This window comes from Seriola dumerili, unplaced genomic scaffold (genome assembly GCF_002260705.1).
Source record: "Seriola dumerili isolate Sdu_G_001 unplaced genomic scaffold, Sdu_1.0 BDQW01000025.1, whole genome shotgun sequence".
Taxonomy (NCBI): Eukaryota; Metazoa; Chordata; class Actinopteri; order Carangiformes; family Carangidae; genus Seriola; species Seriola dumerili.
Window position 1 is genome coordinate 23,263,636 of NW_019174280.1, and position 120,945 is coordinate 23,384,580.

General features: G+C 42.8%; 5 protein-coding genes across 5 annotated transcripts; 3 read left to right on the top strand and 2 right to left on the bottom strand.

Annotated features, from left to right (window-relative positions):
* Positions 1-20,763: 20,763 nt before the first annotated feature.
* LOC111237318 (CD109 antigen-like) lies at positions 20,764-42,956 on the bottom strand. The gene is made up of 32 exons (XM_022766368.1): positions 42,814-42,956; positions 41,564-41,730; positions 41,444-41,472; positions 40,416-40,652; positions 39,369-39,494; positions 39,158-39,197; positions 38,955-39,036; positions 38,734-38,827; positions 38,280-38,421; positions 37,457-37,566; positions 36,956-37,234; positions 36,139-36,240; positions 35,563-35,736; positions 34,879-35,031; positions 33,968-34,057; positions 33,460-33,529; positions 33,226-33,343; positions 32,314-32,431; positions 31,977-32,090; positions 30,238-30,456; positions 28,655-28,796; positions 26,983-27,159; positions 25,796-25,877; positions 25,478-25,706; positions 24,758-24,929; positions 24,345-24,535; positions 23,047-23,202; positions 22,284-22,349; positions 21,717-21,853; positions 21,419-21,575; positions 21,227-21,329; positions 20,764-20,966 (listed from the first exon to the last, which is right to left on the bottom strand). The coding sequence occupies exons 1-32, from the start codon at positions 42,954-42,956 to the stop codon at positions 20,764-20,766; spliced, it is 4,422 nt and encodes a 1,473-aa protein (XP_022622089.1).
* A 1,089-nt stretch (positions 42,957-44,045) lies between these two features.
* On the top strand, positions 44,046-47,221 carry naa20 (N(alpha)-acetyltransferase 20, NatB catalytic subunit). The gene is made up of 6 exons (XM_022770478.1): positions 44,046-44,126; positions 44,780-44,804; positions 45,081-45,171; positions 45,767-45,902; positions 46,115-46,260; positions 46,832-47,221. The coding sequence occupies exons 1-6, from the start codon at positions 44,074-44,076 to the stop codon at positions 46,915-46,917; spliced, it is 537 nt and encodes a 178-aa protein (XP_022626199.1). The 5' UTR covers positions 44,046-44,073; the 3' UTR covers positions 46,918-47,221.
* An 80-nt stretch (positions 47,222-47,301) lies between these two features.
* Positions 47,302-53,600, bottom strand: crnkl1 (crooked neck pre-mRNA splicing factor 1). Its single transcript, XM_022770476.1, has 14 exons — positions 53,451-53,600; positions 52,195-52,347; positions 51,995-52,086; positions 51,489-51,647; positions 50,885-51,051; positions 50,450-50,628; positions 50,161-50,331; positions 49,611-49,802; positions 49,154-49,213; positions 48,926-49,006; positions 48,589-48,828; positions 48,277-48,378; positions 47,879-48,127; positions 47,302-47,744 (listed from the first exon to the last, which is right to left on the bottom strand). Exons 1-14 carry the CDS (start codon positions 53,496-53,498, stop codon positions 47,313-47,315), a joined length of 2,325 nt encoding a protein of 774 aa, XP_022626197.1. The 5' UTR covers positions 53,499-53,600; the 3' UTR covers positions 47,302-47,312.
* A 154-nt stretch (positions 53,601-53,754) lies between these two features.
* Positions 53,755-90,379, top strand: cfap61 (cilia and flagella associated protein 61). The gene is made up of 25 exons (XM_022766382.1): positions 53,755-53,834; positions 53,970-54,118; positions 54,964-55,124; positions 55,349-55,424; positions 57,249-57,316; positions 57,487-57,607; positions 58,384-58,516; positions 59,575-59,766; positions 60,156-60,250; positions 61,590-61,629; positions 61,883-62,019; positions 62,827-62,953; positions 64,127-64,204; positions 64,965-65,171; positions 66,435-66,563; positions 72,376-72,503; positions 76,729-76,821; positions 77,322-77,490; positions 78,616-78,793; positions 81,701-81,993; positions 83,424-83,751; positions 85,476-85,558; positions 87,230-87,441; positions 89,981-90,074; positions 90,218-90,379. The coding sequence occupies exons 2-25, from the start codon at positions 53,976-53,978 to the stop codon at positions 90,365-90,367; spliced, it is 3,435 nt and encodes a 1,144-aa protein (XP_022622103.1). The 5' UTR covers positions 53,755-53,834; positions 53,970-53,975; the 3' UTR covers positions 90,368-90,379.
* A 3,726-nt stretch (positions 90,380-94,105) lies between these two features.
* insm1 (INSM transcriptional repressor 1) lies at positions 94,106-95,774 on the top strand. The gene has a single exon (XM_022737829.1). It carries the CDS (start codon positions 94,240-94,242, stop codon positions 95,584-95,586), a length of 1,347 nt encoding a protein of 448 aa, XP_022593550.1. The 5' UTR covers positions 94,106-94,239; the 3' UTR covers positions 95,587-95,774.
* The last annotated feature ends 25,171 nt before the right edge of the window (positions 95,775-120,945 follow it).

Sequence of the window (120,945 nt, forward strand, 5' to 3'; positions counted from 1 at the left end):
AATTTCTGTATTTTACGGACTTTGACACAATTTTAAAAAACAGAAAATTATAATATAACTTAGAGTTTATTCCATAAAATTAGGAATTTTTTTAAACAGTTTGTTACACAAGCATCACTTCACTATTTTCCTTTTCGTCGCAACATCTGTGAATTAACAGCCAAACTTCTATTTTAATCATTATGCCAATAATAATCAATTACATTTATTTCCCCTTTTTGTAAAGAAAAATTACTGTATTATTTACACTGTAATTTTTCTGCTTTCTTAAATTACATACAAATCTATGTAAAATGACAGTAATTATCTGTAATTAAAATGTAGCTTGTTATTATAAAGGTTAATGTCCATATGGACAATTTAAAGATCTTCTCTGTAATTTCAGGGTAAATCTTATTAGTTTTATATTTATGTGACTTTTACATTCAAACTTTGTGATTCTGGAAGAAATGTAGAAAACTTTTTCAATTCAAAGAGCTGGATGTTGGTCTGAGCCTCAACCTGGGGCCGGCCAGCACTGCCTCTCTGATGCCACATGATCCTTGAGAATGAATGACCACCGAGTCCTCATGGCCACCGGGTGAAGATGCAGAGCTGGTTGCAAACGGCCTCCACCAGGCGGCTAACACTGGCCCAGTTTGCAGGGCCCGAGTTCAGTCCAAGAAGACAGCTGAAAGATGATCAGAGAGCAGTGTGTGTGAATATAGATCTGATATTCATTAGAGGAAACAGTGATATCTGAAGTGACTCTCACCTCTGGAGACTCTCCTTCCCAGGACAGGAGGTGTTCTTCCCCGTCGCTGCCTTGAACTGTCACCTGGGCTGCCTCTCCTGGTCTCTGGGAGGGAAGACAACTCGCTCTTCCTCCGGCTCTGTCAGGCAGGTGTTGCCAGGAGCTTGGAAGTACTTTGCACTGGCTTGAGGAAAAAGGTTTTGGAGCAAAAATGAATTTTATGTTTGCAGGAAACCAGAAGGCTGACCCCGCCGTCAGTCTACCAGTCTCTGTACAGCTGCACCTGCTGGTGTCGGACAGATCTCCCTACGCAGCCCTCTCAGCGACTCTCTGTATCAAGCAACAAACAGAACTGTCAGCCAGGTGCAGGTGATATTAGACAACCATTCAGCCCCCTGTGACACACACACACCCATGGCTCCGCCCACACACACCTCCACACTCACACACATTACCCCTGGTGAGAAAGTGAGAAAACACATCACTGCTCCTACACTTAACAGGCCAGATAGACCAATGGAGAAATGCCAGTTTTAGTTCTTCAGATCATCCCGGGGCTCTGAAGAACTATTTGTGAATAATTGGTTGATATTGTAAATTTACATCTGAATATATTAAATAAAAGTGTTATAAAGTCAATAGTGGTGCGTATGTTATTTGTAATTAAGTTTCCAACCCCACTTTAGTTGAAAGACTACATACAGAGAGTTAACAGTTTAATTTGCATTTCTTCAGTTTATTATATTTTATGAGAAATGTAAGAGAATTGATCTAAATCTGAATCATTAAATATTGTATTTAGATTTTGCTTCTACAGGTTTTAACATTACTTTACAAACTTAAAGATTCAATGTTGACACAAATACTGCAAGTTGAAGTTTGAGATGATGTTAATCTGTTTTACACAGTATTTTTTACTTTGTCTTCCAAAACAAAAGGTTAACTTTACAATATTAAGCATGCGTTAATATTTAATTGATTGACACTTAATTTTATTATTAGGAAAAAGTTTCTCTGCAGAGACTTTCGTGGCGTGACTTTATTGAAGGTGTTTGGTCATAATAAATTAGGAGAAGTCTGTAAAATAACAGTTTTTCTCTGTAGAAATATTAATGAAACTTTCTGTAAATCTTTTTTTACAGTGTAGTTTCTCTCCAGCGGCAGCAGCTCTGTCCCTGGATTAACAGATCAGAAGAGAACACATGATTCTTCAGAGCGTCTTTTTAAAAAGAGGAGACATGTTAACCAGATGGTTTCGACTCAACATGAACAGAGACGAAGCGCATATTAATATCGTGGCATTAGCTTGTCATCTTGGCTTTATTTTTATCTTGTTTGTGATTCCTGCCAGTGTAACTTTCCTCCATTTAATCCACAACAGAATTTAAATCAACTTTAGATGCTTCGTTTATTGGGAGATTTTTCCGTTAGCTGTTAGCCATGCTAGCAGTGGAGCTTTAGGGTCTGACAGTCAGTTGGTCCAACTCTTGGTCGAGATTGAACTGTCCAGGCCATAAGTATTTGGACAGGTGCAATAGTTTTTCTTCAGCCTTCAGCCTGACCCTGTTTTCTGCTTTTAGAAACTCCAGTCCAACAGTGTGAGACTCTGGCCAATCACGAGTCCTTTCAGAAAGAGAGAGAGCGTTCCTATTGGCTGTTCTACAAATTCAGAGTTGTTGAACTTCTGCTGGACAGGTAACACGCTGCTAACTAATATCTAAATGTGTTGTAGTGGTTGGTTGTGTAGGTAGATTTACCGTGAAAGCAGGTGATAAGCGGCTGTGTTGAATGTTGCTAATCGTTTAGCGTCCTGCTAACCGTAGCCTGGATTTCTGTCTCCTCCAGCTTTAAAGTGTCAGGTTTCTGTCAATATTGAAAGAACTGTTTTTAATGGTTACTTTCATTCACATTTTTAGATTCAACATAAATGAATAATGGCTGCTCTCAGGTAAAAATCAAGTGTTATTAAACGCTCGAGTTTAAAACCATGAGACCTGAGGAACTGGGAGATTTAGGCTTGAGATTTTGGCTCCAGCCCTAATTCACTCACAATAATCACACAAAGATGCACAAACCACCACATGAAAGCTGCCGAACATGAATAATGCCACACGTGTCCTGATCAATCATTTTACAGGTGTTACTGACGGCAGATAAAGTGACGAGCACTGACCTGCCCACACACATACAAAATAACTCATGACAAGATATTGGTTTTTAATTAAACTTCATGAGTAACTGTTATTGTAGTATTGCACATATGAAACTGTAAATTTAAGAGCTTCCTTCCTTCTTCAGTGGATCTGGAAGAATAAATAAACTTTTATTTTGGCACAAAACCTTATTGCTGGTCTTTTAATTGCAAAGTTTTGTTGTCCTGCTCTGCTGAACCTCCTTTAAGAAAAAATAAAAACAACAACAACAAAACACGTGTCTGCTTATTGATGCCATTCGCGGAGGGCGTTGTTTCAATTACGGCTTTTAAAAGGTCACACATACCCAGTGAAAGCTAATTGGTCTTACAGCATGTTTTTGTTCAAACATCCCCACCGTGCCGTGTATTTATTTTACAGTCAGCGCCCGAGGTTCATCGCTCAGTGTCAGGACTTACATCACATCGAACCAGGGGAACGTACAGTGAGCGCAGCCGTTGAATAAGACTGGATTTCTGTCATCAAGCTGTAGTTACATGACAGAATAAAATGGCTTCATGGAAAATGATATCGTAAAAATTGACATGACAAATCTAATTTGATGTTCATGCAGCCACAGCTCTGATTATGTGACGTGAAAAGAACTAGTTTGGGTCATTTTGTAAAGAAATGGATATTTTACGACGGAAAGCCTGAGAGAAAGATGCCATAAATCGCACTAAACTGATGTAATTAAACAACCTCTGACGACTATGACTCATTTAAACAAATACTTGACACCTTGACCTTTGACCTCCTGAACAGCAACGTGAAAGCTGAAGCCTCAGTGTCTTTATTTGAATGTTTATTCAGTCTGACAGAGGCTGGTGAGCAGGCATGTTGTTTTTGAGGCTGCATTTACATATTGAGACCAGGAGCTGCCCGGTTCAATAGTCTTCATCTGGAGAAGTGAGGAAAAACAAGCCCAGAACAGCGTCCCAGTGGTACTTGATGAGGAGCAGGAAGCTGATTTCACTTTGCAATATTCATTTTCCACTTGTTTTCTCTCTTCATTCTTGTTTTTGTTTTTGTCTCCAGCTCCTTTTGTGCAGTGTCTAGTTTTTCAAACGCTCCAGCTAAATATGCAGAGATGTGCCTGTGAGCGAGGAGGAGGATTTTCAGTCTTAGTTTTTAATCTTTCAGAGTTGCAGAGACGTGAAAACATTGAACAAAAACACCAGCTGCCAATTATAAAATTATCCACCCACCAGGTTCTTGGAAATGATGGTTGAGGGATGACTGAGGGTCAAGACGTGGGTCGAACTGTAGAAGTTCTCCTCTCTTCATTCATCATTTCGGTGCGTATTCTCCACATCACATCCAGATCTTCAGCATCTCTTCTCCGCATCACCACCATCCCCTCTTCAAATATGATGACATCACGATGGGGTCTAATCGCCAAAGACTCTCACATCAACAGTTCATTAATCGAGTCTTCCGCTTCCTAATGAGAGAGGAGAGCTCGGTTTGGTCTCGTTCATGTCTCTGTATCTTTATCTCGGTTTAAAACCGGAAAGCGTGACTTTCACATATAAACGAACCGCGATGTTCACCCTCAAGCTTTTGGCTACCCGACCCTTCAGGATACCATCCACCAACACAGCGGGCTCTGATTGTACCGGCAACACAACAATCTTCGACTCCACCAGCTTACCCCCAGTTAGACCTTTAGGCTCCTTGGTGTTTGACGTAAGTGATAGTGAAGTAGTTCAATATCCGAGCCAAATCAAACCGTGACATGTCCAGCTGCGCCTCCAATTAACTCACCTGCACCAACAATTTTCCCTCCTCAAAAATAATCAAGACCTTCACGCCATGAATAACTTTGGCTCCGGGAATCTCTTCACAGATTTATCCCGGACGAGCCCCCATTTATGTTACGACCTCGAGCTCGTTTGGGGGAAAGAGACGCAACATAAAAACCAGATGTTGTTGGTGAAACAAAGTCATTTATTCTCAAAGGTGGTTAGAAAAAGTGTATACACAAGCAAAAATGGGAAACCAAAAGGGAAGCGGGGCGAGCGGTTGCTGTGGGTGCGAAGGACGACCCTGAAAACCAAGAGTTACAACTAATTAAAAGAAAACCAAAGATGGAAACAAAAGCTAACTATCTATAATCGAAACGGCAGCCATTAATGAGTCTAGACGGAGAGAAAAGGCCTATAAAATGCACGATTTAGTCGGTTGTAGATCTGGACCAGTCCCCAGATAGTTCGTCAAGTTCAGAGTCAAGTCAACAATCGGCAGAAATTCAAACAGTCTACAGGCGAGCTGAAGATCACAGCTGCTTTTATAGCCTCAGTCCCAGGTAGCATCCACTTGAGTGGAGGGCCGGACCGGGAACTGCTCCAATCAGGACCCACGGCTCCAGCAGCAGCAGCACTTCCTGCTTCGACTCATGGGTGCGGCGTCGGCAGCGACCGCGACATTCAAGCCTTTGCCGAAGGAGTTCACGCAGGTCTGATTAAGCCCATCAGGCAAAACATGGAAGGTGTTGGCAAGAGGAAACTTTACCCAGCACCACTTGTACTTGTTCGTCTCGTTATGTCCGGATGGTGACGTCCAAATGTACTAATTAACAGAGAACAAAAAACCTCATATATAAATATATATATATTTATAAATACTTATATTAATTAAACTCTACATACAGTCTGAAATATGAGCCTCACTCTTCACTGTCTCTGGACCTACATTTTCCCTCTGATACCCTCTGCAGCTCTTCCTGATCAAAGACGACTGATTGACGAACTGAAAACACCTTCCTCCCCTTTCTGCTGCCACCTGTCCTCTGATTGGTCTTTACTGTTTCCATGACTTCCTGTTTAAGTCTCTGGACGCTCTGTGAGCTGCGCTGACAGAAACATTCACCTTTTTTATTTCACATTCTTTCCGCCTTGTGTCACTTTCTCTAACGTGACCTGAGTCGTTCCCTGACATTTTTTCGACATGATGGGACGACAATCAAATTTGATCTATTGCTTTCAGATTGTGAAGGTTATCGCTACCCGGAGAACCAAACCGAGCATTTCAGTTTCACTTAGCTTTTAAATGACTCCCTGGGCAAAGAGCTGTTTAAGGCACCCGAGATAAATGGAGGCGTTTATCTTTTACTGCAGCTTCTGGGGAACCAGCAGCTCGTATTGTGTCACCTTGGCAAAACCCTGTGTATTTATTGGTCCGGTTATTAATGCGTCCTCTGACACAGGCCTGTCTGCAGCCGTTCAGCTCAAACTGGGCCAGTCAACGACTTTTCACTCGAGGATTTTCTCTCTGACTCTCTCCACGTTTTCCCCGGAGGCCTCCGATGACACTGAACTCTACGAGATGAGCTTAATTCAGCAGAATTCGTGCCGTTCACTTTTTCCACGTTTGTCCACATTTGTTTTCACACTCACATGTAGCCTGGTGACACGTGACTCTGAAAATAAACATCGCTGCCTGCTTCTCATTACTCTAATTGGTGATTTAGTAAGTCTATGGCAGCTGACTACATATAAACCCATGCTGGGCTCCGGCTGAATATAAACGCCAGCTCTTCCGTTAATAGGAATTTGGCTTTGACTGAAGCTCTCCAGCAGTTTCCGTTGTCTGGCAGCGGCTGAGGTTTTGACGAATAGAAGAGATAATCTGTCCTGAAGTAATGTCATAAACACAGTTCTGCCTTTCACCGATGCACAGGATCTGATGTAACTGTCTTTTGTCTTGTTTTAAAGGGAATGAAGGGAGGTTTGGTGGAAGTGGGTATAGCAGATATTTTAACTATTCACCCTGGAGTGTGGGTTGTACTTTTCAAAAATGATCAACAAATGCTCAGACACACGAGTTACACAGAAGTTCAGCTGCACAATATTCACTTTCTTTCTTTCATTGAAGCAGGTAAACGTCTCGTTTAGATCAAACAATCGTTAAGGAGCACTCGTATGTCCATAGGAGGAGCAAATCATACAGATGTTTGAGTCAGCTGTTGGGTTTTTAAACAAGTCGTTGGCCTTGTTTTCATTGCAATTAACAAATTAGTACTTCTACTTAGTGCTTGATGTCTCACTGTAACTTATCATGATGAAGTTGACTGAGTTCCCTCAGGATTTCCATTGAGATTTAAGTATTATGACAATAAATACAATATGGACAGCTGAAGATGCCTCAGTCACGTCTGTTGTGTCTTGATTCGAATCCTTTTAATGTTAAATTTCATACTTATATTTATTTAAATGATACAGGAAATGTGTATGACAAAGACGCTGAGTCTACATAATGAAAATGAGAGAGATGTGGTGTTTATTAAATAAAAAGTGAATCCAGGAAATCTGACACACTTTATCTTTCACAACCTTTCTGTCCCAAACACTGAAGGTTCTGTTTCCAGACTAAAGGTTTAAAAAAGCTTCAATTATTGATACGAAAGCTGATCAGGGGAAAGTGACTCCAGGATCGACCGTAGACATAACACACATTCTGTCCTGGTCTGAAGTTTTGTGGCTCAGATCTGGATCTGATTCCCTGAATCCCGCAGGTACCAGCCTGATCCCATACGTCTGTTTACTTCAGATGCTGTTTTCAAATCCCTTTCAAACTTGATTTGAATTCACCCGGATCTCTTAAGTCCCTCAATTGCTGCCTTCGTTCAACATTTTAGTTTCAATAAAAGTAAAATCTTTGTTGGATGAAGCCTTCTGTGCCGTCGCTCGTGAAACAGTGACGGTTTAAACTCTGATAAACACTTGATCCCTAAAATAAATAATAATAAAAAAAAAAAGCAGTTTCTCCCAGCAGCTTCAGCAGATCTGGATCATGACTCACGGCAGACACGCTCTCATCGGTCACCATTCACACGCCAGCTGCTGTCCTTCTTCTGCACAGATATCCAGATAGAGGTGCTGCTGCCTGCAGGAGGTGGAGGGACTCTCCTCACGTATTCGCAGCATTTTGGGTTGAAGAAAGTTCTTTTTTCTGTCTCTTGCACCGGACTGTAAAAATGGTAAATTTGCAAACTGTGAGCATGTGTTAATCATTAAATCTCTCAATAGTTGACGTGTGTGTGAATTCTTTCCAGCAGAAAGTCTGTGTTGATTAAGATGTAGCTATAATTTACTGTAATGTTGACTAATGTTTTCTCTTTGATTTATTTTTGGGTCTCAGCCAGGCTCACACACTCTGCAGCCTAACCAAATACGACTGACATAATGACAATTAATATTCAAAGAATAAAAGTTGCAAAATCTACATTAATGTGCCCAAACTCACTTTGCTGCTCCCACACAAACACACTTTGTCTCTTTTAATTCATCTGTCCTCTCTTGACCTGCGGCATTAAATATTTATTCTATTCATTATGAGAAACACAGCGACTTTTAAAACGGCAACAAAAGTGGCAGGAGGCGTTAGGAAAATGTTGCATGGGGAAAATAGGAAAATATATAAATGATTAAACGTCTGCCAAGACACACACACACCCACACACACACACACACACACACACACACACAAAGGAAAATGAGGGAGCTGAAAAATTAAAATAAGAAAATGGAAAATAAAAAGAAGAGAAAAGAAGTAAAATGCAAAAAATGTTTTTAAAAAATTAATTAATTAAATCAACTGATTGTTGGTAAATGAGGGAAAAAAAGCTTAAAAAGTAAAGCAAAAAGCTTTCAAATTTATTATTTTTAAGTTCTATAATTCTGAGTTTTAATTTTAAAGTTTATATTTTCATTTTAAATAACTTACAATAATATTTATTGATATATTCAGTTATATTTTGGACTTTTTACAGCATTTTGTCACTTTTGAGGCTCCATACTCTCTGGTTCCTTTCAGAATATAATAAAAAAAATTCAGCAAATGTCTGTAATCTTATAATAAATAAAAGTTTAGATATATATTAAAAAAAAGTTTGGTGTGTGTGTGTTTTCATAATTGCAGAATATGCTGGTAATCATTTAATTCAACCTTATGTGATGATTAAACCACTGTAGAGCTTTAAAACGGACACTGGAGATTTCACATAAAGGTCATTTTACTGTTGCATCATGGGCATTGTAGTCCCCCTCATGCACTGATGTTTGATTGTTCTGTATTTAAACTGAAAACAGTTTGATACGAGGTGGATTTTCAGTTCTCTGGGTTTAAAACTATAAAAACATGAATTGAATATGTTGTTGTGGATGTGATTTTAAACACAGGAACAGTGTTTAAATGAAAGTACATGAGAACACAGTGCACGTGGTGATGTCTCTCCTCTGACCTCTCAACTTTCATGACGCTGCATTTCTCCCGCTGCTGGTGAAAAACAGACCTGGAGTCAGATCCTGAGACGTCCTCACACTGACACTGTGAAACCTGCAGGAGGAGGAGGGTGACGGCCGCGTCTCTGCCAATCATCCAGCCTGACCTTTGACCTCGTCTCCCTCTGTCCTCCCTCTCGTCTACAGACTCTGGACGACAGACCTCTCTGACTTTTACGGCTCCATTCATGAATCACCGCTCGACTCTCTCCTTACATCACCATCAACTGCAATCAATGAAAATTCTCTGGAAGGTGACGTTTCCACGTCTTAAACACGTCGATCCTTCCCTGAGCTCACCGCTGGCGGACGGATACCAGCCTCTTCCCGCTGGTCGCCGCCAACTCGTCCATCAGCCGAGGCTTTAAACTCTAACAGATAGAGTGGGGGGGGGGGTTCCAGGAACAGATTACAGGCTATAAAGTGAGATTCAACATGATATACACTCATAAAAAATAGTTGTTTCTGGGTAAAATGACATCTTCCTGCTGATGTCATGTGATCAATGTGTGCACAAAAACCCTGTTGTTAAAAGCATAAGCGGATATTATTATATGAAGTTCATTATAAGATTCTTTATATTTATAACTTTAACTTGGTCAGTGGAGCTCTATTAGTACTGTACTGGGGAAATAGACATTTATATTATTATTATTATTTTCAGCGAGCCACGAGGGAAAAGGAGGAAGAGAGCGCAGGGGGACAGGACAGGACAGGACAGGACAGGACAGGACAGGACGACCTGTGGACCAGGAGAGGAAGCAGGAACAGAAAGGAGTGAAAGGCTGAAGTTAAGAGAAGAAGAGAGGAGGTAAATGTGTGATGGAGAACCAGGAGGAGAGAGGTGGAGAACAGGTGAGAAGAAGAGAGAAGAGGAAGTCTGGATGTGAAGAATGAAGAAGAGAGTAGAAAGGGAGGAAAAGAAAGAGGAGAGGAGATGAGGGATGGGTATGGAGGTAGGTTTTGTCTCAGTGTTATTCATGTGAACTGATTGATCTGTAAATATGAAACACCTTCTACAAACGAAGCCTTGTGTCTTAAAGTCTTTGTTTTCACTCAGCCTTTCACAAAACCTTGTATCTCCTCTGGGTTTCTACTGGAGACTGGAAACACAAAGTCTCTTCACTGAACAAGTGAAACAGGAAACATTTCTGATCTAATTTCAATAATGAATCCATGAATCCATGAATCCATCCCCTATCAGGAAGACGAGCCTCTTAACTCCAGTATGGGACTTTTCTGCTGTGATAGTAGAAACCTAACCGTGGTAGTATTTGAGTATTTCCCCCACAGGGCCGCGGCTGCAGCGCGGTGTAGTGGAAACTGAATGTAGTAACGTCTTTGAATCATTAACCCCAGACTGTGTTATTGTGAGCGAGCCGGTTTAAAAGCAGAGGCTTTTCCATGACTCTTCACCATGAGACGAGCACTTCCTGCCGGGTCAGAGCGGCGCTCGCATCAGCCAACTTTCACTCATGATCGGCTGTTTGTACTCATGACACTGCAAACAAAGATTTTTTCCGTGTGAGGTTTACTGCAGGTTTGGTGGATGTTATCACCCGAATGTCAGAGACAAGTTAACCTTTAAAGACTCCCTCCTCCAATGAGAACCCAGTGTTTGATCTTGTTAACGTCTGTATGATGTTTTTATATAATACAAACATTATTCATCATCACCACGACTGAGTGTTTCCACCTTGACCTGCAGTGAACCAATCACAGTCTCATAAACACAGATTCAGAGTTTCATACGTCACAAACCTCAGGAACCAATCCTGTCAGCTGGTGGGGACGGGGGGGCGGGGCTAAAAATACACCTGAAACCTTGTCAGTACAGAGAGAGAGAGTTAGCATTAGCACAACCGCTAACACTGTGTCAGCCACTGCCAGTTACAAGCTAACAAACAACGTAAACAAATAAAAGATGCTAATTATGCTAACAGTTCTGATCCGGCTGCTAGTCTCTGGTTCTGGTCTCAGACTCCTCCTCTGAGTCTGGGTCTGACTGAGTCTCTCTGATGTTTCCTCCTCTCACCACCGTGATGCTCTCTGCTCTGTCACCTGTCCACCTGGAGCCAGCAGGTGGTGGTGGGCGGGGCTCAAGGCCGATCCAGGTTTCTCCATGAGGAAGTAAGAGTAGATATACAATATACAGCGGGATGAAAGTCCTCCAACCGCGAACAAACATGTGGGTCGTCTGTTCCTAACAATAACTAAACAAGTACAAAGGCTGTCATGGCGAGAAGTAAAAGGCGAGTTAAGAGCAAGGATTAAAGAGTAAAGTGCAATGTAAGGATGTATCCTTGTTCAAAAGCAAAGAGGACATCGTTAAACGCAGTAAAACGTTTTAGTGGATAAAAAATATACATAAAAAACAGGAGAGTGAATTTCTGCTGAGTCAGGAGACGGAGAGACGAGCAGCTGCTGCGAGTGTTCACGCCGCAGACAAACAAAGTGAAGGAGAGTCAGCGGTAAACAGCCGGTCTGAAGTCAGCGAGATAAAGTGACATTGTTTCCTGTGAATGGCGCTCACACGGAAGCGTGCGCAGGATATACAGAGATAATAAGAACCTGCGGCGAGGACGTCACGTGTTCACCTGTAGTGAACCGATCGGACGGAGGAGTCACGGGTCGGGGAAGAACCCGTTACAAGGATTCAGTGCTGGAGATGTTTAATGTGGGAAATGTTGAGTAATCTGATCAAACACAAACTCACACATCAATATGCAACATGTAGGAACATTATCAACTAACGGTTTTAGAGTCTGACGCAGGCCTGACACACGTCGGATTAACCAACCAGCAGCCACTTCACTAAAATCTTTCCCCTGCAGTTACGTAACATAATGCAATTTAGTCGTTTCCAATACAGTAACTTCACGACACAAATCATCCCAGTCGCTCTCGGCTCGGCCTGTCTGCATGTCTGAGCTCCAGCACACTGAACCACTTCTCTCCTGTTTATGTGTTCTCCGATCCTAAATCTCTTTTCTTTGGAGGAAGTCTTTGACGAACGTGTTACAGCGACATCACACTGTTGCTCTGTGGTCACATGTTCCCCCGAGAAGAACCCCCACTCTGTTTCTTTTTACATTACAAACATGCAAGAGTCGCTCCGAAATCATAAACTGTTTCATGTAATCTTGATGAGAAGGGAAACTGCGACACGCTTTACATCCCTGTGACACAATAGTAAGTAATAAGAGCCTTTGCTGTGGTTACAGGCTGCAGTGATGCAATGAGGATCGGCCTCGGCCAAGTATTTGCTCTGACTCAAACATCAGTTTTCAGTGGATGCAGACTGTCTGAAATGCAGGAAACATTGATAACTGTTTAGTTCCTGGAAACCCGCCAGAGTAACCAACACGGACCGGCCTGTTGTGCCTTAATGCAAGTTATCACCATGACTGCAGCACATCATCAGCCAATCAGACGGCTTTAGATCAGTCTCTCTAGACGGAAGCTCAGTCTGAACTCGTACCAGGCCGCAGACTGTTCGCAAATATCTTTGTGGTTTGTTGTCGTCAGCTCAGGTGCCAGACAGGTGACGTTCATCACACAGTTTCACTCAGAGGGCGACAGGTCGGTGTGAGGAGCAGAGAGGTTCACGTTCAGACACTTTTCTCTAGACGGACGAAAAGCTTGAGTGCGGCAGGAGATCCTGGTGTAAGGAGCTACATCTGTGTAATGATGCGGGAGAGGAGCTGAAGCAGGGCAGTGAAAGTTCACAGTAAGTGCTGGAGGTGTGAGGAGACGCTCCTGCTCTGATAGACCTTCAGCAGCTTGTTCCAGCATCAGGAAGCACAGAGCGGAGCAGTCTGCAGGGGTGCTGACGAGCGTGAGGTCGACGCTGATCATTGCATTGCAGAGAGATAACCACGGTCTGGGCCAAGAGCAGGGTGGCGTACTGATGATCTTCTGCTGGTGTGTAGAGCGAAGCAGCACGAGCTAAACTCTTAAAGCTGGTGGATGTATATTCACACACACAAGCATGAAGGTCAGGACTTTCACTCTCAGGTTTCACAATATAACCTACATACATGTTTTTAAGAAAAACAAATCCAGTTTTCCATATTTACTTTAGTTGAATAACCAAGCAAATAAAAATCAATCTGTGCTTTTCCATAATAAAACACTATTTATTTTCCAAGATAATTATATTTTAAAAAGAGGTTGTGAGGAATGTTTTCAGCCCTGAGTCGTGTCTGCAGGTTTTCTCTTCCTCCTGCAGCATCGAGCTACACTGCAGGTTCTTCAGGGCCGCTCACGCCGCTTCCACAGCAGATCAAAGTCATGCAGCGATTTCTCCACGTGTTCCACCAGAGATTATAAATGGCAGCAGCCAGCTCCGTCATCCAGGAGCCGGCTCCATCAAACCGCCAAAAACTCCAACCAGGCAGGATGACGTGCGACCAAAACTCTGTGCAATAAATAAAATATGACTTTGATTTACAAGCTGCTCCACTTCTAATTGGTCAGTCTGAAGCTGAAAGAACAAAAACAAAAAAAACAACAAATCTAACTGTTCCGTTGTGATTCAGACCAAAGAAAACACAGTGAAGCGGTGATCACCTGGAGAATCATCAGCCGGTCGGATCCAGGTTAAAGTGGCGGCCACAGGACGGTGGAGCGGGGCCGAGCCGTCCCTCTGACACTCACACACGTACGACGATGAGTAAAGAGCCACTCGGGCGTCTGAGGCTGCAGATTTACTCCTCGACACCGAGCCAAGACTAACAAACATGAAGCTGTCAGCTGGACGGATCATCAATGAAAACTTGGCCCGACAGGTTTATTCTGTCTGATGCTCCAGCGATAAACACGGTCGCTTCAGCCGACACATGCCAGAGCTGGATCAACTAAACCAGTGAAGGAAAAACCAAAATGTAAAAACCTCTCCTCCACAATCAGGACTTTTCATTTAGATGATTAATTAATGAATTCTGGGTAAATTACGACTTTTTTTTTCTTTTTCCAAAATGAAAAAATGTCCAACCCGAGGAACCGCTCGGCTCTGTTTACCTCGGCAGGAAATGTTTGTCTTTTGGAAGAATTCAACAGTTACAAGGACGTTTCACTTCGGAAATTCAGCGAAAACTGAAACAATAAAAAGCAAATAAATCTGATTTGTTAAAAAAAAAAAAAAAAAATGGCTGCCGTCTCTAAAAACTCTTTCCCCTCTCTCTGTCCATCAGCATGTGAGCAAACCATGATCATGTTTCCCTGTTGTCAGGTGCTACAGGTCAGCGCAGGTGTCACTGATTACCATGTTACCATGGTAACATTGGTCTTAGACCGGAGGTGGCCTGGTGGAGAGGTGTCTCATGTTTTTGGCTTAAATTTGAGTAAAATGTTTTTGTGAAACAGTCCGAGCGACATCAGGCTGATCTGTGACTGGACCAACGCTGCAGACCAGTCTGACACGTCTGTGTGGAGCTGACCCCAGATCAGATCACTGGAGTCAGCAGGTTTCATCCAGAGAGGAACACGAACGTCTCATGGCCGTGAAAGAGCCGAGATGGTTCAGTCTGGACTTCTGTCACAGCACGGCCAGAAACACGGATCAGAGCGGCGTCAAGGATCCGTCACTGACAACCGCCCTTTAATTAACACACTAATTAAACACAGGTGTGTGTGTGCGTGTGTGCGTGTGTGTGTGTGTGTCTCCAGCCTGAAGAGTCTGAGCCTGAACACTTGACCCACATTGTCTGTGTTGTCTTCTGCGCTCGTCACCATCTCAGTCCCAGCCGAGTCTTTCAGGCTTGTGTAACGAGTTTCTGAGCTTTGACCTCATCCTCTCCGGGGGCCGCTTCATGGAGCTCTGCCTTTTGAATGTGGTTCAGTTAAATCCACATTCAAACTGCAAAGTAGGCTGTAAAATAGCAGCTCGGTTTACAGACAACATCAGCTTGTTTCCATATTATTGAGGACCATGTGAAGGCGATTTTTCTTGGAAATACACAAATAAAAAATGAAAAAAGAATCTGTTATGAAGTAGTGGCTGACACTGTGCCTGTAGTGCTCAGAAGTTGGATTATCACCTTTTAATCTCCTGCAGACTCTAAATATTTTTAACTTTTACTCTCCAGTATAAATCCTAAAGCTTCTTTTTCATAGTCTCTAAACGTCAAGCTGCATTACCCTGAGCACAATAACTGGATCAGCCCCCTCCTCGGTGTTTGACAGCGACACAGCAAAATATACAATTAGCATCCAGTCTGCCTGCTTGTGTGAAACCTCCACTGATTCCATATTTCCCTCATTAGTCTGCAGCGAGCGGGCCAGGTCCATCTGCCTCCCATTAACAGTGGCAGCCAGAGAGGCTCGACTCTCACACAGCCTGGGCTCATGCAGCCCATGTGAAAGCCTCTATAAAAAGTTTCCCGTTGTTACCTTTGTGTCATGGAAAGTTGTCGTTTCAGTTCAGAGCGCTTCTGTTTTTCCTAAAGCAAGGCTGCCACCTAGTGGCGCAGCGCGGGACGGCGGCAGGGTTCACGTGGAGACAGAAAACTGATTCTTTATAAAACAGTGGCAGTGAGATGTTTGGAGATGCTACTAACAATTAGACTGTGAAGTTAAGGTGACTCTAGTTCTCTGTGTGTGTGAAACCACATTAAACCACAAGCTAATCACTTTTAATATGAGGATGTATTTATAAACTACTTTTCATACACAAAGTGCATCAAAGCCAAATAAATACAGCAGGAGACACACACAAGTAAAACTTCTTCACTTCATCACCTCAAAAACAGGTCGTTTCCATCTCGTGTGCATTACTTTCAGTTAAACATTCTGCCATGGATATTGGTGAGATTGCAAAAGGAATAATTTATAAGTGTCTGAAATTCACTGTGGACTGTTGATGTGTGAAGGAAAGTGGTTTCAGACACAGGTGGACGGTTTGAGGATGAAACCGCCGTCCTGTCTTTGAAGACGGGTCCAGGTCTGACTAATGAAGACAGCTGATGTATTATTGTGTGGAGTGGTTGAGATTAGCTTTAACTTTGCTGGCTGCAACATTAAAGTGATGCTCACACGTAGTCATAATCTAGACTAACTGAGCACTTTATTAGGAACACCTGTGCGCCTGCTTAATCGCACACAATCCTGCAGATACAGGTAGCGTTCACGTCAGACGTCAGAACCGGCGTCGAGTCACCGGTCCAGGCTGGAGCAGCAGGTGTGACGGTGTGAACGTCACCGTCTACCTGAGTGTTGTTGCAGGATGATTTGCCTTTTCACTTCAACTGACACGAGTCTGAGCCTGAGGCCTTCAGCTGCTTTCAGTTCCTCTAATTACACCTCTGCTCAGGTTGAAGGTGGGCGGAGCTCCAGTTGTGATGAAGTCACCGTGGCCTAACAGGTGCAACAACACTAACGGGAGAGGGAGGGAGAGGTGTCAATCAATCTCCTATAGAGTGTGTGTGTGTGTGTGTGTGTGTGTGTGCGGACCATGGCATTATGGGAGATTCAAAGCTTCATCTTTCCTTCTTCTTCTGTGTTTTATTTGAAGTGTTGATCCATCAGAAGATATAAAAACCATCTCAGTGTAGTTTTACATCTCCTCTCTCAGGCTTCTCTCTGCAGCTCTAGTAACAACAGGTCGGTGAGCCAATCAGAAGAGAGGAGGCTCTGAGCCTCTCTTCTGATTGGCTGACTGTTTTCTGAGTGATCCAATAAAAATATAGCAGATTTCAGGTAAAAACCCTCAGAGAAACCAAATCCTGCAAGGTTTGGATGGTGGGTCCAGGTGGGCGGGGCTTGTGACTGCTTTGTTGTGACATCACAACGTTCCAGAAGTCCTGACCTAATAAATCCCTCTGCTGAGAAGGTTCTAGCTCTCGACAAATACTACAATAGCACAAGGTTGTTTAAGTTGGACTGATAATATGCCATTAATCAGTTTCCTCCACCATAACTCCCTTTAGTCATTTTCAGTCATTTCTATCAGGCAATCAGGAGAAAATAAAATCACTTTTCTCTTCTGACTGAGGACGAAAAGTGTCTTTTCAGTGCACTGTCAGATTTGTCTCCAACAGAAACAACTTCTCTGCTGCGGCCTCGGTGGCTGATTGAATCCAGATGTTCGCTCCACTGACTCATCTCCCTCGTCCAAGGCGCTCTCTTGAAATATGGTAGCGCCAGCGTTGTGTAATTGTGACATTCTTGCATTGTTTGATGTCCATGAGAATGAGCGCAGCGGTCTGCCGTGCATGTGTTGACTGAGCGTACGGTACATGTGGTGCAGCTCTGCTCGCTGACAGATGATGCATGGACGGGCCGGTGCTTGGAGTGAGCAGCTCTTTGGAGAAAATATTTTGCCTCTGCGGTGGTGTTTATATTCTGACAGGATCTGATACACACTCCCAAGGCTGAGCGATGAGCACGCCGCTCCAGCGTGGTGGTTCTCATCTGTGGGATCTGCTCCGTCCAAAATGATCTAAACTTGCTTCTCTCTTACAGTGAAAGTGTGAGTTCACTTTTTTTTTAGCTTGGCGTGACGCTCAGTGCAGACGGTGTGTGGTTCAAATGTCCATGTCCCCTCAGGATGAGCTGTAATAACTGTGGTGATTACCGAACGTTTCATCCAGCGCCATCATCAGGTCGCAAACCTGTCCAATACTAACACCTGCAAAACGGATCACCTTCATCAGCCTCAGCTCCACTTTGTGTTTGGTTTATAATTAACACGCTAACTCTCAAAGCTGAGACGCTGATTATCGTCCCTGCTAAACGCCAGCGTTAGCATTTAGCTCAAAGCGCTGCAGTGCGTCCTCACAGAGCTGCTGCAGACTCTGTCAGTCAGATGAAAAATGTCCATCAAACCTCCACAAGAACGCAAAATTCAAACATATGCAAATCACAATAATATAACATGGAAAAGTTCGAAGCTGCACGCAGTAAATATTTGCTTTAGAAATGGTTCAATCATCAGTCACTTATGAAAATGAATCATTTTCTGTCAATCAACACATCGATAAATCATCTTCTCCTTTCAGCACTGGTCCTAATGAATGTGCACGTTAATGAGCTCCAGTTGTTCAGGCTGGTAGAAGCTCATTCATCAGAACAGACGGTCGGATTCAGAACCAGCTTTCCAAAATTTGTCATTCCCACCCACGTCACGCTGTGATTGGTCAGCCGCGTGGGCGTGAGAACGCAGGCAGCGTTTGAACTCCTCTAAACCCCTTCTTTCGTTTATTTATCATAAATATATCTGTCACTTTTTATGTGAACAACTGAGCACAACGCCACCAATTATTTCCAGGTGAGACTGTTTGAAAGCGTGTGAAGTTGCACGACCCGAAATATGTCGTGCACGGAAGAGAAGAATCTGATGTTTTCTCCTTCATTATTCCTGCAATATAATATAATGACATTTGTATCTCATCATCAGGTGATATATAATGTGTGTCTGTAGCAATCACAGTTCACCTAACTCAAAAAACATGAAGCTCAGCACAGCAGGGAGTGAGCATGATAACTTCCCCTTATTAGACAAGGTATGCTCAGAGCCTGGAGGCGGCTGTTGCTCGGTATGTGTGTGTGTGGAAGGCGCCAATTTAGGGGATTACCAGGAGAAGGAGAAACAGACTGCTCCTGCGTCGCCACCGGAGAGTGTGAATCTTTGATTGGGGCTGATTTTCTAAGTAATTTTTTTTGCCTTTGTTTGACAGGGCTCGGGGCGTCTGCACACTAACCACCGTCAGGTCGCTCAATTCACAGGGTTTGTGGAAGTGGATGGGCGGCAGATGTTGAGGTGATAAGGTAAACTGGGCACTGCTGTGTTTTCATATGTTTATGGACACAGGGTTGGACAGAACCGGGGAGGAAAACAGAAAAGTATTGGAAGGAAAATAAATGAGACAACTGGGACAATTCGTGTCCTGGGAAAGAATATTAATTTTCCGGCACAGACGCTCAAGAGAGAGAAGAAAGCCGAGGCGGGTAGTGACGACAGCGTGTACAGGATGAGTTTAATTACCTCCTGCAGCTTCAGATCAAACTGGTGGCAGCTCATTATCAATCAATGAGAATGAGAGTCAATCACAGACACTTAAACACACCATATCCAGCTAACTTTAAGCTATGCTAAGCTAACTTCTCCTGAGGGGAAAAGGTGACCTGCAGGCCGCTGTGCAGCTGTAACGAGGCAGAACGTCTGAGGCCATAAAACGCCAGAGGGCGGGTGAACGCTGCAGTGTTGATCTCACCTTCCCCTTCACGTCCACATGTGGGTCAGATATCCTCGGCCTCCGCTCGCCGCCTCTCTAAACTGGAACGTCGAAGCTCTCCATCACGGCGGGATTGTTTGAAGTTATGGCGCTGTGTCGTTAATGTTTACGCTTCCATCGCTTTGATTGTCGCGGGGATTTATCGCGCCGCGGCACCGTGAGGGAACATACCTGCTTTAGTGTGGAGATTTATGGGAGGCCTTTGAGTCGAGTGCCGCTCCTGCCTGTGTTTTGGATGCTTTTCCTGTCACAGTCCGTTTAAAGCAACTTCGCCGACCGAGGTCAACGTCCACGAGTAAATCTTTCAAATTGATTGTTGGGAGTCTGTCACAGCTGGTTCTCCACCTGGGGCTCAGGACCCCCTCTGTGGACCACAGAAACACTTCCAATGGGTCACGAGGAAATTACATAACATTAAGACTTTAGAGACTTTTTTTCATTGTGCATTTTTTTTTGTCTTGTTTTACCTCTGACCAGATCTCAGCTCAGCAGAGCGGAGGTGGAGCTGGGAACATGAAAGTAATATTCTGATACCTGTCGATCATTTAAACACCTGAGGCGCGTCGGTCGGTCTCAACACCACCAGTCTGAAAAGCAAAAAGAAATCTGAGGGTGTGAACAGGAAGGAAGTGAATTTACCAGACCCCCACACCTGTAGCCAAATCTCTGACCCAACTGTCGGTGGTTGAGTTGCATTGTGGGTAACGCAGGCACCGGGACAATGGGTGCTTTCAATTTGGCTAACGCGCTTCTCCTGACGGAAAAAATAAATAAAGCTGCAAAGGATATTTTATTAATGATTTAATGGTGCACAAAGCAGATTCCCACGACTGGGCGACACGTGACGACATCATCGTTAAACTGTAAACTCACGTTGTTTTGACTGGCGTGTTAGCGAACAGCTGGTTGTCTCCACCTCCAGCAGTTACTGAGCAACATCATCGTTTGTTGCTGCAGCGTGGGTGTTGATTCTCAGTGGGTTTAGTACGAGCAAAGTTTTGACACTTGATTGTTTGAGTGATTTGATTGAATCAAAAATATGAAATTATTGGATCCTGAAGTTCTGTGGAGCTCTGAAGAAGACGGGCCGACCTTCATGCTGAATGTAAATATGTTTACACAGGGAAAACTCCATATTAATTGTGTACATCTCATATTGTCTGCAAACTAGTTGTGATGATGTGACGTGAATAATCAGTGGAAAAAGCAGTCATGTGACACGTGCGTATAAACGCAGCCACTTCCACTGCTGTAGAAATGTGACTGACGCTGACAAATTCACACATCTACAGCCTGAACTGGGGTTCCTTTACTTTTATTTACACCCCGAAGACGCTGGTGACGAAGAGGAGGAGCAGAGCGGGAGCTGAACTGGTCAGCAGGAAGTGGCGGCAGCTGTGCGACGCAGCGTTGAGCTCAAAGCGTCCGTCCACTCTGCACTCGCTGCAGTCTTCACCGCAGAACGAGCAGGCGGACATGTCACTCCTCCACTCCGATTTGTACGTCCGCGCCGTCCTCCGTCCTGGAAGAAGGAGCGAGAGGTCAGAGGTCAGAGGTCAGAGGTAACTTTCATGCCTCCTAGTTCTCCAAATTTACTTTTGACTGAACTTCGAGACGATCGGAAAGAGAAAATGTAATGTCGGTTCATCAAGTCTCCGGTCAGCGCCAGTAAACCATCAACAGCAGGAGAGGAAGGTGCAACAGAAGAAATATAATCACAAGAGTCGAAGCTCAGACTGTGACAATAATGTAGAAAAGATGATCTGTGGACTGTGCTCTTACTGGGTTCATAATAGTCATAGATGAGAACCGTCGCCTCCTGGACTTTGGCGACTTTATGCTCCATGACCAGAGGAATCACGAGACACAGATCGTCTGTCGTCACCTGGAAACACGTGTACGTTTTTAAATTCAGGTCAGTCTCTTCACACAGAGAGGCGACAGTCAGACACGGGACGTTTCAGTGACACCTACTGAGTCCAGGTACAGGATGACGCTCCCGGGCCGGGTCTCCACTTTCCTCACGACCCTGTCGGTCTGGACGCCGTCAGGAGGCAGACTGAAGCCGCTCAGCACGCCGACCTCCAGGATCGCCATGCCGGTCGCATTCAGACCCAGATCCCCCCTCAGGCTGCGGGGGGGGGGCGACGCAACAATGTGGAGACAATAGGAAGTTTGATTTGTCTGGGTCAATAAAGCAACAGGATTTATCTTTGTGTCACTGCAGGAACAGACTTTATATTCCAGTGTCAGATTATCTTCAGCTGCTCACCTGCTGCAGATGTACAGATGTGCTGAGTCTATTTCTGTGTCGAACAGCTCGACGTAGAGATGAAATGCCTCGTGTCCGCCGGCCTCTCGTCTCCTCCTCGTCAGCTCCTCATTCCTGATGTTGTAAAACACGTTGAGCTGCGGGGGGAGGAGGGGGGGGGTCAGACTGAGACTGATGGACAAGTGAAGGATCAAACACTGAGCAGCTCAGTCCTTCTGTTCTGACATTTTCTAACGTTTACCGTCGTCAGTCATGAATGATTCTGATTTCCTGCAAATGGTTGTTTCAATTAAAGCTTCACACTTTCCCAACAGGAGAGACAGAATCATCCGAATAAAGGAAAACACTCGACGAAACGAACATTTTTTGGACGGATTTAAAAAAACAGATTTTAGAAAAACATTGGCAGGATGAATTGCGTCAGAGACCCTTTAAATCTTCTTTTTTATTTCACCTTTGTTGTGTTTTCTTAAACTCTAAGGATCTAAATTCAGTGGTAAGAAACTCCTTCTGTACCACTGAGAAACAGCAGCTTCCATTAAAGTGAGCAGATTTCTGTCCCGGTACCTGAACCAGAGCGAGTCCGCGACCCTCTGCAGTCACCTCCAGGTGCAGCTCCTCCTCCGGTTGGATCTGGAACAACATGAGACAAAGTGCAGCCTCCGGATTATTGTGTCCTTCCTCCACATCAGTTCAGTCCGAACGTTTAACTCCAGATTTAAGAAAAAATACTCAATAGTCGTCTGTTAAATGTGGAATCTGGTCTGAACCTTAAAGGAACCTTTAACCTGTAAAGTTTCATTTTATTAGCAGCTGGTAATAAAGCTGACTGATGGTTGGTCTGACATACTTTTATTTACTGTGTTGGATCTACATTCAGTTTATTCTTCAGGATTACACAAAAAGTCCAGAGTCGATTTGCTCCAAACTCGGTAGATGGATGGGGGAGGGGCCAGGGAAGAACCCATTAAACTTTGGTGCCGATCTAGTTAAAGAGGCGGAACCAGGAAGTCTTCTTATCACCTTCCTGTACCTTGCGAGATTGGGCATTTTTCGCAGACCAGGGAACAGCCGCGACACGATTAAAGGCATAAAAATGAGAATGAATATTTCTGACTTTAACTTTGGGTAAAACAACCTGAGAAGGAAAAATCTAGTTTTGGTCGAGCTCCTCACACACTAGAGAGCACATGACCTGTGATGGACTTCACCTCTTTTTAAGGTGGTCACAAACCAGACGCTGTAATCTTTAGGCTGCACTGTCTCGCTCCCAGATGCTGCTGCATGTTGCTTCAGCTCAGGTCTGAATGATAAGCGTGTCTCTGTGTACCTGCTGACTCTGCTGGAGCAGGTGGTTGCCCCCGTGGATGTGGAAGGAGGCGGGGGCGGTTGAGGCGTCAGTGTTCACTCTGACGGTGAGGTCGAAGTCGTGAGACCCGCCGAGAGCGGCGAACGTGGACAGAGCCTGCAGAGCCACGACGGTGTCCTGAGAGACGAGAAGAAGACGGAGCCTCACACATCTGCTCCAACATGTTCTGCTTTGATATCCTGCTGCTGATTTCCTGTTTACAGATGTGTACATCTGTCTGTGTGTCTGTCTGTGTGTCTGTCTGTGTGTCTGTCTGTCTGTCTGTCTGTGTGTGTGTGTGTGTGTGTGTGTGTGTGTGTGTGTGTGTGTGTGTGTGTGTGTGTGTGTGTGAGAGTGGAGCTGCGTTTCTGCCGTTTCACATGTGTCTGTGCATCTGTGGACAAATGGAGGAATTTGTCTTCCTGAGAAAAAGCTGTTTTATTCCTTGCACTGTATCTGGAGCCTCTGACACATTATTTAGATGTTTTTGTTTCTCTGTAGCATCTGTCATGCATGTTTGTGTCCATGCGTGCTGAGGGATTAATTATCCTTTAGTCACCACATGCTCAGACGGCCACAAACTCCCTCTGATGTGACACGAACCACAGTTTGAAGCTGAAATGACAAATACGGGAATTTCTCCATTTGCACAAACTTACATCCTTAAATAAAGTTCACTTTCTGTTCTGATGTTTGTATCCGACGTTCTAAGCCACAAGGATGCACATGCACATGTAAGACGGAGGTGATGGGGGGGTGAACCTCTCTGCAGTTGGTCATCAAAAATGATCAAAATTTAACAAGATAATAAGATTGTAAGATTGTATTTTTTTTAAGCCTGTTTTATTATTTTCTGTTCAGGTTTTATTTTCGATGCCAAGATTCACCGTTCCTTCCCCATGGTCACTGCAGTTTGTGCCATAGAGCACTTATTAGGGACTATTTTCAGCATCGGATTAATTCACATTTGGTGTTCTAGCAAGTATCTGGGGCAGCATGAGGGTGTGTGTGTGTGTGTGGGACAAAATAAACTACAGTGTGTGTTCATGTTGTCGATAATGAATAAAGTAAATTATATTGACACATTTAAAACATCGTATTAATGATATGAAATTGTCTTAACTCCATTGTTTTTGTTTTACTTACTGGAATCAGCTGAGATAAAAACCAAACAACTGAAACTAAAACTAGTGTAAATGTGCAAATGATTTGTTTTGACATCATCATGTTTTATGAGACCGTGTTGATGTAATTCTGTTATTGAATTTCAAGATCTGAACCTGAGTGCTTCCGAATCCTCCCCTGTGGTTCCTCTGCTGACTGAGCCACTTCATGAGGCCGAGACCGTCCGCCACGTGACCCAGTTTGTACTGAGCGAGCAGCAGGTAGGACGCCATCTCCACGTCTGCGGAGCGAGGCTGCCACGACGACGACAGGCCGACATCTGGGGAGGACCACGTCGGCACGCCGTCTAAATCACAGAGGACAGACAGAAGAAATGCAGCCATCTTTAAAATATGAAGTCGCTAGCTGTTTCCCTTTGCTTCCAGTCTTTATGCTAAGCTACGCTAATTGCATCCTGGCTCCATCTCCAAGCTTAATGCACAGACCTGATGTTGATATTGACAGTAAATAAGGGCAGTTCCCAAATTGTAGAACTATTCCTTTAAACACACATCAGCTGTTACCGTACCTCTCATCTCAGCTCGTCCAATCAGCTCACTGAGAGCCGTGTCGGCGCTGGAGCTGCCGGACAGAGCCAGGGCGTAGACGAGCAGGCTGAGGCTGTAGTTACTGGAGACGCCCAGAGCCAGACGAGTCTCCAGGAACAGCAGGGCCGCTGACACCTGGCTGCCGTACTGAGCCTGACAGACAGAGAACAGGGCAGCAGCGCGTCATCACTTCAAAGGCACTTATGAGATCAGAGCATAAAGACGCGGCGTGATGAGGCGACATCTTTGGACCTGAGAACGTCGGTCTTGTTAGGAGGTTGTGTTTAAACACATCTGTGGACACATTAGTTTGTCCACTCCATGTTGTTACAGACTGCTCATTAAGATCAAACTTTATTGATCCCTGTGGGGTTAACAGACAGTTGGCCGTTTTGTTACATGTGGTCAGAGAGTGTAAGACTAACTGTTTGTCTTCGGTAGAGAAAAGATAAATACCAAATACTCACCTCAGAATCAAATGTGGATCAATCCGCCGCTAAAAATAGTCCCTAACTTCCTCCTGTCTGAGTGAAGCTGTATGTGACTCTTGAGGCTGGGAGCCACAGGGTGAGGCGAAAAATATAGAAATAACTTCTATCTAAATGTATCTAGGATTGTTTATTATCTTCTCATCAGCTTGTCGGTGTATGAAGCACTGAGCGGCGCTGAACAAACAGACTGACGGACGCATCGACTCTCACCCTCATGTCAGTGTCCTCCAGCAGGGCGATGAGGACGTAGGCTGTCAGGGAGACGGGGCCGTCCTGGCCTCCTTGGAGCTCAGTGTGGATGACCCGGCCGGGCTCCTCGAACCTCCCATCAGCCCCCTGCTGGAATCCTAACCACGCCGCGGCTTTGTGCAGCACGTTGGCGTCGATGCTGATGAACGGCCGCGCCTGCAGGAAACACCTCAGCACGAACGCCGTCAGCCTGCGGAGACAGAGTTTCTCTCATCAGTGTTTGTGAAAAGCTGCAAGCTGTCCACATTTCAAGCTACATGCGTGAACTTTATAACACACCAGGTGCTTCCGGATGAGTCCTGGTCTCCGAACGCGCTGAAGGAGCCGTCCACTCTCTGATAGGACAACTGTCGCTCGTAACCTGAGGAAGAACAGGATATACTGTATGTCAGGAAGTCACATCAAATTATGATTATTTTACTCAGAAACAAAAACTGTCTCAGTAAATCAAGTTGTGAATTATGTCGAATCAAACAGCTTGTTTTTATATTAGTTGAGTGACTCGTTTATCTGTGTTGTTAAAAGTAGAAATACACAATCCTAAAGAAACTCGTTTAAATCACAGTCTGTAAATAAAGATGGACGACACCTCTGTGACGTCAACCACAGGTTTCTGAAGCTCAGAGTGAGCTGCTTCACCATCACCATCTTGGCAGCATGTGACTTCGCCCCCTAACTCCCAGCTAATCCAAAAAATGGACAAAGAGGAGGGGCGAGTGTGGAGCTGAGATTTACATACGCTCACCCACCTGTCACTCAAAGAGGCCACGCCCTTAATCCTCCATAACTTTAGTCTTAATAAAATGTAATCAGGTGAGTTATATATACAGGTGAAATTAGCCCGAGAGACCAAAACAGTTTTTGTAACAGGCTGTAAACATGTTGTCTGCCGTAAAATTGGACATTTTAACATGGGAGTCTATGGGGACTGACTCACTGTTGGAGCCAGACTCTAGTGGTCGTTAGAGGAACTGCAGGTTTTAGCACTTAACGTTTTTGTAAATGCAGTTAAAACAAAAACAACCTACTGGTGTGTTCACAGCTCCTTGAACCTGGACATCAATGTTAGAAATTAAGTTTTTACATTTGTAAATTTCTTACTTTGGCGCCACCCTGTGGAACTACCAAGAATTGCAACTTGGCAAACAGCGAGCGCCTTTTTACAACGTAACATCTCATCTGAACACACACACATGTGGTACACACATTTTTAGATTCAGTTTGAAAAGCACAACCTAATACTAATACAAATATTTACTATTTTTCCGACACCTATAAGTGGCAATAATAATTACGTTTTTTGATATTAAGGGAAGCTGTGAATCTCAGTATTTATTTCATGGATTTTTCTGTATCCAGTACCTTTCTGAGGTTTGGTGGATGTGAACACGACCTCTTCTGCTCTTCTCAGAGCTGGTTATGACTCACGAGTATGTTACCTTGACATAATCCACGTCCTAATCTACCTTTCATCATGAAGTCCTCGGCTCTGTCCGTGGCGTCCTGGCTCGTCTGTCCCGTAGCGCTCAGGTACTGCAGGACGTAGACGTTTGGCGCGAAGTTGATCATGTTCTGTTCGCCGCAGCCATGAGGCATCTGGATCAGAGAGTCCAGGCCGCTGATGGACGGGCCGAGGATGTCGCCTTCGTCGCCATGGAAACCAGAGAAATTAGGACACGGTGAGAAGCACCGGGGGAGAAGAGTCAGTCAACCCATCAGCACCAGTTAAATGTTTATTTAAATGTTTGTTTTAATGTAAATGTTTATTCAATTATCTATGCACGCTCAACCCTGGATATTCAGGTCTTAAAGCTGCAGTGCACAATAACTAATGTAGGTATCAGAGCTTATTTCACATCAGTGTGTATTGAACAGAGCTGCTGTTTCTCCTCCGTCTTCTCGTGTCGATCAGCTGGCTGCTCTCATCTGATTGGATGTGTCAGCTGTAAACTCTGTCTCACAAGGCCAACTGTATCTAAGAAACCTCACAGAGTGTGAAGTCATCTTTCCACCGATCACATCAACGACCAGCTGCCTCATCACAGGGTTCCTCCTCGTCGCTCCTGACACGACACTTAACCTTTAACATCACGAAATCGTCAATAAATATCTTCCATGTTCAACACGGGAAAAGTGTGAGCTCAGCCTGCTGCTGCATGTGGAGTTGCACATGTGTTTTCATGTTGCACGTCTGCACCTTGTTACATGGAAAAGTACCGCCGCGCAGCTTGCTGTTTGAACACGTGTGTTTCGTGTTTTCATCGCCCTAAAACATGAAGAAACTACCTCTGGTTATTATAACCCGTGTTGTTTAGCACACGTGTGTGTCTGCTGTTTCAAACATGCTGGAGTCCATATGTGTGACAAACTGCAGGTTTGTGTTGTCTCTCAGTTTTGAGTTTATTCCAACTTCAACAACAAAGAGTGGATTATGTCTGTATCTATTAATTACATATGGTTTCACTTTATTTTTCACATGGTGGTTTCCTTTATTTCTGCAAACTAGTGAGTTGTCAAAATAATCTTTCATCTACATCTACTCTTAATTAAGGCTAAGCCACAATAAAATTAACTAACAGGAGGAGGAGGGGACATTCATTTTACAGTATTCTGTGACTTAAGTAAAGAAATGGGACAGAAACTTGCATTTAAAACCTTATTTCTAAACATTTAAAGGAGCTATTTGTTGGCTATGTGTAAGTTTTGCTATTGCTACATAGCTAACGTTAGCATTAACAGCGGTTTACTAACAAGTCTTGCCAAGAGTCTCAGTTTACAAGACATAAGGTTATAATACGTCCTCTGAGCAGCCTGGACTTCACAGTGACTCGGTATCGGAAAGTGAGGTGAAAGGCCGGGCTAGCTGGTGATATACATATATGTTTAGCAGTCACAGTATCAGAGTCATGTGTACACACTTTTGGGCCAGTAGTTTAATGGCTGAGTGGAAAAACAAGCTGAACTTTGGATCATACGTTGTGTTTTTGAGATATATTTTAATCCTGTTGCTAGTTGGAAATCAATTGCTTTCTTTCGCTCTGTTGTTTAAAGGAATCAGCCTGAGACCTCAGGGCGTCTGAGCCTGAATCTGTTTTCCCAGGTTGTGACTCAAGGTTCTTCCTCGGTGTGTTTACATACCGACGGCCGTCACTGAGGCTCTCTCGCTGCCCTCCACCACATCTGCTGGGAAGGTGAACGTGACGCGTCTGGAGAGGCTCGACTGCGATGCAGAAAGCTCAAACAGCAGCGAGGTGGAGAACGACTGCTCGAGTCCTTCGGCCTGCAGAATCCACAGGCGTGAGAAATGGACGCACAACACACAAACAAACCACGGTGAGTAATATTTCTGGGAAAGGCAGAGCTGTAAAACGAGATCAAGATTTCTCGGGTTACAGTGGAGCAGCAGATGAGGTTCGATTTCAGTGGAAGATTTTCTCTCTGTTTGTTTTGGAGCTGCGACAGTTTGACGGACACGCCAATAAACACAATCTGACACGTTCAGCTCTCACTGGCGATGACGTTTGGTTGAGAGAGACACTGAACCTCTGACCTCTCGCCTCACAGGCTGCCTCACTTTCAGTTAAAAGCATCAGATTTTAATGGAAGTGGAAGCAGCTTCTGCTCGTATCAGTGTGAAACACACAACCAGTGGTTCTTAATCTGCTGCTCACCCTTAAATCTGACGGGTCACAAGATCATTAACAACATCTTTCCTGACTTTTCTTCAATTTTGGTGTTTGGACGCTTCAGTTGTCAAAATTTAACAGTATGAGAAGGAACGTCACTATGAATATGATCATATCTTCAGTTCCTGTAAAACTTCATCAGCGCTGTTCCACACTTGGGTCATGTGACGACACGATCATGAGAAGCAGTTTAGTTTGATGACAACAGATTTATGGACCTGAGAAGCACAGGAAACCATGAAGGAGCATTTAATCCTTCAAAATAAAACAAAAATCAAGTCTTATTATTTTCCATTATGAATTAGTGTTTATGTAACAAAAAAAAGCTAGTTGTTTACCTCTGTTTCCAGTCTTTATGCTAAGCTAAGCTAACGCGCTTCTGGCCTTAGCTTCATATTTAGCATAAAGACATATGAGTGGTATCAATCTTCTCTATTTAACTCTCAGCAACAAAACAAAGAAGTGTGTTTCCTCTTCTAATTCAACAAACTTTTCGCATTTAAATGTTTTTTTTTAACTTCATCATATATCCTTCCACAATAAATACACATTTATTAAACATTATATATTGACTGATATTCAAGGAATCCACATCAGCAGCTTTGAAAATAAATATTTCTCCTGTTGTGTCGAGCCAAAAATAAAAAATCTGAATTATTTTGCCTTAGTTTGTTTTGGTTTCTTATGTATTTATTTTATCCTTTAATATCTTATTTAATTTGTCATATTGTGTTTGTGTTCATTATTCGGTTTGTTTAGTGTGACTTACTGTGTTAAGTTTGATCTGTGTTTATTGTTTTGTCTTCTGATTATTTATATAATATTTTTCTTCAAGAAAAAAAAAGAGACAAAAAAAGAAAAAGAGAAAAGAAGAAGTGTGTTTCCCAGATTGTTGAACTATTCCTTCCACACTTACATACTGCTGATAAATGCCAAATATGGGGATTAAAGTAAAGTGTTTCTAAAATAAGAGATAAATAAGGGATTTATTTGTGATATATATTAGGTTATAACTACAGAAGTACTAATTAGCACCTTGACGAGCACCGTCGTTCGGACCGAGTCAGACGCCGCAGACGACACGGCCTTCACAGAGACGGGGATTTCTCCGAGGACCAGCGGCCTGATGGGAACGAGGACGGACGTCCCGCTCTCTCTCCCTACAGACACCCGACGAACACTGGGCATGGAGAGCTCCTCGTTGTCCGGGAAGACGAACTCAAAGGCGCCACTCTCTGCGACAATCACCATGACCTGCCAACAAAGAGCGAGAGAAGACACCCAGATCACGTTGAACCAAGTACAAAGAGCGAGGGAGGAAACAAAAGAAGCATGTTGTTGTAACCAAATATCAAATTAAAGAAGTAATTATGAGAACAACAGCTCTCTGAGGGGCTGATGTGAGCTTTTATGAAGCTTTTATGTGTTGGAGGATTTGAAGATTAAAGAGTTCCTGGGTCATGTCTGTCTCATGTCCTCAGAGGAAACAGCAGACGGCGTTAAAACCACTGATGCTACGTTAGATTGCAGCAACCTGACGCCTAAACAACCTCACTGACCCTGTGAACCAGATTTAGTCACCTGTAATCAAACACCTGCTGTCGGTACACAGTGACATATATCACACGGTTAGAGTAAACAGATCAAACATCACTTTCATTCTGCCTTTTATGGTCACAGGGACATACATCTTTTAAAACAGCTGGATGAACATCAGGTGTGTGTAGCCTCTTTGGCAAGTAAACGTCCAGTCAGGAGGACTGTCCGTCTTTATTCTTTCTTTAAGTACAGAGAGTGAATAAATGGAGAGATCCATTCACATCGATCCACATGTTCAACCATTGTTCCTCCCTCAGCACCACCAGACTGACCCGACTCCTCTGGGGGATATTCCTCTATGACTCATGGCGTGACTACCCCCGACAGAAATGATGACGTCACGAATCCCCGAAGACTGCTCACTTTTATCTTCAACTATTTCCTATTTCCCTTTTATAGCCTGTTTTTACTTCATCTTCTAGCATCTCTATCTCAAGTGGTCCCCTGAGAAACGGCAATGAGGAATCGTGGGTAGCCAAACACTGTAAAAATATTCATGGGAATAACCCTGATGGAGCTGGAGCGTGGGTGATGATCCCTCAGTCCATTAAATGAGGAGACTTGAGAAATGACGTCTGAGGGGAAAAGTTTTGGATTTCCACATTTAAAATAAAATTATAACCAGGACTTTATAAATATAATATAATAATATATTCTACTTTTTTATTATGGAGTTTTATTTATGTTGTCTTTGTCACTTGGACGTGTTTAATAATGGTATCCTCGTGTACTGTTGAGATAAACTGTATGTATTGGGAAGCCTTCTCATTAATCTTCAATCACTCAGTCACATTTATGAATCATCATTTTTCATCATCATTCACACACAACAGCAAATTTTCCATCTATAAAATACAAGCACGTGCATTAACAGAACTAATTGTCATGGAGAGTTGTTTTCTTATTGTGATTTTTAAGTGCTTCATGTAGATCATAAATTACACACTCACAATCTGTAAAATCAAATTAAATGGTGGAGGGTAAATTTAGTGCACTATGTAGTAAATAAGGAGTGATTTTGGACACAGCCCTTGCTAAGTCTTCTTCCAGGTTTCCATCCACACACTTGAAATTTACTTGTATCGTGTCATTGGACGTGTAAGTGAGTGTGTTTGTGTCCTGATTGCTTTTTGCTCTGTCATCCAGCCCAGCTGTGTGAGGAGCAGCAGACTGACCTCCAGGTCCTGCGGGAGGTAGTTGAACAGAATGATCTCCAGCAGCAGCTCCTCTCCTCGGATGATGTAGGCCGGCAGATTCAAGGACAGGAAGAAATCCTGGAACACTGTGAGCTGCAGGGACGTCACATGGAAACGACCTCAGCAGGTGTTAACACTAACAGGGCAATATACAACCTGAATACTAACAACTGAATGAAGTATTTATAAATCTTTTATGTGCTCTTGTATAATACAAGTCTGAATAGAAATAAGAAAATAACTCAAATTTTCAAAGTAATAAAATAAGGAGCATTATTATGTATTTTAGGGGAAGTCACTGAAGTGATATAAATACCTGTGCTGGCCTCTCTACGATGCCCAGACCCAGGTTCTCAGACATGACGAAGGCGGTGGCAGTCCAGGTTGTGATGGTGTCTGGTACAGTCAGGGTTATCTCTGCTGTGTCTGAATTACTGCGATAAAGACAAGAAACATGATTTGTAATATAAAACAATAGTTTAAAACCAAAGGGTGCAGCATCTATGTCATATACCTCATGTTTTGGTATTAAGTTTGGTGTCAGTGAGTCATGAGATTCATTGCAGACTGCAGGTTGAGCTGATCGTTAAGTTTTTTTGTAGTTTTCTTTGCAGTAAACCTCATTGTTGGCTTGTTAATCTTATTAGAATAAACAGGGGTATCATCTGCATAGAGACGCATTTTGCAGTTTTTCTGGTCGCACCCATGGGACACTTTGGCCGTAGTAGCTCTCCTTGTGTGTTGTGGTCTGTAAAGGACTTAACCTTCACACAACCTTGACAAATTATACTTTGTTTGAAAGCCTCAAGTCTCCTGATTGTATTCGTTCATCACTGAAACAGCTGCTGACACAGAGTTTCTTCAAGAGAATTTCTCCAAAGTTGTTTTCCTCACAAAAAGTACTATAACATGCTTTATATTGGCTTTTTATGCCATTTCTATCATGTTTGAGTCTCTGTAACTTTGGTTTAGTATCTCTTATACTCCTTTTGACTTTTTGATTGCAAAGTTTAAAGAGGTACCTTTCAGAGGAGACTAGGGTTATGACTTTAATGACTGCAATCAAAAGCGTTGAAGACCGTTGAAGTTACATTTTTGGGCTTGTGAACACACATAGCTGCATCTGGTAACAGTTTAAAGTACCATATAAGTGACTTGACATTATGTCCATCTTCTACAATCTATGTAGACGTTTAAAATTCCTCCCTAACAATGAGAAGAGATTCACCCTGTGTTGGTATCCAGCCATATCCAGGTCTCTGGAAACTTCCACCGCTCTCGTGGCTCCTGTTGTTGCTGTACATGAGGACCGTCTGTCTGCTCCATGTCATATATTCCCTCCCCTGCTGTTTGGAAGATGAGCGTCAGTTATATTAGATTTGCATAGTCGCATTTGTCGTAATATTTAATTGAGTGTGAGAGGCAGGCAAGCTTTTGAATAATGTTGATTATTAAAACTTACGAAATACAGGCTTCAGCGGATTTTGCATCATATGTAAACAGGCATCAGTCAGTACCACAAGATCACATGTCTGCACAAAGACAAGGAAGACGTGAAACACACTTCACTCCAGATACTTCAAATACCTTCAACAGCTGCTGCAGCCACAGGTTCTATTTACATGAACAAAGTTTTACATTCTGAGCTGAGGTGCGCCATGATTACTTTGCTAAAAATTTAAATAAATAAATTAAGAACACAATGAACACTAGTTATTAGTAGTTAGTAGTAGATTTATTATCATTATTCCAATGATGTATTAGAAGGAACATATGTATAACTCAGAAACTGGGAAAGCTGGTGGTCACACCTGTTTATTATTTTATTGGAGGACTGGTTTAAGGGGAGGCAGACACTGAGCTATTTCATTAATTGACATACAGTTCTGATGGAAACAGGGTATCTATCGTTATCTTTTAAAGTAACACTCTAGATCAAGACTTTGTTCTGAAAACAAACAAAAGCTAACCTTGAAGACAGAGTATGGATCTCCCATTGTCAACATGTCAGAGTAGGCGTCGGCCGCGGAACCAACGTACTCGTTAATCTCCTCCAGCACCTGTGAAAGCAACACCGGCAACATCCTATTGTCACAGACTACAAAGACCAACAACACTAAGCGGGACACAAAAAGAGCACTTATTGTTTAAAACCAGTTTGACCGAGCTGGGATGAAGCAGTTCATGGTGCTTTCATTCACGCTGAACTGATACCGGGGTGGGGGGCAGCAGATTGGGTTTCATAGGTGCACCTGCAGGGGAGGTTATACCAGAAAAATAAGGGTGTGAGGGTGATGGACATATAGTTGGAGATGTGTTACTGCTAGAAAATATTAAACCGGAGAAGACCCCGGGGAGTTATAGAAGCTGCTGGTGTTCACTGTTATATGACCAACAAACAGACCACGGTCCTTACAAGACAAGAAACACGTGAGTCAAGGCTCCTAGATTCATCTCTATGACTGAGGCTCAGACTGAAGACTCAGTCAGCTGCTTCACCGTCAGTGTTTGTGAGAAAATGATCAATAACAGGTCAATAAATACATCATAACTTCAGTCAAGAGGTTTATGAATCCCATGATGACAAATAGCAACTGTAGGATCATTATTGATTAACACACAATAATGGTCATTGTGCATGCTCACATGAGGATGTTTAGCTATAACATTTACCATGTTCATGATCTTCAGGTTAGCACGCTAATGCTATCTAATTAGCTCAAAACAAAGTACAGCAGAGGTTGATGGGGATGTGGTCAGTTTGGAAGGTGTTTGGTCGTAAACCAAAGTACTGAACACTAACATCTTTACCTTTATCAGAGTCAGAATCAACTAAATCAATAAAGCTGTGCCTCAGCAGTGAGTCAGCAGTCGTTCTCACCCTCTCCTTGGTGATGTCGTTGCGTGATCCCGTCCACTGCGTCGCCTTGTCGACCACCAGGATCCCGACCAGAGAGCCGGGCTCCTCCACCGCGACCCTCAGTGTGACCTCTTCAGCTGGTCTGCTCATAGTATTGCTCCAGCTCAGAGACACCTGCCAATCACAGATGCATCAGGTATAGTAGCCATCTGATTTTCCTCCAGAAAACTGGTTTGCAGAGGTGAAACATGTTAATGAGTGTTGAATTCTTTTGTTTTTGGATTATAACATGATCAAACTTCAAGACAATTAAGTCTATAAGACCGTACTGTAAAACCCCTTGTCACCACACAAAATCATGAATTTATTTAAAGAGTAAGTAGGGGTTAGTTTCACACATCTTAATACGTATGTTTTTATTTGTGTAGGTGCGTTATTTAATTGAGGCAGTCCGTCCCCTGTTCTGTAGCTGCCTGTTGACTGAGAGTCAAACTGATCCATTAACTTCCTCTTTTTCCAAACATGTCACAAGCTTCTCCTTGACTCAGTCTGAGCAAATTAACAATGCTGCTCTTGTAATGCTAGTTAGCATTAGCCAACTAGAACTCTGCTTTTTGTGTTCACTGTTTTTTTCCACCTTGATGACATCATACTCACAGTCATCAGACTCACACTGCCAGGCCCATTTAAAATACTACTTTGTACCTTGTTTCGTAAAGTTTGGGTGATGGGCAGCTGGAGCACGTCGTTGACGATCTCTCCATCAGGATGGACACAGTAGACGATGACGCAGGCCAGAGGAGCCCAGGAGATTTCTGGGACCAACGTTAGAGCACCTGAGCTCTTCCCAGCAGAAACCACCTGACCTCTGGACTTCACCTTCACACACAGAAAACACATGAAAACTGTTATTCAAAGTGCATAAATCTGATATATTAGAATATTTGAGGTGTAAAATGGTCTGACATACTGTGCATTTCTAAAGTTGTATGATAAACTTTATCAATATGACATTAGTTGACTATTAGTTGATTATGTTGACAAAGTGTCACAAGTTGTTGAACATATGCAGTGTGAAAACACAAACATTAGAAACAAATAATTGAAGCATGCTCGCTGAGTATCATCATAAGTTTCTTACTATGTAGTGAATCTCGGTTATTGGAAAATTCCCTTCAATGTGCAGCAGGAGCGGTGAACCAACCTGAAGGAAGAGAGGATGGTGATATATCATCCCACCAACGACAAAATATGTTTAATGACTTTTGTCCATGTGTTTACCTCTGGAGGTCTGGCGGGTTTCTGAACCTGCAGGTAGGAGTGACTGGGGGATGTGTAGCTTCTGTAGAGCTGAAGAGTGCTTTGGCTGTCCTCAAAAGAAGCCTGAAAACATGTGACGAATATGTGAAAAAGACTTTACTTTTCTGTGCTAGTACTAAATAGTTTTACAGAAAATCTTCTTTAGCATCTCCTGCTGACTTGAAAATCGCAGTTTGATTTTGACCCAATCATAAACTGATTTGTCATTTGTTTCCATTCAATGCAGGATGATACACTGCTTCACATTTCAGTGAATCCCCTCAAGGCATTGTGTTCAAAATCCACGTTAAATATTTGTCAGATTGAGGATGGCCGGACCCAAATGCAGACACTGCAGGACGTTGCAAAACCTCCAAGGGAACTAAAACAGACGAACTCACAAAGACAGAGAGGAAGACAGAGACTTAAATACACAAGGGTGAGTGAACACAGGTGAAACACATCAGAACGGGACAGACAATCACATTGGAGGGAAACAGGACAAAGACAGGAAGTAAAACTAACATGAGACACACAAGGGAAGTGATGACAAAATAAACCAGGAAAGGAACAAATGTCCAAACATAAAGAGTTGAAATCCAAAGAGTTCAAACTGAGAGTCAACATTAACAGTCCTGTGAGGGCAAACCGTGACAATATTAATTGTATAAAATTATCACTGTTTTAATCTTAATAGTCCACTACGGCACAAGACTTTAATCTATTTTTCCCGTAGGAAATTATACGCCAAACATCAGTTAAACTGTGACACTGTCATGTCTTTAATGTTGTTACTTACATCAATGGTGAGTGTTTCAGTTTCATTCATGACTTGAATGAAGAGGGGTATGACTCCATCTGCAGGGACAGGAAACGCCATGTCTTTAGGCGGCATCTCCTCTGGGTGGGGAGGCGTTCTCGAAGGGCCTGACACGTGTGATGAACGAGGCATCATTTCTTCTATCTCGTTCATTTTCCAACTCCACGGACTTTGCTTTCGTTGCATCACTGACATTTGAACCATCTTTAGCTGATCCTCCATTGACAGCGGTTCATTGTTGTATGTACATATTTTCAGCTACAAAATTAAGAGGTTATTAACTTTTAACTATTGGCAATATGCTTTATTTACAAATATAGAGCAGTGTGTAAAATCTATTGATTTACTGCATTTTGAAGATGTAAATTTGCAAAGAAAGTGGAGGAAGTGCATCACAATTAATCCTCCTGATGATCTTAAATAGATAAACACTGAAAAAATACACTGAGATACACTGATAAAAAATGTTGTTTTCCTTACCCTGGCAGTGAAGTTTAACGAGGGTCTCAGTATTTGTGGATAACCATCAAAGGAAAGTTTATATTTGTGTTTTGCCAGAGACACCTTTGTCGTACTGAGATATGTGCGACCTGAAAGATGAGAAGCATTAGCAACGATCAATAATATACAGCATCAGTAAAATCTGATTAACATCAAAACCACTGTAGATTAATAAACAGAAACTGTGAGCAAAACATAACAGAACTATAAACTGGCAATGAGGATGGTTGGTGAATAGCCTACTCTATATGGCAAGCTAACTGCTAACATGCTAGCCAGCCAAGACATGCAAACGCTAGCTAATCTGTTAGTTTCTATTTTCTTCTTACTTGGCCACAATTCCTCCTTGCATTTTTTCTCAGGATTACAAATAATTTAAGAGTTTTAATGAGGATGAGATAAAAGCTCTTTAAGCTAACAAGCTTGCTAACTATCAGTTAGCTCAGTAGCTAACAGGACATTAAGTTCACACAGTTTATCACAAGACTTATTTGCGCCATTGTACAATAACTGTTTGTAAAACACGTCTCCGTTTTGGAGCAGTTTAACAAGAGGGTTAAATAAAAGGTGATGGTGCTAATAAGTTACGATAGCTTAAATATTCCACTTGGACATTTAAAAGCATTGTGCCCATTTACTTTGCCCCAAGGAGCAAATTCATGTTGAATGCCATTTTAAATTTGGGTGTGACCAGACCTTAAATGTTGTTCCCAAGCTTTATCCACACTGCCAGGAATAATGTTCTGGTGTTAAAAAACAACAATGTACAGGAAGTCACATAAATAAGTGTGAGGCTGATTACCTGTGAGGTGTTCAGTCACATTAACCTGAATCGTCAGGAACTCGTCATTCATGTATTCATCATAGAAGACCATTTCTAGAGCTCTCTGATTCCTGGGGTTGTAGGTGGGAACATCAAACGTGAATTCTTCGGTGCCATCGATCTAAATTAAATAATACTTTTTCATTTCAATTTTTATATCTTTCATTTTCATTATCTATTGATCTATTAATTATATTTTTTAATTAGTCAAAAAAACGTTAAAAAAAACATTATGATAAATTTCCACGTCAAGTTTCCACATGTAAAGGTGACATCATCAAAACTCTTACTTCCTGTGACCATCAGTCCAAAAGTATTTTGATATGCTTGTTGTTTTAGCACTGGATACCACACATATTACATCTTGTAGTCAAATAATAATCAATATATTCATCAGACAAATCAAATTAAACCTTTAAATAGAATTACTAACCTCTCTATTTTCATTATAAACCTCTACAATACCATGAAAGTGATGAAGGAACGTTATATTCATGCGTCCCTGAACAGGTTTCCCGTACAGGTACCTGAGGATGAAAACACAATGATTTTAAATAATCATAAAGCCTCACTCACAAACAAGATCATCAATATTACTAAACAAACATGTAAATAAAAGTATCAACACTTCACTGAATGAAACAATGGTCTTACTTTGCTGTGACGGAGCCGTGCAGACTGTCCTTATGATAAATGACATCCGGGGCGTCAATCACAACCTCAAACTTTGGCAACACTGCAACCACACACACAAGATGAAGACACAACAAATAAAAACATATGAGTGTTTAATAATTCAACTTTAATTGTACAACAGAAAGAAGACGCCCACATAGGGGCAGAAACAATGTACAAACCATAATGAGCCACGTTGAAATGCTTCCCACTTGAAACACCCTGTAAAACAAACAGAAGATAAACCCTTTAGATTTAAGGAACAACATGACCTTTGCTCTGGCGCCACCCTCAGGACAAACTGATTACAACATACACTGCATATCTCTTCCTCCTTGTTAGAGTTCATACATGTTTCATCCTACAGTCCTTATAAAAACCCAACGCCCTTACATTGACTCCAGTGACAATGGTCCATTCACCCAGAGGAGGGTTTTCAGACAGCTGGAACTCTTTGGACACGACCCCGAGGACGCTGTCCACGGACAGCCACTGTCTGAGCACGTTTCCCCTCGGGTCCTGCATCACGGAGGACACGCACACAGAAAAAAGTAATTATTATCCACGAGCAGTAGATCGGCAGATGAATCTATAATGAAAATCATCATCATCATCATCATCATCATCAGCCATAACATCATATGTAGAGCTGCTGCTGCTGCTGCTGCTGATGATGATGATGATGATGATGATGATGATGATGATGATGATGATGATGACTCTCATTCATACCTGTAGCTCATGAATGATGGATTGTTGTGGTGGATATTTTTCGACAGATTTTGTTTGTTAAGAAGTTGAATATTGTAAAGATTAATGTCCCATTCACTCTTGTTACTGTCTCTCATATTCTTTAGGTGAACTTTTCCTTTCTAAGCAGCTGTGACCTGCGCAGTGCACACTAACTAACTGCTTTATCTACACGTTACCTCAGGTGTGTGCTGAAGCATCCAGGCTTCTTCCCTTCAGCCTCCTCTGACGACCACACATCGTTTAATTCACGTTATTTCTGGAAATATTTTCATCTTTGTAAAGTTTGTTTCAATCTAAGACAGATAACGACCTTTAATGTGACGCTGATTAACGGTCAATACAACACCTGGGAAGCGGAGTGATACATGTGGTTAAAAGTCCCAGTGCTGTTATACTCTATATCAGCGCTCATGGAGTGACTCTTGTCCAATCACATTACTTGGTCGGAACTAACTGTTGTATAAAAAAGCATTACACAACAGCCTGCGGCCTCGTACCTATGACCACATCACAGCCGAATCACAGCCGTGCTCATATGCAGTATCACTCCCTCTCGTGTGATACTACTTAAATATATTACTTATGTGTATGAGCGGGAATATTTGGAGTTATTGATAGTGTAATACAAAGAAAACAACATATCTAAATTCTGTGCTGGACACCTCTTAGTCCTGGCGTCAGACTCACTGTGATGATGAGATCCACCGGGCTGGTGTAGGGCCTCCCGTCGGGCTGAATGGACACCGCTCTGATCTTCACCACCTGCCCTGGCAGGTAGTTCAGCTTGTCTGTTTGAATGAAGGTGGAGAAGCCTTTGGGGTGAAAGTGCAGTTCTGTTGAGTTGGAGAAAACTTGGATGCCACCCACGTGACCTTTGACCTCCAGGCTGTAGGGGTGCCAGTAGCTGGACTCGCTGTCGGGGATCTGCGGGGACGCAACATGGAGGAATTGAATCAAGAAATTAATCTGACGCTCGACACCTTTTGAAGAGACAAAAAATTCTGCAAAAGCCAGTGAAGAAAAATGGACCGAAGATGATTTCTTCTCTTAGAAATGCAAATCTGAGAAAGTGAAAAACCTGAAGGAGCTGGTTCCAATCTGAATTTAAAACTTCCCAGGCATCAGACTGAGGTGTGAGCTGTGGAGCAGATAACAGGCTGCTCAACATCTGCCCGACTTTAACTGGATTATCTCTGTTTCTGTTCAAAAGCATCAGTTCACACTTCAAAGAAAAGCGTCTCCTCCCAGCTGTGAAAACACACAGTCTCTGATTGTTCTGGGCTCATTTAGCAAGAAACCTGTCACCACTGAGAGAAGAAAATAAAACCAGAGACAGGTGGTGAAAAGTGAAGGAAACAGCTGTTTAGTACTTTACATTTTTTTAATTTGTATTCTCACTTTAATTTTATTTACTTGAGTAGTTTTTATTCTTGTACTTTTTTCTGTCCTGTGCTGCTGCAAATCCTGAATTACCCCTCTGGGATTTAAATAAACACTGATTTCATGTCAGTTCCCACAGAGGCCACCAGGGGGCCCCAGATCACAAGTTGTTTTGTCAGGTTTGAAACCATAAATACAGCCATAAATAACACAGTGGGGAAAAAAGATAATTATAGAATTATGTATTATATTTTTTAAAAAGATATTTAAAAGTATAAAAAATAATATATAATAAAATAAAAAAATATGTTTATATATGTGTATGTCATACTTACAGGTGGCAGAGTCAGCAGCTTAGTTGAACCTGTAAACAGAGAAAATAATTGACAGTGTGTTAAATTATTTTATACTGTGAGCATTTAAATCAGAGAATACAAGTACAATAAATAATTTACCTCCTTCGACTGTCACCGACTCCGAGGCCACGGTCTGGTTTCCATGAACAACGTGAGCAGAGACAACGACCGGTGAGGTGGTGAGGATGGAGACCGACACTGATGGAGGGACTTCAGGACGGAGGAATCTGGGGGTCAGCAGCAGGTAGGAGGGCCGAGGGCCAGGGCTGGAAAAACACATGAAGTCATGTGGTTGAACTCATACACTCTGCGGAGAGGCAGGTCTGAGGGAGACGGACGTTTCCTCCTCACAAATTCTTAAGAACCAATAGACTTCACTGTTTTCAGTGGATCTACTTTGTATTGAAAAGATACAGTGTCTCTGAAAACTGTTGAGTGTGATTATAACATAAAAAATCACCTCAAAATTATTTTTTTCATTTTATAAATCAATTCACCACGTGCAGTAATTTAACACTCAGCACTTTTCTGCTGCCGTTTTTTGTTTTTTGTTCTGATTGTACATATTATATTATTAAATTATTTCTCTTTTTTAAGTACATGATATTGTCATTCTGCAGTTTTTCTTTCTGTCACTTTGCTGCTGTAATACTAATACAAATTTCACCACTGTGGGACTGAAGGAAAATCTCATCTCATCTCATCTCATCTCGTCTTAATGAACCAATAAATTATGAAATAACTTAGCAAACTAATAAAATTCACTTTTATAAGAAAAATTCATCATCCTTATTTTTATATTATTGATATTCATATTCATTTAATTATAGGGAATTTCCTTTCAAAAATCATTTTTTAAAATCAGTTTTTATTTCATAATAGCATTTTACCAAGTGACACTTTTATTTCATGCTACTTTTTATTTGATAATGTAAATTTTTCATCGACTGTAATTGTGACAAATCTCTGTGATTACCAGTGATTTATTTTACAAATCAAATGATGTAATAATTTGACATAATAAAAAATATATGTGGATAATTACAAGAGCTTAATATGCATTAATCAAGCATAAAAAATGACTTCACCTCAGGCAAAAGTGTTATTTACTTTATCTTTTCATATATATATTTAACATTACAATTCTTCTTTTGTCAATATTAACCTGTGATCAGTTGCTTAAATTCAGCAACATGTGGGTGAAATCTGTATTAAATGTTATTTTAATGAAGCATGAACCATATAGACATGGGTTGACATTTGAACATTGTAAATAGGATATCTCAGTTTTGATATTGAAGGCCCTTTAAAAGGCCTGGTCCCTGGTTCTACCTGGACCTGCCTTTTACCTGAGTGTGGTGCTCTGGGCGGCGGAGAGGACGATGAGGCTGAAGAACCCCCACACCTGGAGACACGCCATGTCACGGATGAACCTCGCTCCACGAAGTCTGGCTCTGTTCTGGAAGCAGGTGATGTCAGCGACAACCTTCATACCTGCAAACGGTGGCCACACCCCCCACCACCTGATGAACTGAACCCGTGTCAGTTTACTTGAATTCCCTCAGGGAGGCTTTGTTTAAGAGCTGAGACTGGGTGTTTCCACACATGGGATATTTACACTGATCCCACAGAGGAAAATGTGCCGGTGATTTCATGTGTGATAAAGATTTATGAAGTCTGTACCTCAGTCCTGGTTCAGTCTCGCTGCTGCGGAGTCAAACAGTCACAGGGATCTTTCACCTGCTGCTCAACAGCTTCTGCATGGAGCTGGAAAAAGATGAGAAAACCCCATGAAACAGAGACGGCCTCCCAAGGGACCCCGACACCTGAGGGCCCAGAGTCTCCCTGTTCAATGAGTGTCAGCTAGGCTAAGTTTTCACTGGAACACAGAGTCCCTACAAAAACTATTCACAGCAGGGATTGAGGTTAAAAGAAGCCAAGGAAAAAACCAGACCAGAAAACCAACATCTCAAAAACCATTTGACAAATTAAAATTCTTGGTCCGAGGATCGTTAAAGTGATTACAATTCATCCTGATGGGGGTTTGAATGTGTGGAACAAATATCACGACAATCCATCAAACAGCTGTTGAGATATTTCAGTAAAGACCACAAATGTCCAGCTCAGGGTTCCCAACCTGGGGGTCGGGACACCAATAAAGGACAAGGCAAATCTGGAAGTTTACAAGATCATTAATGGGAAAGGAGAAAATATGTACAACTACCTGTGCTACACCACATTATGTTTATTTTTTCAGACTTTCCTCTTACCTGTTCTCATTTTCTTGTGAATAACTGGATAATTCAATTACATCTGAAAATTCTGACCAAACTTCATTGATCCCAGCGAGAGAGATGATTCTTTAATTGCAACCTCTGTTTTTAGTTCATTTTATGACAATGAAAGAAAACTTTTATTTTTAAAAAAAAAAAATAACTGGAAAAGAAAGGAAAAAAATACAGGCCACAAAAATATAAATACACACCTCACATGCGCAGTGTAGTACATCCCATCCAGCAGGGGGCGCCACTCCTCATCTCTTTGCCTTTTAGAGTGAGCCGATGTCTCTTTGCCCCCGTGAGGTGAAAGGACACACAGCAGCAGCCGAGATGACAACATTACGACCGTTTACCTGCGATGATTTGTTTAAATTCAACAATATGTGAGTGAAGTCTGGTCCGTTTTACGACTGAAAATGCGATTGACGTTACTCCTCAGAAGATCTGGTGTTTGTGAAGCGGAGAAACGTCCTGACATCCCGTGTTACTGTGTCCGGCAGCGTTAGCAAGGCTGAGCAGTGTGGTCACATCACATCGCCTCACAGCCCGAAACATCGCTGTGAATGTCCATAGAAATTAACTAAAATTAAGCGATTTTGCTATTATTATTAAAAACTAGACACTTTTAAACATATAATTTAAAACTGTTGTGGTTCGTAGCATCTTCTGTAAAATATCGGCTTACATATAATCAATCAAAAAACCTGTTGTTTCAGTAAAAGTTAGTAACTGCTTCCTCGCTAGTTAGCTAGCTACAACGAGCTCACAGTGGGCTGTAACCGTGTGAATCAGTTATTAATGTGTAATTTCATAGGAAAGTAATGAGTTTTGGTCGGGAACAGGTTTGCCGAATTTACCAATAATCATTACGAATATACATTTTATGAAGTCAGCTGTTTCAGATTAATCATCATAAATAACATTTACATTGAATAAAAAAACCTGAAATTATTGGATTGAGTTTGGTGTGTTTGTCTCCTCGTGAAATATTTGACCATTTTCATATTAACTAATGTTTGTCTCGTCTGTCCTACAGTAACCTGGATCCTTTGACAGAAACTGTATCCTTCATTTTCAACTGAATGTCATCTGGACATGTTGCTCAGCTTATTATTCAGTGCAAATATTGGTTGTTTTCATGTTAAAAATTAAATTACACACGGTTTATTTCTCTGGATCATGATTATATCAGTTTCTGATATTAAATCTGTCCTCTTGTTGTCAGCTGAGTCGGTCCATCTTACTGAAACTGATCCAGTCTGCACTAAACTCCACCCTTATGCAGGTTGTAATGTTCAGTTTGTGTTGAAGCTGTTTCTTTGACCTTTGACCCTCAGTATGGGATCCCATTTTACCTCCAGTACCTGGCTCACTGGCCGGAGTACTTCATCGTTGCAGAGGCTCCAGGCGGTGAACTGATGGGCTACAGTAAGTTCCTCTGTTCTCTGAGGGTTTGAGATTTTACTGGATAAGATGGTTCAGTGCTCATTACGATCATTTCTTTAAAAAAAACAATTCCACATTTTAAGCTCAGTTACTCTCAGAACATGTGTAAATTACACATGGGTAATTTCCCCAAGCATATAATTAAATTCCCCAAACATATTAATCTGAAAAGTCCTCTCTGTAAACTCTCTGTATCCAGACTGACTTTTCTTTTTTAAATTCTCTTTTTTCATTTACTTGATAAATCATGTCAAAATGAAGACAAAACAGCCCAATAAAAGCCTATATACATACATGTATACGGTATATATACTTTTAAACAATATACAGTTCTTTGCTTTTTGACTCTTAAACATTTAATGTACATAAATATAATTCCAGAATAAATTTAAGCATGTACTAATAAAATAAATAACGGCTGAATTCCATTTAAACCACTATTTCAAATTAAAAGTATGCTGTGTGTCGTTAATTAACCTTACTTCACTTTATCATATTGTTGTGGCATAACAAAATAGACCCTCTGTAAATCTTACTTGATGTTGAGCTCATGGCGGATTCATTCGTTCTCTCGCAGTCATGGGGAAGGCGGAGGGATCTGTGGCTCGGGAGGAGTGGCACGGCCACGTCACCGCTCTGTCCGTCGCTCCGGAGTTCAGAAGACTCGGCCTCGCAGCCAAACTCATGGAGATGCTGGAGGAGATCTCAGAGAGGTTTGTGGATGAATATTGGTTTTGCTGTCAGGTCATGTTGACGTATGGGTAACAAAAAATGTATTGTAAAATTTTATGTAATTTTATTCTTAATTTCAAAGGTCTGACTTTTATTGCTTCTGCTCTGTGAATGTTTCTTTATCACTGCCCAGGAAACATGTTGCATGTCAACACTTATTTACTGTGACTTCTCATGTCGTGTTGTCCTGTAGGAAAGGTGGGTTCTTTGTGGATCTCTTCGTGCGAGTCTCCAACCAAGTGGCGGTGAACATGTATAAACGTCTGGGCTACAGCGTCTACAGGACGGTGATAGAGTATTACTCAGCCAGCAACGGAGAACCTGACGAAGACGCTTACGGTGAGACGAGTTATAACATCTGACATGAATACTTTTATTTTGTTTGGTCAATTCATGACTGTTGAGCATTGAATTTCCCGCCTCTCAGGCCGCCACCACTTCATTAAACCTTGCCTTGGTCTGGTACAAACATCATGCTCAGGTGTATTTTCAGCCTAAAGAGCATTATTTTCTTTATAATACAATAAAAGCTAAAAGCAGGGCTTGTTTTGAAGTCAGCTGCTGTATGTTCTCAGGACAACACCGTCACTCTGAATAAATGAGCAGAAAAAAGTTCATCACGCAGCTTTTGATTGTAGTGTGTGAGATTTGTGTCCATCCTCAGTACACTGGAGGTGGAGGCAGAAATCTAGGAGACGTTATTCATCCAGAGGTAGAGGATGTTTTGGTTGAACTTGCCCTTTAATGACACTTCATTGTGTCTCTGTGCTGCCTTTCTCCCACTGATCCAACAGGTTGGATTTTGAGTGGAATCTGTTGTTCGGCAGCCAGAAGAGGGCGCTGTTCTGGTAGAGCTGAAGAAGCTGAGACTGGGTTTGAAAAATTGATTGATTTTATATTTTCTTTGCAGATATGAGGAAAGCTCTGTCCAGAGACACGGAGAAGAAGTCCATCATCCCGCTGCCACATCCTGTCAGACCGGAGGACATTGAATAACAGTAGACTGTGGCTCTCTGACGCTCTGCTCACTGCACCTCTGATGATCAATACGTTGATAACCACAGGACCTGCTCAGTTACACTGTACATAATGAACTGCCACAGATGCTGCTTCCTCAGTTCTCACAGTCAGAGAGCCACTGCTTGTACAAATCTTGATTTTCTAATATCATTAATTCCCAGTTCAGCTTCATTTCCTGTAAATTCTAAATTTGCTGAAGAAACAAACACAAAGAGCCGGTTTGAATAGATGTGAGTGTAATGGCACAAAAACATGGTCGTACAATAAAGACTGATCGTGAGCTGGTTTTGTTGTTTTTAAAAAATAAAAAAAACAAAACGGTAGAAAAATCTCTCCAGGACGTTCACTCCCCTCGTGTCTGAGTGGACAGTCTAATCTTTTTCTTCTTCACTGCTCCTGCTCTCTTTCTCCTTTTTCTCTCCACCACCATCCTTCTCCTCCTTCTCCTCCTCCTTCTTCTCCTCCTTCTCCTCCTCACTGTCACTCTCGCTGCTGCTGCTGCTGCTGCTGCTGCTGCTGCTGTTGTCGTCATCGTCTCGGTCGTCGTACGTTTTCTCCTGCTCTGTTTCAGTCTCAGTGTTTTTGTCAGAGTCGTTCTCTGGCTGGTTTTCAGCTGCAGGTTCGGACGAGGACGACAGCGCCGCCTCTTCAGCCGTTGGACTTTTGTCTGGAACCTGCTCCACTGTGTCATCCGCCTGCTTCCTCTTCCACATCTTGGCCATGGCGAGCAGCTTGAGGTTGGGTTGGTTGGCGGCGTCCTCGGGGAAGATGTAGTCGTAGTACTCCTCCCAGCCTGCGTCCGACTGAGGGAATCGGAGAGAGATAATGATCAATACCTGTGACTGGCTGCAGCTAATCACTATTTTAATTATCGACTCATAAATGGCTTTCTTTAATTTATTAATTATTTAATTTGTCAATTTAATTCAGTTCTTACCCCGTCCTCGGCCGTTAGCTTCCTCCTCTTCTTCACCTTCTCTGGCAGCAGCTTCCTCACTCTCTCCATGGTGCTGTCGGAGCCAAACTCCTTCTCGAATTCCCTCCAGGACTCCAGCAGCATCAGCCGCTCCTCCTTCTCCTCGCAGCTCCTCATGCCCTTGTTGGCCTCCTCGTAGATCTGCCGGCACTTCTGCAGCCTGTCGGGGCTGTCGATGGACAGCTCGAACTTGGCGTAGCTGATCCAAACCTGCAGAGAGGAGGAAGAAGAGGACCATCAGAAGTCAGATGGTGTCAGGCAGATAATCACAGACTGAGAAATGATAAATCTGCCTGTTGTGCTTCCTGACGCTGGTTTAACCCTGGTTTTCTCGTGTCCAGCTGGACTGCACTTCTCACCTTGACGTGCTGGGTGCGCTGCAGCAACCGTTTGTAAAGGTTCCTTGTGTTTCCAAACTCCTCCTGCTCGATCTCAAAGTCGATGTAGGACTTCCACAGAACCTGAAACAGAGATAATGTTTGTAATGTTTACTTTTCCCTTTGTGAAAGACTTATCACCAACATTTCAGTCATGAGGTGAAGATACAGACGGTTTGAGAGTCAAATGTTTTGCCAGAGTAATTTCACTTTACTACCACGTTTTGGCAACAAACAATTAGAAATGTAGAAGTGGGAAAAAATTTCTTAAATGAAGAAAAGTGTAATCAATACCTCTGGCATGTCCAGTCGTGGTTGTCCGATGGCGACTTCGAAGATGGCGCGGGCTCTGTCGACGTCTCCCAGAATCGTCTCCAGCTCCGCAAACTTGATCCAGGTGGTGCAGTTCTCCGGACTGAACTCCAGGTATTTCTCGTACAGCTTCCTGCAGCGGTCAAACTCTCGCAGCTGCAGCTCCAGCTCGATGTAGCCCTTCAGCAGCTTGTTCTTCGGGCATTTACCGATGGCCGTGCCCTGAGGAGAGAAACGAGTCCATCTGGATGTTACTTCCTACTTTATTTTTTGTGTTGATCTGCATGACGATCATTCAGTGTCTTCTGTTCAATCTCACCATGACTTTCCTGGCTCCCTGCAGATTCTTCTGTCGGATCTCAAACTGAGCGTAGAGCAGCCAGATCTTAGCGAACGTGAACTGAAACACACACGATATGAGAGTATAACCTTTTTCTGTTATACAAACTATATCTACCCTCTGTTTTAGTATTATAATTTATCATTACTTATAATAACAGACTGGAGAATCCTGCTAAAAAAATGTCAGAATAAAAATCTAAATTACCTTTTTATGAGGGATGAGATCCAGACAGGCCTGGTACACCTGCCTGGTTCTCTCAGGATCCTGATAAAGAAAGAAGGAAAGTGTTTTAAACATAATTGGCACAGTTTGTTATTTTATACAATGAGAGAGAAAGTTTTGAATTTGAATGTGGCATCATCCCAGGTCTCTTCTGATAGACTTTGACGAGTAAAATAAATCCCAGGTCGGTCATAGACACGTTGGTTATCACTGGAAGTTTAACACGCGAGCACGAAGTCACTCTGACACGAGACACTAGCTAAAGCTTTTATTTTTTGTTTATTAATACGACTCAAATTAAACAGCTTTTGTTTCCGGTTTTGTTTTGTTGTATGTCTGTTGGTAATAAAACCAACGTAGACCAGAATCTCTTCGGTGTCTCGAGTTGAAATGAAGGTCGATGATGATGATGATGATGGTGAAGAGTGTGTGAACCCACCTTGACCTCCAGCTCTTCGTACAGGCCGTAGTTGATCCACAGGTAGATGTATCGTCTCCAGTGTCTCTTCTCCTGGATGGGGGGAATGTTGGCGATGGCTCTCTCGTACACCTCCCTCACTGTGTCGGGGTCGGCGTCACTCTCCACCAGACGCAGGTAATCGAACCAAGCGTCGTAGTTGTGTGGGTTGGCCTGAGTGCAAACAGGAAAATGTTAGTCATGAGGACAGGAAGTAGTGGTCAGGCTGCCTAATCTGCCACCAGTAGAAAAGGGACCTAAATTATTACTGGTAGACTAATTTAACAGCTATTAAATCTGTGCCACTCAATAGATTATCATCATTCCAAACACATGATATAACTGCATAAAATACAGTTTATATTCATGTGTATCAAAGATGCGAGGCAGGTTTTTTATGGGTCAGTTCCTGATTTTTTCATAAAAACCTGAATGTGATCACATTAGTTTTACTCACATTACCAGATCTGCATAAAGACAACTCCTTCAGGCTACTGACGGTGGTTCAAGCTTTAGTTTTCATGGTTAATACCTTGACTTCCTCCTCGTACTGGAACCTTCGTTTGCTGACGATGACGTCCTCGATTCCCCTTCGGTCTCCAAACTTCTTCTCGAACATCGTGTAGTTCTTGAAAAGCTCCTGTGCCTGGTGTTTGGGGATTCTGTCCAAGGCATACTTATAAATCACCCGAACACGTTCAAACTGTAAAGGGAGGGACAATCAGTCAACAAGATTTAATAGCTCTCTTGTACCTGATTTAAATTCATATTAGAAATCCTGTTACAGGATGGATTTTTTTTCTGTGATGTGTTGAACAAACCTCTTTCTGTGTCTCCTCAAACCTGGCGAAGGCCACAAAGAGGTTTTCGTCCACATGTTCCTCTCCGAAGAACTCCACCGCCCTCTCATACACCTTCCTGCTGTGAGCTATGTAACCGTGCTTCTCCTCAAAACGAGCGTACTTGATCCAGTTCTTCACTTCGGGATGAACGATGACGAGTGCGGCAGAGTTAAGGAGTTTTCAGATGACAACAAAGAATTTCCTGTTTTTGGTACCGTGTAATAATAAAAAACTTCATTTTTTGACTGACTAATGTATCTGTAATCTGTGAACAGCCACATGCCTGTAAAACTGAATCTAAAACTAAGTCCTTGCTGTGAATGTGGTCTAACATCAAACCAGACCTCCTTCAGACTCACGAAAATGTTGCTCTTTTCAGTGGATGAGCACATGAAAACAAAAACAAAAGGATATAACGCTCATAAATGGTGCGAGCTTTGTCCACCTCCTTGTAGCGCAGCTCAAAGTTGATGTAGGAGTGCCAAGCCTGCTCGTCTGGCTCCCACTCCATCCAACGCTCAAACACCTGCCTGCAGCCGGCGACATTTCCCAGCATCTCCTCCATGTAGGTGTACTTGTACCTGTTGGAGGGACAAACAGTCAGACATTAAAAAGCAACAATATTCTCTGTGGAACAAGCAAAGATCTTTGGATGTCAGTAGGCCACAAACACACACCAAAGATTCTCCACCTACCCTCTTACAGCCACATTCATGTATTTAGTAAGTTTCAAACAATCATTCTAAATACACCCAAATATTCCATCCTTCTGTATTTTCAAGTATAAGCAGCTGATCACCTGTTTCCTAGCAACACAATCCAATTAAAAAAATATCAACAGTTTGACAACACTTCAATAAATCATCCAACAAAATATGTTGTGTGTTGTCACAGAGAATAACACTGCAAGCAAGTAAATAAGCATATTTTTTCAACTATTCCTTTATCACATCTGAGAAACAGTTAAACTGGTGACAAAACTTTCATCTGTCCGCAGGTGAATAAATGTAATTCATACCAGAACTGGTTGACTCGTGGCAGGATGGTGATGGCTCTGTCCCAGATGTTGCGAGCGTGGTTCACCTGGCGGCTCTTCATCTCCATCTCGGCGTACTTCAGCCACAGGGTGATGTTGCGGTGGTCGACGTCCAGCGCTCGCTCGTAAATGGAGCGAGCCCTGAAACCAGAGAAGTCAGCGATGAGGGGAAACTGTATAGCTGAGATACAGTGGGACTCACTCTGTTCAAGCAGAAACTATGTGTAAATTATGCTACATTTACCCAAAATATCAAAATGGACAAACCAGGTCAAATTTGTTGACTTCTTTGACTTTTTCTTTTTTATAATTCTGACATCGTCAACATGAGAAAGGTTGATTACAACATGGAGCACTGGTAGAGAAAAAAAGGTCATTCGACTAAAAATGAGAATGAAATACGCCTGATTTACAGATGGTTTTTGGAAAATATAATGATGTCCTAACAATTTATAAGATAGTAAATAGCACAACAACAAGCACAATACCTCTGGATCTCCTTCAGGCTTTCCTCCCATTGTGCGTATTTAATCCAGTTACTGATGACAGTGCGATTTTTTCTTATGTTGTCTTCAAACCCCTGAAAGAAAAGACATACAAGAGTTTCAAAAAGAGTTAGTTTTCCTTTGTTCCTCTGCAGTAAATGTTATAACGATGCACCAGACTTTCACTCGTTGTAAGCACGTACCTTCCTCTTCCTCAGTTTGTAATCGTTCAGCTCCTCCTCATCTGTGATCTTCTGTTTTGGTGGCGGCGGCAGAAGTTCAAGCTCCCTCTCTTTGGCTTCTCTCAGCAGCTGCTCAGCGGTGATCTGAACCTCTGCAGGAGCTTTGTTCTTCACCTGAAACACAAGAAGAAGTCGTTTAACATGATTCTGCTCCAATTGTGAGCATAACATCATCATGTTCTTCATGTCCTAATACTGAACACGATTAACCTCGGACATTGTCTACCAAGTTTAAGACAATTAATTTTACAAAGTGATTTTGCTTATTCACTGGTAATTTTGAGTCAAAACAGATAATTGGGAACATTGACTGGTTTTGTATGTATATACGTATATGAACGTTTTATACTGCAGGAGTGAGTGGCACTATAGTGACCTCACTTCAAAGATTTCTACACAACTACATTTACGTACAACACATCAAAATAGGGAGGGCTTTTGTTGTTATGCGATATAGGTAAGGCTGAAGATGAACCCACTGTATATTTTTGTGCTTATTATTGTATGATTTCAGAGCTATACTTTGTAGTCAAATATATATAGTTTTTGCTAACTTCTTCTGTTTGGAAGGCGATACAAGACTTGAGCTGTGAGGAGCTCAAGCTTTTTTAGTGACAGACTTAATTTTCAAACTGTGATGGGGAGACAGTGCACTTGACCTGATAATATAATGTTTCATTTGATATTTTTGTTTACTGCTGTTTTTTCAACACTGCCAAGGTGTATATGGGTGTCTTGTAAATCGATGTAGGCTTAACACTTACATTACTCCTACTATTACTAGTACTATAGTATGCATGCAACCCATCTAACTTTGAAGAGATGCTCTACAACAGTGTTTGAGTAGGGCTAAGTCAAGAGCAGTGACTTCAAATGACCCCCAAAGAAGGAAACACAGTATAAAAAACATGAATAATAAAGTGTAGAAAACCTAAACAAAACGCAGCATGTTCAGTTAGCAAACAGGAAAAGTAGCTTAACCGTTATTGTGGCTAATGAGGTTTCGTCAGGCTAACGTTATCCCCCATCTTACAATACTTTAATGACTGTTTTCAGTCAGCTTTACAGATGTGTCAGATTTGAACATAAAAGCAAGCGTGAGCGCTATCTGGAGTAGTTTGCTTCCTTAAACTTTACCGCTGTCTGTTAGCATTAGCTTAGCCGAAGTCAACTCATGGCTCAATCTCTCATCGTGTATTGTTTGTTGTTGTTTTTACCTTCGCCACCTTCGGTATCCGCTGTTTGCCTGCCGCAGTGGACGCCATTTTGCTGGCGGGTTTAACAAAAAAAAAAACAACAAAACCTGTTTAAATGTTTCAACAACGGCAAAAACTGTAACAAGCGACGAAACGTTTCAGTCTCATTTAGCGCCGGCCGCCATGACAGTACCCAGAAGGCCTTGCGAGTTTCCGTTGACCTCCGGTGCAGCGTTCTGTTACTATGGTAACGGGGTTTATGCCAGCTAGCAACTATCGCAACTAAAAGTTACAGCTTTTATGGAGCTAACGTTACGGACAATTGGTTCTAATTTCACCCACAAGTAATAGAAAGTTAGCTTATAAATCTAGTATTGTAGTTTCTCAGAAAGGAACCCGCTAAATGTAAGTAACAGCCGTTTTGTTTAACGTTAAAATGTGTATCTGTTTTGTATTTTTTATTGCTCATATACATTACAGTCACCTCGTTTTTAATACGTCTGACGTGATATTGTTTCCCTCCGCTAAAAACCGGTCCAGCTGAAGATGAGGACCATAACTTCAGACAGCGGTGAAGAGGAAAATGTGGCCGTGAGAAGAAGTGAATCAGCGGATGCTCAGGGGATTGACGGCCTCATCAGCTTCTCATCTCTGTCGGTGTTTGGAAGAGTGAATGTTATTCAGCTTCTGTAAGAAAAACAGTTTCTTTGTTAGCTTTAAATGCCAGAAATTCATAAGTTTATCAGAGATAAGTTTTATCAGAGAATTTATTTAACTTACTAGTTATTTAACTCTGAACCATATTTAACAGCCTAACTGTAGATAGTACCTTACATGCTAGGTTATTATTCATACTTGAATAGTTGTATTCATTATGCTGGTCTATTGTCATCCTATACAAAGTTATACTCATCCATACACTATAATTCCTTGTTCATTCTGTTAACATTTTCCTGTAGCCTATAATTAATTTATATTTATATGCAATTTGGTACCGTTTGCACTTTCTGGTTAGTACTTAATCTTTGTAATGGCAGTAAAGTTTAATTCAATTTAGTGTAAAATCTTGTGCTATATTAATTTAGTAATGATAGAGAAAATAAATAAACATAAGGTTGGTATCTTGAATCTTCACAAAACAAACAAACATAAAATATATTAAACTGTCTGGTGAATACCGATGGTGACAAGTTTTCAGGATGGAAAAAAACATTAAAATTTACTATTACTTCTAAAACCGCTGTTCATCTGTACGCTCAGTTAATTTCAGCTACTTATGAAGGCAGTACATTTAACCATGTTTGACAAAATGATGACTGGAACATACTGAGCACATGGATGGAAAACAGAGAAGTGGGTTATTTATGCTGCTAGAGTAGTTTGAGATGTTTGGTGGACATTTTGTTTTTACATAGTAATGATCACATAATTCTTCCGGCATCTGTATGTAAAAAGTCACTAAGTGAGAGTTTTACTGTAATGTAAACATAATTTTATGGTTCTTGTGTCTTCTCTGATCTCTGGGACCTTGCAGAGAGAAAGCCAACCTGGCTGTGACCCTGGCCAATGAAAAGGACGAGATCCTGGCCCACGCTTCCTTCTTTGATCACCCTGTTGGAGATTTGGTGGATCAGGCTCACTGGGAACCTTTCCTGCAGGAACACTTCAGCGCTGAAAACTGCACGGTGTGTTATCATTCTTGAGTTCAGACAATACTGCAAAGAGCTGCTGATGTAGAGTTGTTCTTAAGATTAATACTGGTTATTAATCTTTTAATGGATACTAATAGTCTTGCCATATGCGCATACTACGCTTGTACACCTATCAAAGTTTGAATTCAAGCTACTTTGTAGATGATATGAAAGTGAACTGATTCTTGCACTGGAGGAAAACTGGCACATTTTTTCCCTCTCTCCAGGCACTGAACACACTCTTCCTCCACCTATTTGTGGCACAGTTGAATTTTGCCACAGCAAGTGTAAAGGAGATAATGAGGTATGAAAAGATGAAGTCACATGCTTTCACATGGTATTTCTTGTGGTATTCAAATCTGAAATCTTCACTTTCCAAATTTTTCTTGTTTCAGTTGTGTCACTCATCTGAAGAATAAAAAATAGCCTTAGATGTTGTTAGGGACAGAGCAGTCAAATGACAAAAAAGCACAGGTTTACTTTTCATAAAGGGTTTTATTTCATCCAAAAAACATTTCAAAGGTAAATAAGTAAATTTGGTAAATAAGAGGGAGGTCAACCAAACAGAAATCTACTCAAAAAAATACTGCTAACTAACTAGGACCTGCCCTCAACTCACTGACTTTACAGAGTGGCCATGAATGGAGACATATATACTGGCTGATCAGCCCATTAGAAACTAAAAGGGGAAAACAACACAGAGAGTAACTGAAATTAAATACAAAGAAACAACATTACCCCCCATGATGATACAGCCCTTGGTCTGGTCCATTTCTCGGGCCTCTGTATTTAAGCAGGCTCCACCCTTGTCCACCTCTTTTGGCCAAACCTGGAAGGAGGACTGAGACAGAAGACATGGTAACTCAGAGACAAAGATAAATGAATTAGTTAATTGTGAGCAATGTAAACTAGATGTGGGGCTGCCTTTGTCACCGGTTCTGTTCATAACTTTTATGGACAGAATTTCTAGGCGCAGCCGGGTGGTGGAGGGGTTTGGGTTTGGGTTCGGTGGCGGGAGGATCTCGTCTTTTTGTGGATGATGTGGTCCTCTTAGCTTCATCGAGCGCCGACCTTCAGCTCTTGCTTGGGCGGTGCGCGGCCGAGTGTGAAACGGCTGGGATGAAGGTCAGCACCTCCAAGTCTGAGGCCATGGTTCTCAGCCGGAAACGGGTGGATTGCCCGCTCCGGGTCGGGGGGGAGGGCTCTGCCTCAGGTGGAGGAGTTTAAGTATCTCGGGATCTTGTTCACGAGTGAGGGTGGGATGGAGCGGGACATCGACAGGCGGATCGGGGCGGCGTCAGCAGTGATGCGGGCGCTGAATCGGTCCGTTGTGGGGAAGAGGGAGCTAAGCCGGAAGGCGAAGCTCTCAATTTTCCGGTCGATCTACGTTCCGATCCTCACCTGTGGTCATGAGCTTTGGGTAATGACCGAAAGAACGAGATCGCGAATACAAGCGGCCGATATGAGTTTCCTCCGCAGGGTGGCCGGGCTCAGCCTTAGAGATAGGGTGAGGAGCTCGGAGTAGAGCCGCTGCTCCTCCATGTCGAGAGGAGCCAGTTGAGGTGGTTCGGGCATCTGGTGAGGATGCCTCCTGGACGCCTCCCTGGGGAGGTGTTTCGGGCATGTCCCACCGGGAGGAGGCCTCGGGGCCGACCGAGGACACGCTGGAGGGATTATATCTCTCGGCTGGCCTTGGAACGCCTCGGGATTCTCCCGGAGGAGCTGGTGGAAGTGGCTGGGCGACCGGGACCCAGATAAGCGGGAGACGACGACGACAGTTTGGTGTCAAAAGTGACTGCAAAGAAAACTAACAAAGACTGTGGTAATGATGTGGGAGAGTGTGTGAAACCAGAAACCCTGTCTCTGGATTTGTATGTTGAGTGTGGTGAGGCCAGATGAGTATCACCATGTTTCTATTTCAATTGTGTGGCTGTGGGTACGGCCATCACATATGTCCATACATATGATGTGCTGTGTGGTACAATCATTACAGAACGCTGAACTGTAAAATGACGATGACACAGTATTGTGCTTTGGTTAGAAGCAACCACAAAGTACAGATACAAAAAGGTGTAAACAGTGTCTGCTGAATTATAATCCCTTGTTGTTGCACATCTTTTTTTTCCAGGGCTGTCTTTAATGCCGTCGCAGAGGTGGAATACGTCTGTCTGCTCAGCCCAAACATCGACAACTTAGGTGAAGAGCTGCTTCCAGTTCATTGTTAACTTCACCTTTCATTTCATGAGACTCATCCTTGTCAGTGTGTGTGTGTGTGTGTGTGTGTGTGTGTGTGTGTGTGTGTGTGTGTGTGTGTGTGTGTGTGTGTGTGTGTGTGTGTGTGTGTGTGTGTGTGTGTGTGTGTCTAGAGCCAGCGCTGGATGGCATGTTTGAGCCGTTGCAGCGCCTGACTGACCCGGGGCCACAGTGCGTAGCGTTAATCTGCCACAGACAGGAGCACTGTCCAAGGCTGCACATCCGGCCTGCCAGGTGATTCCACACCGTTCCTCCCCACTAACAGCACCTGGCTAGAAAACACACAAACCTGCATATGTAGCTCAGTGAAAGGTGAAAGTGTGGACATACATGTGAACATCTAACTTCTACTTTAGCATGTAAGTACATAAACTGGCTAGAATGCCCATGTTCAAAAATAAAACATACACTTCAACAGTTTAAAGCTCCTCCAGTGTAAAGGTCTGTGTCCATGTGTAGTGTGATTATAGATCAGCTCTAGCTTCTATATTAATACTGTGAAAGTATCAAAGCCTCAGTCCACAGAGAAATGCACACAGCCTGTATTCAGAAACTGAGCCTTAAAACCAGTCGTCAGGACTTCTGGAACTTTGTGATGTCACAACAAAGCAGTCACCACCCATCTGTTACTAGAGCTGCAGAGAGAAGATGTAAAACTATATTGAGATGGTTTTGGTTCTTAAAACCACATACATATCTTTTGGATATCAAATCTTCAAGTAAAACACAGAATTTTTTTTTAAAAATATGGGTCCTTTAATATTTAGTCCCAAAATCTCAGCAGAATTTAATGGACGTGGCTCTACAGTATGTATGATGTGGATCTATTTAGCTGCATTAACTGATATTTTTGGGCACTTGGGGGCAGAAGAACTCATATTATCACCTTATATAGTTCTAATGGTTAGTAAACAGTTGCCTATTCACACATCCATACAACACAGAGAGACATAATCAGTCCAAGTCATGTTGTAACTGTATCTGTTTGCTGCTCTTTTTGTATATTGCAGGGTTGACGATCACGATGACATTATGCGCATATTTGAGAAGCAGACAAAACTATCCTCAGTCGTAGATCAGCCGTACTTCCTGGCAGAAGTCATTGAGGCTCAGAATGAAGAAAGTCACTCTGCTGTCTATGAGGTTTGTTCAAGCCTTTTTTTTCACACACACAGAATTCCATCTATTTTAAAAAAAATGTTGGTTATTTTTTGATTTTAGCTTAATGGCATTGAGAAGTAATCCACAACAGCTGTTACACTGAGAAACCATCACATCGTCTCGTCTGCTCTGTGTGGTCTTATGTGAGTTATGTGATTTGTTCCCAGTCATTTCTGATGCACTCTTCCAGTCTAGAAATGATGTAATAGCAGCTCTCTGCTTTGACTGATTGTCAGAAACCCTGCTGGGGTCCGTTCCCTCGGGACCTGGGAGACGACAGATCTAACCCCCCTCCCCCTCCCCTCCCTCCGCCAGTCGGCCTGACATGTGTTCATGGCAGCATATGGCAGATACGAGCTGATACTTGGCCAAGACATGCTCTCACTGAACATATTGTGTCCAGACATCTGAAGCATTTTGGGCTTTTTGTCTGAATATGTTCAGCGCTCAGAGAACAAACAGTCCAACATTGCCCGAGAGGGTTGGTCTGTTCACTCCACTCAATGCCATAAACTTCAGTTTTATGTCATTTAAAATGAAGAGTTTTTGGGGGGTATTTTCTCTATTTTCTGGAAGAAAATGTCTTCTTTTGCTTCATGTGTCAAGAATATGATTTCAGTCCAAACCCAGATTAACAGCTTTTTGTTCCACATAATGAAACTTTCTCAACATTTATTAATAATTAACTTTCTAAAACAACATTTGAAGATGATGAAATCTCACTGTATGGTCAGTTTGGCAGCTTCTCTGAAGCTTTAAATCTGATCTCTCCCAGCAGGAGTTGTCATGGAATCACAGATCACAGAATTTTTTTTTTTCGATGACTTTTTGTCCATGTTGCCTGAAGATCCATTTGCTGATTTCTCTTTCAGTAGCTACTGCTGCTCATGCTAACTGCTGAGCTCTTCTTCTGCTGGTTATAGTTAACAAAGCAGAAATGTAAAAGCTGATTACTGAGGAAACAGAAAATGAAAATGGACAAACCTTCATGTTCTGGCAGAGACAGTATAATGTGAGTGTGGTTGTGTGTTTCGCCACAGATTGATGGAGTTGCTGTTGGCTTCATCAGTGTTACGTCTGATGTTGATTTGAAACAGCTGCGCAACAACTTTGAGCTCAGTGGATTCAATGGTTTGTACAAACCGCAGCAAACCAAACCTGCTGCTGCTCGTTCTGACCTGAGAGACGATGAAGAGGAGGAGAGGCGGACCCAAAACTCCACCCCTCAACAGGTAACTGAACCTGTGTCATGTCACGTGTGTTGGATACAGTCAGACATGGTGACACTCAGAGTGAGGAGGTGTTTCAGTGGTATCAGTCATAATCAGGATTTATGACATAAACCTTTTTTTAATGAAACAGTCTTTAATTGTGATGGAGGAAGTGTTACCTGCTGATATATGAAACAACCACCACCATCCAGCTGTCTAACCATTACTGCATCATATCCATTACTGTTTAGGAGGTTTTAGAACAGATGGTAATGCAAAGTGATAAATCTGGGAAGCAGAGTGGAAACGTTACACTCTCCGATAGTGCTTTAGTCATAAACCATGTCGTCTTTACTTCACCTTCTCCTTTATGATACTGTATGTTGTTACTGTCGCTCTCACCTCCGCAGGAGGAGACGCAGGCAACCGGAGCTGGAGGGTTTTCAAAGAAACCCAACGCGTTCTCTATCGAGTTCTTCATCATTGACAAGCATTATGAAATGAGGTAATGCTCCTAAATTTGCATCATACATCTGACAATAATCTGTATTTTTCTTATTGTCAACAAATCAAATGAAAAGACCAAAACCAAGAATGACTGTTTCCCTATCAACAGAGTGTGAATCAGAGCCTGATGTGTCTGATTCCTCTAAACCACAGAGCTTCACTGTCTCCAGAAACTATTAAAAACACATCAGTGAGTCTCACTGTTGCACTGGGTGACATGCTCCTTCTTCACATCAACACACTCTAGTTTATTTTGACTGAGACACACACACACACACACACACACACACACACACACACACACACACACACACACACACACACACGGTACTCACTACAGCACCAAATGTGGATTAATCTGCTGCTGAAAATAGTCCCCAACAAATGCACTATTTACTAGTTGTTTGTTGTTTGAGCAGCTGTTTTTTTTTAGCAAATTACTGAGACATTTTTTAAAACTATATATTTGTGATTTACATCTTCAGTAGGAGCTAATGAGCTGAGAAATAACTTCTCTACTTTAGTCTAATCCTAAAGTTTACATCCACTTTGTTTCCTCCTTATATTAAAATATGGAAGTAAACATGGTATCTGCTGGAGTCTGTTGTTGCAATTTGCTTCTATTCTGTTGGTTTTTCTTTATTTTTCTTTATTTATTTTTAAAGTGGATACACATTTCGGAAATCAAATCCTCCAATTTAAACCAAATTTTCAATATACCATTTTCAAATATACTCATACGCTCAGTAAACATTCTTTGACTTGTAACATGATGTGGAAAATACACAATAAAACAAAATACTGCATTTATAGAAATGAGGTATATCTGCAGAATAAATAAGGCAGTTAAAGGTTACCAGGCAACTTCAGTAAATAGATACTTTTACAAAATTAATATTCTGTAATTCAGATACGCAAACACATTTTTTTTTAATGGAAGTTTATTTCAAAAGTTTTCAGTTTTTCTCAGTTTGGTAAATTTTTGAGGCGGTGCTCCTGCAGCACTGGTGGCAGCCGTCCAGCCTTACATCAGTCATATGCCGTGTTAAAGCAGGGAGAGTGACTGTTAGTTGGCTCCTGCTGAGCTCCTCTCACCACCACCACACCTCCCAGCTGTTACTGAATATGGAGTCGATTCGCTTCCTGCCGAGAGTGAGCATGTTATTAATGAGAGCCGCGCTTAAAGCGACAGCGAGCCGAAGGCGAGAAGTTGAGCTGGAAGCCGCGGGCAGATTGGTCGGCCAGTTGTTCCACCACAGTGATCACCGACTTGGCTTTGATTCTGAAACTGGCACAGACGCACATTCTCACTTCCCCTTGTTCTTCTTCTCTTCCAGATCAGTGGACGTTATTCCATATGTATTCAAACTTTTCCCTGTGAGTATCATCTCTGCATGTGAGGTTTCGTCAACCAGATAATAAGTTTTTGTTTGTGTAAATAAGTCAGAGATCACTGTACCTCAGCAAGAGATCAAAGACACACTGCGTCCCTGGGGGGATGAGAAGTCTGTCACACATCAGGACGGACTTAAAGTTTAAGATTCCTGAGAATTCTTTAGAAAATTATCTTTTTATGACGTGCTGAATATCTGCTGTATATGTTGGTATTTGTTGCCCTTGTGTCTGTCAGGACCTGGATTTCTGCGTCATCACGGTACCGACTCTTTCCCACGAGTTTCCGTTGCTGCAGAGTTTCCTCAGGGTGCCGGCCCGCGCCACCAGCTTGCTGCTTCGCGAACTCTACATTTTCCACCGCGATGGGCTGAGGTGGGTCGTCTCTTAAAAAAAAACTGCCTCTTATATGTTTGATTCATTGGTGCTGCCTGTAAGAAACACTGTCAGATCACTACTGTCTTTTTTTGCGAAGAGGAGCTCCCAGATCTGCAACAGTATATGAACAGTATCGTGTCTATTTGCTGTTCTTACAAAGCCACTGTCACAGTTCCTGCCCCGGTCCTTCTGCTTCTTGCCCCTCTGTTCCTGTCAGCCACGGTCTCATTCCCTCAGGTCACTGCATTTATATGGAAATCTTCTCACCTGTCATCCCTCAGCCGTCCACCAGATGCCCTCCTGTCTCAGTCATGTGACCTTCCTCTCACACACCTGTTCCCAATTTCCCAATTATCCAGCCAGTACGTAAACCTGCCTGTTCCACCTGCTCTCTGTCAGATTATCTCATGTCTCAATAACTTGTTCTTTGTGCCGTGGACTTCTGGTGTTGCCACCTTACCTACCTGTACGCCTTAGTCATTTTTATAGTTGCTGAACTCACTTCACTGCACCTGCCTGTGTCTGTGTTGCTCCACAAACAAAAAAAAATGCAACACAAAATAGTTGAGCAAAATAAGACGTGAGGTGCAGAGGCTGCGCAGAAACTGTGTCCCTCCTCACGAATCGGCACCTGGAGCTGATCGACCCTGACGTCCTTAAGTACAACTTTCTATTATCCATCACAAGGAAGAGCCACTGTGGTTGGAAGTGTAAACTAAAATAACACAAACATACACATAGAAAAGGGGCTCTGACAAACTGCTCCTAGAAAAACACATTCAGGTGCATCTTTTGTTCTCGCAGGCCTGTGGACGTGAGGCCGGCTGTGGCTGCAGACCGGCCCGCGGTCTCTGATCTAGTAAAGGGTCTGAGACGGCACGAGTCCCTGCTGCAGGACCTGGACTGCTTCTACAGGACCCGCAGTGACCCGGTCAGTCACCACACTCGTACCAACACATCTGGTTTCACCCTCAGCCACTCGACAAGCTGTTTGTGCTTTCCTCAGACTGTGGTTATGAATGATGCTGATACAACTCTGCTTTCCCATAGAGATCAGTAATTGTTTCCAAATCCTTTTGTTCAGTGCACTTTGACTGTTTCATTTATTATTTGTTTTATTGATCTATACTCTTCTTCTGCATCTTCCTCTGCTATTAATCTCACTGTATGCCCTCCTCCTCTGACCACCATGGGGCTTAAAGTCTACTTCCATAATATTGCCTCTTCCTATCTTCAAATCCCACCTCAAAACTCGCCTCTTCAAACTTGCCTATTCAGTTGACCTCCAACACTAGTGTTCAGTGCCACCATGTTTATTTTATGCAGTTATATTTAATCTATTTATTTAGTATTTTATGCCTCGTATCTATTTTATTTCTTTTACTGTGTGTTGTAAGGTGCCTATAAAGTATTATATTAGTTTCAGTTAGGTGTTCCTAACAAAGAGTCAACTGGGTGTACAACAGAAGCTTCAGGTGTCTAATAATGAACTGATTTTTAGATAGAGTAGGTTTAAGGTTGGGTGAACGGTGTCCTCCATTTCCAAATACAACTTATTTTTATTCTAGTTTTAACTCATTTGCTCGTCTGTTATCTTTCTTTATGCAGGCGGCCACTACAGCTAAATCTCACCACTGCTGAAATATTTAAAAATAAAACATACTCTATTTTAACTAGATTTTAACCAATTTCCCCACTAAACACAAGCTGGCCCATTAAATGCTTTGTGTCTAAAAAGAATTTAAACTGTCAATAGAGAAAATATCAGGGTTGTAATTGTAATTATGGCCCTTTAACTTAAAAATGAAATGATGATTGTTTTGGACCACGGAGTGTGACTCGAGCTGGTATAATGATGATTGTCTTGGAATAAAGAGGAATATCACACTTTTGCCAGCGAACAGATTGGTGAGAATTCAGTTGAATGGATTTTCCTCTCTGACTGACGCCCCAGCTGTCACTGCTGCAGCTCCAAAACTGATAATTACTTCTCAAATGAGAATGCAGCCACTTCATGTGTATTCATGACGCTGGACTCGGCTTGTGCTTGAACTCAGAAGGTGCATCCACATGCTCGTGTGTTTGCCTTGTTCTGTGTCTTCAGGACGGGGTGCCGCTGCAGGCCTTCGTGGCTCAGGTGGACAGTCGGGTTGTGGGGATTCTGATCATCAGAGACGAGCAGGTAGTTTTCTAATCCATGTCCTCAGATGAACCTGAGCGTGCTGGGTGAACATTTCTTTTCTTTTTTTTTACCCCTGTATCGAGTTGGAAAATTTTTAATGCTCACATTCACAATATTTCTCTTTAAGGACGATAATATAATTTTCCCATATTGTTTGACAACAACACATTTATTCAGAATCTTTAGTGTTGAAATCGTCAATTGTTCGATTAGCCAATCAACAGGAAAATAATCAACTACTGTTTTGTTTGTAGCTTAATTTTAGTAATAAAATTTTGAATTTTGGAAAATGAGCATTTTGAAGATTTCACCTTGGCTTCTCAAATTTAATGCACAAAGTAATTCATTCAATCTGATCCTGAGGCTCTATCACACTTAAATTAAGGAAATGACATTTTTGTAATTGTGTGTAATTTCATCAAATAGAAAAGTGATTAGAGTTGAATCAAACACGTCTTGTGTGTTAGTCTACACACATTTTTATGTGCTTCAGCCTGACAGTATTTTGTAGAACTTTGAAGGGAGGTTTGTTTTTAAATAAAGGAACATCTCTTGGTGAAGTCACAAATATCTTGACACAATTCACTGTATTCATAGAAATAATTGACTTCATTCTGGACAGGCTGCTGTGATAAATGTTGCAATTATTTTATGCAGTTCCACTGGGATTAAAAACATTTAAAAAAGGAAAATATAAAATATGAATATTTGTCCTGGAAATGTGAATCCACATAGAAGATGACCTGAATGTCTCTGTCAGGACGTGGAGTACATCCGTGCCCACTACAACATCGAGAACTTCATCTACTTCAGTCACCACAGCTACGAGGAGCACGCTGAGATTCGCCACTTGGTCCTGAAACCCTCCTTCCAGCACTTCACCAAACACTTGTTTAAGGAGGTCCTCCGGCTGGCTCACAGATCCTGCCTGCACCACAGACTCTACCCCCCCTATCGCAGCCAGGAGGTGGGTGCACAGGGACCTTCAGGCCCTTACTGGCCCTTCATCACCGGGCCCCTTCCAGCCCGTGTGCATGTCTGCTCAGATGCACATTGTCATTAGTGTAATGATCCTCGGTTCATACGCTGCAAGAAATACCCCTGACGACGAGTCAAACACAAATCCAGTCATCAGACCAAAGAATTTTCTTCACAGATCCCTTGAATATAAAATAGACTTAGATTTTTTTTAATGCATCATTTAATTCATGATATTTTGGTGTCCAGAGATAATGATGAAGATGATGATAACACACTAATGTTCATGACTAATTTTTGTTCTCAGCTAGTTGAAAAAACCTTCCTGTATTCTAAAAAGCAACTGGTTTTGGTTTTTGAAGCTGTTTTTATTATACATGATTATAAAGGATGGCAATTAATTAATAGGCTGCCCTGAAAAACACTGAATCTCAGTCTCAGTCAGTTCTTTTTTTTTTTGTGCCTGTAGTTTTGGCAGTAATCAGATGCTCCTTGTTGGTCATCACATTTTACCCATCACCACACACTAGGTGTTGCCACAGCTTCACAACAGTTTGTCTAAACTAGACTTCTTTAAAATTGTTCTGCTGGTTTTAAATCTAAAATGAAATCAGATTGAAATCAAGTGAAAATCTTTATAAAGGGGGAAAAATTTTCCTTCCTATTTTGTGATTTCATGTGATACACCAGAATTTTATTTGTGCAGAGAGAACAGCTGTAAGATCCTGCAGATGAATCTGAGTCCTGCAGCAGTTAAAATAAATGTGACAGATGAGTTTCTCCATGTATAAACGTTGTAGCTTTAAGCAGGGCACTTTTTGCAGAGCGTGGCCCTCGGCAGGCTTCTGTCCCCGGGGTTAGGGCAGCAGGTGCCGACAGTGCTGCCAGCTCCACCTCTCCACACCATAATAAGACATTTCCTCAACATGTAGAGGCCTCCACTTCCTCTGCTAATTACCTTCCACAAACAAGCACCAGACTGGGAGAGGATGATTTGCAAATAGAATAATGGCAGAGGATAACCACAGAATCCGCTCTGCTCAGGCAGCGGATGAAGCTCTGGTTGACGTTTCCCAGTCTTAATCAGCTCATATCAGCGGTGTAAACCTTGCATCATCTAACCTTTTCACCGGAGCTCATTATCACTTTGCCTCCCCCCACCCCCCCACCCCCCCACTAATGCTGTTTAACCTCCGAGGGGAGTTTCTCTCTCTGAGCTCACTGACACTGTGCCCTCTTCTTCTGCACTCAGGATTCCTGCGTCCACCATCTGGATTTCGTCCTCAACTGTGCAGTTCCCGTGCGCCCGCGACGCCAAATCATCTACCCACTGGAGGAGCTTGGCATCAACGCCCCGTCCAGGCGGATCACCGAGGACCAGGTGGGCTCAGCAGCAGCTGGCTGACAGGGAGCAGCCTGCCAGGGAATGTAGATTAGCCGACAGAGGGAACGCAGCAGGGTGTTGATGGGACCACTAGGCGGAGCTGTTTCAAAAGGAAAAAGCTTGTAGTGACAGAACATGGTTCACTTACAGACAGGGAGGGAAACTCCAGCACAGAGGGATATGAAACACAGTATGATGGAATGAACATGACATTTTATCATGTAGCTGTAGATGAATTCATATACCAGAAACATTTTTTTACACCGTTCAGTTTCATGTATTTATCTGTGAAAACATTTGAAACTAGAAAGTAAAATAGTTATGTTGTTTTGAACAATGTTTGTCTACACAACAGGTAACTGTTTAAGAGTGCTCACTTCCACTGAAACCTGCAGAGGATGCGTTTTACAATGTTGGACTTTGTGAGCTTTAGAAGCTACATTTTTATTTATGTGATGACGTAAAAGCACTTCACTTAAAGTAATTAAAGTTGTAGCTGAAGCATTTAAAGAAGTTGAAATGTCAAGTATATTCATTAGAGTATATTTACTGAAAGAAAAGTGATGAAAGGAGTTTGTGTTTGGTTCAAGTGTTGAAGTGTGAACTTTTAATGATTCAGGTTTGATTTGTGCTTTATTTAATTGAGTATCCTTGACTCCTTCATCCTCCTGCTTAACTACAAGATAATGTAGCTGATTGTTGGCACATGATTATATTCAGTTCCTCACTGTAGAGAAGCTACAGGTGACCTACACAGACCATAAATCGGAAAGTAAAAGACCTTTTAAAAATGCACAAAATTACTTGACAATCTGCTTTAAAACCCTGACATCTCACGCTGATATATATATTGATTCTGTTCTAGCAATGTTATAGAATTGAAGAATAGAATGTGTTGATTAGATTCTGTGTCTGTAGTGTGGTCAAACAGAATCTGAAACCCCCTCCACCTACACCACACAAAAGAGTGCAACACCATGAATGACTGTGAGAAGAGAGTGTTCTCCCTGTTCGTCCCTCTCTGTCACGGCGAGCTGTTTGGAACCATTAACACTTCTGCCTTCATTCGTGGTCGTGCAGCACATCGCGCAAACAAGTTAATGCAGCCTTTATGTACATGTGTATAAACATGGCTTTTAGTACCTCAGTGTACATTCATTCACACAGATGGTGTCACTTTAAGAGCAACTTTTCCTTCTTTTTTATAAAAACTGAGGTAGCTGGAAGAGTTAAAGCTCCATCCAGTGTAAAGGTCTGTGTCCATGTGTAGTGTGATTATAGATCAGCTCTAGCTTCTATATTAATACTGTGAAAGTATCAAAGCCTCAGTCCACAGAGAAATGCACACAGCCTGTATTCAGAAACTGAGCCTTAAAACCAGCCGTCAGGACTTCTGGAACTTTGTGATGTCACAAAAAAGCAGTCACCAAGCCCCGCCCACCTGGACCCACCATCCAAACCTTGCAGGATTTGGTTTCTCTGAGTGTTTTACCTGAAATCTGCTTTATTTTTATTGGATCACTCAGAAAACAGTCAGCCAATCAGAAGAGAGGCTCAGAGCCTCCTCTCTTCTGATTGGCTCACCAACCTCCAGAGAGCAGCCTGAGAGAGGAGATGTAAAACTACAGTGAGATGCTTTTTGGTTCTTAAAACCATAAATATACCTTCTTATGGATCAACACTTCAAAATAAAACACAGAAGAAGAAGTAACAGGTGAATAATAACAACCACAGCAGTAAATTGTACGGTGACTCATGTGTTCCGATCTGATCTTAATGTGGCTGTGATTTATTTTAATGTCCTGCATTTCAAATATTTACCACATGTACGGCAGTGCTCTGTAGACCTGAGGTGACACCGTGTACACTCGTATGATCATTTCACTCCATAACCCCCCCACACACACACACACACACACACCCCCCCTTAACCTCGGTTACACGGCAGTCATGATTTCCAGGATACGGTGCAGATAAGAGCGTTGCCTGCGAGCTTTGTCTCTGCCTCCTGATGTCAGCCTTGGGAAGATTAATCTAATTTAAAGCACCTGTTCCCTCTCTGTCAATACAGGATCATATTAAACAGAGCTGCGGTCATTGTGTGTGTAGGAAAGGTGAAGCATCTCCAGCGTGATAAGAGCCGCTGCACCTGCTCCTCCACACATGCAGATGAGACGGGAGCTTTGTTCTCCTGGTGACCTCATCCCGTTAATTCCTGCAGTATTCAGATGGATGCATGTAGGCATGTCATACGCTTACATGCAATAACAAGTACATGGTTGTTACATACATAAGGTCATAATCATGTGTCATAAATGTCAGTATACAGTACCTGCATGAATCAATGATTGAAAATCAATCCTTGTCTAATCTGTTTATAGATCCTGATTTGATCTAGGAAATGACCAGTAACATTTCCATATAAATATCTCTATATCTCTGCTGCTGTCGCTAGCAGAGATCCAGTCCAGCTGTTTTACTGACTCCTGTACAGTAAACGAAGCAAATTCAGAGCGTGTCGTTATTGCATGTGGTAACTAAAAACGTTGTTATGCATCCAAACATTTTCCAAATGAGTCTTAAAGGAAACTGTTGAATATTTTCCACAGTGTTTAATCTTTAGTTTCAGCTTGTCGTAACGTAAAGTGGTATACGGATCCGAGCAACCAACAACACCAGCAGGTTCTGTTACTTACTGAACTAGCCAACTGAATGTTATGTTGAAGGTTTTGACCTGGAGCTCTCTACATCGAGTGAATGCCCGTCCAAGGTTCACTCTTGTTTTATCTCTTCTTCTATCGCTCTCCTTTTTTTGCCTCCTCCAACAACACTGGAGGGAGGAGTGCCGGGTGGAGTTACAATGCTTGTTCCCCCCTGAAATTTTTTCAGAGACAGAACTGCAAAGTGAAAGCGAGACTCAGAGGAAACCAATCTGAACACAGATGGTGTCATTATTCTACAGCCATTACATTGTGCAATCAACATTTACTTCATAATGATAAAGAAAAAAAACATGTTGTCACTTTAAGTTTTTGTGTTCACAGACGCAAACCCTTCAACTTTTCTGACGTTGATGTTTTTGTACTGATGAATCAACCAGGAGTGTTTTCATGTCCAGAAAATAAACAGGATGTTTCTCTCCCAGAAGTATCTCCCAAAACTCTCTGACTGACTTGTCTTTGTAGAATATTTTTGACCTGATAACAACAACAAAAAGTTTGACAAAGGAAAAAAAAGAAAATTTTTAAAGTTTTAAATGAAAAGCTGGAGAAAATGTTCTAAAGAACAATGGCTCTAAAGTATTATCTGCTTTGTTTGCTCTGTTTCATTGCTACAGACTAACAAACTAAACAAAACAAAAGATGACTTATTGTTCTTGTGCAGTCATACATACATGTATTATACAACCTACGCTCCTTTATTTCACCCTGAGCCAGAACTTCTCTGTACGTGACAGATGTTTGGCATACGGGCCCTCATGGAAATTATTAGAATATTACACAAAGGTTAATTCCACCCTCGGGTTTCCCCCTTTTTTTTCTTTTTTTTTTCTTTTTTTTTTTGCTTGATGCTGTTTTGATCTAGCAAGGTGCATTGTGGGGCCAATCTGCCTAATTATAGATGATGAAGGAGCCATTAGCTGCCTCAGATCACTGGGCGAGGACCAGGCAGGCTTGGCGGTAGAGGAATTGGGAAATGAGAACGCTGTGTTCTAGTAATTCCTGCGAGACTCTTTTGTAATTGTTGTGGAAAAGTGTTCCTTAACTGTCAGGTCACATGTCCGACCTCCGGGTTTACATCTCATTACAATGTGGAGCTGCAGTTACTGCAATTCTCATGATTTTCTAGCTGTGTTTGATGAATGTAGAGCAAACACTTGGTTCATGCACAAACAGGAGTTTCAGCAGGATGGCAGAACACCAAGCACAGAAAATAAATTTAAAAAAAAATGACGGATAAAAGAGCAACTCAATGATCAACACAACTACCTCAGTGTGATTGGTTTAATGACAGTGATAAAAGCAACTCGTCTATTTCAGTGGACAAAGTTTAGACCCTAGTGTTACCGTAATTCAGAAGTGGTTGCCATGTTTTCTTGAATTGAATTGAATTGAATTGGGAAACCACAAAGCGAAGCAAACTCCTTCATTCACAGTGTGATGAAGAGGTTGTGGGCTTTTGGACTTCAGTGAAATTGACCCATGTGCTGTGTGACCCTGTCTCTTAGAAATGATTTGCTTTGCCAAATAGATTTTGTGGAAAATGTATTTTCTGCCTAGAGTGTGAATAAAGTGAATCCAGTGAATGAAAAGTCCAGCACACAAAATAGAGTCCAGGACTTAAACACCAGAGACCACATTTTTGCAAAAACTTTCGGTATGAGCATCTTACAATCTTACAACTTGGTATAACGACCTGCTGAGTTAAAAAAAAATCCAGGTGGTGCAAGGTGTCCTAAAAATGTATTTGTCGTTGCAGATTAGTACTGTATAATTTCTAGATGACAGATTTAAAGTGCTACATTCCTACATCAGCTGCCATTATAGGGCAGTTATCGCTTGTCATTAAGAGACTCTGAACCTCTCTTCTGATTGGCTGACTGTTTTCTGAGTGATCCAATAAAAATATAGCAGATTTCAGGTAAAAACACTCAGAGAAACCAAATCCTGCAAAGGTTTGGATGGTGGGTCCAGGTGGGCGGGGCTTGGTGACTGCTTTGTTGTGACATCACAAAGTTCCAGAAGTCCTGACGGCTGGTTTTAAGGCTCAGTTTCTGAATACAGGCTGTGTGCATTTCTCTGTGGACTGAGGCTTTGATACTTTCACAGTATTAATATAGAAGCTAGAGCTGATCTATAATCACACTACACATGGACACAGACCTTTACACTGGAGGAGCTTTAAGTTACACAATTGTAGATTTGTGATGTGAATCACACAGAAATAAATGAGGAAACACAGTGAAAACAGATTTCAAGCTTTTAATGGATTTACCAAACAACGGTAATAGGAAGCAGTGCTGTGCACAAATGAAAATAATCAACTGAATTTAGGTTCATTTATGCTGGGGAAAGAAATCCTGTGCATTAGGGGTTGAAAACAATTTAGAGGGCTCCCTGGTGGCCTCGGGGTGAAGACGCACATGTCCACATGTCATTTCCCATTTCTCTCTCATTTCCTGTCAACTCTGTACCATCTGTCTAATAAAGGAATTCAAATGGCCAATAATTTTTGGTGGTATGTAAATGCTCAGTTCAATAAATCAAAGATCTTGAAAAATGAAAGGATTAGAGGCGTTTAAAGATGCAGAACCTTCCCTCCAGTCACTCGAGTGGCTCATCTTAACATATAGATAGTTGATTCTCAGCCTCAAAGCGTATCTGCTCTCACTTCTCTAAAGAGGAACGGTCTTTTTGGAAAATAAGAATTTTCCAACCACCAGTAAAAGGATGGATGTTGGATTCCAGTAATTTTCACTTGGCACAGATTTTCAAAATGTGAGATTTGGCACAAACCTTGTTTAAATGTTAGAGACTATAGAGGTTTTGGTTGAGAGGTTGGTCTCTTCAGCAGGCGGACTAAGTGCCTTGATGAAAGCTGGTTCCTGCTTTATCCCATAAAATTCAAATGGGGAAAAATTAGACACATCATTATGTAATGCTTTTAGTGGGTTAATAATTACGGGTACATGCATTTGGTGATTATTTCATTTTCAGAAAATGGCACCAGACATTCTGGGAATGAGGAGCGTCCTCCAGAAGTAAAAACCAGTAACTCTGACTGACTGTCTCCTCTCTGTCTCTCTCAGGCACCGTTTGCTCTCAGCCTCATCAGCAGAAAGTTAACCATGGAGCCAAAGGTCACTGTTAATGCCAGGATTGTCGTGGTGGGGGCGTCAGACACAGGTTTATCGTTCCTTGAGGTGCTCTGTTTCTGGTGAGTTTGAGCTCCTCTGTCATTTTTCCTCCCAGATGTGCAGTAGGTTGCATAACGCAGCAGTGACTGATAATGTCACAGCGTTTCCTCTGCTGGATTTAACACAGCCAGATTAACCTGTTAGGGAGCCCTGGGGCAAAAATTTGCTGTCAGGCCCCATTAACCCCCCTTCCCCTCCCCCACACACACACATACACACCTCTCACCATCTGTGCGTTGTGTATGGAGCCTGTCGTCGCCAAGTTCCCATCTAGGACAGTGCACACAGCAGACTTCACATGGCGGCTTCATTATTTGCTCAGAAACCAACCAGCACTTAAATTCCCTGATCCCAAGTTTTCACTGAGTTTGTTGTAATTTGATTAAAGTATAAGGCTGATAATACTCTGTCTTTCCTGTTAAGTAATCCCACGAGAAGACCAAAACAAACAGTGAATTAATCCAACTAACAAGTATTGTGTGTATCAAAAGCCTGATCCTGCTTAGCTGTTGTCCCTAAATTCCATTGTTGGCGAGACTACAACAGCGTGGCCAGCACTATAATCTCGAATGTCGCTGACTGAGTGAGTGAGCGATCATAGTTCCATCATTGGTGTGTGTATGTATATAAACCAAATAAATACAGCTTAATTAGCCAGAATCACAGCTCAGTCTTTGGCTTAAACTGATGTGTTTTATTTTAGCAGCAGCTTGGAAATGTCTTGGAAGTTAACATGTAGTGTTAATGGGCCACGTTTGAGTCTCTGTTTCATACTTGTTCTGTTGTCTGACAGAAACAGGAAAATATGTAAATGAGAACAGATTTGTTGGAAATTCGGCTGTATTAAAATACTGTCCATGTGAGGAGGAGGAGGAGGAGGAGGAGGAGGAAGAGAGAAGCAAACAGATAAAGGCAGAATGCAAATAGCCTACGACACAGTCCAGCCATATACCAGGTTTTGACCTAGTCTTGTAGTTTATTTTGACTCAATCCCCCATACACCCCCCTCCTGCCCCAAATATTCCCCAGTGCTCCAAATGTGGATAAATCCGCTGCTGAAAGTAGTCCCCAACAAATACAGTACTCTGTCCTCCTGTTTTTAAAGATGTATGTCTTCAGTAGGAACCAGTGGGCTTGGGGCTGAGTGACAAAGCAGGAGGCGGACTAACATATTGTTGGTTTTGGTCTGTCCATGACAGAGCCACACACCGAACCAACATCAAACCAGAATGACTCCAGGCAGAGGAAACACTGTGACTCTGAATCTGCCAGTAGCTCTCTGTGTGTTTAACACAGGCAGGTAACAGAAGAACAGTCACTTTTATCTCCAACAGCCAGTAAACACAGACGCGTCGGTTCACACCACATGTGGTTAAAACACAAAAGAGTCTTCCATAAATAGCACTGCGATGATTCAGGAGGTATAATAGACAGCTGGCAGCTGTTATAATGAAAAGTATTCACATGATCATATTTATCACTGATTCTATATAGAGAAATACTCCACAGTGTCCCCTCAGCCCAAGGAGAGCAGTCCCTCACTAAAGCTTCTCTTTCATTTCTTTATCGGCTTTTATTCCAGGAATCCAATCTCTGGAAATGTCACTTGACTCCGGGTCGGACATCTTACATGTTTGCCTTCGTCCTCGCTTTGTGAGATTAACTGCTCCAGCAAATAATAAGAAGCACAGGGCTGCTGATTCAGACCCCGGCGATAGCTGCCAGGCAACCAGGGTTGTTGTTTTGTGCGAGTGAGATCTCACAGCTCGCGGAGCTGCTGAAGCTGGCATGGCACCGGTGCCGGGGTGGGTGCACGCAGCTGTCTGAGGCCTGGCATTCAGGAGGGCCAGCGCTGGCCCCCCTTTAATTAGCCACTCCACTGTTTCCCCCTGTCAGGGATCTGCTGCAGCGATCTGTGTTTGCTGTCACTAATGAGTTGACTAATGAGACAGTTAGTGTCCGCTGAACTAATGGTGAGGCGGCGACACATTGAGAGGGTGAATGATGGGTCAGTTTCGGCCTGCTGGGGCCCCCCTTATCAGCCCTGCCCAAACGTCCAACCCCCTGCCCCGCACACCGCCTCCACCCCAACACAGCTTTCCATGTGCTCATTGAATCCAGCCCAGCAGCCCCAGCCCCCCCCCCCCCCAACTCCATTACTGACTGGGACAGGGTCAGACAGATAAAGAGCTCTGCGGCGGCTCGGCCCTCTGCTCGCCGCGGTCAGGCTGCAGGGTCACCGCGGCCGTCTGTCACCGGCTGATAACAGAGCAAATCCAGAGCCGCTGATTCAGTCACATCCAGACGCCAATAATTGGCCTTAATGCCTCAGTGCTGCACCATAAATCCACCTCCTGGCACAGATTAACAAGCAAAGTTTCACTGCAGTCATTGTCTGCTGTTTGTTGGGATGATGATTATTGTTATTATTATTTTCATTAAAATAATAATTATTATTATTATTATTATTATTATGTTAAAAATCAAGGATCAAACCCTGACAACACAAAAGATTCTTATTTCATCTGTAAACACTAGAAAAACCAATCTACAGATTTTTATTCATTTTCATATGTTCATGTTGCTGCTCTCTACAAGTGAGTCATCTAGTCAGTTAATCCATTAGTCCATCAATAGAAAATGAAATAATTTTGATAATTAATCCATCAGTCGTTTCAGTTATTTATTCAGCAAAATGGCCAAAAGGTTTCTGGTTCCTGCTTCCAAATGGGAGAAGTACATTTTCTCTGCTTAACTGTGAAACCTTTTATGGGTAAAATAAGCAGATGGAAGTGTTTATTATTGATTAATCCACTGAATAAAATACCAGACAAATCAAGTTTACAGAATTGGCTCTAATGCTGCCAGAGATCTTAAGCTGACTAAATCTCTGCTAGTTGACAAATTTGTCGTGAGTATTGTCCAGGCGTATAACTATGTGTGTGTCCTTCTGCGTATCCGGTCAGTTCACCAGCGTTGTGGCGTCTGGTGCTGTAGATCTGTGCCGGTGGGCGTTAATTTAGCAGGAAGCTGAGATAAGAACGGTGCAGGAGGTGATCAGAGGCGTCGGTGTGATAAAGGCTGGACACTGCAAGGTACACACTCTGCTATTCACCAAACGCAGGAGCTGGAGCTGCTCTTATCAGCTGTGTAATGTCCTGAAGGCCAACACAAAGGATGTCATTTGCATCACAACAGATGTTTTTTTTTTTGTTTTTTTTCACTGTGGGCAGTAAAAACACACCAGAGTGAGTCCACAGTGCTTTAGTGGGCTGGAGAATTTCCTCATGAGAAAATTTCAAACAGACAATCAACATCGGAGATTTTATATTTACTTTATATTTTAAATTATAAATATTATTTTGATCCATTTTCACAAGTGCATGGTATTAGAGGAGAAAGTGGAGGCTACATGTGTACTACATAGTCACAACCGAAATCCCATGTAGACCATCGACAGTCGAGATTTCGTGATCCCGGAGCTGCATTACTGACATAGCAGACATTGTGTCAAAGGTTTAGTTTGCCCCACTCCAACAGATGCAAACAAAGCTAACAGGGTCGTGAGGGAGATATCAGGCAAACAGTGTGTGCACCTCCACAAAGACCTGAGAAGAGGTCTAATTATTCAGAAGAAGTGAAATCTACAGTGTGGGTGTAACACAGGCGCCTTTCTCACCAGAAACCTTGTTCCGTTATCTACTCTGCACATGATCTGTAATACTTTGCTCTTTCCACCTGGACTACCACTAACCATCCTTGACAGCTAACACTGGTGGAATGAAAGGAAATCTAACTGTCAGGGACACGTGTTAATCTCAGGTTTTAATTCAGATAAATTACATTGTTTTGCCCGTATGAATTGACACCGTCTTGTATAAGAGCTAATCCTTGATCCTACTGAACTCCTCTGCGCTAATGACATTAGCAGCTGCAGCAACAGCTGATATTAGGGCCAATCATCTTTGCAGATGTATCAGAGTTGATGATACAAACTGTCCTGACACACAAAGCAAAGTTAAGAGATTTATTTACTTTACTTACTTTGTTTTCGTCTTGACATTGGCTGACATTAGTCAGGCTTTCTAAAAGTTGTTCCACGTCTCCAGATGAAGACTGTAGGTTGCTGCAGAAATTAAAGTCGTCCTTTCGTGGAAAACATTCCTCTCACACTGTGTCCTGTAAGTGTTCACTGTGTTCTGTGAAAAGCACTCATGTTTTTCTGTGTTGTTTGTTCCCTCGTAGCCCTCACCTGAGGTTCAACAACCTGACCCTGGTCTCAACACACGGTTTCCCCGGCGACTATAACCACGAGGACGTCGGATTCCTGTCCACAAGGTGAGCGAGTATAAGAATGTAATAACAGACATGAAAATGGAAAATCATTGTCTGGCATTAAACACTAGGTATGTTTATATTAAATCTAATACTGTGATTATAACAGAATCAAAATGTTCCACATAAACAACTCAATCCGGATAAACAGGCCCAAACAGGTGGTTTTTCACAGGACATATTCTCCTCCGTCTTGATGTGAATCCATGGGGACGTACGTTTCTCCACGTCCCAAACACAGCAGCTTCTGTGCTGAGCTGGTCCTCTGCACCCAGAGAATTTGTTTTTAATACAAACTCTTAAAGGACTGAACATTGTTGGACACCAAGACGAGAAAAAGATAAGATAGCTGTTGAGGAAGACGAATGCATGACGTATTCATCATGTGCATGATGTAACAGGCATGTGAACACCATCTGTGTGTATATGTTGTTTTTAGCTTGAAGAAAAACTGTTCAAGCAGAATCTAAGTTTCTCCGTCTTACCGTGGTTGTTTCCTGCAGTCATGCATACAGCAGCAGAGACTTGGCCCAGCTCCCTCTTCACTCCTGCATCAACGTGGTGACCGGGAAGATGGTGAGCATCAACAGGAAGTCCAAACACATCCGGGTGTCTGGTGGTAGGAAGGTTCCCTACGACCACCTCATCCTCTGTACAGGCCTGCAGCACCGGGTGAGACGAGCTCGCATACATGTCACACAGAGCATGTGATTATTATACATTTATCAAAACACAACATTTCATGTGACAGTCATGTGAGTGCTACTGTCCTGATTGTGAAGTACCCCCAATATTTATAATATGGAACCTCGTCAGAGCCATACAAAAACTAGAAGAGCTCAATATTCACTGTTGAATCCAAACGCACTGGATGTGTAGCACATAGTGAACTCCTCCCTCTTTGCATTACATTACATTACATACATAACATACATATCAACCAACAGCAGTGAGAACAGCTGAGCCCGCAGGAGCTCGTCAAAGTTTTGTTCCTGTTTTTAAATCTGTCATTGTTTGTCTTTTAAGTGTGTCAACGTGAACAACCAGACTGTCAGTGTGTGACAGTCAAACACAAAGACAGACTCACAGGTTTTAGACTTGAGTCGTCTCTGGTGCACAGTCCTTATTCCTCTGTGTTTAACTGCACATCCAGCACGTAGCTGCTGCTGCAGCTGCCTTCTGTGCACAGGAGCTGGCTAAAGAGTTCAGAGTGAAAACACAGAGAAATGTTGTGGATCATTTTGTGCATTAGTGTGCAAATTAGAGCCCAACTATCAGCTGAGACATTTGGTGTCAGTTATGTTATTCATTTGATTAATTTCCCCTCACAAAGAGGTTTGATCCACCTGTCACATCCACTGCTCCTTCCTCAGCTTCTGAAGATTTTACTTTTGTATTCTAAGCTAAAGGAAATGATAGTTTTGGATGGTGTCAGTTTGAGCTACGCTGTATGAAATAAATTGACTTTTACTTTATCAAAGATTTTAAACTGAAGGCTGAGTCTAATAGTAGTTTGTATGACGTGTAGTTCCTAATCATGATGTAGATGCTCGTGTCTTGATCCATAGGATTTTGGACCTAAGCAGATATTCAAAGCAACCATTACAAGCAAAATACTGTAACCAGTGAGAATATGACCTCATTCATCCGTCCATTCACAGCGCTACTCATCCTCTATGATTCATTATTTATGTCCAGATCCTGAGCAGTTTTCACTGAAGGTACTTTATTGTTAGAGGCGTACGTCATGAATCAAATGTGATGTAACTGGTGTATTTATGTCATGTGGTGCTATAGGTGCCCTGCCCCTCCGGTGTGGACCTGAGCCAGCCGGTCACTAATAGCCAGCTGCAGCCTCAGTCTGCTCACCGCAGGTACACCGGGCCCGTCCCCTCCAACCTCTTCACCCTCAACGACCTCTATGACTGCATGGCTGCTCGCCGCTGGCTGTGCGCCAACTTTGTAGAGCTGGAGGGTAAGTGAACACCCCCTCCACACACACACGCACACACACACACACACACACACACACACACACACACACACATAGAGAGAGAACCTAAAATTAATCTGCAGTAGTATGTCATTACTCAGCCAGTCAGCGCTGAAGTGGCCCGGTATAATTAGCAGCTAATTAGCTGCAGAGAAATCTTTCATCTCTGTGAATCAGGTTGGCCTCTTCCATCCACTTTCCATTATCATATCACTTTCTGAGAGCCAGGCTTTTCAGAGCAGGAAAAAAACACACAGTGTCATTAAGCAAAATTAATCTGCTCTCTGAAGGAATTGTGCAGTGATCTAGAGTGAGGCTTTTATACATACTAATTAGTTGATCCCAGTCATAAAGGAACACCATTAATAAATGCAAATTGCGATGGCAGACTCCAGCAGATACCATGTTTATTTCCATATTTTAATAAGAACAACAAGAGGAAACAGTAAGTGCATGTAAATTTAAGCATTAGATTAAAGCATAGCAGTATTTTCTCTTCTGTCTCGGCACCAGTTTCTTTAAGGATATTTTTCTTATTGACAACAAATCCCATGAAAACACAGAAACCAATGGACTTTCTGATGTCCCCACTCTCTCTGTGCCTCTCATCTCCAAGCTGTTTCTACTGAAGGTGTAACTCTTTAAAAATGGTTCACAGTTATTCAGTTATTATACACAGTAATTTCCAACAGCTGGACTCTGTAGTTTTTTTTTTATCAGACAAACAGGAGTCAACAGAATTTGTAAAAAACAAAAAACAAAAAACAAACAGGAAGTGACAGCAAATGGACGTAAAAATTATTTGATAAAAAAAAAAAAAACTGTCTTCCTCCGGAGGTTTATAAAGCTTTAACATTTTAACCTTTAAGCACTGCGCCTCGACTTCCCCTCTCTGTAGACTTCACAAAAGCATGTTTCAGCGGGTAGCGGCAGTCGTAGTAAAAGGAATAAAGGGAAGAAGTGAGCAGTGGGATATAGATTTATTGATCACAGAGGAGAAGCTCTGCGTTCTGGTGGCCTTGACGGTTCAGCAGCAGCACTCCTCCTGTTCAGCACCACGGACAGAGACGTTGAACAGCAGCTGTTTAAAAGCTGTGTTCATCTCTGACATCACCTCTACTCTGCTACTGACAAACATTAGACTGGCTTCAACTCTACAGCCTGATTTGAGTTCTCACAGACTGTGTAGAGGTGTATCAGCATTTCTTTGAGCTCTTTCTTGGCTGCCATCACGTTTTTAATAGGTTTATTTTAATGTTTATTAATTATTTTTTCTTTTTTTGTTTAAAAACATACCAGAGTTATTGTAAATGTCATATCGTTTGGTTGTGTGGAGAAACCTTAATATAATATACGGTGATTAAAAAAATATATGAAAAAAGGAAGTGGAGAAATGTTGCTGCACTCATTTTTAAAGCTAAATATTTTCTTCTTCTTTGTTTTATTTGAAGTGTTGATCCATAAGAAGATATATTTGTGGTTTTAAGAACCAAAAACCATCTCAGTGTAGTTTCACATCTCCTCTCTCAGGCTTCTCTCTGGAGCTCTAGTAACAACAGGTCAGTGAGCCAATCAGAAGAGAGGAGGCTCTGAGCCTCTCTTCTGATTGGCTGACTGTTTTCTGAGTGATCCAATAAAAATATAGCAGATTTCAGGTAAAAACACTCAGAGAAACCAAATCCTGCAAGGTTTGGATGGTGGGTCCAGGTGGGCGGGGCTTGGTGACTGCTTTGTTGTGACATCACAAAGTTCCAGAAGTCCTGACGGCTGGTTTTAAGGCTCAGTTTCTGAATACAGGCTGTGTGCATTTCTCTGTGGACTGAGGCTTTGATACTTTCACAGTATTAATATAGAAGCTAGAGCTGATCTATAATCACACTACACATGGACAGAGACCTTTACACTGGAGGAGCTTTAAGGTGCATGTCTTTGTGATAAAATGATCTGTTTTGTATCCAACATTATATGAAATCCAATACCAACAAAAAAGCACAGTACACCATGACTTCATGCACATATTAAATCTGAGTTGATGTTGTCTTTGTCTCACAGACCTCTGGAATGACAGCCCTGATGCTTCAGGCTTTGTGCTTTTAAATTGAATATAACCAGTGAAAGAAGGAAAGGACACGCTGTCTTTATATAGGAGCTTGTATGTTCTGTAAATTGATTTGTTTCTCTCCATGTGTTAAACACACGGCTCATGGTTTAGGAAAAAACATATGAAGCTTTTCCTCTCTTCCAAGGCTTCACACTATTGTTGACTGGAAAATCATTCGTACGATGCCTCAATAGTGAAAAGACAGAGCTCCTTTGCAAAATAGTCTTTAGTTTTAGTTTTAGAAATAGTTTTTTTTTAGAAATCAATGCTTCATGGTCACTCCTAAGTTTCTCTAATTGTAGAGTTTGTATTTGGAATATAGCGTCTGTCGTCCCTACAATCACAAGTAACCACGAGAAAAACAGAAAAACATTAACCCAAACTGAGCACAAGTTTTCTTTATTTTTTACTCTTTAAGAAGAGAGTCAAAAACCATCATGGCGTCTCACATCTGTCAATCAGGAGCAGAAAAAGCAGCTGCTGCTGTTTGTTTGTTTCCTGAGCCGTTAAAAAAGTACGAGCACATATCACTTCAGTTTCAGTTGTAGATTTGTGACGTGGTTTTCATAATGTCGCTGTCGGTCTGTTGGTCCAGACTGAAATATCTCAATATATATTGGATGGATGATCATGAAATTCAGTTAGATATTCTTACTGCTGAAAGTCTTTTTAAAGAGGGGATCAGCTCTCTGAGTCTCTGCTGCTGTTCAGATTCTCTGTCATGTTGAAGAAACTTGGAAACAGCATGACAACACCATGCTAACCGTTTCTCTCTCGCTGGTCACCAGATAAAGCCATCGTGTACGGAAACAACATCGATGTCTACACCACAGTGGAGACTTTGCTCGGCCTTGGCGTCCACGGGTCTCGTATCCATCTCGTCCTCCCGCCTCCTGAACCCGGCGTCTCCTGCTTCGGTGACCCCGCCGTGGAGGAAGCCGTGGCGACTGCAATGGAGAAGGCCGAGGTCCAGGTCCACCGCAACTGCCTGCTGGCCCAGATGAACAACGGCGAGCACCCCGACCTTCTCACCTCAGCGTCGTTCACCACCGACTCAGAGCCTCTCCATCTGCAGTGTGGCGTAGGTCTAATTCTCACACTGTTTACACAACCAGTTATTAGTTCCTACAAAATAAAACATTCTCCAAACAATGGTGGGTGAGCAGCCAAGGCGTCTGGTGGAGCTGGAAAAGCTCGACAAGCTGAATTCACCAGCATGTGGCTGCTGGTTGGATGTTAATTTCCCTCCTGGAAGCCGGCTGTGTTTGTCAGGCACAAAATTATTCTGGTGTGTTTCCCATTTTTATTGTTTCAGACAGCGGAGGATTCTGCTGTCTGGTTATGTTTGTTTGTGTATTTGTTTGTCCCCCGATATTCTCCATGTAAGAGTTGTGTTTACTGCGAGACGGTGCGGGCTTCAAAATGTTCAAAAATGTGACTTTGCAAATGCTGCTTGAGGAAGGAAATGAATTCAACACGTTTGTTCAGCTTCGGTGACGCACTCGGTGATCTGTGGTGAGAAACAAACTTTATTCCAACTTCATTCATCTGATCAGAGTTTCATTTTGCTCTCATCAAGGTGTGCTGTTGATTCTCATCTTCCTTCTGGCTCTTCAAAACAAACATCAGTAATCCAGTTGAAACAGTCTCCACTCAATGTCCACTTACTTGTTTTGGAGTTTTCGACTGTATCAAGCGGTGCTCATGATCGTGAGCTCCTCTTGTACTTTTCCACTTGAAGTTCAACTCTGGAGATTTTAAGCGTTTTAGTTTCGTGACACGTGAGCAAAATACATCTGCTGATGAAGTCTGTGAGGTATGAGTGAAAGCTCCAGAACAGGCTTTCAACAGAACAATCGTGATCATGAAAAGTCAGCTGACCACAAAGACACAGAACAAGTATAAAGAGATATAAAACTGCCACAGAGACACAAACTGAAAACAAGTAAAAATAGATACAGAACAACTTGTATTGAGTCTGTTTTCACGTCCTGTTTGTAAAATATGCTAAATATGGTGGTAAATGTTTGTAGCAGCAGCAGGATCTTTACAACAAACAGGTTCTTAAGAAAAGCTGAATCCGTGGTGATCGTTGCCACCCGCCACATCAACAGAGCCGGTCTCTGCCGTCTGCTTCCCTCTTCAGACTCCCTGTAGCCAAAACACATTTAAACACTTTAATGTCACACGCTGTTTCTGTTTGGTTTTTATTGACCTATTGTCCTTTATCTCTTGGTCTTGCTGTTGTATTTATGTGCCCCGTGTTTTTATGCACCGCTGTATATCCACTCGCCGCACTGGGGACAAATAAAGCGACTGATAGATGAAAAACACAAAGCAAGTATAACTGACTGCAAACAGATGTATAAACGACAACAGAAAGATTTCTCAATATTTTCTCATGTAACTTGTAAATTATTCTTTTAACGAAAAGACGAGGATGAAACTGGCAGTTGAGGGAACAACAACTTTCACTCTCAATCTGATCATGATTTGATTTTCCTCTTCCAGGTGTTCATCAACCTCTCCAATAAAGGAGTCGACTACGACGCCTTCACGAGCATCAACAACTCCTTCCTGGTCTTCGACAGCCGACTCGTCATAAACGCCGCTTTCCACACCAGCGACTCGGCCGTTTGCGGCGCCGGACCGCTCACCAAGTTCTCCCGTTGCTACCACACGGACGAGTGGTCGCACGCCCACTTCAACTCCAAGGAGGTGGGCCGGGACCTGGCAGCCGCGATGCTGCCCCTCTTTGACCCGACGCTGGATCCCGCCGACGATCCCCCGCCTGAAACGGATCGTCTCGTCCCGCTGTACAAACAGGCCAAGATTCGAGGTTTGATTTCTGAATAACAAACTCAAAATGTTTGAGATTTTGGTCTGAACAGACTCCTCATCTGAGTCTGGGTCTGACTGAGGCTGAAACCTGTGGCTGAGTCTCTCTGATGTTTCACCTGTCCACCTGGAGCAAGCAGGTGGCGGTGGGCGGGGCATGAGGCCTGATCCAGAATTTCTCAATGAGGAATAAAGCGTAGATGAGCTTCCAGCCAGTTTTCCCATTTCTTTTCACTTTTTATGTGGGAAAACGATGTTAAACAAAATATTAATCAGAGCAGAGTATTTTTTACAGATTTTAAAACATGTCTGGAGGAACTAATGATATCCTCAATGTCCTTCAGCTTCCCTGTATAAATAAAGGTTTTCGAACATAGAAACACCAACAGGATCCTCCTCTATAATGTAATGATAGTGTAGGTTTGTTACAGATCCAGTTTGATTATTTCAGGGGATTTTTTTTGTTTGTTTTTTTTGTCGTCAGTTTCCCATGGCTCCAGATATTATAATACCCATGAGCCTCGTCTGCTGTTGCTACAGAGAAGAAGTTAGCGGGATATTCTTCTGCACAGCTGTTCATCTTTTATACTGATGATTCATCCAGATTGATCCGGTTTCATGTCCCTCCAGGACTTGAAGTGCTCCAACTGTGAGTCACACAACATTGTCTGAACGGAGCTCGTCCCACTTCGCTGCTTTTCTGCTCTTTCATTCGATTCAGTAATGAGTAGGTTTATCATAAATACAAAATTCCTTCACATTCAGCAGCAGAGTTCATATTTCCATATATTTTCAGGGTTTGTGAGTTTACCTCCATCCCCTGCTCCGCGTCCTTCTTCCTGTCCGTCTGTGTTTTTGTCGGCTTTTATCTGAGAGAATTCGTGCTGCCAATATTTTTTCATTATGCTTTTGTGAAACATTTTCCAATCTTTCACCCACCCACCCACCGTCGATGTTATTGTGGCGGACACTCAAACCGCAGCCCGGCGTAACAATGCCGTATTGTGCTGCCGTGTATTCAGAGTAACCAAGGCCACTCCACACATTATATAAACACAACAGCCACTCTGCTTCGCCCCTCTCTCAGAGATGAAACACACATGAACTTTTCAGAGGGATTTCAATGTTGAGGGAGAGCAGAGATGCCGTATCGCGGCATGAGTTTATTGCCTCGGCTCTGTTTTCCTCTGTGGGTGGATGCTCGCTGTGAAATGTATGTTATAATTTATCTGCTCTTGTCCCAGTTTTGGTTCTAGTGCGTATTTCAGCACTGAAACTAATCTTATATGGATATGTTCCTCTGATAAAAACACCATGATAGTTGATATGAATCATGATATGATTTACTACATTTTTCGGCTGTGACTAACAATTATTTATCTGGTTATTCATTTAGTCTTAGTTCAGAAAATAGGGGGAAAAAGCCTGTTGCAACTTCCCAGGGTGAAAGATGACGACTTCACATTCTTGTTTTGTTCAAGTCCAAAGACATTTCACTTATTTACAATGATAAAAAAAACTGAACCTGAGAACTGAAGCTGGAACAAGAGTCCTGGACATTTTTGTTTCATCAACAATTAATTGATGATTATCGACTAATCAGTTAATGAAACGACCAAAAACTGCTGTTTTTGCTTCTTCTGAGTTTTCGTCTTATTCACGCGCTGATGGATCTTCATGTGTTCTGTCACAGCATGAATTATATGTGTTTCCTTCTCTCCTCAGGTGGGAAGCTGCCTGGCGGATACAACTACCTGCACGTTACTAAACCGTCTGCGAGCAACCTGACTGGTCCTACTGTTAAACATGTAAGTTTTTACTCTCCGACAGTAGTCAGTGTTTGTTTTTCTCTGGTTTGCTCATCAGCACTTTCCCACGATCATTCTTTCTCTCTCGGTAAGGTGTGTTCACAGTGTGGTCAGTGACACGAGTCTAAACAGGTCACTGATCCACGTGTAGAGAAACAGCAGCAGGACGGTAAAACCTGACGAGCTCACAGAGACTTAAACACAGGAGCAGTCCGGCTGCAGCTGATTAGCGTACAAACTCTTTTGACTTAGATATTTTTTTGTGCATTTTTATACCTTTTTAGACAAGAAACGCAGGGCAGAGTCGAAGCGGGGACTCGCTGCTCGGGGTGTTTGCAAAACCGTGTTCTGTGAGGTCAAAGTGACCTTGACCTTTTGAAAATCTAATCAGTTTCTTCGTGAGTCCAAGGCTGTGTCAGAAATCACTCACTACTCCGTGTATATATTTTGTGGTGCTGTCCGAACATATAGTGATAATTATTATACCCTATATAGTGGACTGATAGTATCCCACAATGCATCATGGAAAGTAGTGTACAATCAATGATCAATGAGCGGAGCGGAGAAAATGACAGAGTGATATCGGAAAGTGTTTCTTCATTTTGCGGATGAGCTCATGGTACAGTCGTCTACACAGCGCTCCCTACGTGGTGATCAGGGAGGAGAGAGTGAGCGAGTGATGTCACACACAACCCAAGTGAACGTTCGCTCCAGCACTTGAAGAAATTCCCCGGAGGCGTTACTGAGATATCGTGTTCTCGGGAACAGGACGGACGTCGGGACGGACAACACGAAGACTCGACGCCTCTGGCCTCGACTGTCGCCGGCGCAGAGGCATAAACAGAGAGCCACGATTTTAATTGGATTTTTATATCGCTGCTCTCCGTCTGCACAGCCTCAAGAAATCATAACAGATATCAGGTCGGACGTGAAAGTTACTTGAATTCCAGTGTCATTGTTAGACACAGACTCAGGACCACACACATGAAAACGGCCCAAATCTGAATTGAAAATGCTGACACTTATTAGAAAAGATGTGTCGTATCATGGGAGGGGAATATTAGACTTGAGCCACTTGCACCTGCAGTGGGAACACAGCCCGACACTCCCACAGGACTGGGTGTAACACAGGAACCTGCACTGTACTCAGACTCGGACTCCTGTTACTGCCACTGCTGGTAATGTGCAGGTTCTGATCTGTCACTGAACTCCAGCGTCGGACATGAGCAGAATAACTTTTCATTCTTACTTTCACTAAACAGGAAGTGACACATTAATACACTGCTTTGAAAATCAGTCCCAACATCCTTGTTTAGTTTCCAGACCCGCAGCTCTGATTTTATCATCAATTCAAAGAGGTCTGCTTTTGTTCTGACTGACAGTCGAGATCGACGCAGCGGTTCAGGCCGTTCTCAGTCGACCCACTGAAATAACAGCTCCTACAATGGACACGTTTCTTGAATCAACATGACAAACATTAAGTTAGCTGCTCCTGCTATCTGCTTATGTGTCCACTGACAAGGATTTTGACAGGATGGCTGCGTCGCTCGTCCCAACAGAAATCAGCTCACACGAACACGGAGCTGAACGATGGCTGGTTTTTTAGTCTCTCAGCAGCTCCTCCTGATCTACCAGCTTCTCTCACTAACTCCCATGTTCTTTCATGAAAAGCTACAGGACAGAGGGATTGTGACCGGACGAGTGGAGACGGGGAACTACTTCTGTTTGCATCTGGACTGCTTCGAGCTGGTGGAGACGCTCACCTGCCTCTCTCTGAAGCCCCTCCCCGTCTCCAATTACCTGACTCTGTATGGGAAACACCAGCAGCTGCTGGGCCAGCTGCTGAGCCGCTACAACCAGGCCCTGATCCACGATCTGTACAGGTGGGACAAACACTGACAACCGATGACAGATCTGTTTACAAATCACACACGCACAATTTGAGGGAAGAAAATCTACATCTTCATGAAAGTTTCCGGCCAGTTTCCATTTTGTAAACGAATGAATCTGTGGTTTAACAATGTTGTGAAGTGACAAGGAAAGAGGTTTTAGAGAACACAGGAAGTCGTGTGATGTAAACAGCAGTGAGGACTTTAGCTGTGTCCCAGGTCAGAGGCCGCAACCCGAAACGAAATGAGGCGGTTCTGGTCTATGGAGGATTTTTGCTGCGCAGCAATGAATCTTGGGTAAGGTTTGGCCACGAGGGATCCACCAGTTGGAGCCCTTGTTGCCCAGGTAAAGAAGGATGCATTCGAAGGAGTCTTTGAAATGGGACAGTCTAGTTATTTACATCACGTTTGACGAGACAGAAAAAAACAAAACACAATCAGACAGGTTTGAAACAGAAGCAGCAGCGTGTCCATGCTGTGTAAACCACTTTAATTGGTTGTCAAACTCAAAGTGCCCACACCCAAAATGTTGGTTATAGCCCCACATTGCAGAGTGAAACTGTAAAACAGTGGTAAGTAAGGTAGGTCAAAGCTGAAGCTGGACGTGAGTCTGTAAACTGTGATGTGACCTTTTTGTTTTGTTTGTCTAACCTGGAGCTTTGTTTACAACCTGGATCAATGATGAAAATACACCTCTATTATCTTCTGTCTCTGTATCAGCTGTTTATTCTAGCAAACAGAATAAATCTCAAACTGAAGTAAAACCAGGTCATAAATATGAATCTTATTTTCTCATTGGAGAGGTAAAACTTTTTTTAGCTTCAGAGACTCGGGACGTAAACAAACATCAAACACTTCCTGTACAATAGACCAGCTGAAATGAGCAGTTTGGTGAAGAACACGACGTCTGTTTTTAGTTTGTAGTCAACAAAGATTCTTCACCAAATTGCTGTTTTCTGCACTGTAATTGTGTCATGTGGTGTTTCTGTTATTTTGTCCCTGCAGCGGTATAATTAGATTTATGCAGTTTGTGTCAGTGATTGTACAAGAATACACGTTGCCGTTTTTCAGTCCTGTCAGATTTTGGTTGTAAAATGCGGCAGATGACAGGTGCTGCGGTTTTTAAAAATAGCTGTTTTCATAACCAAGTTCTGAGTAAAACCACGAGCCACTTTCACTGTTTGAAGTTGTGTTTCATCAGAGAGAGGAAGTGTTTTCAGAAAGGAACCACTGACTGACGACCCCGCGCGTCCAGATGACACAGAAGAAGAGTGAGCAGGAGAGGGTCAGGCCTGCTGCCTTTTGTCCTCACGTCGTCTCTGTGTTTTCTGGTGTGACTTAGCAGTGTGTCGGAGTGTGTGTGTGTGTGTGTGTGTGTGTGTGTGTTTGTTTGTCAAACAGCGGGTGACCTGCTTCTGAGGTTTCAACACAAATGACCCACAGACATGGACGTCTATTGTCCCCCCCCCCGCCTTCTAATCTGTTTATGCAGCTCCCCAATCTGTCTTTGTGGCCGGTGGAGGACGAGACAAAGCCGGAGCCTCCCCGCTGCAGAGGCCGATTCCTCGCTACGCCACTCACTCAGCTGACTCGTAAAGTCATTGTGGAGGCTGACGGAGCATCATGAGCCGTTAAAATAATTGATTGACCGTGTGGCGGCCGGGGGTTATTCAGCCAGCACAGTTAGTGTGGCTTCTGGGCGTGTGTGTGTGTGTGTTTGGTTGCTTCAAGGGTTCACTGATTCTGAACTGTTATTTAAAGGGTCAGTTCATCCACATTATTAGGATTTCCTCTTGTGGTGTCGGACCGTGCAGAGCGTACAGTGATGGGAGAAGTTAAAGGACCCAGACCTCCATCTAAAACCTCTTTAATAACAGGAAAGGTTCTGCATTCAAGATCTTACTGATGTAAAAGTATAAAAATTAAAAGAGAAACGGGACATGACAGATGATGACACTGGAGGTGGAGCTACTACTTTATATACAGTTAATATACAGTTGGGCCTCCTAATCTCTGAGGGGTCATGAGATGATTAATGTCTGAGGAAACAAGAAAATACAAAGTCCTGCTGAACAGATTTCTATTCATGTTTTGGACTTTTCTCTAATATTTGCTCTTATTGTGAAATTCTGGAGAATTTTTGCCTCAAAAAGTTGTTGAAATGAAACTAAGAAGTTCTGAAGGAGAAATGTTACATGTTGTCGCTCTGAAATATGACAGGGTCCCCAACTGCTTTAAACCAGAAATATTTAAAATGTTTTTATTTATTTTCATGTGGAATCATAATCTGTAAAGCAGTGACTTGTGGGTAAAATCTGACACCTCCAATGAAAATATCTGGTCGCAACAGAAGATAAAGTTTAGTATAGTTTGTATCAAAACTTTTAATATTTTTTTTTTACTCCTTTAAATCCCAATGAATATCACCTGGTAACATCTGATCGTAATCAATGATTTAATAATAATTAATAATAAGTTGACCTGCGTGTGTTCAGATCGTCACTGTGTGTGTTCATGTGTCGTTCTCCTGCAGCTTCTTCAGACAGAGCTGCTGTTTGGCCGTTTATCACGACAGATTCTCCGACTTTGAGCAGGAGCTTCAGCAGATCACCTCGACCACACTCAAGGTTTGTGTTTTCATCTTAAAAATCAAACGGGTTTTTCTTTGTTCCTGTTCTCTCAGAATTACAATTCAAGAATAGTTACTCTGAACCTGTCGAAACATGCGTATATACCAAACGGTGTTGTGTTTGATTGTGCGTCTGTGCAGGACGATGAGTGGAGGCAGAAGGTGATGATGGGCGGACAGGACAGGTTTGAAGACGCTGAGACTCGAGCTGCGGTGAGGAGCAGCGCTGTGAAGTATCTGACCTACAACAGGAACCTGCTGCCCATGTTCGCCTGCCCGGGACAGCTGTGACAACGGACGACAACAACTTAACAAAGCGTTTTTAACCAGGTTAGATGTGTTTAAACTGCACAGTAAACTGTTCAACTGAAACACAAACACTTGTGTTTACATTCACTGTTTCTCATCAAAACAAACTGAATCTTTGAGGTTTGACAAACATGTTGAAAACCTGATTTCTGATCATTTGGTCGAAGCTGATGTCCATGTTTTCTTGAGTCCTTTTCTTCTCTACTGCTTCTTCTCCTGCTTCTTCTGCTTCTTCTTTTTCTTCTGCTGTTTCTTTTTCGTCATCTTCTTCTTCTTCTGCTTCTTCGCCTTTGTTGACACGTTGACACAGCAGGATTGCGCATCTCTTCACCTGCGTTTTGTGTTCACAACACAAACAAACATGGTGACCCACTCTTGAAAACATTACTCCAAAGCACGACTAGTGGTCAAAACCTTCGTGTGGTACTTGTTGGGAAGTTCAGCTGCACATGTGAAAACACTAGAATAAAAACTTTACTGTCAGCGGGTGGAGCTGATAAACGACCTCAAGTGATGTCACTTGAGTCAGCATCGGGTGGGTCTCTCTGCAACCTGCTCCTCACCTCTGCTTCAGGCTACATTAACCACTGCTAGTGTGACACACCTGAACCTCCAACCAAACTGTCTGTGGTGGAGTTGCATCGTGGGTAATGTAGTCACCAGCTTTTGACAAGCGGGAGGAATGAGTCGATCTCCGCGACGATTTTGATTCCTGTTTTCAACCAGTTAAATGTGAATGCGACAGCGTCAGAAGTTTAATGCTGAGTCAGCGGAACTCTTTTCATGCAGAAACGATCAATGTCAAACTTTTCAAGATTAACAAAAAGCTAATTTTCCAGTAATGATGAATTTCTTAATTTTAAGAAAAGTCCCTTTAATTAAAGTCGCCTCATTTGATTGTATTAGCATCAAATTTAAGTGACTTGTCAATAACTGAAGATGTTATTTAGAGTTTAGACAGAAAACCTTAAATTAGCATTGTGTGATATTATGTTTCCTGTTATATGGAAATATTTCATGTCACAGTAATATGAAATTAAGGAGCTTCCAATAAATAAAGTTCTTCCTCGTGATAAATTCTTTAGATTTGTTTCTTTAATTTGATGAAATTAAAAAAGAGTCTGAGCTTGTACAGACGTTTATAGAACATTTTACTCGTTTAAACATCAAATTAATTGAATGTTTAATCATTGAAAATCCCTTAATTTGATGTTAATCTGAGTTTGGGAAGTTACTTAAATAGTTTCATACGAGTAAAAAATAAAGAGGATTTCTGACACAGTTTGACTTTTTTGTTTTTATTTAACGTCTCCTCCACAATGTGCCAACTGTAACTGAGTATGACCTCTCCCCTCTGTGACTCTGCAGCAGCGTGACCAATCACACGGCCCGTAGAGCTGCTGGAGATGAAAGTGGATGTGTGGCTTTTTAGAGGAGGAGGGGGAGGGGGAGGAGGTGCAGGAGGTGGAGGGTGTCACCCTACAGCTGTATGCTAATGAGGCTGAACTGAAGTCTGTCGGGAAAATAACCGCACACACACACAACCAACATATGTCCTGCAAACAACCCGCAGGCTGGGAAAACACACACACACACACACACACGCGCACACACTCTCTCTGCTGGTGTGGAGATAGAAAGTCAGATTTCACGATGAGTCGTGTTTATAGATCTGTCCCCAGAAATCTTCATGTCCAGGGACTTTTTAATCACATATTTCCATGATACTTTCCACGCGTCCACAGTTTTCTGTAGTGATGTAATGATATTTTAATTTCCAATAACCTCACTGCTATGGTCTTATATTCTCTCGTTGCTGCTTTGGAGAGTGTCCTTAGTGTTTAATACAGTTTTATGATGGTTTAATAATACTGTGTTCATGTTAAATTTTACACAAGGACTTTATTCTCCCAAGGACGTGGTGGTGTTTACATTTGAACCTGTTGGAGCTGCATCATGTTTTATATTCTCCAGCTTCTGTTTCCACATGTCAGTTCATGGTGTTTTCATGATATTTAATGAAAGCTCCCTGTGATATAACAGTATTTATACTGGACACAAGGACAAATGTGAAACAAAGCTCACACACTGTAGAGAAAACTCCATCTTATATAAAGTGTTTTTGTCAGTTACTGAGAACTTGTTTCAGGGATTTTCTATAAACCAGCATCTAAAACTAAACTGAATGAGGAGGTTCGTTTCAACATAATCATAAAAAATGGAGAATTTTTTTTAAAACAAGTTGGAAAAGATTGAGATTATCTCTGAACTGTTTCACTTGTTTTAAGAAAAAGACTCATGATGGACAAAAGGAAACGGATTTTAAAACATTGAGATATTATAGATGAAGTAGTTATAATGAGATAATGACTCATGTCAGCACTTGAATGGTTATTGATCATAGATCAGCTCAGTATAAACTGATGCTGAGCTCAACGGTGACGCATCAACTGAAACCTGCTGCTTCCCAAACATCTTTCACCCCCACGCGCTTTATTTCTGCAGCGTTTCAGAGGTCTCCTTGTGACATCCCGTCATCCCTCACGGTGGACCGAGCGGGTCAGATCGGACTGCAGGAATTGGGTTTGATGTTTTTCTTTTCTTTTTTCTTTTTTTTTATTATCCCGGAGCTAATCTCGGTTTGCCCCATTTGGGGAGACAGAAAGAGCGCACTGATTACGCACAGCACGCGCCGATGGTATCTAGGGGCCAGATTGCTTCTGGGCCCCCCCCCACCCCCACCACCACCACCACCACCACTACTACTACTACTCCCTTTTTTTTCAACTGTGCAATTTCCTTTTCAATCACGGCGGGTCTACAGCTTGCACAAGCGCTGCCATTGTGATGCAAAGCAGGAAACCCTCCTCTCGCTATTAATTATGTATGCGTAAAATGACGGATTCATATGTCCGGAGTTAACTGTCACGCCAGCGCACATGCTGCAGGGCCACGGTGGATTGAAATGATCGTTTGCTTGTTTGCTGTTTGGTTATTTGTCTCATCTTAGTGGCCGAATTTAACCTCATCGACCAGCGCGTAAAACCTCCGCGCGCGTCTGTTTTCGGGCTGTTTAGTTTTCCTGGAAAGTCTTTGAATGTCTTCAATTCTGCAAGGCCCCAAAACTGTTTGAAGCTCTTACATTTTCTTCCTCTGGTATTTTAAAATCCTCGAAGTTCAACGTTTCTAATTCAAATTAAACTCAACTGCTTCGTTTCCAGTTTGCAGTTTTGCATCTTCCACTTTTCCTTGCTGTTATTTTCCAGTCCCTTCTTCTTGACGCCGTTACGTTGGACGGATGTCTCCTTTTTGGACAAATCGGAGCCCCCACCACATAAAGCCGAGGCACGTGTAGATTTCTATACAAACTCATCAGACCGTAAAAGCAGGAGGCTCCTGGCGTGTGCCCGGGTCGAGACGAGGAGGAGGAGGAGAGAGTGTGTGGACTGAGTGTGTGTGTGTGTGTGTAGAGGGGGGGTGAATACAATAAAACCCTCAGGTACATCTGCTTTGCAATCTGCAAATCCTCCCTCCATCACCCCCCCTCCTCTCCTCCACCAGCCTCTCCATCCTCCCACACCCACTCCCCAAATCCACAGGGGACCTCGGCTCCTTCTGATTGGTCGGGGATGAGGCAACAAGGGGGCACGGGAACAATGTCATCATGTCGCCTTAAAAAGAGTGCAGCTATGTTGTGGTGAAAGCACCTCGGGAGGAGAACAGAGGATCAATAGCAGGAGGAAACAACAAAAAGGACGCATCAGATGTTTGTGTCCGCGAGCAGCTGAAAGTGGATTTCTTCTCCCCGCAGCAGCAGCGTCCAAAGTGCCTTCAGCTCTCCGTCCAGCGCGAACATGCCGAGAGGATTTTTGGTGAAAAGGAACAAGAAAACCAACCCGGTATCCTACCGGGTTCGGTCTGAGGAGGAGGAAGCGGAGCAAACAGCGGCTGACGCCCCGCCGCTGCCGCCGTGCTCCTCCGCGCCTCTGGCCTCCGACCCGGTCCGCGCACAGACGCCGACGCCCAGCTGCGGGGCGGCGGCAACAGCCCCGGAGCAGGACGCTAAGCCGGTTCAGTTCGGGAACCCGGAGGCGGTGTACCAGGCGCTGTACAGCCCCACCCGCCCTGTGAGCCAGGACCACGACCGCTCCTACTTCGAGAGACGCTTCAACCTCGGATCACCGGTTTCCGCGGAGTCTTTCCCCACACCAGCAGCGCTCACCGCCTTGGACCACCTCTTCGCCCCGGTGGACCTGAAAATCGGCTCCAGCAACAGCAGCCGCACCGACACCAGCGCTTCATCCACCGGGACGCACCCCACCGCCGCGACCAAGCGGCCGTCCGGCGACACCGAGCGCAAAGGCAAACCGCCCTCCAAGAAAACCAAAGCTATCCGGAAACTGCACTTTGAGGATGATGTCACCACATCTCCGGTTCTCGGGCTCAAGATTAAAGAGGCGCCGGTGGACCAGAAGCCTCCCAGACCCCAGCCCGCCCGAGGAGACAACAACCCGCTGGGCGAGTTCGTCTGCCAGCTGTGCCGGGAGGCGTACGCGGACCCGTTCGCTCTGGCTCAGCACAAGTGCTCCAGGATAGTCCGGGTTGAGTACAGGTGTCCGGAGTGTGACAAGGTGTTCAGCTGTCCGGCCAACCTCGCCTCGCACCGGCGGTGGCACAAACCGAAGCAGCAGAGCGGAGCCGCCGGTGCGCAGAATTTGGAGAGCGACAAGGTGGCCGCGTCCGGTAAAACTGCGCCGGATGAAGCGAAGGATTCTAGTGACAGGGACACACCCAGCCCTGGGCCGTCCGAGTCCGGCTCAGAGGAAGGGCTGTATGATTGTAATCACTGTGGGAAAAAGTTTAAGCGCCAAGCGTACCTGCGAAAACACCTGGCGTCACAGCACGGCTCCCCAAAGCCGGCGGAGGAGGAGGACGCGTCGGCCTGCGAGCAGAGCGCGGCGCCGCTCAACCTGAGTTCCTCCACCTGTCACCTGTGCCCGGTCTGCGGGGAGAACTTTACCAGCAGAGGCAGCCAGGAGCGGCACATCCGCCTACTGCACTCCTCACAGGTCTACTCCTGCAAGTACTGCCCCGCCATCTTCTACAGCTCCCCGGGACTCACCAGACACATCAACAAATGCCACCCGTCCGAGAACCGGCAGGTGATCCTGCTGCAGATGCCGCTGCGCCCCGCCTGCTGATCCGGGACTTTGGGCAAGCTTCACACTCAGATAACAAGGTGAAGTCCAGCCTTGTTTCTGAGAGGATCTTAGAGTTACACTGCAAAAAAATACCTCCCTTTGGGCTCCTTAAATCTGACTTTTTAAATCAAGTGAAAGATGTATGGCACTCTGGTGAGAAAACCTTACTCTGGTTGACTTCAGTGTTGATGGAGGTGATTTATTTTGGTTTTTTGTTGCAATTATTTGGTTTAAAAAAAAACACCAAATTTTCAACTATTTTTCTATTTTAAGAATATGAACACATTGAAGTTTAATTGCAGAGTGTTTCCCTGTTTTTCTCTTATTTTGGGACGTTAAACAAAACGCAGAAATCAAAGAAGAATCAAGAGGAATGACGTAATGTTCGCACACAAACTGCCGCCTGACTGAGGTCAATGAGAAATAAAAGGGTTTTTTTTTGCAGTGTAAGAAAATGTCACTAAATGTAATGATGAGGACTCACATGCACTCATTCCTAAAGGTCAGAGGTCAGCCGCTCACCTGCAGCAGGCAGGAATTCAGTGCCTTGCTCAAGAACACTTCAGCAGGTTCTGGGTGTGTGTTTGAACCCCCGGCCTATAATCTCACCCCCCACCCCCCCCCTCCTTTTTAAAGGATCTTTGACATCATGTTTCAAACACTTAAAAAGCGTTAGACTGTTCATTTATTTTTCTAGCATCTCTGCACAAGTGCTATTAGCTTCTAGACCTAAGAGAGGGGACGACCTGTAGCCGATAAAACCAGAATTCACAGGCCTGAACAGACCTTATCTCATCACTCTGATTAGCTTTAACATAGCTTGTGGATCCGTGGATCAGTAGCTGTTGCCTGAAAACAAAAAAAGAGTAAAACTAGTGTAGCCGGTAATGCCTTTGGATTAGAAACTCCTGCTGTAAAACTGCCTTAAACTCAACTGATCTGATTGTTTTTTGATCACTTATTTATCACTGGCTGGGTATGATATGGTTATTTTCTACAAAGCCTTCTGTATTACCACTATACAGTATATCTGACTCATTTGTTTTTTCTATTTATTTATGTATTTATTAAATTATTTGTGTAAATTATTGCTCTGTGTTGTCGAAGCTGTGATCCGTTGCTGTGTTTTTTCACGACGTAGCCAAATCGTTTTTATTTTCTTTAACTTATATTAAAACAGTGTGAGGACGGTGTGTTCAAGTGACATTATAGCAATCAATGAGTTTTTATCAGCCGCTCTTGAATAATAACTGAATGCAATCATGATTTTATTTATATTTTATTTTTCCTTTTGGTTTCTTTGTTACCATTAGCTCTTATACTGCTTTGGATGTTTCTGCAGTATTTTGCTAAATGTCCAAAAAAAAATAAAAACCAAACTGAGAAACAAGTTTGTTTTCCATCCTTCTTTTTTTTTGTCTGATTGAAAGTTTTAACGAGCAGAAACCTGCTAAAAATACATTTACAGTGGTGGTTAAACAGCTGGATTTACACCTTAAACTAAAGGAGAAATGTGTCTAAAAAGCTGCCAGGGCCGGAGCTGGAGACTTAGAAACACGGTGGCCAACCCTACACCCCCCCCCCCCAGTGGTGGAATTTAACATTAGTAAAATTACTCAAGTACAAATACTTCCACAGTACTCCATTACAGTTCAGAGGAAATATTGCTCTCGGCTAATCTTACTTATTTACTGCGACTTCTACTGTGTGTCGAATCCTCAGGGTCATTAAATCCCGCAGACTCCCAGATATCACCGAGAACACGAGCTCCGAGTTCGCAGCTGTGGCAGCTTCAGCCCTGAAAGCAGCAGCGTGTGACGGTATGTGCACTGACGACGTCACATCCAGATGTTTGTGATATAAAACTGCAGCTGTTTCGTTATCCCAAAACAATAAAACATTTTTCTTCCTTATCAACTACATCTTCAGATTTGTGCAGGTCCCCGACAGTTGTAGTTTTCGTGAAGATGAAGACACGATAAAAAACATCTCATGACTAACGTAGAAGCTAATAATGTTATTTTCAACTAACAGTCAACTCACTAATTCTCCTCCATAAATAAATTGAATATTTGAATTGCCTAGCATTGAATTTTGAAATTACATTTTATTAATATTGATTATTATCAATAATGAGGAACATGTACACACACACCTACTCTGATGAAGGAGTTGTATAAAGACGTCTGAGTAGGACAACTGAAGTCTGTTTAACTCATTTTTCATCTATATTTCATGTCATTATTTCAGTATATCATTACATCAACTCATCATCTCACGTTTGACTGCTACACAATGTAAGAGTGAGTGGTGTACTGTGTATAACAGAGGTCAGAGGTCAGCTGCAGGTCAACACTCACAAAACATTTCTGCATCTGAAAGACATTCCTGCAGTTCCACTCCTCCTCCTCCTCCTCCTCTCTCTGATATGTGGCTGTCAGCTCTAACAGACAGCCTCGTGCTCGTCTGTGCAGCAGCAGCTTTAAGAAGTCCACGTCACTGTGAGTCACCAAACTATTAAAGTCGGTGTTCATGACGTGTTTGTCCGACCACATCGGACAAGAGAGGTGTCTGAGGTGAGGGAGGAGCTGTTCGGTCACTTCCACATTCATTCAGTTTAAAATCCTGCAGTTTTCTTGAGGACTATCCAACTTGACCATAACCAACACAACCCTGTACTTTTATTTATTATTATTTCCCTTCAACTCGTTTCAATTAATGTTTCCAGTTGTATCCTCGTCCCACTAGTTTGTCCCCAGAGGAAATTTGCTTGAGCAGCGCGAGGACCAACAGGGAAACGGGAAACAAAAGGCGCTATATGTAAGTTTTGCTATTTCTACATAGCTAACATTAGCATTAACAGCTGTTTACTTACCAGTCTTGGCAATGCATCCTCTGAGCAGCTGCTTCTTCAGGGCAGACTGGACGCCACAGTGACTCGGTATCGGAAAGTGACGAGATGGGCAGACCAGGCCGGGGCTAGCTGGTTAGCGTGCTAACTTCAGTAGAAGAAAAGAAGTGATAGGAACACAAGCAAAACAAGATGATTGTTTTCCACCTCTGGAGACAGCTGCTGGTGAGTTAAGGAATGAAGTTTGATGCTGAACTCAAAATATTTCTTCTAGACTGAAAGGTAAACAGCTGCTAATGCTAATGTTAGCTATGTAGCAAAGGCAAAATTTACATATAGCTCCTTTTAGAGCGAGGGGGGAGGTTTCACTGCAGCATACATGCATACTCTGCATATGGATGGAAACACGTTCATTTGTATTTTCTTTTGACAAACGTGACGAAATTCTGTTAAAAATGTGTCACAGAATTATAAATGTTCAGTTTTTCGCTTTTAAAGTTTTAACACTGAACATATTTAATTCCATCACACCGAGCAAATAACAATGAACCCTCAAACTCAATAAATCAGTTGTTGATTTATACTGAAAACTATTTATGAGGTAATTAAATTTGCATTTACATGATTATTGAATGCGCCAGTTAATAATTCCATTTTATAATTCCATGTTGAATAAATTAACTGTTTTTAATGGATTCACAATAAGGATGGATGCCTTTTTTAAAAAAGCTTTTGAATTATTAAATGGCTTTTTACTTTTATTTATTCCATTTACCAGCTTGTCCTTGTATCATATCTCAGATCTCACTATTTATTAGTCTCCAGCTGCAACGTTTGGTTTTCTCTAATTTGTCATTTACAGAACTGAAAATAAAGACTTGCCTCTTTTTGTCAATAGTTTTTTTAAGTTGAATAATTTAAATGCAATTTTTTATTAAATTATTCATAAATTGGTTAAAAATTAATCACGATTCTCATCAGCAGATGGAGTTTTTCCAGATGTCATAAAACTGCAGATGTTAAAATGTATATTTGCTGTCAGTGCCAGTCAGTTTCACAGGCTTTCACAGAACATATTCCTCTCACTGTTAATCAGCATATCAATAACTGGTTCTTATTTAAAAAAAGAAAAATTAACATTTGTTTTGCATGTTGTTATAAGGTTTTACAACATTTGAGCATCACTCCCTGATGAGAGTCACCTTCACACAGAGTTCGTTAATTGTCTGTTGTTCATTAGTTTTGATGCTTATTGTTGGTTTTGAGCCTCGATCCCTGTGAAGACAGAAACAGACGTGGTTTGATTTAAACACAATAAGATAAGTACATACAATAAGACTGCACTCTTGGCCTGGCACTTTAAGGGTCAATGACCTCGCGTTCCATTCAGAAGCTGTTCTGGAGCTTTCTATCATATCACACAGTCTTCCTCAGCATCTGCTCCCAACATCAAGACTGAACTCGATCTGGGTTCATAAACAGTTTGATTCATATATCAGATAATTAACAGGTTATATCCCTGGAAGTGGCCTCCACTGTGTGTATTCCAGAGGTGTTCTCCAACATCTCTTAATAGTTATAATAATAATAATAATAATAATAAACAGTCTATGAAGAAGCCTCTGAAATTCATTAATTCACCAAAACTCACAAAAACTGTTTTTTTTTGTTTAGATTGAAAATTGTTGAGAATTTTCACAACTAGACTGAAACCTTTTGTCTCACCTCACCTTAACCCCTCCATCTCTCACACACACACACACACACACACACACACACACACACACACACACACACACACACACACACACTTAGCACACACAAAGGCAGGCCATCAGTCTGTCTCCCTCCTCTGTGTGGCTCTGACAGGTGTAGGCCAGCTGGGGAGCAGACTGCAGATAAGAGCTACAGATAACACACACACACACACACACACACACACACACACACTAAGAAAGAACTAAAGAGGACAGAGTGAGAGGAGAAAGCAGCAGCTGTCAGATCTGCAGAAATGGAACATGAACATGTTTCGCAGCTGAACAGTGAATCTGGAGTTTTTTACACATGAATACAGATTCAGTCTTTTTCACGTGTGTGTGATACAGAGTCAACAGTGTGACCATGTCGAACCAGACTGAAACTCCTCAACAGCCACTGGATGGATTGTCATTCATGGTCCCCAGAGGATGAATCCTGCATCATTTGTACTGGGGATTCATTCACTTTAATTGTGGACAGCCTGATAACCAGTTGAATCATAACTTATTATTTGTTGTATGATATAAATTTCTATAAAGGAAGAAAATAATATTTATATCACTTGTTTTTTTAAGAGCCTCTTGTTTCATTGTGTCCACATTTGTGGTTTTTAGTGACGTATCTCAACAGCTATCAGATGGATTCCCTTTGAATCTGGTTCATGTCTCCCTGGAGAGGAAGTATTGGCTCTACAGGTGAAATCAACGCTGCCATGGGGAGAAGAAAAACAGACATTAATTCATGCTAAACTGTTCCAGATTATTCCTTTAACCACGTCTGGTCATAGCTCAGACACTCTGCTGCCAGTCAGTGTTAATGTGTTTGCTTCCTTCTGCTGCTGTTGTGTTTCTTCTTCACGTCAGACGACTTGTTATCAGACATGAAAGCGACACGATGTGATTCAATTTGTCTGGATTAATCAGACATCCACTGCTCTAATGCTGTTAGGCCAGCACAGGGAGTAGTGTTACACTGTGTGTGTGTGTGTGTGTGTGTGTGTGTGTGTGTGTGTGTGTGTGGATGAATGACTGTATTTGTGTGCATGTGAACATAAAGGATAAACAACATGATGAAAATGTGTCGTTAACAGTCGAACAAAAAATCACCGTCTCACACAAGTTGTTCGTTTGTCAGCATTATGACTACAAATCCCATCAGCCCCGTTACTTCCAGGCCATTCATCAATACATCCATCCGTCCACTATTCCATCCTTCTAACCATCCAATCATCTATTAATCCATCCATCAATTAATCTGACATCAATCAGTCCATTAATGCGACTATCCATTCAATGATTCATACAATTTGTTCATCCATCCATCAAATCATCAATGCATCCATCCATTAGTCAATACATCCATCCATCCATCACCAATTCATCCATGATCAATCTATCAATGCATCCATCCATCCATCACCAATTCATCCATGATCAGTCAATCTATCAATGCATCCATCCATCCATGACACATCTATCAACCAACTAACCAATTAACCAATTCCATCCTTCCACCCATGACCTGTGCATCATCAAACCATCAATTCATTTTTCACCCATTCATCCATCCCACCAACCATAAAACCAAAAAAACATCCATCCATCTATTAACCAACCAATCAGCCAATAACCATCCAGCAAACCAACCTATTAACCAACCAACCAATCCCCTCCATCCACCCATGACCTGTCCATCATCAAACCATCCATCATTCATCCATTAAAGAATAATTACTGTGCTCATTCACTAGTCCAACATACATCCATTCATTCTAATATCCATCCATCTGTCCAATAATCATGCATTAATTCATCACTCATTCATCTTTGCTAAAATTCATCCACCCATACTAATATTGATCTATTCAACCATCATCCATTCACGTTTATCTGCACATTCATCCACTCATCTTGTCACACTTCTTCACCTCGTCCAAAAGTTAAAAAAGTTGTTTCAAAACCAACTATCGATGAAATGTTTTATTTTACTTGTCGTATTATCGAGACGGTAAATAATAAGAACATCTGAATTCTTCTTCTCTGAAGTCGGTGTTTGTGTGGAGATGAGTAGGTGGCGAGTTACATCACACCAGCTCCCTCAGATTTGAATCCACCTCCTCCTCTGCCCTGCCCTCCATTACAGCCGCCCTCTCTCCCCCCTCAGCTGCCGCCTCCCCTCAAGCATCTCCTCTTATCTCCAACACACTCAAACAAAGAGGAAACAAAAAAACAAAAAAGAAATAAAAAGCAGGAGCAGACAGAGTAAACACGGCCTCGCTGCCTCTCTGCGTAGGCCGACGTAAGTCAAACAAACCTCGGGGGCATTTTCCAGGCCGGCAGGTGTTGGTGTCAGAGGCAGGCGAGCGTGGCATCGAGAGTCAACAAGTGGAGGGAAACAAGCGGCGAGAGCCTGACACACTTAAAACTCAGGAACAGAGTGTTTTAAGTGAAGATTAAACTTGAGCTGGAGCTTGTAGAGTGTTTGCCGTTTGTCTTTCGTTCACTCGACATGAGGCTTCCGAAATTAAAACGGTAAATCCTCATCAGATTCACGCTCCATCTTCACCGTTGTCGTGTTTCTGCAAGTCGTGTCAATCACAGCAAAGTGGGTGGCTTCTTCAAGTCCGAGCGCTTGTGTCCTGCAACATGTGACCAGGGAATTGACCAAGATTGCTAACAGAACATGCTAACAGCCACATGCTAACAAGTAGCTGCTCAGCAGATATAATGTTTATCACATACACAATTAGCATTTTAGCATGCTAACAGTTGTTAATTCTCATAAAACACAAAGTTCAGCTGAGGTCAGGGTCAGCCGGAGGCAAAAGTGAAATGTCCCTAAGATCATTAGAAACCTCAACCTGCTGGAAGCAGGAGCTGAAGAGGATTTATCCTCTGGGGACCATGACTGTCTCAAAAAGACTTGATTGCCAACAGTTGTTCAGGTGTTTCAGTCCGGACCAAAGTGGTGAAGCTACTGACTTAGAGTTGCTTTAAATCCAGAGTAAGTGAACTACAGGTCGTACATCATGTAGGAAATTCAACATGTATCTGACGTCATAGAAACTCCCACATGATGTGAACGTAACACCTGGATCATGTTGCTCATGTGAGCAGTTTGATTCGCTCTGGTCGCACCTTAGAGAACACGCTGTGTCGGTACATGCAGCCTGTTTGGACCCCTGACGTCAGTTACAAGGTCAGGGTCTGCAGATGACAACTGATGGGTTTAACAGAGCAGGATACAGCTGGCTGTGATACCCATCTCCCCTCTGATTAGCAGGGCTCAAATAAAACCTTAATCGCCTTGTTGACTTGAAAGGCTCTCAAAGTGGGAAAGCTAATTAACTCTACCCAGCAGCACACAGGCCGAGAGGAATTCTAACCTCTGGGGCTTTTTCATTATCCCGGTCATTTGGTTTGTAGAGTAAAAAATAAAATAATGAATAAATATGTAAGAATTACAACAAAAAATATCCAACTGTGACACAGAGTGTAAAATATTATTGGAAATGAAAAAAATTCAGGAGAATGAACCGAAGAGTCTGAAAAATACACAAACATATTTGACCAGCAGCTGCATTTACGTGAAGAACGTACGAAGGATGTGAACAGGCAGGAGACGATAACATCATCAGTGTCAGAGTCAGACAGATCAATATTGATTAGAGATTAAATATTGTTGCTGTTGTCTCAGTGAAACTCTGTGGTACTCTCTCAGTTTTGATTTATTTGTTCAGTCTTCGGCTCTGCTTCTCTGATTGTACACAGACTTGTAAACATACATATACTGTACATTAACCACCCACTGCATGTACTGTAACTTAATACTCCATCCATACTATAATACACTTTGTATGTACAATATTTATTCTAGCACTGTGCACTTGCAGACTGTCCTTTTGCTCTACAGTATGTTGTTGTCCATTTGGTTATAATCACATGTACAGTGGCATTAGAAGATACAGACGTCATTCAGTGTTCAGAGTCTTTGCTGTGGCTGTAAACTGTGGTCAGGTGCTTCCTGTTTGCTTTAACTATCTTGAGCTGTGTGAAGAACTCGACTGGAGTTCAGCTGCGGCAAATTAAACTGATTGGACACAGTTTAGAAAGGTTGGAAGAAAGTTTCAGCACGACATTGAGCGTGTTTCCATTTACCTGCTTAAATTACAGTTTGAAATTGCAAACTTAAAAATGAGTAATGGAAAAGTAAAAACTCAAATGTTGCAAGAACTATAAACAGTTTTTCCTGGGAAGAGAGAAAAAAAAATTACAGTATTTTTTGATTTGCCTCTCTGGGCTTGTTTTCACAGATGAAAGAAAAAAGACTGGCAACAAAAAAAATAAAAAAAATCACTTGCCTTTCAGGGCCTCCGTATTTTTCGGACCATTCGACGTCACATTTTCGCTTTTCTACGTTTTCGCATTTTTGCGTTCGGAGGCTCCTGCTGCGTCAGGCCCCGGAGAGCCAGGTCCAAACAAGAGGCAGACTGCTGGAAATCGGTCATCACGTTTAATTTGGATATTGCACGAGGAAAAAAAACGACCTTTACTCAAATAACGTCACTCCATGGAAACACAGAGCATCCACACTTGTGTTGTATCGACTTTTCTACAGAAAATCGCTTCTATGTCGCACAACACTGCGATGGAAACCCGACCAGAGACCACACACATTAGGGTGAGACAACTTTTCGTACTTCACAGTTTTGATACTCGGCTCCTTGGACACAGTTGTGACAGTATTCAAACCTTAATACAGGAACAGCAAAGTGAGAACACAGTTCTGACCACAGGCTGAAACAAACCTCCCTCAGCTGCTCTGTGAATCATCGGAAGCATTTTTTGGCGTCTTGTCATTTTCTTGTCTGTGCAAACCTGAAACTATTTACTCAATATATCAGTTATGGCTGACTGTAGAAAGTCATTACTGCTCAGCGTGTATTGGCAGGTTTGAGACACCGGGGACGTGTGTGCACGCTGTCACACAAATACACGAGCCTGTGGTGGAAACCAGATTTTTGCATCTGCTGTGGTTGAAAGAACACGTCTGTTCTGTAATTCCTAAAAATCTGCAAAACATCAGTGTGTTCTGTAAGCTTTTGTTCAGAGGGTTGAGGTAATGGGTGGGGCAGGGGGATGGTGTGTGTGTGTGTGTGTGTGTGTGTGTGTGTGTGTGTGTGTGTGTGTGTGGAGGTGAAGGGGGGGGCAGCTGATTTGAGGGCCCTGGCAAACACAAAGGGGCCAGGACCTCCTCCACACATGCCCAACACAATGCCCCGGCCCTAATGCTTGTAAATCTATTCACACATCCAGAGGCCAAAGATAATAACAAGCTGTTCAGAATGAATTTCTAATGAGCACACCGAAGCCTCTCGCCATTGGAAACCTGCTTCTGGTTCAGCAGAAATCCTGCCGCACAGTGAGCCGTGAAACAAACGCGCCTGTTTAGCATTGATGCAGAGATGTGCACGTTCTCCGACGAACCAGCGGCGCCGGATAAACAACCGGCGAGCAGGAGGTGGTCACACTGAGGGAGATGAAGACCTTCAAACTGAGCAATGATCTCACAGATATGATGTTTTAAAAAGGTGTTTTGATCCACAGCTGCAGAAGATTTGGAATTTGCTGTTGATGCCATGCACCCTGTTGATAAGTCGATACTACTGCATATGCAAGTGTCAAAGCTGCATCACGCAGGATTTAATATTAATTTTAAATCTTGTGTGTATCAAATGATAAAGTTAAAACAGTGTCACAACAAGAAAGATGTCCAGACACAACTTTACTGCTGTGGTTCACTCTCAGAGGGTTTTTCAGTCCACAACCTGCTCAGCAGCAAACAGCAGAGACGTGATTTCTAGGAGACGAAAAGTGAGTGCAATACTATAAATGTCGTCCAGGAGAGACTGTCTGAAAATGAGCTCCATTAAATCACAGTTTCACATCCCATCCCTCTCTACAGCCCCTTTTCCACTGGTCAAAAAACCCGCTAAGACATCGAGCTTCTGTTGGCGACCCGGGTAGACGTTGGTATTTATCGGCTCTGCCTCTGATCGGCAGGGAAGTAAACACAACACCGAGGTCAAGACGCTAATTTCCGCCTTTCCTCATGCTGTGACATCTTCCAGAGCTCAGACACTGTAACACACCTGTCACCTGTCCGGCACGGTGCTGTTACACCAGAAACTGTGTGGCTACACTGCTCTCAGGGATGAAAGAGTGAAGCTGCAGCCCTGAAATAAGTTTCAAAAACACACAGTCACCGAAATAGTCATCTCTCAGGGAGGCTCCCACACTGACAGGAGCAGAAACCCAGGGAGGAGACGTGTCGGAGCTGTTTGACCGGTCTGCACAGCGGCTAGCAGCTCACTCTTTCAGAAGGAGTCACTCGGCTTCACCCACGATTAAAAAAAACTCCCTAATTTTGGTGTAAAAAGGGGTACGACTGGTTTTTCACTCCGTCTTCAAATGTGGTCACATGTCGTACAAGTAACCTCTTCCTTTTTTTTTTAGTATAACCCGACCCGTAGCAAGTAGCTGGTGAACATAGTGGAGCGCTGAGGAGCTGGAGAGGCTGAGGAGTTGGTGGAGAATATTAGATGATTCCAGATGAACGATACTGTTGCTGTCAGATGTGGAAACAAGCAGCAGCTCATACGTCAGTGTTGTGTTCAGAACTCGTTTCCACTGCCTCCAAGTGGCCAAAAATACCCAGACTTCAGTCCTGGTTGATTTGTTGATACCTGTGGTTACCAAGGTAACAGCAAGTGCAGTTTAATACAAAAGGTCCCAGAATTCTTGAGGCTAAAACAGAAGAGCGACCAGTGTTTATAGCACAGCCAAACAAACTCACATTAGTTTTAGTCAATCAATAATCAGCTGTTTCCAATTTTCACTGTCGTTTATCTGTGTAACTTTCAAGCTTTGAGTTTCAGATCAAACCCTGTGTAGCAATTTTTTTATTTCTAGTGGAGGAGTTCGACACTCGCTCTTTCACTCATTCAGATTATAGACAGTAACATCAGAAACACGCAGCCTGTAATCCGTTGTCACTGTTGCCGGGGACAGTGTCGTTGGCTGTCAGGGTGTTTTTAGTCTCCGAGGGACTCAGTGCTGCAGCTGAAGAAAGGTCATCAGAGGTCACAGTCGCTCCCCTCCTCAGTGCTGCAGGAGGCAGGGGCATAATTATGCAAATGAGCCTGGATCCCCCTCTGCTGCTGCCAGTCTGGAGGACACACACACACACACACACACACACACACACACACACTCTTACACACCAGATTAATTTTATTGCAGATAAATGATAACTACAGTGATTTTAAAGCTGATTACTACAGTTAATCTGTAATAACACACATAGATAATAATTAAGACACAAAATAGTTAAACAAAATAATCAAGCTTAACTAACAGTACCAGTGCTAATGCAGATGATGTCAAAATAAAACTATTACTATCCTGTAGTTTTATCATCAAAACATTATGTGACGTGTGTATTGTGATCAATAATTAAGGTTTATATGAGGCAGTAGACAGGAGCAGTGCTTCCTGGTGTAATGCACAACATTATATCAGGTAAACATGCAAAAATAATATCAAAAGTAAAAAGCTCCCAAAAAGATAATTAAGTATAATTATGATATTTTGAGGTGATGTTGAAACGTCATAATTATACTTAGTAAATTGTGTTTTTGGAGCATTTATTCAGTGTGTGCGTGACTTCACACTGAGCAGACAGGAATAACAAACATATTTTAATCATGCAAATCATGAAATTACAAAATAAGATGCCTGAGAAAAGAAGGATTTGGAGTTTATTCTGTCATTTAATAAAGTTAGACAGTCCAGTGGAGTCACGTCTGCAGCAGTGAACAATAGAGACGGTGATTCATTAAATAAAAGAACAATGAAGACACTAAAGACTAAAGATTAAAAAACAATAGAGAAAAAAGTTGGTAATAAAGATCCTGTGTGACGTGGAGCAGTGAGGATTTGTTGATCTGCTCGTTTCCATGACGATGCTGCAGTGACCTTCTCAACACGACTTAACTTTAATCACTGGTCAATACAGTTAAATACTCACAGCAGTGTGTGTGTGTGTGTGTGTGTGTGTGTGTGTGTGTGTGTTCAAACCTCTTCACTTGTCAGTCCTAACCTCCCGATGACTGCAGCTAATGAAAAGCCTGCAGAGAGGAAGGAGGCGTGTGTGTGTGTGTGTGTGTGTGTGTGTGTTGGGGGGTGTTTGCTGCCTATTCTTGTCACTGGTTGGGGCGGGGCCGGGGGACCGGTTGCCAGGGCCAACAGTGAGTCCCGGGCCCCTGGCTGACAGCGGCAGGCTGTCTGGCCGAGCGGCCGTCTGGCGAGCAGGCCCGGCCCTCCTCGGTGAGCTGGCACGCGCCGGCGCAGCAGCCCGGCCGAGGCATGACGAATCACTGAAAGAGACCTCTGCAAGGCCGCGCACAGGAACACCTGAGCCACTGAGCAGAGGGAGGGGTCAGGGGCGGAGGGAGGGAGGGAGGGAGGGGTCCAACAGTCTGATGGTCCAGACAGACGAGGTGTTTTATTCCAAACTAGTTTACACTTTGAGGAAAAACAAAACATCGGTATTTCCCATAAATTGTGATCATGATCACATGATCACATGATCACAAAGCAGAAGCAGAGGTCAGGCAGTAAACTCTGATGAGCTTTACAACAGTTTGGCTCTGAAGTTGAACCATGTGGTTCACCTGGACGCTTGTTTCCAACCTGTCTAACGTGACTGGACGGTTCTCCACATCTCAGCAGTTACTATGAAAACAAGTGTTTACCCTTTGAATATTTCAGCAATAATCACAGGAAAACTCGTCTCACTCCTGTTGTTGGATTTCAACTTTGGTGAATCATTTCCCAACACTTGGTCACACCTTGCTGAAAGAGGAAACCCAGGTGTTTCTCTTCCTGAGGCGTGTCCTCCTCGTCTTCTTGGGGAATCCCATGACACTCCCATGTCAAATTCCAGTGTATTGTGGGTCTTCCCTGCGTCTCCTCCGAGCTGAATCTTCTCAGGATACCTCCACAGTAAAGCAGAACATCCTCCTGGATGTGGAGCTGCTCAGCTCTCCTCCAGACCCTCAGAGAGAGAGACGCAGACTGAAGCTGTAACTTCCTCCAGATTCTTTGTGTCTATATTTTCACTACTAAAGGTTTCAAGTTTCATCCTTCACCGTGAAGTGTGCAGCTCACTCCTCTGAGTCCTTCCTGTGGGGAGTGACTCGCTTCTGAAGCCGGACTCTAGTGGTCATTCGAGGAACTGCACTTTTTAGCACGTCACCGCTGGCTTCATTTTTCAGCCCCGCAGGTTAATGCTTCCTCTGCACACCTTCACATCTCACCAATCGCTGCATAAAGTCAGTGTGAGCGTCGGATTATCTGTCAAAGTTGGATCAGTTTTTTTTTCCGAATAAGTTCGATGTGATGTCGAATTTGTAAATTGAACTGGAGTCCAAACAGAACATCAGCAGTTCAGCTGCTACTGCAAACAAACCTCACCACAGAAATCACGTTTTCTGCAATATCCAGCACCACAACATTCTCCAACAGTTACATAAAAAGCCTAAATGAGAACTTCAACAAATGCCATTTTCAGGGAATCGACACCCACTCCGAACACAACAATGACTGGCATTAAACTGAAACACATTAAGAGATTGCTTTTATGTTATGAATCATCCTAAGAGCTCTGTTTTAAAAAAAAAAAAAAAAAAAAAAAAAAAGCTCAATTTTGTGTATTGAACCATCTGTATTTTAAAAATAACGACAGCTAAACCTCAATTAGCAAAACAGTTTTCCCAAATGCCTGCATGTAACTGCAGTAATTCATTTTCAAATGAACCCAGGTCCTTGATCTCCATAGGAACGGAGCTTTTCAGATTCAGTTTCACAGAAATGAGCCATGATTGACGAGCAGCTGGTCAGCTGTGTGACCTGACGAGACACGTGCCTGTGTGTTGATCTCAACCACAGCTGAACAGGTGACGTGACGACCTTGTGAGGGTTTGTTCACATTTCATATCTGAGGCTCCCACGTCGATATAACAACATCCCAATCACCCTCTGGCGCTCTTCTTCACCCTGCTGAAGAGTCCTTGAGCAAGACGCTGAACCTCCACCACCTCAGAAGGCTGTCCATGACCTCTGACCCCTCTGCAGAGATGAGTGGAGATATGATTCAGAAGGAGGGGGAGTGAAGGAAATTCATGGCTTCCACATCATTGACAGTCACATGGGAAAATCCGTGTGATTTGAAAAGCACATGTGCTTCCTAGAAACATGTTGGTTCACACATATGAATATTATTATGTGTAAATTTAAAGCTCCTCCAGTGTAAAGGTCTGTGTCCATGTGTAGTGTGATTATAGATCAGCTCTAGCTTCTATATTAATACTGTGAAAGTATCAAAGCCTCAGTCCACAGAGAAATGCACACAGCCTGTATTCAGAAACTGAGCCTTAAAACCAGCCGTCAGGACTTCTGGAACTTTGTGATGTCACAACAAAGCAGTCTCCAAGAGAGAGGCTCAGAGCCTCCTCTCTTCTGATTGGCTCACCGACCTGTTGTTACTAGAGCTCCAGAGAGAAGCCTGAGAGAGGAGATGTAAAACTACACTGAGATGGTTTCTGGTTCTTAAAACCACAAATGTATCTTTTTATGGATCAACACACCAGCTCCGTATCAGAAATAACCTCCATCCAGACTATCGCACCTGAAAACACATTTCACGTGACCATTCATGTACATTGGGCATGTGCGAGCCGATGTAAACAGGAAGCAGATAGTTTCCTCTGTAGTTGGTTAGTTGCAGTAAAAACTCTGAGGAGCAGCAAAGACAGTTGTAGCGTTAAAATGCAGAATTTAACTAATTTTTTCTGCTAGCAAAGACAACAAGCTGAGTGACACCTGTAATTCGTTATTCTTGTTGCTTTTATCACTGGTAATCGAGGCTGATGCGAGCCAATCATGAGAGGCCATGCATGTCTACGTCATCGCTTCCAAAGGTCTCAGTTTCTGTCCAGACTACAACACAACCCAAGGCGTTTCTTAAAGTCTCTGTTTCAGGTGCTCGAAAAGTCCGGTTAATGCGTACGCCAGGAGTAAACGATGCTTTCTTAAAGCTAAAACGTAGAAGTGCGGACGTAGCTTGAGGAGTCGGTTCGTCAAGATAAACAGCCGGTGGAGCTAGTCCTCAAGTCTCCTCATCGATCTGATGTTTCTGTCTCTTCAAGACTGAGTGATGTTTAGGTCACATGCCTCATGTGCGTCATTATTCTGTTTCCATTGCACTTTGTCACATTTTGTTTTAAACCAACTTTTCCACCTCAGCCGAGTTCAAAAAACATTTCGATTTTATAATTGATTTTTTCTGACGTTTTGATGTTTCTTTCTCAGGTTTTTTTTTTTTTATGTGGAAAAAAACAAAAAGTGTGGATGAAAACACACTTTGTGACTTTGGCAGCACAAGTTCCCTTTTCACATTTCACAGTCATTTGATTCAATATTTATAACAATAATATTGATGAATTTGGGTTGAGTCATATCTTAAAGACTTCATGAATGATTTTTCTTTTCTAAAACGTAGAGTGCAGGAGCCAGACTGTTCAAACAGATCTCTGCTGTCACGCCTGAACAATGACAGGCATCAGTAATTGAAACATTACGGCACCCCAGTGTTGTAGCTCGAGGGCCTGGGCTCTTTGGAGACAGCATGTGTGTGTGTGGGTGTGTGGTTGGGGAGTTGAAGAGGGTGCAGTGCAGACCTGAATCAATAAGGGTCAGGGAAAAAGGGTCGTCTGAAGTCCCCATAAACTGACAGAGGTTTCAAAAGGTTTGGATTGTGGCAGCTGAGGCCTTTTACAGAGGAGCTGCTGCCGGATTAACCCCCTCCAACCCCACAGTTGGACAACTTGTTTCATTGCCTAATGGAGCTGCAGGCGAGCGGATTATTGCAATGGCAGACCATGACGAGAAGTCTCTCACCTCAAAGATCGTGTAAGAACACAAAGTGGTCCTGGCCTTTGACAGGTCATTATCTTGCACCAGGGTGAGAGAGTCATTTGATGGAGGGAGAAGCGCTTCTATTTTCTTTAACCTTGAATCATCCTGAATCCCTCCAGCGTACCTTTAACTGTAAACATGAGTGAAAAGAAGTGATACCGACCAAGGAGAAGATTCCACCGGGGGCATTTTTAAGTGTTTTCAAAGAGGGTCAAGCACGTTCATGGAAACCGTCTCCGCTTTAAGGCGCAGATATGTCCTTGAATTCAAGAAATGAGACATTCCTCTGATGGGTAAAGTACCGGGTGACTCACACTCAACTGCCTCTTCAGCGATAGTTGCTTAATTAGCCCCCATCAACAGCACTGACCTTCCTGTAACATGTTTGAGAGGCCCGTGGTCACGCCAACCCTCCCTCATAGAGATAATTGGCTTGTAAATATGAAGCCATTCACAGGGGGCTCAGTAGACGGGCCGAGCACCTGCCGTCCTGCCTGAATCAATACACCTGGGCGTCAACGATCACTTGAGGAGAGGAAAATGTGTGCGTAAGACATTCAAGGTGAAGTAGGTGATACTAATTTAACACACTTTTTGTTAAATCTCCTCACGAGCCGCTGAAATCTGGTGTTTGTCCACAATGTCAGCAACAAGGGGGCGTTCGTTATCCGCTGGGACTGATGCACACCCCAAATGACAGGCACACAGAGAGAATAAAGAGACTGAAGTGGACAGTAAAACTTTAAAGGTCCATATTTTACACTTTTTCATTTGAAGTGGTGATTCATAAGAAGATATATTTGTGGAACCAAAAAACATCTCAATGTGGTTTTACATCTCCTCTCTCAGGCTTCTCTCTGGAGCTCTAGTAACAACAGGTCGGGGCTTGGGGCGTGACTGAGAGCGGAGACTGCTTTGTTGTGACATCACAAAGTTCCAGAAGTCCTGACGGCTGGTTTTAGGGCTCAGTTTCTGAATACAGGCTGTGTGCATTTCTCTGTGGACTGAGGCTTTGATACCTTCACAGTATTAATATAGAACATAGACCTGATTTATAATCACACTAAACATGGACACAGACCTTTAGACTATATGGGACCTTTAAAACCTTAAGAGAAGTTTTGACGGTCCTCCTCTGAGAGTTGAGGTTTCTCTGTTTCTGTGTTACAGGAGAACAACATTAGTTTTGGTACTGGCGTTTCACAGAGCCAGTAGGCCAATATTGTTTTGTCCCATTTGCTAACAACATCTTTTTCAGGTGTTACCTTGGTTGTTTTAACGTTACCTCAGGATCAGCTAAAAATCACATCAAACTGGGAAACTGAAACTATAAGACATGTCAGGTGTGCTTACTGTTTATTTTCATCTATCTAAAACCTGGTCCATCACTTCTCTCACTGTTTTTCACTGAGCTCTGGGATCCAGAGAAACCGAGGCGCTGAAAGTTACAAGCATCCGTCTTGTCCCAGATGGCTCAGCGCTGAGATACGGCATAATCTAATTTCCATCTCCATTACCCAAATAAGTGAGCAGATTAAATTTTCATCTGCATCTAGGGTTTAGGAAATTAAGATGGTGCTGTAACAGAGATGAGGCTTGATTGCTGCTAATGTGATTGTCAAGGCGACGTTTCTCATGGATGATATTCAGTGACGGTGAAAATCAAGATTTTTTTTTTTTTAATCAACCACAAAGTGCTTCATTATTCATATTCTGGAGGAAAACTGTAAAAGTTTAAAGATGAAACTATCTTTGAAAGTTGCAATGGACGAAATAAAGTAAGATTTTTAGTTGGGATTTCTAGTATAAGAGCTTCAGGGAAGACTTAATGTACAAAATGTAAATTTAAATATTATTTTTCACATCTTTTTCACCACAGTAGTCAGCTGGTAGCCACTTAACAACAATTTTAGAAGAAAATGAGTAAGAGTCCTGAAAATATTAAAAGATAAATGTAGTACTTGTGCAGAATGGCCACTTCCCCAGTTTTAAATTAAATGTTTATTATTGCTAATCCATTAAAGCAGTATTTTATAGCTTTAATAAACACACCATTTCCCATAAGCCCTAGTCATCAGACGGACAAAAAGGTATTTAAACCAAAGAGATTACGGTTTTTAAAAAAAAAAAGCATTGGTGAATCTGATGCATACAAGTTACAATGATGTAGTTTCCATTATTTTGATTTTTGACAATGTATATTTATCAAGAAACCTGAAGCATCAACACTGAAGAACCAGAAGTTGCAGTTCCTCTAACGACCACTAGAGTCTGGCTCCAACAGTGAGTCAGTCCCCATAGACTCCCATGTTAAAATGTCCAACTTTACAGCAGAAATAAACATGTTTACAGCCTGGTACAAAAACTGTTTTGGTCTCTAGGCAAACTGTTTATATAACTCACCTGTTTACATTTTATTAAGGACTAAAGTTATGGAAAATTGAGGGCATGGTCTCTTTGAGTGACAGGTGGGCGCCATAACAGTTAACTAGCCGCTAGCTGTCTGTGCGGCGTCACTTCAGCTGATTCGAGTCACTGAACTTGTAAATATCAGAGAATATGACTTGTTGATTAACTGACTAACAGAACATGAGGAAGTCTGTGCTCATGTTTTTTGAGGTGAGTGAAATTCTAGTGTTACTTTATTCATATGTTAGCACTGATTAGCAAGTATTGGGGTGTTTGCTCAGCATACCTGGCTGGTTAGCTTAACTCATTAAGTAGCTAATTAGCCATTAAGTGAATTTGCCTTGGGTAAGCCTTGGAGCAAAATGCCCAGCTGTGCTAACGATGCTGACAGGAGCAAATCTATTATTGTTATTAAACCAGCTTCACACATGCCCCACCTTTTTGCCCATATTTGGATTAGCTGGAAGTTAAGGGCGGAGTCAGTCACTGCCAAGATGGCGACAGCGGAGCAGCTCACTCTGAGCTTCAAAACCGCTCTTCAGGAACCTGTGTGTGACGTCACGGAGGCTACGTCTGTCTTTATTTAGTCTGTGGTTTTTATACAACTAAATATTTAGTGACATTAAAAGAAAAACTAAATCCAGACATTTTTGTTCTTTTGTTCATGTTGTTCTGAAGCTGTTTGTGACGTGTTGCAAGTGAGCTGTCGATTCCAGGAGAAAACAACAGTCAACACAAATGTTCGTCACTTCATTGCTGTTAAAACTGCCAGTCACACCAGCGCCAGTGATTGGACAGGTGACGTATTCAGGTGTGAGTGTGACCCTGTCCTTTCTGCTGAGGCACGCCAACACCCCAGCGTCTAGTTAACTGATCTTGTGGGAGCAGCAGGAGCAGTGTGTATGTGTGTGTGTGTGTGTGTGTGTGTGTGTGTGTGTGTGTGTGTGTGTGTGTCGAGGCGGCAGGAGGACGCAGCGGCGGCTGACGAGACCCTCCCCGCTGTATTAACAAACCACATAACAGCACACAGCAGCACCTCCGACTTCTGAGAAAGCTTTTGGTGTGATCATTAGAGAGCAGAGAGGAGAGAAAGGCATCTCCCCGAGGTTCGGCACAATGGAAGGAGTGTCTGCTCCAGCAGGCAGCTAATGAAGGCTGAGAGGACCTGTGGCGGCTCGGTAATTGAACCTCGGGGACATTCTCTCACTCTACATCAGCATTCTGCTCTCCTGAAGTTACACTCAGTTTCATCCTGCTGCTGCTGAGGGACTGGTTAATGTGCGGGACAAAGGCTTTGTGTTGTTTTCTGGTCAGGCAACGACTGAATGTGAAGTGAGTTCAGGTCGGTGTTCGTGAGCTGAACGGTCGGTTGCAGATGATGGTTGATGTAAAGTGTTGAGGACGTTCTGGGTCCACAAACCGGTGATGGTGGAACATGCATCATCATGTGTACGTACTTACCTAAATACATTTCAGCCACAGGGCCTTGACTTCTTCTTCCAGTGCCTGTACCACGGGGGTCAAACTAGATGACATGATGTGTATTTTACCCTTTACCTCTTTGGTCTAGGATACAGCAAACAAATTAATGAGTTTTTATCATTTACATGCACGGGAGTATTCTGGTGATCAGGTTTTCAGAATATATAAATATCATCTCCTGGTTTAAGAATCCTGGATAATCCCAAATGAGAGTATTCTGATAGAAACGAGGACACTGGTCTGTAAACACACTAACCACCGGTTTCTTAAAGTTGCTGCAGACGTGTTTTAAACTCATTCATATTTAGTTCAACATGTTTTCACACATAAAACCTGAGTCTGAAGCTCATCTACTCTTACTTCCTGATTGAGAATCCTGGATCAGGCCTTGTGCCCCGCCCACGTATTAAACCCTGAATCTGTTTTTATGAGACTGTCACTGGTTCGCTATATCCTTGTATTGTAAACCCTGTATCCTGGAATATGATGAGACTCAAATCTCAGATACTAATGTGCAATTTACTTGAACGAACGTTAAAACCTCAATTTTATAGAGATAGAAGCAAAAACAATCGGATTGTTTGAAGTACTTTTAGAGAGCGATCTTCTGTCTCGAAGGACTCAAAGGATTTCTGATTTTAAAAACAAAGTACAAAATCCGTCCCTCTTACAGATGTGTTGAAAGAATCCAAACAGGTGGACCTGATGAAGATCAACGTCCTCTTCCTCTCTGCTCTTGTTGTGATCTTTGAGATATTTGCTGATTTCTGAATCTCACACGGACACAATCGCGTTGTGAAGATGAACAGACGTGACTGAACGTGGACCGGGTGGAGATGTCGATCGGCCTCGGCGCCGTCACCTCCTGGCAGCGTGTGAGACAGAAACAGACAATCTGGGGGACGTCCACAGTGTCTGTCCCACAGATGGCCCGGCCCCGCTCTCCCTCTGTCCGCTGGCTCGGCCATCTCTCCGCTGGGCGCCACGTCAGAGCCAGATCATCTCCAAAAAAAACAAACAAACAAAAAAAAACCACCCCTCCCCTCCAGTGAGTCCCTGGCTGCCCCCCCCCCCCCCCATCTCATCTGACTGCTCCTGTAAATAAATAACAACAACAAAATAGCAACAAGAGGGTGACACCCGGCAGAACCCGGTCGGCCATATGGGACCTGCTCGTTGTCAGCGTTTGGCAGAGGTGCGGGGGTCACAGATGGCTGCACCCCCCCCCCCCCCCCCCCCCCCCCCCCCGCACCGGCCCACATTTTTCTGGGCTGCTGTGCTTTTAGGTCGGCCCCCGATCACTAAACCGCCTTTTTTCAAACTAATTTTTTGATTGTTGACACAGGCTCAGATGGGTAACACACAATGGCAAATAATTAACCAAAGGGGGCTGAATTAAAGGGGGACTTATTATGAGACGGGTGGTGGATGACTCACTTTGCATTAGGCTTTGAAGACGGTCCCTGGCGGCCGGCGTCGGGCACTCCGGCATTAAAAGCCCCGTGCATCTTGGCACCTTGCTCAATAGAAAAGCAGGCGGTTGATCTGAGCTGCATTAGCGCTGAGCCTTTGTTCTCCCGGAGGGCTGTCAAATGGAGAGACGGCTCCCTGAGACATTTTATAGATACATTCCCCTCGCCGGCAGCTGAGCACCGGCAGGATGAAGCGGGGCTCACACGGTATTAAAGCTGCAAGTATTCCACTCATCCGTCGGTAAACACGCACGCTGTGACTGACAGACGACGCAGAGAGGTTGCGTGAGAGGATCTGAAGTTCAATTTCATTCTTGTCGTTCTGCTCTGATGTTTTTTCTTTATTTTTCCCTCCTCTCCTGGGTTTTCCCGCTCTCTCTGATTAAATGCTTTCATGTGTGTCGTACCAGGATGCAGCAGGAGGGAAATTAATTCCTTATATTACCCTTTGCGCAACGTGACGGAGGCACTTTGGAGAGCGCTTCAAACTTCAGCCGGTTGGACTTTGAGTTTCTTAGACAGAGAATTCAATCAATAAATGTCAACCTGGATGTCAGAGTGAAAAGCAGCTTTGTTGTTGCTGCATTTTCATCCTCTGCTCCATCACAGATCACCAGATGTTTTCATACTCACTTCTCTGTATATTTAGAGCAGGAAAAGTAATAATATGTCGAAATGCTCCTGATTGACTTGAATATTCCTCAAGTTGAAGAGAATTATTCATGTTGAACCTGGAGTGAATGTACAAGCATCACTCCTTTGGAGCCACATTTACAGCTCTCAGAAAAATGCATCTTAAAGGTCCCTATTGTTTAAAGATAGATGTCCACAGCTGAGTCCCAGTTCGGAGGCTGCATTTGAAGACAGACTGTGTCACAGCGGTGAGACTGGAATGTTCCGTTTCAAATGCGTCCTTCTTTTCCTGCACCACAAAGGATCCGACGGGTGGCTCCAACCCTATCCCAAGATTCATTGCTGGTAATGAAAGCAAATAACACTGACAGAGAGCCTGAGGGTTACATTGGTGAATCTAAGTATTGTGTTTCAGCTCAGTTCAACAGCTAAAGGTACGACTGTTGAAACCAGGAGCCTGAAAACCTCTAGTTTTTCTGGAATTAAGAGTCGTGCTTTTCAACGCTACGGTAAGGCTGCAAAGCGAAAATCCTCCGTAGATCAAACTGCCTCATTTTAGGTTCAGTCTTCGTAGACTGCGTCCCCCAAAGGACGTAGTCCCTGAATTGGGCGACGGCATGTGTGTAGTGTGATTATAGATCAGGTCTAGCTTCTATATTAATACTGTGAAAGTATCAAAGCCTCAGTCCACAGAGAAATGCACACAGCCTGTATTCAGAAACTGAGCCTTAAAACCAGCCGTCAGGACTTCTGGAACTTTGTGATGTCACAACAAAGCAGTCACCAAGCCCCGCCCACCTGGACCCACCATCCAAACCTTGCAGGATTTGGTTTCTCTCAGTGTTTTTACCTGAAATCTGCTATATTTTTATTGAATCACTCAGAAAACATTCAGCCAATCAGAAGAAAGGCTCAGAAGTTTTCTCAAACATATATTTGTGTTTTGGAAAAAGAAGAGATGTGATGACGTTCCTGTCAACTCTGTTTTCTAGAGTGAGCGATCAATCGATAAAGAAAATTTGTTGCATCGTTAAAGTTAAAGCTGATTTACAAGTTTCAGAAAGTAAAACGTAAAACTCAAATAACGTCTTTCCTGTAAATGTTGACATTTGTTGTTTTTAGTCGTTTTAACACTTGATTAGAAACAGAAACTGTTCCTCCTCTCTGTCACTCTCTAACGTTCATGTTCACTCTGTTGTTCTGTCTCTAAGAACAATAATCCTGCTGCTCCTCGGTCCCAGCCGGGCTCCTGCCGCCTGCCAGCTCCTCCCGGCCCCCGGGCCCGGGAGGAGATCAGGCGGTCAGGCCCTGTGGACGGTTACCTGGCAGCCGGTGCAGCGGGGAGGCTGAGGGTCCCTGAACGCAGCAGAGCTCGGCCTCCTCCTCCTCCTCCTCCCGCTGATCCTCCTCACTGCATCAGCTCCATCTGTGGCCACTGTCACTCTGAGGGAGATTATGTTACAGCTACAGTCTGTCTGAGGACACAAACAACCAGGAGGATGAATCTGTGTAAGAAGAGTCGTGTGCTGTTCGATTCAAGTACAAACACCACGACCGGAGGATTGAATGAGAGGACGTCTGTCATGGCGTCACCTCCGGCAACCAGTTTTATTTTTACTTTAAATATAGTTCATTCCTTCATTGATGGGGGGGGGGGGGGCATCACTCTGCAGCTTAGGGCCCTCCCCCTCCCTACACACCTGTGAATTCCCATGACCACGCTCATATATACATCCACTGATCCGGCAACAGTTAGTTTGTCTTAAAGTGCTGGAAAAGAAGGGAAATGAACTTACTCTGACTCTTTCTTTTGTCTCGCGTCCTCAATGTTTTTGCCAGTGACCACGAAGGTCTGACTCATGTTCACAGCTCCCGTGGGTCCCTGACATCCTGTTTTTGAAAGTTTTTTAAAAATGGACATCAGTCGACAGAGGCCATTCAGAGTGTATATGTCTATTTTATTTTATTTTTTACTTGAAGTGGCCACATGAGGTTCAGGTTGAGTGAGAGTCAGTCAGTGTGTCACCTGCAGTAGGTTCAGATCACAAGCAGCAGGAGCAGCGGTGCACAAGCTGAGTGAAGAGCCGCTACGCGTTAGTTTAATCTACATTTTATTTGCATTTCATATAATTTCATCACTTTATCTTGCCGTCAAACAGCCCTTTATTTTGGAACTACAGTTTGTGAACCGCGTTACTACCGTATTCCTACACACAAGAGCAAGTAATGAAACAGACTGTGCCGTCAGGTGAACGCTTCCTTGTGCATCTTTCCTGTCTGAGATTGGACCCTCGGCGTCCCAGACTTCAGGAGCTGATACTCTGCTCCATCCAGCAGCAGATAGAGATGCATCAAACCAGCCCCCCCACACACACACACACCACCACCACCACCAGTGACGGCGGCTGTTCACCTCAAACAGCCTCCTCCAACCACGTCACCAAACACAAATAGCACTCCTGCAGCTGAAGGAGTGTCTGTGTTTGTGTGTGTGTTGCAGTGGGGGGTTATGATGGTGGTGGTGGTGGTGGTGGTGGTGGTGGGGGTGGGGGAGAGGAGCAGAGATGTGGGGGCGGCAAGCAGCAGAAGTACGTCTGCGCTGCAAATCTGACGAGGACTTTTGAAAGGCTAAATCCCAAAGAGAGCGCTGCTGCCTCGGCTTGCTGCACTACAAACAGCCAGAGCTGAGACAGGCTGGGCTTTTACACTGGAGGTG

What these genes read in the sequence shown, in the direction of transcription:
- LOC111237318 (XM_022766368.1), bottom strand. Translation starts at nt 42,956, where the DNA reads ATGAAGGTTGTCGCTGACATCACCTGCTTCCAGAACAGAGCCAGACTT. An exon ending in GCCCAGAGCACCACACTCAG is followed by an intron (nt 41,731 to 42,813) that starts GTAAAAGGCAGG and finishes GTGTTTTTCCAG; the next exon opens with CCCTGGCCCTCGGCCCTCCT. An exon ending in ACGACATCACCAAGGAGAGG is followed by an intron (nt 34,058 to 34,878) that starts GTGAGAACGACT and finishes TTGCTTTCACAG; the next exon opens with GTGCTGGAGGAGATTAACGA.
- naa20 (XM_022770478.1), top strand. Translation starts at nt 44,074, where the DNA reads ATGACAACATTACGACCGTTTACCTGCGATGATTTGTTTAAATTCAAC. An exon ending in CGGTGAACTGATGGGCTACA is followed by an intron (nt 45,172 to 45,766) that starts GTAAGTTCCTCT and finishes GTTCTCTCGCAG; the next exon opens with TCATGGGGAAGGCGGAGGGA. An exon ending in CTGGAGGAGATCTCAGAGAG is followed by an intron (nt 45,903 to 46,114) that starts GTTTGTGGATGA and finishes GTTGTCCTGTAG; the next exon opens with GAAAGGTGGGTTCTTTGTGG.
- crnkl1 (XM_022770476.1), bottom strand. Translation starts at nt 53,498, where the DNA reads ATGGCGTCCACTGCGGCAGGCAAACAGCGGATACCGAAGGTGGCGAAG. An exon ending in ACGAAGAGCTGGAGGTCAAG is followed by an intron (nt 49,214 to 49,610) that starts GTGGGTTCACAC and finishes TTTCTTTATCAG; the next exon opens with GATCCTGAGAGAACCAGGCA. An exon ending in AGGGAGCCAGGAAAGTCATG is followed by an intron (nt 48,829 to 48,925) that starts GTGAGATTGAAC and finishes TTCTCTCCTCAG; the next exon opens with GGCACGGCCATCGGTAAATG.
- cfap61 (XM_022766382.1), top strand. Translation starts at nt 53,976, where the DNA reads ATGAGGACCATAACTTCAGACAGCGGTGAAGAGGAAAATGTGGCCGTG. An exon ending in GACAAGCATTATGAAATGAG is followed by an intron (nt 60,251 to 61,589) that starts GTAATGCTCCTA and finishes CTTCTCTTCCAG; the next exon opens with ATCAGTGGACGTTATTCCAT. An exon ending in CTGGTCCTACTGTTAAACAT is followed by an intron (nt 85,559 to 87,229) that starts GTAAGTTTTTAC and finishes TTTCATGAAAAG; the next exon opens with CTACAGGACAGAGGGATTGT.
- insm1 (XM_022737829.1), top strand. Translation starts at nt 94,240, where the DNA reads ATGCCGAGAGGATTTTTGGTGAAAAGGAACAAGAAAACCAACCCGGTA.